This window comes from Erpetoichthys calabaricus, chromosome 3 (genome assembly GCF_900747795.2).
Source record: "Erpetoichthys calabaricus chromosome 3, fErpCal1.3, whole genome shotgun sequence".
NCBI classification, from domain to species: domain Eukaryota; kingdom Metazoa; phylum Chordata; class Cladistia; order Polypteriformes; family Polypteridae; genus Erpetoichthys; species Erpetoichthys calabaricus.
Window position 1 is genome coordinate 302,595,173 of NC_041396.2, and position 121,625 is coordinate 302,716,797.

General features: G+C 39.1%; 1 protein-coding gene across 1 annotated transcript; it reads right to left on the bottom strand.

Moving 5' to 3' along the window:
- Nucleotides 1-817: 817 nt before the first annotated feature.
- LOC114649156 (growth/differentiation factor 11-like) lies at nt 818-62,907 on the bottom strand. The gene is made up of 3 exons (XM_028798609.2): nt 62,271-62,907; nt 17,842-18,215; nt 818-8,472 (listed from the first exon to the last, which is right to left on the bottom strand). Exons 1-3 carry the CDS (start codon nt 62,701-62,703, stop codon nt 8,092-8,094), a joined length of 1,188 nt encoding a protein of 395 aa, XP_028654442.2. The 5' UTR covers nt 62,704-62,907; the 3' UTR covers nt 818-8,091.
- Nucleotides 62,908-121,625: the final 58,718 nt, after the last annotated feature.

The following is a 121,625-nucleotide window of genomic DNA, read 5'->3' on the forward strand; positions in this document are numbered from 1 at the left end:
TAATTTGTTGGTTACAAATTCTTTTAAGCATTTATCTGATCTTCTCTTACTACACTGTTTGCAGACAGTACTGAGAAAATCTATTACTGAGATCTTTTGTGTATTTTTGAATATTAGAGAAGGTAGCGTGGGTAATGATTTAAAAAAAAACACATTTGGGACGGTTTTCACAAGACAAGTACACTGCTCATATTTGCACATATGAACTACTAGGAAAGTGAGACTTAATTACCAACCCATTTCTATGAAGTGTTTATGGAGGGCTGCTGATGTGTTGCGCATCTCTAAATTTTCTTTGTGATTAGCCACTAAAAATGCTTGGTCCGTTTCTGAAGAAAACCTATTAATGACATAAAACAAAAACAAAAAACAAGCAAGTACATTTAACTGTTTTAAACTATACATTTATCCCAGAAATGAATATGTACAATTGAATTGATCAGTGATTGAAAAGATAATACCTACATTTAACAGTGATTTGGTTGGGCCCCCCTGTTTACAGTACATATCAAGGTGGAGACACCATTACTAAATTTGAGGGTTGAAGACTACTGGAAATCTGGCATGGCCTGGTGATGGCTTGGAATGGGAGGTGGGTTGTTTTGGAGATAGCTAGACATAGTTTTGGCATCTGTGCCGTACAGTCCAAAAGTGCCCCACAGGGGGCAGAACATGGGACATCGCAGGGAAGCAACTAGACACTGATGTCAAACTGAGCAGGCCTGTGGATGCAGAAAAATAATTAAAGAATACATTCCAATTACTGTAATATGTTTTTATTTTTTTTTAAATAAACAAATCAGACAGAAAACAAGTATTTAGGCTAAAAAAATGATTTATTTTACAAAAAACAATCTGGATGAAGTATAGGAAAACATACGGTAATTATAACATACACACCATGGTACAACAAATGGGATAGATTTAGTGGATACAACACTAAAAAAAAAAAAGTCAACATACCGCCAAGAGCTGAGTGCCTGTTTATTCAAGGGGAACATCTGTGGAGGGAAAAGTGTTGCTTGTCTGTTTACATAATAAAGCCAAGTGTTCCTAGTGATGTTATCCATAACTTCTGTAGTGCATTGATAAAAAAACAAAACAGTCCACACAATGCAGAAATGCTCGACATTACACACTACACTTAGGCCTTATTTGTAAGTCAGTTTGGAAATGCATTTTGGATCTGCTGCCTCTGAGGGGGTCTCGATAGAGAAGAGCACTTTAAACACATATGGCGCAGCGAGGTGCACAAACAGTTACCAGTAAACTGCAAAGGGAAGCCCGTGGACCTCCTAGCTTCCAGTGTGCCGGTTTTTGATTTAGCTGGGTGCACTGAATTTCCCCATGCAAGAATTCTTGCTCCCTGCATATTTAGTTGCCTTTCCCTTACTTTGAGCAACACTGAAACAACGTCATCTTTCACACTTACAATGTCAACTGTTTTGTAATCAGTTCTAACTGAGGCAGCTGATGATTCTGCATTGCAGGTAGATAGGAACCTTGCTTTTATTTTTAAATTCCAGTCCCGCTATGTATTCAGCATAAACACAGCCTAACTGGACAGTGTTAATGGAAGAAACATTGGCAACCATTAGGTGCCTGGTGCATACATCAAATGTGAATGAGCACAGAGGGAGTAAGAGAACGAAGAAGCTGCAAGATCTTACAGTAACCTGAGGCTCCTGAGAAAAGCTGCCCAGTACCCTGAGTTCTTACCATCTACTTGGTCATCTCTATCCAAGGCACAGTGGGCAAGAAAGCACTCCCTTCAGGAGAAACAGTTGGCGGACATGTGGACTGTTGCTGAAAAGGCTGACCAATCACTTTGGTACTAATTTAAGTAAGGGAAAAGGAAGGTGTTAAAAACATGTGGGCAACATAGGTGTCAGGCATAATTGCATACATACACGCATGGTAACTCAGCAAATTCATACCATATGTTGTGTTACTCTTGGATGCGGGGCAGGCAGATCACATTTAACCACAGCAATATGGGTTTGATACACATTAAGAGTAGGAGAAAGGGAGCAGGATGAAATAAAAAAAAAGTTATCAAATAATAAATGAAAGATTTCAATTTTCTATAAAAAAATAAGGGAAACAGTATATAGATAAAGAAAAGTACTTGCTAGTTTATTCACACTGCGATATCAGAAGCTTACACGCAAAGCTCAAAGCTATGTCCATTGTCAAACTCTCATGCTCAAGGTAAAACACAACAAAAAGAACACAGTTCTCTCTCGTAACTGACTTTCCATAGTGCAAAGTTTATCGTTGGAAAGGTAGAGCATCTACAGGAAGGAAACAGTTTTTAAAGAAAGTTCCTTTCTTTTCTTCATTCCCTTTTTTCCTCAGACTCTTCCTTTGTCCAACAGCATAGTGCTTCTGTTTCAAACAAAGAGCGCCTCCCCAAGTGTCCAATGAGACGCTTCAGACAACTAGAACATATATTCTTGTCTTAACTTACAATAAAATAAAAGTATGACATAGAAATATTTCAATTCAAGCATTCGATTTCCGTAAGATGATAAAAGCTGTTGCTGGCCACTAAGACAGCTGTATTGTTCACTAGGACAAACTGCTAGAGTTCTGAGTCCATTTCACCTTAAAGCAGCTGTCTGTGTACTCCAACTTGTCTCACATTTATTTCACATCAAGTTTCATAACAGTTTGCACTTTTAATTGGGTTATTGGTCTGACCCTGATGTATACTGTGAGCATGTGATGGTGCAGTAACCCTTAGATTACACTGGTGCTAGCTGCCCAGGCCACCAATGTTGTCTTTTATCTTGCTTATGTTTCCAGTCTACTGCAGGGCTGTGAGCTCCAAGGCTGGGATATGATCATAGATGAGGAACATGCCATGACAGGTGAGAAGTTACACTATACTTCAAATGACTCAAGTCTGTGAATAACGTTTAACTTTGCAACTGAAATGAAAGCGTTGCCTCCAAGTTCCCCACAAGTAGCTAGCATTCTGATTCTCTAAGGAAAGTTAGTACCTATAAGAATCAAGCCATTCCATCCTAGATCATCTTACAGCTTACATAAAAGCAGGTCTTTACCTGTTACTCACAGTCCCACAGCAGAGCACTCCATGAAATCGGTCCTACATTTAAGTTTCTTGAGATGTCCACTGTAATAAAGTATGGCCAAAGGGACTGTCCTCACCAAGTCGTTTTCAGAAAATGATCAAAAAAATGGATTCAAGGGTAATGACAATGCAATATTGGTCAGAACAGTACTGGCAAATGAAATTACATAGTCAGCTGTTATTTAAAACTATGGACGTGAAGAATGACCTTTGTGGAGTGGGGTATAGTTTCTTTCCCTGAGACCAGAAAGAGAGGAGGTAGGTAAAGGGTGCTATGAAACTGTGGGTAGGAATAACTTGGAGACTTGGAAGGTGAAGTCTCAAGCCATTGCCTGGAAGGGTACTTTAGTATATCTATTGTACCAATGTGCATTAAGAAGCAAAACTGAACATTGGACAGCAGAACTTTTGGATGACAAGAAAAAGGTGACAAAGATGCAGCTGCCTTTCTGAATGATTTTTGTTCCATTTATAAAAATATATTAATTAGCAAGGTGAGTGGTAAAAATGTGTTTCACCAGCAGTCATTGCCCTGCTCTTCATCATTTGGTAGGTGGCCTTTTTAGTGGCTGTGCTGATTATCCCATATTAGTTGAAAGACAGAAACATTATGTAGTATTCATCCAGCACTTTTTTTTTTTGAGACAGGTCACACAACATTCAAAACTTTAGTCTTAATTTGAGGAACATCTGGAGGTGAGAGGAATCGGCTGTTATCAGTCCCAAACAAATGTACATGAACCTTGAGGCATTTATAATGTTAGTCAGTGATCTGTAGATTGGATGATGTGAACAGAAGGTCAAAATCTCTCCACAGCAACCAACTGCAAAGCCAAGACATTCAGCAACTAAACTGAAGTGGAAAAACGACACAACTTTTAATCAAGTATCTGTGTAAGATATTGCAACAAACTAAAAAGCCTGATGTAGTGAATGGTCTACCAGCGATTGTCAAAGTTTATATCTTATTTGAAATTAATGTTTTCAGCTTGAACACTGTCACAACTTCCATTGTGCGGAGAAGAGAAAATGCTGCTGCTGTGTGTGTGTGTTTTGTGAGCATCCCTCTAGAAGTGCAGTGATTGTTGTGAACTATATAATGAATATGTTGTCCTGTCTGCGGTGGGTTGCCGCCCTGCCCAGGATTGGTTCCTGCCTTGCGCTCTGTGTTGGCTGGGATTGGCTCCAGTGGACCCCCGTGACCCTGTATTTGGATTCAGCGGGTTGGAATATGGATGGATGGATGTTGTCCTGTTCACAACATGTTCTGAATCGTCTATTCTAATGGAATCAAAGTAGAAAAGGTAAAAAATAGGTTATTGTGTTATTTATTATCGTTTTGTGCCTGGTTGGTGTATCACATCACATGGATTTCAATTTGATATCTACTTGGGGTGTTGCCTGTATAGAGTTTAAATTCATCCATCCATTATCCAACTCGCTATATCCTAACTACATGGTCATGGGGGTCTGCTGGAGCCAATCTCAGCCAACACAGGGCGCAAGGCAGGAAACAAACCCCGGGCAGGGAGCCAGCCCACCACAGGGCACGCACACACTAGGGACAATTTAGGATCACCAATGCACCTAACCTGCATGTCTTTGGACTGTGGGAGGAAACCGGAGAGAACACAGGGAGAACATGCAAACTCCACACAGGGAGGACCCGGGAAGCGAACCCAGGTCTCCGTACTGCGAGGCAGCAGCGCTACCCACTACGCCACCATGCCGCCCAGAGTTTAAATTGTTCTCTTATTTTTTTCTGCTTTCCTCTTTGGACTCTATCACTCTCACATTGTCCAAAAATAATGCATTAGGTGGACTAATGACTTTAAGTTGACCTGGTGTGTTTGTGAGTGTACCCTATGATAGACTGGCATTATGTCCAGAGCTCAACCCTGCATTATGATGTTGAATATATTCCCACAAAAGCAGGTTCAGAAAATAAAACTCACTAGATTAATGAATTTTTCTTGCTATGTTAAAATAAGCGAAACTTTGAAAATATCTTGAGTTATGCATTTCGTTTGTATGTGCACTTTAAGAAACATATGGGCCAGTAATGTTGGTGCTGCTTTATAATAATCTAAAAATATAGTTACCGATTAAAATGTGTTTTCTGCGTATTAAGATGGACTCTCTTTAGATTGTATGTAATTATAGGTGCTTGAAAGTGGGTAGATACAGGGGAAGAAAATGGGACACACAAATCAGAACAGAGAAGTGACGTTAGCATTTTTAGAAAATTAAGAGTAGTTTACACAAGATAACAATGTGTTAATGATATCAGGGAGACAAATGGCATACTATAACATAATGTGAAGTTCTTATACGGAAGAAAGACTGATCAACAAACTGCTGTCTGGCTATCACATAAATGTCATATTACTTACAGAATCAGTTTTCTGTAATGCACTTACAGTTCTTTAATTAAGAATGTTTTAGCTTCTGAGTATAACAGCAAGGTGGTGGTGGCAAATAACCTCACTGGTTTCATTCTAATTCATTCTGTATTGCTATCACAGTATATAAAATGTACTACATATATTTGTGTAGTCCAACTCACTATGATATTTTTGTATTTTCAGCTTCATTTTTTCTGTTTTAAGAAACAAAAACTGCGATGGCTAGGCAGTCTGTGGACATGACAGTTTAGGAGCAAATATTCATTAAGAGTGATGTTATGATTGGATTTGTCTGCATCATCAGCACAGCACATTAAACTCTTCAACCTTCTCTTAATGTGATGTAACTTCACTTCCAAGAAATACATCAGAAAACAGTCTGCTGAGCACCAGAAACCAGGCTTTGTATCAAAAGTGTTCAAGTTCAAAATGGAGGCAAATGGATATTGCAGAAAATGAATAAAAGTAACACTATCTACATTGTTATTGTGGGCTGTGTTTGTGTTTCTAAACGACCAGTGACTTTCATCATAAACCCTTATAGGCTCAAGTTCATGAGTAAAATAATAATAATTGTAATGTAGAAAACAGATTCCTGCTGCTGTGAAATTTTTAATTTTGTGTAGAGTGATCCATTTTAAAATTTGTTTAGGTACAGTATATGGTAGTAGGCTTTATACCATCATACACTGCATACATCATTTGCTATTGTGACTGGATTCAGATGGGCTTTATTTAAAATGATACAAGCTAAAGTAAGGCCATTTTTTTCAATCTAAACTTATGTAGATTTACTGTGACTAAGGCTATCATGACTTGCTCCTCTATTTTTTAACTATATGAACAGTTACAGAAATATTCTTTCAAGTACATTGTAGCAGAGTTAAGGTGAAGCCTGTTACAGGAGAAGTGAAGTATAACTGCCACCCAATGCTGAAGAAGAAGAATGATAGCAGCCTGCCAAATGAAGGAAATGCTGAACTGATTCTATCATTTTGTGGGCCAGCTGGATATGGCTGGGTAATATAACTTTGACTCTATATAGCAAGAGGAGCTGGGATGGATGTTGCTCAAATCCTATATAATATATTGTATGGGATAGATCAGTGTAATATACTCTTTTTTGAACTTTACTTCTTTAAATCTTTTTTAGGAGCATAAATATTGTGGGGATGTTTACAAGGTCCTGTAAACAGGATACAGACATAACTCTTTATAGATATATACAAAAAATTTCAAAGTAAAATGTGTGGCCTCCTAGCAGCTGAAGTGTTGGGACTGTAAAGCATTAGGAGTGTGAGGTTGAGTGAGTCACATTAATCGGGAGTTTACAGTGAAGATGGTGCTCTTAAAGTACCACATGAGATTTCAACCCAAATATGCAACAAGAGTCTAAGGTTTCTTTTGTTTTTCCCCTGCCATCATCCATTTTAAAGCCCAATCTGAGCAGATAATGTGATGCAGGGTCTCTTACTCTATACAGATCTGCTATATGGGGGCTCTGTGGCTGTGTTTTTTTTTTTTTTTTTGCCATCAATGAATAAAATTCCACATGGATTCAATTTGATTACGGCCTTTGTTTTTTGCTTCAATATGGAACCTTCTTTAAAATTCACAAGGCTGCAGCTGACATATGGCTGTAGAACTTTCCTGCCCCCAAGGGCTATAAAACACACACTGGACTGAAATTTGGTGAAATGCAATGCTCTTTCTGTTAACTGTTTAAAATTAACCTTTCCAGCCATTTCTTGTCCCCAGTGTGCTATGAGTTTACCTTTATTATTTAACAGTTTAACCATCACTGATTTGAAGCCTGTTTTGATAATATACCAGAGGTTATGATAAGATTTATAAATAAATAAGAAAACTCAGGAGATATCTGGAAAAAAAAAACAAGGTATTGAAGTTTGCAATGACTAGAAACATCTGTGGATTCCTCGGTTTGCAATATACTACAGGTGAAATTGGCAGATTTTCTGTTTTCCTTTGTATAATAACTAGTGAGGAGCTGGTCACCTCAGGCCTTTTTGTCTTTACTTATTTCAGTTTTCTTCTTGAAGAGCACTTTTTTTTCTCATAATTGAGTCTTTAACTCATTTTCCAGGCTGTGCGGTAACAAGCAATGAGTTTCCTTTAAAAATGATCTCCATCATAAACCTGTACCAGCCTATACATTCATGAAACCTTCCAAAAAAATTCCAGTGAGAAATGTTATGGTGTCACTTTGTGTTCACTTAATACAGAGCAGATCACCCGCCAGAGTAGTGTACTTCCAATGCTGTAAGTTAAAAAGAATAAATAAATCTCCTACAAGGGCCACTAGAATGAATACAAAATATTATGCGTATCTACAATGCAATGAAATCTTAATTTAAGGTCATTTTGATAGAAAGCTTTCTTTTGTTTTTGTAAACGTATAATAGTCTCTTTCCTTTATCTGCTCCTAGCCTCTTTCATCCATTTGTTTCTGCTTATTGCACAGTGCATGTTGTCCTCTTTTAATATATATTTTAACATTGAAAAATGCCACAGTTCATGACTCTCTTTCTCCTTCAAAAAACATTTTTTCCTTCTAGGGTCAACTGTATTTTAAGAACATCCACAGCGATCTACCACCATGCCAGGAATCTTGCCATGAATGATCTGCTGTTTGTCATTGAAGTAAAGCATGTTAATGGGAGACATCTTGGTTGGCGTGCAGCAAGGCCCTGCGGAGCCTCGTGGATTGGCATGCTGCACCAAGTGTGTGTGCGGATACTTCTGCATGAACATGTACTCACACTGGCCTGAGCAGTAGTTAGCTTTGTACCTCTTGGGTGCAATGATCCAGTCCCAACCAAATGCTTCAAAGTCAACTGTGAGAGGATACCGGCAACACCGTGATTCAGTGGAGTGCTCGTCACAGTCCAGGCCGAGGTTTCTCCGAGTTCGTTTTGTTGTCTCCATCACCTTCACTTCAAGGAAGGGCTGCTGTAGATGAAACAGTAATATCAGTCAAGCAGCTTGAGAAGACTGAACCTTTAAAACAACAAAGATGACTTCTAAAAAACAATGGATGGCAAGCATTCAAAAAACGTTGAACCTGTCAGGCTTAATAAGAGACTACAAAAATAAGAGCATTTAACTGGTTTAGCTGCCGTACGTCAACAGGTGTCCTTTTCAGCTATTATTGTCTCATTGAGCATCATCTAGTAATGTCTTCAACCCCCACTAGCCATTAATTGGGCATGATGAAATATTAAGCTCATTCATTGTATCATGCATCTTTTGTCATTTGTCAAATAGGCATTTCATTTGCTTTTTAGGAATTTTTAGGGTGGTGTGATAGGTAGCATGCGGAGTACCAAAGATTGAATTACTAAAATATATCAAGACATGCCTTATTTAACAAGGTTATCAGACTTTTAGGAAAAACAAAGAAATATATGCTGTCCCCACATCTCCCCAAATAATCTTGGGTTAACTTAAATTCTGTGTGCATCCCACTTGATAACATCTTTGAGGATATTTATCTCCATCTCTTCTTAACACAAATGAGAAAGTATTACCTATGTCTCCATTATTTTAATGAAGAAACACTTTTATTGTTAAGCAACAAATTACATTTCAAACCACTTCCTCACTTTACATGCAGGCCTACCCTAACACCGTCATCAGCCATCTTATCCTCCATGTGTCAGGTGTCTTAGCAGAAACATTAGAATGTAAAGAATGCAGTCACAGATTTAACTCCCTTAAATGACTGTTTCTGTGACCCTGAGGATTTCATATGCCATATGCTGCACAAACATGGAATCAAGAATATATTCCTGTAAAGCATGTTTGGGTGATGTTCACTAAAATAAGTACTATATAAAATCACAACATCACAAGTTCACTTCCTACCATTAACTCTCCTTGAAACTCTGAGCAAGTCACTTCACCTGCCAGACACATTTTCCATGCTGTATTTGCAAAACTTTTTTGGACTTCTTTCCATTTCAAATGACATTATGTAACATTAAATGTATTTTAGGACTTGCAATACAATACCTTTCCTGTCAATTAGAAAAACAGCCCTAAATAATAAAAATCTGGGTGCAATAAAAACATCACAAAAATGCCAGGGTATCACAAAAACATTTTGTGGAGAGTTAAAGGGTAAACAACAATTTGGATAACTTGTTTTAAAGCATGCAAATACATTTTTTTTTATTACATAGTGTGTATGTGTGAAATTGGCCTTGGTGTGGGATCACATTTGAGTTTTTCTGTAATTTTATTTTTGTTTAGAACAAAGCTACAACATGACTCCAGAATGAAAGTATTAAAAATTATGATATTCTTCACCACAACTTGTTATTTTATATCTGAGTGACAATTTGTATTTAGAGGTTCTAAATATGTAGTTTAGCAAAAAGAAGTCCCACCGGGAAATGTACAAGATTGTGAGGATTTCCTCCTGGAAATCTGGATTACTCTACAGCTGATAGCAGTCAAGGGCAGCCCGGTGGCGCAGTGGTAGCCCTGCGGTAGTGCTGTTGCCTCACAGCTTTCCGGGTCCTCCCTGCGTGGAGTTTGTATGTTCTCCCCGTGTCTGCGTGGGTTTCCTCCCACAGCACAAAGACATGCAGGTTAGGTGCATTGGTGATCCTACATTGTCCCTAGTGTGTGCTTGGTGTGTGGGTGTGTGCGCCCTGTGGTGGGCTGGCGCCCTGCCCGGGGTTTGTTTCCTGCCTTGCACCCTGTGTTGGCTGGGATTGGCTCCAGCAGACCCCTGTGACTCTGTAGTTAGGATATAGTGGGTTGGATAATGGATAGATGGATAATAGCTGTCAAGTTTACTGATGTCTTTAAACTGCCAAAGTGTGAAGTGTGTGAACCACAGAATGCATTGATGGCCAAACAGGAGCTTGTTCTTCTTTACAACTGAGGAAGCCTAATCTACTTAAAATTCTTTCCAAGTCAAGTCAAGTTTATTGTCATGGGTAAAGTACATAGTGCAATTAAAGTCTTACATGCATTATTGAAAATAATACAGTACAAAATAAATAACAAGTATACAGTACATAGTGTGCCATATATAAATTATATATAGTCACGCATGTGTGCTTGGGAGACAGCCTAAGGGCTCTGGTGTTGGTAGTTACCCGCTGCACCAGGGGATGGTGCTGTTTGCTAATGCCTTCTCTCTTCCTTCCTCTGCAGAACGTAAAACTGACAGCCATGCCACCTCAGATGTAACTTTCATTGTCTGCCCCCCAAGATCCACCCATTCTTGACTGGAAGTCATATGACCAGAAGTTCAGCCACCTCACAGTTAGCTCTGTTTAGAACCTTCATCTGAAAAGATGTTTCCGCTACTTGTGTGCTTTTTTTTTGTGCAAATCTTCAGTTATATGGGGTCATCAGGGTGCTGCCCCAACCCTTTCACATTGCTGTGTCTCCTTTTACTCAAGATATATATTGAGTATGTGTACATATATACCTCTATTATAATAAAAAAAATCCTGGGATGAGATGAGACTTTTTAGCCTGGGATGAGACGTGACTTTTTCAGAGAGATACTTCATGTCCCGCGAGACGAGTCTTTGTGCCAAGAGATTTAACCAACGTCCAGGGCCGGAAATAAAAGACAAAGAGGAGATGACAAAGTAGAATGTCGTAAAGAATTCAAAAATGTTGGCGTGATACACATGCAGAGCAGGTTAGAGATAATGAAAGTACTAAAATTCGAAAGTCTCAAAAAAAATGATAGTTAAGATCGCCTTAGTTACTCGGTGAAATAACAGAACAACGAAAAGAGATCAAATACATTGTTCAGATTTAAACGTTAAGTCGAAGACTTGTAGATCGTCTAATTCGTGTTGCCATCAGGGAAATGTAGTGTTTCTTCCCAATGAAGAGGCCTAGCCGCGAGAATTAAAAGGTTTGTTGTTTGGTGAAAGTGAAATCCACATAAGCAAGAAAATTTCAAGCCCTGCGAGACAAGACTTTATGCAAAGAGATTTGGAAAAGTCCTGCCCACATCTAAAACATTTACAACCACATGGTTCAATCATTTCTCATTTGTGTGAATGCCATTGTCAGTCACAGTTCATGTAGAAAGAAAGAAACGATATTCACTCACGGGCAGTTATACGTTGCGTTGTCACGATGTAATTCCAAACACGGAATCAAAATTCAATGTGATATTGATGAAAATGTAAAAGCAAAAAGAGATCAAAAATATGGATATAGGTGATGTGACAGAAGTATGTAGATCTTGTTTGGCTTTAAACTTTAAGTCGGAGACTTGTAGATCGTTGAATTTGTGTTGCCATCAGGAAAATGTAGTGTTTCTTCCCAATGAAGAAGTGTATTTGCAAGAATTAAAAGATTTCTTGTTTGGTGAAAGTGAAATCCACATACGAGAGCAGCAGTGGGGTTGGCGAATGAAGCGAGCAGGAGGCAAAGCCCCCTAGTATCCATATATATATATATATATATATATATATATATATATATATATATATATATATATATATATATATTCACACACACACATACTGTGCATATATACTGAATTAATCACACAATTATATACAATATGTATTTGTCAATATTTATACATACACACATACTTGTCTTATGACTGACTGACTGTTCAACAACATTATAACTTGCAGGTACACAATTACTGGCAAAGACACTCCTGGTGGTTCTCATGTGACCATTGGCTTGAGAAACAAGCTTTCTTCCACTTTTTACGGCAAGAGCATGGTGAGTTTGTTTTTCATTATTATTGTTTGTACTTATTGTATTGTTAAATTCCATTGTCTTTCTTGGTTACATGCTTTATGTTCATTTGAATATATATTACATTGCATTATTTGTCTTATTGTCTTATTATGACCAATAACAATTTGATAACAAAAAAAACTGGTACAAATGCCAATGATCCTGTACTAATTGCCAGAAGGTAGGAGTAAGAAAAGTGGTTGTGCAGGATGGCTGTAGTCTTTAATTATACTGTTTACCCAACAGCAAAAACTAGATATAGAAAGGATAAAAATGAATAGATGATTAAAAATGTATCACATATTTTAACATAATTCACTTCAATTTCATTTAATCTAGCAGTAGTAGTAGTAGTAGTAGTAACATATGTACATAGTACAATAAAATCGTAACTTGCATGTGTGACTAAAATTCAACAAATTCTCTGGCGCTGTGATAAACAAAAATGTATTATTACACATTAATGGGGAAAATTTGAAACATTCAGCAGCAAAAAATATGGTCATCTCCCGTTAATTGTTACTTGCTTTGTAGAGCACCTTGCAATCTGCACTAATACTTATTGATTAATGCAGGCATCTACTGATAAGTAACAAAATGATTCTTTGAAAGCAAGGGCCAAAAAAATTGTTGATTTTAATTGATTTGACATTACACATACAAATATTTGGAACGAAACATACAAATTATTATTTGTTACTATTATTTGTTATTATTATATACAAACAATCAAATTATTAATGAACGTAAAAGATTAATAAATAATGAATATATATATTTGCCTTTGAGAATCAGGTTGAGGGTTAGGGTAAATATAAATTTGATGTGATTCACTATTATTATCTCATCTGCATGGACCATATGATTTGTTAGAGTTGAAGGAAAAAAGTAATGCAAGTCAGACCTGGAGAAAATTAAAATGAAGCTTCTTTCACTTCAAACCACACCAAATATTATAAATATATATGCAAGCTGAAGATTAACCTTTCACCATATTGATAGATAGATAGATAGATAGATAGATAGATAGATAGATAGATAGATAGATAGATAGATAGATAGATAGATAGATAGATAGATAGATAGATAGATACTTTATTAATCCCATGGGGAAATTCACAATGACTCCAAATATGACATCACATTCCTATTGGAATTACTAAATACTAAAAAAGGGCTTTAGTCTCAAATTCAACCCGTCAAGAATCTATTGTTTAATTTCAAAATGTAAATTCAACTGTCCTAGAAGACTGTATGAAGTGCAGCAAACCTGCCATTAAGAATGGGCAACAGTAACTCATAACCAACATGTAAATGTGGCAGACATACACCCAAAAGACATAAAGACCTATTGTAGCAAGAGGTTGTTCAAACAAAATGAGCTGGTTATAAATACTTAGAAAACAGCTGATTTCCAGTTTTTGAATATGATGAGATATCTACAGGCAATCAGCTCATTTTGTCTTTGATGTTTTCTGAGTTTGCAGATGGCAGCAAAATGTGTAAGTATCCTTTGCAATACAGTAACACTTGAAAACATTTTAAAAATCTGAATACACTTGTAAGGCACTACATAATATCCTTTAATTCCTTGAACACACTTTTTACCATTACATGAGCCCGTTAACCTAGCATGTATTTCTTTGAAATACGGTATGAAACCTGAAGAACTCAGAGAAAAACCTACATAAATATAGAGAGAAGATGAGGTAAGAAAGTGAACCCAGACATTAAGAGACATCAGTGCTACAAATGTATTATATTAAATTATTATGTACAATCTGGATTATGTAATTTAACTCACTATTTTATTTCTTCTCAAACTTATTGAAACGACATATATTAAATTTCAGGTTTTAGAAACTGGCTAGAAATTTTTAAGGCCTTACAAAAAAAACTGTAGCTCACACTAATTACTTAAACTAAAAGCCTGAAAATCTTGTTATCCTCCAAGACTAAGGTACTTAATATTACTGAACAAAGGGGTTGCTATTATATTATTATTATATTATTATATGAATCCCTTGGGATTAATAAAGTATCTATCTATCTATCTATCTATCTATCTATCTATCTATCTATCTATCTATCTATCTATCTATCTATCTATCTATGATCAGAACAAGTCCAATATGTAGGGTGTAGGGAGTTGTGTTTGTATAAACGCTTCATTCCTTCATATCATATGTATAATTGTTGGGGTTTTTTTAACAAAAACAGGCGACAAAACTTAAATAATTCACAGCTGGAAAGTATGTCTACAAAACCAGATTTAATAATTAAAACAAAAAGAAAAAGATGATAATCATCATCATTTTCTCTCTGTTAAAAGTGGAATTTACATAGTTACATGTCTGGAATTTATAAAAATTAAATGAAAACCTAGGCTGACAGGCTGGCAGCTAGCAAGCATGAAAAACATTTGCACCTGCATTAGATTCAGCCACAATGGCTTATTTTTACGTTGGTACAGCACACCCATATGCCGCCTATGCAGCTTATTGTACGTCTCCACTTTGTAGCAAACTTTAAAATTGTCATTGCCAGCCCTAATCGTAACACTTTATACCCTTTATAGTTCTAGTTGGGGAAGAGAGACAAAATTGTCATTGTTTTATCCTTGCATTACTTACTACTAACACTTTGAATCATCTTGTACTGCTCTTTGTTATCTTGCTGCTTTGAATTATGCATATCCTTTTGTGCTTTGCAATGCAAATGATGATGGTGTGCTCTGTGAAAGGCAGTATATAAAACACAGATTGAGTGACTGACTGATTTGTTAATTTTTTAACAGGTTTCTCTAGGGAAAATATAAATATAAATGTGTGTATATAAGGGAGCCAGTATTCTCAGAGCTCCTGTAGATCACTAGACACCCACTTTTTGGTGGAGTATAATTTTTTGAACGTTACATCCAACCCTGGCAGACCTCCCTCTACACTATTCTAAAGTTTGTCACATAGTTTATTTTGGTTAGCTCGGGTAGAAATACATGCCAATACTTATAATGATATATTTATGTTAATATGAAAGTTAGTTACTTACTGGCATATTTACCAGTTTTTGTCTATTAACAGGAATCTCAAGATACTTCTACTACTGTGCAAAAAAATTATTTTAAATTAAAGGTAATATCTAATTATCAAACAGACAAAAAATAAAGAAAAAATTAATTCCAGCAGTCAAGTTAGATAACATAACAGCTTCGTGTGGGCTGAAGTCAACATCACCGGCCTTCACATGAACTCATATGCATGTATCGCCTTAGGAGTGAGATCAGCTGGCTGAGTGACATTAAACAGTCAAGCAGCTGTAGATAATAGAAAGGGAAATACAACATTAAAATAATTCAAAATGAAAGGTACCTGAGGTCCAGTTAACTTCAAACATCTGGCCCTTTTTTTGGGTCCTGAGATATAATAAATCATAATGGACTCTTTTCTAACTTATTCAGATTTAGTTGTTAAGAATAATTTTTCTGGCAGAAAATTGCATTTTTGCATTGGCATTCATTTTTAGTAGACTTGCAGTAATACATATTTGTTATAGGTATTCACAACCCAAAATTATAACCTTAATTCAAATTATAATATTATGTAGTGTTTTGTATTAATATTTTTCTTTACGATTTTGGCTTTAGGCAAATTAATTATTACTGCTAACTCCAGGGAATTTAGTTTGATTCCCAGCCTGTTCACTGTATATGTGGAGTTTGAACACCTTCCTTGTGTCCTTGTGAGCAATATTTGGACACTCTGGCTTCCTCCTACATCCTTACAACATGCATGTTGAGTTCACCGCCAATGATGAAGTGGTCTGTTTAAAGTGAAAGTGGATGTGCGTCCTGCAACAGCCTGGCATTTCTGTCCTGCACTACCGAAAAAAATGGCAAAGAGAATTTTATGTGAATAAAATAAAACATGGGAAAACTGGTTTAGAGTCTTCATATATGTACTCCTTTGGCTTGGTTTCTTTGCATAAATACTTTGTGAATGAAAAGAGATATTAGGAGATTTCTGAAATGCTCTTTTGTTTTTCAGTGTCTGCTGTGCTTTCAGGTTTTACAAAACAGCACACATTCTTTATGCTTGTATTTAACAGGAGCCTTCTCCTTGACCCGAGTCAAGGATCAGATGTACTGGATGGCAACTACCTTACATATATACTCATTTTGCATTAGTTTAATTTAAAAATCTCTTTAGTTATGAAACATAAGACCATTCAATTAGAACAACTGAATGATAAAGAAATGCCAAATGTCCTCCTGATTCTCCACAATTTGTGGTTCAGAGCCAAAGGCTACAGTAATGTGACACTGAATGATTCTTTATTTTAAATTGAAAAATAAGCTGCATGAGGGTTTACAGAAAAGCAGAACCAGCCTGTAGCACAAAGAAACTCCCTCTTCATGCATGTATGCCGCCTGAGATGCTGTTAGCGCCATAGAAACTGTGCTCATACATATGGACTCCAAGGTCATCGGTTCAAATTGCTTGAGAACCATCTGGACATTCTCATTTGCCAGCCTCCCTTGAACATTGTGTTGTGTGAGAGCTCTGTGCTGCCAGAGAGGCGTATGGTACAAAACATACCAGCAAGAATTCAGGCAGCCTGATGAATAAATACTGCCTGCCTTGACATCCCGCACTGAAGCTGTCACCTAGTATAGTAAATTAAAGTTGTTACAATATGAGTTTGAAATCTGTTTCCATTTCCCTGCAATACTATTGATGCATTGCTTTAATACATATTTCATCTTGAGAAAATAAGATAGGGGTGCAGCAATCAATACTGCAGTGTGCTGGGGGTCACAAGGTGCAGCCACTCAAAGGATTTACTCCAGACTAAAATTAAAGAGGAAAAAAACCTTTTACATCTCTGCTTGCTATTTTTCTTTTCTTTCTGTTCCTTCCAGGTCAACCCTTCGTACTACAAAGCTGCAGCTGCCTTTTGAACAAACAACTAAGACATAAATGATGTAACACATCCCTAAATAAGGATAAAGCTTTCAGGCTTTGCTTATTTGAATGTGGTACAGCTTGGGAATCCCATGGCTGCACTACAAATTGTTTGTCTAATAATTAATAATAATTCTTTGCATTTATATAGCGCTTTTCTCACTATTCAAAGCACTCCGCAATTGCAGGTTAACAGCCTTGATTAAGGGCCCTACAGAGCAGAGTCCCTTTTGGCATTTTACGGGATTCGAACCAGCAACCTTTCTGATTGTCTAAGGCACTTGCTCTTATACATTAGTTTATGTAAATGGTGTGGGTATTTATGACAAATCACAATGAATGAGTTACATTGGGTGCAATAACAACACACTGCAAGGTGACTGGTAAAACTAGTGCACTAGGAGATTGTGGGAAACTGATCACATAAAAATGACATAAAGAGAAAACTGTATCTCAGATACATTTATTGCATCTTGAGAATGTGTGTACAGTGAATGTGATGTAGACTGATTATGTGAATTTAATGATGATTGCATTATTATTAGTCCTTTACTATTTACAGAAAACCATGAAAAAGTAACAGCATATCATTACGGGGGTGTTTTTCTTAATAACTTACCAGTCCTTCTTCACCTGGTCCAAGAGATGTGACTGCTAGATCATTTCCACTGTCATCAAAAGCATTGATATCAATGCCCCAGTTTGTGTGAGGCTGCTTAAACCAATTCTGTAGCACATGCTTAAAGTCAATACTCTGCCAGTGCCCAGAGCGTGAGTGTAGGTCTATCTTCAGGGAACGAATACGAATATGTCGGCTTCCTTCCTCTGTCACAGGTTTCAGACGCAGAATCTGCAGGTACACTGTAGAAGTCTGCTGCAATGGTCGCAGGTAAACCCAGAGTTGTGCCTTCAGAACCTTAGTGAACATGATCTTTGGACTAAACTTGAAGAAGCAGCAGCTTGGCTTACCATCCACCTGTACAGTAGCATCCGCTGCAACAAAAGAGAACAGACTGTTACAATGTTAAAATATGTTTCTTGCCCGAAAAGTTGCACTTTGAGTAGCTATACTGGAAAAATGAGAGGAATTTGTGCAGGACTGCACTGGCCATCTGACAATTCTGGTCAAACCCAGAAAGCCTGGTGCAATTATGGAGACAGATGAACTCATACAAGAGTACAAATAAGGTCAAGCAATAAAGAAACAACATAATAATTATACTAATAGTGAATTAACGTGCATAATTAAAACACTGGCATTCTCACATAAACTTTTTGACAAGGGGAGCACTCTATTCAAACTGCTCCAAACCCCCCCCAAATAGTTGCTTGTGCCCAGAAAATATTTTTACAACAAACAAACATAGCAGGCTCATTTTCCCTGCCCTTTCTAAACACCTTGTTAATGATGCCTCATTGAGTAGTAATCTCAGTAGAAATATGTCATTTGCAAATATTTTTTAGGATGAGTACATTTTAAACGGTTCATTTTTTTATTTATGGAATTTAATATCTTGAGAAAGAAAAGCTGCATAGTAAAAGAAATGGGGGCAAAATAATCAAGACCTCCCTTTTCTGCTGAGAGTTTTTCTTAATTTAAAAGTCCGTTTAACCACATAGTCTAAATGTGCCAAATGCAAAAGGGAATTCTTCCAGGCCATCTAAATAAACTTTAATTTACTCAAAAAAAAATTCTCCTTTTAGACTCTTTAAATTTCAGGATTATTGATTTTATAAATTGGTTTATGAAAAATAAAAGAAATGATACCACTTGATTCCTCAGGAGATATTCTGCATATCAGCTTATCTGAGACACAGTTGCCTTGACAACACAGCCAGGCTTCCTGGGTCAAAGGCCAGTTTGGCACCTAGGCCTTGTTAAAAAGAAGGTCAGAGGTTAAAGCCCTCAGACCCTTACATCCCTTGAGGATTTAGCGGGCATTGCTAACAGCCAGATAAAAATTGGTTTTGAAGGTCAAGGTCGAACAGCCATTCTATTACAGGGCATTTGCTATCCATCTTATTTTTAACTCCAATCTTATAAAATGAAGGGTTTCTTGTTATTCCAAACGTGCTCTAAAATATATTTATCAAAAACCTTTGGAACACAAAGCACAATCTCTTCTAGTGCAGATGGTATAAAGTTACTGTGGATAAACAAAAAACTTCACCATTGACAATGGCAGGCTTTCAAATAAAGAGTAGGATTAATCAAATGAGTGAGGTAAGAGATTAAAGAACAAGTCTTAAAAGAAAGTGCTAATAAATACCAGTCGAGCCTGTCATTCAGACCAGTGATTATTACTCTAATTATTTTTAACACGTGACACAGCATGCTCATGTTAACAAAACATTACTGAACAAGTCAGGCTCTTTTACTTTTGCATCAGACCAGCACCACCTTCAAATGAACTTCTGTGAAGCAGTAATTATTAAGAATAATGGTCCTTAGATCAAGCAGGAGTCCCAGACGTAACATTTGTAATATTTCATTTTCTGCAACAGCAGAGACATATACTAATTAAACTTAATAACAAGATAAAGTCAACTTTAATGTGAAGATTTCTTTTTGGAGAATATACGCACAATTTAAATGATCTTTTCAATAATGAACTATCCCTTATCCCTTAAACAACTGCATCATCTATTATCAATGTTTTCCACCTGTATATTAATAAAACTAAAGTGTTTTCTCCAAATATGGAATACAGAAAAGTTAACTTATTTTTAAAAGTTATTCTCACAATAACCTTATTACAGTGCTCCAAGTCTGCTCTCAGCAAAGAGGGGTATATGAAAATAATCTGAATTGAATTTTTAAATTCTTTTTCTGACATAAATATTTCTAGGTTGTACACAGATCACAGAACAAGGGCAGTCTTAAACTTCCAAGGATAAACAATGGGATGGCATGTGCGGGTGAAGCATTTAACTGCAGGTTTTCAGATTCACAAATGATCTGCTAGACAGAGTAAATGTAACGTAGGTCCAATGTTTTCTAAGCATTTAAATGAAGGCGGATGTCTGTACATTAGCATAACCTGAGCTATTGGTTTAGCTGTTGTGAACATGGGTCCGAACACCATCAGACAGAGACCACGTCTTTATAAAAGCACACACGTTTATTTTCTTAAACTCCCACATAGCCCACAGTGCTCCCGCACCAAACACCCCTAATACGGGCCTTTCTCTCTCAGTCCGTGGGCCGCCTTTCCTCTCTTAATAATAATAATTCATTACATTTATATAGCACTTTTCTCAGTACTCAAAGCGCTATCCACACAGGGAGGAACCGTGAAGCGAACCCACAATCTTCCACAGTCTCCTTACTGCAAAGCAGCAGCACTACCACTGCGCCACCTGTGAGGACAATCACGGGAGCTTCGTCCTGCTCCCACTCCCAACTCCAGCTCCCCGACTGTAGGAAGGCGGCCCCTTTTATTCCCACCTGGATGTGCTCCAGGTGCCTGATGACACTCTTCCGGCAGCACTTCCTGGTGTGGGGGAAGTGCTGCCCTTGCACCCGGAAGCAGTCCAGGCGTCCCTGGAAGGATCTTCCTCCATCTTCCCGGATGTGGCGGAAGTGAATGTTTCCTGGGCTCCATGAGGCTCGGGACGCCCCCTGGCGGGGGCCACAGGCCCCAATGGGCTTGAGCCTCCTTGCTCCTTTCCCGTGGTCCCCTCAACATCCAGGGCTGTTGCCCCCTCATGGCCCGGGCGACGTATACACCACCTCCCGGTCCCTCCAGCCTCCTGTGACACTGTTTATACTACTATAAACACTTCTGTTTAGTTATACGTGTTGAATAAAAATGGGTCGATCACCACGTGTGGACCTTTCCTGTTTCCATGCATGTGCATTTCAGGATCACTCTCCTGACTCATTTTAGGTAAGCAATCCCACCCCGGGACAAAAGGATTTCTGTCACCAATGGTATCGTCTCTTTCTGTTCCCACGGCCAGGAGAAGGTACCTAGTGAGGGCAACTGACTTCACTCCTCCTGGATGTATAAAGGCGAGGTGCTCACACAAGGTGACATCTCATTCTGGACCGGCACTTGAGAGAGACGGTGTTCCAAATCAGACCTGATCGATATAGGCTATCAATCCTCGGCTGTTTATGTTTTGTACAAGCAGCATTGTGCTCTGTTTTTGCTTGAAATCCTCTGTTATAATTAAAAGAGGTGACCCGGCTGGTGCGCCAACATTTCTCAAGACGACCTGTCATACCATGCACAGCCACACTGTTCTCTTTTTCCATTGAGAACCCACCTATTCAATTTGATGCCATGGACACCTTCACCCCATTCTGTCCATGGAATGATAAATCATATCGGTTTATAACTTTCAGTGCTAGCAGTAAGAGAAACATAGCATAAGACCACCTCAATGACTATAATAAAAGTATGGAAGTTAGCCGTTAATATGTTGGAGAATACCCTATGAAGGGTAGCTGTTAGTCAGTCATTATCCAACCCACTATATCCTAACACAGGGTCACAGGGGTCTGCTGGAGCCAATCCCAGCCAGCCCAGGGCGCAAGGCAGGAACAAATCCCCGGGCAGGGCGCCAGCCCACCGCAGAGGGTAGCTGTTATCTTTGCATATTCTAAACAGATTGTTCACCTCCTGAGAATTATCAGCTGGAGTGTTTATTTTCCGCACTTCCATGTCTAATACATACTATATATATTCTGTTAATTTAATTTGTCTTACATTGAAAATTTTTGCTTCTATTTATCAAAGACATATTTTAAGTCATCTTTTTACTGTAAATTTAAGTGTAATGTTGTGGATTTTTCAGGTGTAGCTGCATGTGTGTAAATTTATTAAAATTTTCCAAAAGCAATGTGCAACAATAAGTTATCAAACATTGTGCACACAAAATTAATGTGGTGCCACAATGAGGAGAAACAGCTACATTTAATTTCTTCCTACATAGCAGCCTTTTCAGCAGGCCACAGCTGTACTTCTCTTTGTAAAGCATCTCCCGCTCTTTTTTTGTTTCTGTTTTGCAGCTCTGTCTATACATTCTTGTCTTCCATCTGCTGCACCACTCCTCTTTAGTCGGTGTAATGCTCGGTGTGGTTTACACTTGAGACACCTTTATTTTCACGCACTTGAGCAAGCAGTACTTTTAGAACAATTCTTGAGCAGGGAGATGAACCTGATTTCCATCCCCTGTTAGTGGTCTCCTGCTTGGACTCGGACTGAGTGAGTTATGTTTACATGTGTTTTAATAACTCAGTTATTCAGGGAAACTTGGTTTCTAAAATTTCATTAGAACATTAGAACACTCTAGACAAGAACAGGCCATTCAGCCCAACAAAGCTCGCCAGTCCTATCCATTTATTTCTTCTAAAAAAATATCAAGTCGAGTTTTGAAAGTCCCCAACGTCTTACTGTCTACCACACTACTTGGTCACTTATTCCAAGTGTCTATCGTTCTTTGTATAAAGAAAAACTTCCTAATGTTTGTGTGAAATTTACCCTTAACAAGTTTCCAACTGTGTCCCTGTGTTCTTGATGAACTCATTTTAAAATAACAGTCTCGATCCACTGGACTAATTTCCTTCATAATTTTAAACATTTCAATCAAGTCACCTCTTAATCTTCTTTTGCTTAAACTGTAAAGGCTCAGCTCTTTTAATCTTTCATCATAATTCAACCCCTGTAGCCCGGGAATCAGCCTAGTTGCTCTTCTCTTGACATTTTCTAGTGCTGCTATGTCCTTTTTGTAGCCTGGAGACCAAAACTGCACACAGGACTCCAGATGAGGCCTCACCAGTGTGTTATAAAGGTTGAGCAGAACCTCCTGTGACTTGCACTCCACACATCAAGGCGCTATATAACCTGACATTCTGTTATCCTTCTTAATGGCTTCTGAACACTGTCGGGAAGTTGATAGCTTAGAGTCCACTATGACTCCTAAATCCTTCTCATAGGGTGGACACTCAATTTTCCGACCGCCCATTATATATTCATGTTCTCCATTAGTAAGGATAACGAATCTGGGTTATTGGTTTCTGAGAATCCAGGTTAACAGCTGTAGACTTCTCTGCGAGTAACCCAATTATGTGGCCATGTAAACCCTTAACCAAGTTACAGGTAAAGATTTTGTAGTCTGCACATGTTCACTATACTCTAATCACCTGTGCATATGTTAGCTTTGCATACACTTTTAGCAGCCGCAGGTGGAAGCATCCATAAAATAAATTTTCATAGGCAAAGGTTTGGGCAATCACGTTATTCCTACTTCTGGCTGAAATAATCTGTTTCAGTATTTCAGAAATCACTAAATTAATTTTGATGAGCTGTATGTGTAGTGCCCAATCCTGGAATCCCTAACCCTAACCTCTAATATGCAATGTGTAGCAAAATTACTTTTTAAAGTAATGAGTAACCTAACACAATCATTTTATTGAAGGAAAAATGCCTGCGTTATTGTATTATTATTATTTGTGAATTTCCCCTTGGGATTAATAAAGTATCTATCTATCTATCATCCAAACAGCACTGTGTATAAGGCAAGAAGCACACATACTGTCTTAATCTTCTTTATTTATTTATCTGGTTTGTACAATGCTATATACTGTATATGCTGCCGTTCTTTATTATATTCTGTAAGTGCCTTGAGCATGGGAAAGGTGCTATATAAATAAAATGTATTATTATTATTATTATTACTGGTATGGCGCTCTTTTTCAGGACTCTATCGCACAGCCAAGCAAGATATAGTATGTTACAAGCAATCCAGTTACAGAAACATTAATAAATTGTCCAGCTATGTGGTCTAGATATGTTGAAACAGTGTGATGAGGATGACACAGCGTTCAAGCCGTGTATCATCGGTGGCTCAGGTTGATCGAGGATGTATAAAAGGGGGATGGATGTTATTTAGCTCACTGCAAATGAAAAACTAAATGTATTTATGAAACACAAGAAACTTATCACAGGCTTCTTGCTTGTTGCCAGAGCCATGATGGTCAATGATGGCGTTTAAGTCTTTTTTGCACAGTTTAATTACATACTCCAGAAGCATACGTGTCCATGTAAATGAGGATTTCAAAGAAACAGGTTTCTGCCTTAACCGGGTTATTCTGTGTGCATGTGAACACACTCTGCTTCTATTAACCAGGTTTCTCGGACACTAATAACCCAGTTTCTCTAACCACAATAACAGTTTACATGGCATTTCTGAAACCAGATTTCTGTGAATAACTGGGTTATTAAAACACATGTAAAATTCATTGTCTTTTGGGTTCCCATCCTTTCTTGTCCTACTGTTCATTTCAGTCCTTTATTAACCTCATAATTATCAGCTGAGCACTTGGAAAGTACTTTCTTACCCGTGTTACCACACTTGTTTGATATACATAATGCCTCAACTTTCGCATATCTGCAATTAGACCTTTTGGAATCAGTGCCTTAATTCCTCTGCACAAAGCATTTGCTTATTCTCTAAAGGTTACTGTTTGGTGTTTTCAGGATAGAACTTATTCACCAAGAGAAAGACACTGCTGGGACTACAAACAGTTTACAAGGTGCTTCAATGCAGACTAGTGGTAGTATATATAACTAGCCGACGCCTGCCGTAGCATACGGCAGTGTAAGAATAGGAACGGAAAACGGTGAGAAAGGAATTCAGAAATCAAGAAGAAATAAATACTTCTTGAAAGACGTAGTTATGAATAGGTGTTTTGGTGGAGACGACCGATAATGAGTCGAAAGATCTAACCCTAGAAAAGCCACGTACAACTGACTGTGGCTGAAGACTGGTTGTTGTAAGATTAACGCAAATCATTGTAAATGTTTGTCCTTGGGACTTGTTGATAGTCATGGAGAAGGTGAGTCTGAGTGAGAATTGTGTGCATTTAAATGTAAAAGGGAGATTGGTGTCGGAAGGAAGGAGAGAGATTCTGGGAATGAAGATTGTTTCAGAATTCTGGATAACAATCAGTTTGCACTCAATAATATTTGTATGTATTCGGGTAACGATGAGTCTTGTTTCGTTGCAAAGACCTTTTTGATGGCATAATATTTCGGAGGAGCATAACTACAACTCCCACCTTCAGATGAAGGATAAGGGGAGGCATGCCAGTTGGTGTGAGGGTGTGTAAAAACTCCTGTGGGTACGTTAGTTGATCATTAGGATCGTCACTGATTACTGCATCTACACTCTTGAAGGTCACTTTTTCACCCTGTATAAGATCAAGAAGTTTGTTGTTAATATGTGGAGAATCGTCGTTTGTGACGCTCAGTATTGCTCTTGCAGAAAGTTCTTGGGGAGTCACAGTTTAGAAATTAATATCACCGTAAAGTTAAGCAACTGGGTCTTGTTGTTGTAGTAAACATTGAGAAGGTAGTTCTGCCGTTAGTTTTGTTGCATGTATCTTGGACTTCCTGGAAATGTGGATGGTAATATGATCATTTTGCCTACACGTATGTTGTTATTTTCAGCGTTTGCTTGCAGTACGTCTGATAGTCCTTTGCATTGTTCCACGCGCAGATTTTGTTGATCTAATCTGAAATAGTTGAGACGGGCGCCCTCTGTTTTAACATGCGCATCTATGATGTAGTGTTGGAATAGTTTGTCGCTGGAGTGCAAAATACTAAATGTATTCCTCATTGCTAATCTGTACGCATAAAATTGACATTGAGTAAGCCTTATTCGCTTGGCGGTTCTTTTATTGGGAACATGTTGTAAATCTTTGTGCCGGCCAATGTCTCCGGAAGGGAATAAAAGTGGGTAAACCATTAGATGACGTTGTACAAAAACCCGTCGACAGAGAATATACTGTCGTTCATTTTATAACAAAGGCTTAGGAAACAACCGTTGCAGTGTAACGAAAATAGCAAGTTGTATGGGAGGCCGAAGGCAGCGTGGGGAAGGGTTTGGAAAAGGACGAATAGGAATCGAGAAATACTGTGTCGGGCCAGTTTTGAAGTGGAAGCAGGATGAACCAGAAGAGAAATATATATAAGAGATGCTGCTCCTCATATTCAGTGTTTATCAGGCTAGGGAGGCAGGTTCTTTTTTCCCCAAAATACCCTTATTTTGACCTGAGTCCCAGACTGTAATTACATTAAATGTAACAGCCAGAAAAGTCCAAATGCAGAGTAGACTTAGTGCTCAAACAATGGCTGTTGTCATATCGGTGAAAAGGGCAACGACGTAAATAAACAAGTGAGGCTCAGCATGATGTATGAGAATAACTGACGACAATGCTAGCTGATGGAAAGTGAAATTGTAAAATAACGGGTCCAAAGTAAAAGAAAAAACAAAAAACAAAACACTATGCACAGAAGAAACATTGAACAGTCCTTGAAATGATGGAACACTGAAAATCAAATGCCGGCTCAGTGGAAAACAGCAGCTTAAATATACTGCCTCATTAAATGTGACTGAATTTGTGTGATGAGCCAGTTAACTGCATAATAAAAAAACATTGTAACAAATAGAAAGAAAAGAATGAAATCACAGTTACCTTGAAATACAGACTGACAGGATGAGCTGATGTTGGGATCGGTAAACGTTGCTTTTCCTTGAGGACTTAATCACATTTTTGTCAGTATTACTTCTGTGTAATTATTATGTATTGAAATTATGTTGCATTGTACCTTGCCGCTTTGAATTGTCATCTTGTGTTGGAAAGACACAATATGAAATAAATACAGATTGACCAGTTGATCTGCAGTCACACAATATAGTTTCAGGATGGTTTAGTCAGTGTATTCTGGTTTTAACTAAATATGAACAGTTTATAAAGAAAAAAGGAAAAATCTGTTGAGGAGTAATAAAAATTACTTTCCAGTGCAATATAGTCTAATTGATATTGGTTTGGATACGCTCTTGAAACTCAAGTCTTGCGTTGTATATAAATAAAATTTATTATTATTATTATTATTATTACTGTACTCTTCACCTGTGATGATCAATTTTGTATTCTTGCCCTCTATCACTTGTTCCTAAACAGACCCCCAGACTGATGTTTACACAGTTGTATCGAACTAAGTGAATAAATGTAAATGTAAAGTGAATGCAACACTGTGAATTTACCACTTCATCCCAGTGGTCCTGCGGTGGGCTGGCGCCCTGCCCAGGGATTTGTTCCCACCTTGCACCCTGTGTTGGCTGGGATTGGCTCCAGCAGACCCCCGTGACCCTGTAGTTAGGATATTGCGGGTTGGATAATGGACGTATGGATCCCAGTAGTGTTATGTTACAGCCAGGGTTTTTCCCTAGTTTGTATTTATTTGTTGTTTTATGAGCATTTCTGTCATTTTTGAATTATCATTTTTCATGTTTAAATGTTAATCTATTAGATTTGTTTATGATTTATTTGTAAGCTGTTCTTTTAGATGTGCATCCATTCCTTGTGTTCTGAGGATGGTACCCCACTACTGGTACATCCCCACTGCTGTGACCTTCACCAAGCTTTAGATTAATTCAATGAAGAGGACCTCAGTAGTGGTGCATTGCATTTCTTACAAGTCTTTATGCAAATATTGTTTCATTTCTGAGTTGTGCTTTATGGGCTTTTTCACTTCTGTTATTGGATTTTGAATGTAGACAGTATATTGGGACTTGTTTGTTTTTTTGTTTGCTCAGTTTGCCTTATTTTCCTATTTTTGTTAATACAGAATTTGTTTCCACTTGTCTCTACAAGTCAGAGGTATACGGTTCTCTCTCTCTCCCATGTGAGAAATGTTGATATTTTTTGGTATTTCTTTGTATTGTTGAACTTTTAAAGCAAGCTCTCCATTTTGGGGACTGCTTAGGCCGAAACCTGTAGGTAGCAATTCAGAGACTTGCTAGATTGGGGTGAGGCTCTTGTGGGCTAGCCAGTGAAAGACCTGGCTTGCTGTTGTTTTTCTTCTTGGAGGTCTCACAACCCTTTTGTCATGTGTGTGACTACAAATCACAACAAGTGGTACAAACATATTTAAGACAAAGCAGTCCTCGGCCAATATTGGAGTCATCTGTGTTCATTACACTTTGGAATGTACTATCGTGTATTACATAGGCAATGCCAGAACAAACTTGCCCCCATTCATTTTTTTCTGAGCATTTTTGTCCATTATAGGATCATCAGGAACTAGAGCCTAATTCCAGTAACATCAAAATAAATGAAAGGACCAAGCCTAAACTGGACACTAGTCTATCTCATGGTACAATCACATTCTTACCCATACCAATTACCAATACCATATTAGCCTTCTTGGTTGTAAGAGAAGAAACAGTCAATTGTAGCTGATGATAGAAGGCAGAAAGTTAAAAACACCAACAAAACCATAAACTAACCAAAATCCAAAGCCAGCAGTAAATGAAGTTACAAAATTCTTAAGTGATTCCCTATTACATGTACTTATTTGTGAGGTCCTCCCTGGCTTGGACATCTCGTTTAAGATGACACCATTTTTTGCAGTGGCTGTGTGATGACATTACACGTTACACTATGTCATGTGAACAGCAAAAGGTGTCACTGTTGTACCCAGTATGCCAGCACACATGAAGATCAAGTCCCAATATGGCAGCACCCGTGGGAAAACAGCACACAAAATGAATAAGTAAATTCTTTTCAAGCCTTCTTGTACTTTTTTGACTCTGTGGTATCTGCTATTTCACCAAATGGATGTCACTGGATGTTTATCTTTAGTAACTATTTTATCAATGTCATAAATATAAATTAAAAAGAGCAACAGACCAACATTGGCTCTTGAGAGAATTGTTTTCTCAACTCGTTTTCAGAAAGTATTCCTTGCATCATAAAGCACGAGTGCTTTGTTTTCTGTTCTTAAGCAATTTCTGCAAAACAAAACCCTATTTCTTATAGTTTGACACTAAGCATCTTATATGACAAAAGGCTTTAGAAATTTTAGGTAAATAATACCATTCCCTCAAGTATAGTCAGAGGCATTTGCTTCATCCTCAGAAAACTCCAACTCAGCTGACACATACTGATTGTCCACAAACACAATGTTGCTTGACTGCTGACTATCCTAATCTGTTCATATCAATCTGCTATTAATGTATATTAAACTATAGTAAATTGTGAATAGTAAATTTACTATAGTAAATTGTGAATTTCCCCTTGGGTTTAATAAAGTATCTATCTATCCATCTATCCATCTATCTATCTATCTATCTATCTATCTATCTATCTATCTATCTATCTATCTATGTTATAGCTCCTTTCATATTGATCTGTCTATCAGTTATATAGTGCCTTTCACACTATCTTTCTATATATCTTTTGATTATATAGCACCTTTCATATCTATCTATCTATCTATCTATCTATCTATCTATCTATCTATCTATCTATCTATCTATCTATCTATCTATCTATCTATCTATCTATCTATCTATCTAGTAAAAGATAGCTATAGTATATGACTAGAATAATTTAGACTGTCCCAAATTTCCTTTTATATATAATGGGATGTTTGTTAGCTTCAAAATGATCCCAGAATACAATCATTTCTGGAAAAAAAGGTAACAACAACTTTGTACATATGATTACTAGCTAACGTGTAAATTCTTGAGTAAATGTTTTCTGGTCTTTGTAATTTGTTTTAATCCCAGTAGCACTTCATCCCAAGCAATAACATTTCCAGTAACTACTAGTATGTTAATAACCTTGTCATGGTGGAAAGGTACAGTGCATTCTTTTCAGTACTGAGAAAAGCGCTATATAAATGTAATGAATTATTATTATTATTATTATGTGTTGTTTCTGAAATACTGTTCTTGATCCACTTAACTTGCTGCTAAACTGTTGAAAAACACTGAAAGAACATCTTATTTCTTCTTAAACGTTTGTTTGTCTTTATTCACCCCTCCCATACATTTTTCTAAAATTTCTTTTTCACAATATTTTGAAGCTCAAAATATTGGTTCTGGTTTGAAGTAATATCAAAGAGACAAATAAAGATACTGGTAAATGCAGTATATTGTACTAATGTGTGAAAGGTTGCACACTAGTCAAAGAGGCATTCATCATAATACTAGAAATACTGAGATACAAAAAAAGGTTATGTTTACATAACATTTGCTTTCTCCCAGAAACAAGTAAAACCATAATATCAAAAAAAAATTGTGATTATAAGTCCTTTCAGAAAATTACTGGCACACAGCTTCTTTTTGTTGAAGACATATTTAGTTTACACTGCAAACTCCCTTATTAGAGACCATAATCATGTGTCATTTCTCCCTCCTTCACTCAGGACCATTTATTTGCACTTTACCACAAGATTCAGGTTTTACCACAGGTCATAAGGCCACTCAACAGCTGCACGAGTGGAACTGGGGTTTCTTATATTTACCATCTATTGCTGTGTTCATGTTCTACGGTACGTCCTACTCATTGTCTGTTCTTTGTTATCGTACTACTGTCACTGGTCTATAGCAGACATGTAACTAAGAAACTAATTGGAATGAGGAGACTACATATGAGTGTAATCCATCCATTCATTTCTGAGTCAGCCTGTTCCAAATTTGGGTCACAGGTGGACGCAGAGACAGATACAGAAACCTGTAAATCATAAAGTGAATTCAGATATTGGTAGAAATGAAATAGCTTTCATGGCAAAAACCAGAGCACTTCTTCATGTAAAGAGTTATGGGGGTCTGAGTCAAACAGCAACCATCTCAGTAACATATTGGGACAACTTACATGTTAGCCAACCAAATGAAACAATTGTGGACTGTGAATGGACTCTTAAATAAATGCACTTCTTTTACATGTACATTTCTGATTTCTGTATCATATGTCTTCTTATTTTTAAAATGTGTGTGTGATCTACTGAATGTGACTATTCCTGCACTGAAAAAAATAAATAAATTAAGCTCAACTTAAAACAGAGTTAGTGTAAGTCTACACAATGCGCAGTATAGTTGTAGAAGCTGAAAGGAAATATATCTCCATACTCCAAACTCAAAATTATATATCGAGCACATCTCTCTTGTTTAAAATTGTCCAAAATGTTTCCAGGGCAAGATTTAACCTGCGAACGCTGCAATCGAGCTCCAGCCTCACTGGGTCACATGTTTTGGGCCTGCACCAAATTAACATAATTCTGGACCAAAATCTTTAAATGCCTACCAGACAGCCTTGGGGTCACAATCCCTCCTAATCCTCCTAATGTGTAGTGGGCTTAAAGTGGAGAAGGACCAACAAACTGTAATTGCCTTTACTTCACTATTGGCACGTAGACTTATTTCGCTCAGCTGGAAGAATCCTAACTCTGCACAGGATCTGCACAGAACTTTTTCAAAACCTGGCAGGATCTGATCAATAACATTCTAGAATAAGCTTTTAAAGCACTGAGGAAGCAGATTCTCTCCCCTTTTGTTTTTCTTCTCCATTTATTTTTATTCACTTATTAATTCATCTATCTACTCATTTTTACTAGCTTTAAGTTTTACTCTGCTGGCCATGCTCTCTTTCTCAGGGGTGGGGGTTGATTTGTTTTCGATCCTATTTTTGTAAAAATGTATCTACTTTTTTTTTTTGTTCTTTATTTCACCTTATACAGTTTCTTTTATTAGGAATTTGTTAGTTTTCGCATACCCCTTGGGGTCAGAGCGCAGGGTCAGCCATTGTACAGAGCCCCTGGAGCAATTACAGGTTAAGGGTCTTGCTCAAGGGCCCAGCAGAGTAGGATCTCTTTTGGCAGTGACAGGGACTCGGATCGGCAACCTTCGGGATAGCAGCACAGATCCTTAGCCTCAGAGCCACCACTCCACCCCAACTTGTATGGAATGTTGCGTGATTTCAATAAAATCAATACAATATTAATAATAAAAAAAAGAAGCTGAAAAGAAATATATCTAATCAATTAAAAAAATAAACCTTAAGTGGCAACTTTATAAACAAACTGTTAAAACAATGTGACTTCACAACTGAATGCCCTTATAGCAGGGTTTACTTGCTCCACAAACACAGTCTTTATGAGACACCGCATCCTAACATTTTTATTGCAAGCCTAATTTTTCTAATTATTCTATTTTTCTAATTACTGACATTTAGAAAAAACACATTACAATTAAAAAGGTCTAAATTGTCCCTAGTGTGTGCTTGGTGTGTGGGTGTGTGTGCCCTGTGGTGGGCTGGCGCCTTGCCCGGGGTTTGTTTCCTGCCTTGCGCCCTGTGTTGGCTGGGATTGGCTCCAGCAGACCCCCGTGACCCTGGATATAGCGGTTTGGATAATGGATGGATGGATGGTAATATTCTGCGGTGGGTTGGCACCCTGCCCAGGATTGGTTCCCTGCCTTGTGCCCTGTGTTGGCTGGGATTGGCTCCAGCAGACCCCCGTGACCCTGTGTTCGGATTCAGCGGGTTGGAAAATGGATGGATGGATGGATGGATGGTAATATTTGCACAGTTTTATACGTTTAAATATTCTTATTGCTGTCCACATTGAGCAATTCAAAAATATTAAGCATGAATATTAATATTAAGTGTTAAAGGTTTATGATAAACTGAAAATGCAGATATTCTAATATACAGAACAAATAGACTTCTTCTATTAGATAAAAACTGTGAAAGCCCTGTATCCAACGTGGAGGAGACAAATAAAAAAACACATTAAAGTTATTTATATAATTTCAAAAATGCTTTTGGTAACAGCAAGATCTCTAATATTTACAGAGAAGTATAAATTTTAAATAAATCAATGATTGGTGACTCGAAATGGGATCATTTGGAGTGTACACCTCAATGAACTGGCACGCTCTACAGGTTTGATACCTATTTATGGCCAATACAGTAGTAATAAGTTCCAGTTCCCATTTGACCATGTAATAGATTAAACTGACTCATGAATGAATGAAGGCATCACAACAGTTAGCTGTTTTGTTTCACATCAATTTTGGAAACTCAATTTCCAAAAGTTCAATTTTCACCTGAGCTGACTGGAGCCTGCCTGTTATCTTCACTTTACCTGAACACAAGAAGAAGCAAAAAGAAAAACCTCACGGCAACTGATGCAGTGTTATTGTTTAAAGTTCTTGTAAACAGCAGACTAAAACCCGAGTCCACCTACTATAAACCGATTAACAATATGAAACTGTTTGATGAAACGTGGAGTGTTGGACGCATGCTGTGCTCTATTCAAGCGGATGAGTCAACTTTAAACTAGTAACACATTGCGAATGTTCGGGGAGTATAGAACACAGTGGAGGGCAGCATTTTCTTTTTATATATGACATGTATTAATGTTTGTTGTTTATGACTTTCCTTCACAGGAAGCAAATGTTTTATATGGATGAATAAAATGCAAGTCACAACGCTAACCCACAAGTGTGAGTTTTGTATTGTAATCTTTGTAGCCATGTGACAGTACACAGTGATAATGTGATACAGTATGTAAAGAAGACTTGATTGACTGAGCAGACTCATATGCAGTACATAGGACAGATGCAACCAGACTTATATGCTTCAGTGATTTATTTTAAACTTTAGAAAAGAAGTTAAATGGAAGCATGTTCACCTCAGTTTATGAGAAAAAAGAAAAAAATCATGGAAATTTCACCTAGGATAATTTTTTGGTGGATTAATTATTATTATATATAAACAAACACGGTGGTGCAGTGGGTAGCGCTGCCTCGCAGTAAGGAGACCCAGGTTCTCTTCCCAGGTCCTCCCTGTGTGGAGTTTGCATGTTAATAATAATAATAATAATTCATTACATTTATATAGCGCTTTTCTCAGTACTCAAAGCGCTATCCACACAGGGAGGAACCGGGAAGTGAACCCACAATCTTCCACAGTCTCCTTACTGCAAAGCAGCAGCACTACCACTGTGCCACCCGTGTCTGCGTGGGTTTCCTCCCACAGTCCAAAGACATGCAGGTTAGGTGCATTGGCGATTCTACATTGTTCCTAGTTTGTGCTTAGTGTGTGTGTGTGTGTATGTGTGCGCCCTGCCTAGCTCCCTGTGTTGGCTGGGATTGGCTCCAGCAGACCCCCATGACCCTGTAGTTAGGATATAGCGGGCTGGATAATGGATGAATGGATATATATATGGATGTAGTGCGTATGACTGGTGTTTCACATCTCCTGTAGCCTGCATTCAAACCCCGTTCTAGGTAACTATTAAACTGTGAGTGTTATGTGTTTCTCGTGATGGACCTTGTACAAAGTTGTCTACTGCTTGAATCCAGTTTTGCTGGGATTCACTCTAATTCCCTTTCGATTAAGGGAGATTGGCAAATAGATGGGATTTTAGGGTGGGCAGCGTGGTCAAGTAAATAAGGCATCTTACTTTGGAACATACAGTAAGGTTGTTGGTTCAGTTTGGAACTCTGTACCGTTGCTTCACGTCCAGATGGTATGACTAAACATGAGGAATTGAGAATGACCTCTTGATAATGCAAAACCAATAACCATTTGAGGTTTTGGTGAACTGCATGTCAAATTGGTGGAGTGGTGGCTCTGAGGCTAGGGATCTACACTGGCAATCGGAAGGCTGCCGGTTCAAATCCCGTAAATGCCAATAGGGACTCTGCTCTGTTGGGCCCTTGAGCAAGGCCCTTAACCTGCAATTGCTGAGTGCTTTGAGTAGTGAGAAAAGCGCTATATAAATGCAAAGAATTATTATTATTATTAAATTGCCTCAGAAAACAAGGGAAAAGGATGTCATTCCTATCTATATGGATAGTGATTCTTATACACACAGTACCAATGTTAGGTGGGCATAAAAAGGGAATGTTTTCAGAAAACTTGGGATCCCAACACATGTTCTCTTGCTTCATCTTAAACATGCAGGTCTGAAGTCACCTTTAGGCTTCTGTGCTTTGAAACCCCCACTGCACCACCAAGTCAGGGTCAGAGAGGTCATGGACAACTGATAAATAGCTTTGGGACCCAATTAACCTCACTGGGTCTTTTCTCTGACACCGAAAAGAGGCCGCCGGCAGATTAAACAGAATCTCCCCCCCTCACACACACACACACAAAACAAGCCACATACTCTTTTATAGTCCTGACCCTATAAAAGGGTCGTTTCCTGAACGCTCAGGAACCATAAACCTTAAGAAAGGTTTTAAAAAAGGAGAAAGAGAAAAACTGGGGACTGGTTCCTGGGGAAGGTTTTACAGATTTTGGCAGATATAAGCTACACGTGGGCGTTTTTGAAGGGGGTGGGAGAGTTAGCCTCCTTTGATTGCACAGCATTACGACTTCTTTTTTCTACAAATTGTCAAAAGGGTTCAAAAAGAAAAAAGAAAAAAAAAACAACGCTCAATGCAGAGAAACACAACATGCTGTCAATTTTACGGGTAATAAAATTTCAAAGGAACCAAAGTCTATTAATACCCAGGGCACAGTTTTGTCAGTGTGTTCTGGAATCCAACCCCTTCTATCTCTGTTTCCCTTTCTCACGCCCCAGTCTCTCTTGCCACCCTCTTACTTCTGGGGTTCAGCGTCTCTCTTTCTCTCTTTCTCTCTGTGTCTGCTTTGCAAAGCAAGCAGGGAATTCTATCTTGCGTCACAATCACACAGAACCTTTGGCTTGTTATCCACTCATTTTATATGCTGAAATTCAACTCCATGTGCTTTTATATAGCACCCTTTTCGGTAACATGGTTCACAGTACTGCATAGATTATCATATTCCAATAGACTACATATATTACATGACCGATTAACTAATAGTAACAGAATACATAATATCAAAAATTAAATATTCTAATGAGAGCATAAACCTAGGAAAATGAGTACACATCTATGAATACACTTCAAGTAGCTATGTAGCACCGACAGACTGTACAGCTGTGCATAACATTAAAAACAGCAGGCAACAGAAGTGAGGAAAATAAAAACTCTAGCTGAGGTGCTTGTGAGGACTTTGGGAAGATCTAAATCTTTTTTAACAACAATCACAGTTCATTAAATACTAATCAGAGACGTTTTATCCACAAAGGTGTCTTTTCATCTGGCCTCATCTAATTTGGTCTTTTGTAAAAAACAAACAGGCTCAATTAAAAATGTAGAGCGTTCACAAACAAAGCAACACTGAGAAAAATGTATGGAAAAATGACACAGGTATCCCTAATAATATACAACAACATTTCAAGATGGCTGAATTCATGTGGAAATCAAATGAGTCCTGCGGTGGGTTGGCACCCTGCCCGGGATTGTTTCCTGCCTTGTGCCCTGTGTTGGCTGGGATTGGCTCCAGCAGACCCCCGTGACCCTGTGTTCGGATTCAGCGGGTTGGAAAATGGATGGATGGATGGATCAAATGAGTCTGAAAATAAGGTTATTGTGGGTAACAAACTGGAAACAATAGGGAAAAATAGAAAAAAGGACTAAAACAAGTAGAACAGATGTGTTAAAAGAACATACTTTAAAAACAACTAACTATTAATCCAATGCTACTTTATGTAGCGTTATGAAAAACTAAATGTTTGAGGCAGGAAAGTGCCAAGTCACTGTTTGTGTGGAGTCTGCATGTTCTTCTTGTGTCTGCATGGGTTTTATTCTAAATACTCTGGTTTTCCTTAAATACTGTATCCCAAAACATGTTTGTCACCCTTGATGGAAAATCTAAATGGTTCCATTGTTATGTAGAGGTGTGTATTAGGGTACTCTATGATAGACTGAATTCTGCTTTGTGCCTAATGAGGCCGGGATTGATGTCACCCCACTATGATTCAGAAATGGATCGTTTGAGACAATCGTAAAGGCTCAGCTTTGCTTAAAGGTCACTTATTGAGAAAGCAAAATTATAATACTGTGTCAATCTGCAAACTCACATGTAAAGCACAATTAAAAACAAATTACAAATTTAAAGGCATTAGGAAGCATTTGGAACAGACCCAACATAGAGAATAAACAAATAATTCATTAATAATAATTCATTACATTTATATAGCACTTTTCTCAGTACTCAAAGCGCTATCCACACAGGGAGGAACCGGGAAGCAAACCCACAGTCTTCCACAGTCTCCTTACTGCAAAGCAGCAGCACTACCACTGTGCCACCTGTGAGGACAAACAATAATGATACTGAGGAACAAAGAAATCTAGAAAGGCTCCATCACAATAAACTATGATAGAGCCCACTGGAGACAGTGAATTATCTTATAAAGTAAGTGAAGAAGTGTTACTTCACCCTTTATAGATGGGGATTTTGACCACTTCAGATTACTCGGGTTAAAGGTGTCTAGTAATTTCAATTTATAACTTTGACACTCAGAAAGGACCTTGCATTAGGACTATTGATGATAGACCTTTGATCAATGCAGTATTTAGTCTTGTAATTTGCATTACGAATTAATTGCAAGAGTAGATATAAAATAGTTGTGCTGTCTCTTTTTACTGCTTTTCATATTTTAATTAGCTGAATTAATAAGCAAATGTGTTAAAAATGTTGTTATGTGATACAAGGCAAATAATATCCCATTCAGTACATTAGCAGCTATACAACTGAAATGTGGTGTCTTTATCCTTCTTTCCTTTTCAGAGTGGAAATTAACCTTTAACATTTTCTTCTTAGTTCATTAAAGTTTTATTAACAGACCTAGGCAAAGAGTTAAAGAAAGTATAGCCCACAAAACTAAATAAACATTTGCAGAGAAACAATTACTGACATTACAGAACAGCAAATAGACTAATGTCAGAGGATATTCCCACGTATTTATTTGGGGTAAGCAGCATGAACAATTTTTTTCTGGGGTACTAGCATTGACAGGGCGGCACGGTGGCGCAGTGGGTAGCGCTGCTGCCTCGCAGTTGGGAGATCTGGGGACCTGGGTTCGATTCCCGGGTCCTCCCTGCGTGGAGTTTGCATGTTCTCCCCGTGTCTGTGTGGGTTTCCTCCGGGTGCTCCGGTTTCCTCCCACAGTCCAAAGACATGCAGGTTAGGTGGATTGGCGATTCTGAATTGGCCCTAGTGTGTGCTTGGTGTGTGGGTGTGTTTGTGTGTGTCCTGCGGTGGGTTGGCACCCTGCCCGGGATTGTTTCCTGCCTTGTGCCCTGTGTTGGCTGGGATTGGCTCCAGCAGACCCCCGTGACCCTGTGTTTGGATTCAGCGGGTTGGAAAATGGATGGATGGACTAGCATTGACAACCTTTAAAGATTTTTGTAAAAGATCCCCTATTTGATACTAAGCCTCTATCACTGAGTCAGGTGAGGTATTAATAATAATAATAATTATTTGCATTTATATAGCGCTTTTCTCACTACTCAAAGTGCTCAGCAATTGCAGGTTAAGGGCCTTGCTCAAGGGCCCAACAGAGCAGAGTCCCTATTGGCATTTACGGGATTTGAACCGGCAGCCCTCTGATTGCCAGTGCAGATCCCTAGCCTCACAGCCACTACTCCGCCAATGTGTTACACAATTTTGTTTGATCAAATATCTAGTGGCTATCTTGTGGCTAAATTTTAAAATGTCATGAACTAAAATAATCTAAACTGTGTGCAGTTTCAGTTCCCATTTTACAAAAAAAAGACATAAAGTGCAGAGAAGGGTGACTAAATGGATTTGGGGCCTCCAAGGAATAATTAAAACCTGAAGGAGGTAAACCACATCAGTTTAGGCAGAAGGTGACTGAGATGTGACATGATTTAAGTCCTCAAATTATGAAGGGAATTAGTACAGTGGGTCCCAGTTGCTATTTTAAAATGTGGGACACATGGGGTCACAGATGGAAACTAGCTAAAAGCAAATGTTGCACAAATATCAATATGTTTTACTTCACATAGAAAACCATAGACACATGGAATAAATTAGTACAGTGGATCCCAGCTGTTACATTCCAAGAACATGGGGACACAGCTGGAAACTTTTTAAGGGCAGTTTTTGCACAAACATTAGAAAGTCTTTCTTCACACAAGGAACCATAGACATATGGAATAAGTGACTAAGTGTTGTAGTAGACAGTAGGACTTTGGAGATTGATGGGCTTAGTTGGGATAAATGGCTTTTATTCATCCAAATTGTTCTAATGTTTTGATCTTCTAAACAAGAAGTATGAATTAATTGCTACAATTTTATGATGTGGCAGAATAAAGTGTTGTGACAAAGAGGTCTTACGCATGATTCAAAATGTATAGTCTATCCTGATCATTAAGAATGATGGTATATTTGGACAGGGGCTAATTTCCAATCAGAATGAAAAAAAAATCTAACTGGATGCTTTTATCAACTGTGATAAAATAAATGAAAGAAACATTCTCAATCTTGGAACAAGAGAAAGAATCATTCTTATGACAGTGCCACCTATTTACCTTAATATCAACAAATAGAGTGACATATATCTATAACAAAGCATAGTGGTTTACCTTAAGCATTCAAAATATGCTAAGAAATTACAATAAAACTAACTTATTAGTACATGTGAACATCCAACAAGATGAATTTACTGCAATAAACATTATGCCACCATTCTGACTATTAGCATTAAGTGTAAAGAAAACACTTGTCACTGGTTCTTAGCTATTCTGTCAAAAATGAGATTCTGCCCTGTTTTGCCTTGTATGTTAATGGTCCTGCACTGTACTTTATCTTGTGTGCTTCAGAAAGCACATTCTGATCGTTTGTTTTGTAAAAGGTATTATATAAAAAAAAATTGATTGGTTATACCTGCTTCCACATTAAACCCATTTTGTTTCAGTGGGTGAGGCTACCAACTCCGTTCATCAACTCTCTCAGCTTACTTTATTCTCTTGACTGGAAGCCGATAGGCACAAAGCTGAAAACAACCCTGGAGGAAACACAAACGCACTGCAGGACACACCCATGTTGAGTCAGTTTGGACTTTGCAATCTACCTTAAAGTATGCATTTGATCTATGGGAAGCAACCCATGCAAACCCCACATAAGCAATGATCAAGTCCTGCAGCTTCAAAGCAACAATCCTTGCCAGTGTGTGACTGTCAATCAATCTACCTTTGTTTTATACAGCACCTGACATATAGTACTAATCACAAAACTCCAAAATACATGCAAAAGACATATAGTTTACAGTATCATGCACTGTAGCCAAGGCCATTGAGTTGTAAAGAATCTTGTTGTGTTATGCACTTTGTTAATCTTCCATATACATTAAAGAATGATAAATGGACTGACTGAAAGAAAATGTAGATCACAAAAATGGATAACTCTACCAAAATGACAATAAAGTGCCACATCTCCCACACATTTAGCCATTCAGTCTCCACTTAATGCAGAATGACTTTCTGTATTCACTAAAAAGCCATGAAAACACGGCAGCATTAATAAAATGGCAAAAATTAAGCTGCATCAACTTAAGGAGGCTGCAGGCCCAGCTGGAGCCAAATAATTAAAGTGAAAATAAAATAGAATATCTGTAAATGGCCTTTTAAAGAAGGTTTCTTAGAAAGAGACATAATGACACATTACCTCGTAAACATCTTCAAAGTTCAGTTCATTTGGAGAAAAACAATAAATATTAAAAGCAGGCATTTGATCATAAATATAAAGTAAGTAAATGGTAAGGAACCATACCAAACTTGGAAATGCTCTCCTTCACTTTAATAGACATAGTGAGAGCATCAGGACAAAGTATATCACTGCGCTATACAGTACTTTACATTCATTTTATTAACCTGTTAAGAACCGTGTTTATATGTGGGTTAATATGTTATGTATATGCTAAATAACAAATAAAGAGAAAAAGACATTGACAATTTTTAGTAGTTGGGGAATATTGAGAGCAAACTAAAATAGCTTAAAAAATTCAAATATCATAACATTCATTCATTCATAATCCAACCCACTATATCCTAACTACAGGGTCACGGGGGTCTGCTGGAGCCAATCCCAGCCAACACAGGGAGCAAGGCAGGAAACCCCGGGCAGGGCGCCAGCCCACCGCAGATATCATAACATATGATATCATAAGAGAAAAAGACATTGGCAATTTTTAGTAGTTGGGGAATATTGAGAGCAAACTAAAATAGCTTAAAAAATTCAAATATCATAACATATAAAGTTAACAAACACATGAAGAATGAGTGAGAGGTTAAATGAAGATCTTGTATACCTATGAAAGTGAATTAGTAGCCATATTTAAAACTGACAAACACTTTGGTGTTAAATACAATATTATATCACAAAAGACTTGCTGCATAAAGTGAAGACAAAAAGGCTAAAAGTGTGGGAGATGCAGTACTCTGGAGGAATAGAAGGAGCAGATGTCAATGAATCAGCCACTCAGAGTTTGCTTTGTATTTAACCTTTTACACTGCGCACCATTACAAGTTTCTGTACAAAGTACACAAGAACATATATTAAACAAGGAAAAAAGAAATGTGAGAAAGTACATGTAAGCAGGAATTGATGAAAAGTGTGACAATGGCTCAGTTTTTACCTACATTTTTATTACTCTTTAATTTATTTTTTTTTTTTTTGTATCGGTATGCTGCTGCTGGAGTATGTGAATTTCCCCTTGGGATTAATAAAGTATCTATCTATCTATCTATCTATCTATCTATCTATCTATCTATCTATCTATCTATCTATCTATCTATCTATCTATCTATCTATCTATCTATCTATCTATCTATCTATCTATCTATCTATCAATGGTTGCAAACTGAAACAGTATGTTCTGAGGACCACTGGCAAAAATGTGTTGGAAGTGTCACTTTCAAGGGTGCAGATGTCGTTTTGCCCAATTTAAAGACATAGAAAGCAAGGACTTAAATGAGAGCTCTCAGATGAATACAAGTGGCAAAATGAGTTAATACAAGATCTTATCAGTGCAAAATTCACTTTCATTATGAAATTAGGGTGATAAGGCCAGAACGGGAATTGTCTGGAAAACATTACATATATGCTGTTGTGCAAATTTGTTACATATTGTAACACAGCCAAGAACACATTTGTATGGCCACAGGTTCAGAAAGCACAAAATGATTTAATTTTACAGAACAGGGCAGCTCTAGCATTATATCGATCAGCCAGTACTCTGTAGTTTACCTTTCTTTGGTGACCATCATCCAAAAAATGCTTTACATGTTCATTATAATATGCATGTTTTAACATGTAAATTCTTTTAAACAACTGGTTCCCTAACCGATGAAGTGTTTTGTTCAGGGTTATTACGTGGTGATTCAGTGCTGAGGAATGAACTCTCAATCAACTAGGCCACAATTTTTCCAAACTAGCTGACCCCATTGGGGAGTCAGGATCTGCAAGTGAAAGAAGTGTTATTTGTAAAGTTACGCAATCTTACAATTTGAACTGTTCACATATATGTGGTTTGCTAAAAAATATATACATTATTTTCTTACTATCGATTGTCACCTATTTAAACTTAACACACTTAATAGAGAAATGATTTTTGTGCAATAAAAAAGTGTATTTCTCTCTTTTGTGTTTTATATGATATTAACCTCTGAATACAAGTCAATGGTTGTTCCTCTCCAACTCTAAAACATACTACTGAGATCTCATTTGCAATACTGTGTGCAATTCTGCTTATCAGAATACAAAAAAGACATGGTGTAGAGCCGGACAGACGAGGGTAGCCAAGTGACCTGAACCTTCATGTTCCATGGAGATCATCAGCCAAGGTGATAAGCCGTACTGATGTGGCCCTGATATAGAACAAACTAACTAGACACATATCTGATGCAAAGAGGAGATAATAGCTAAATACAGAAGGCTGATGCACTGTATACTCCTCTGTGGTATTTAAGGTTGACAGTTCCTTAGAACAACTACAGGCTTATTTATTTCTGTACTTTAAAAGGTAGGACATATCAGAATCAATTTAACTTCAGATAATGAAAACAGGCAAAATATTTTACACATTTACTTTCACGTTATGCTGCCAACCATTAACAGCAGCCAAGATTTTAAATTTGCCAATTCATATACATGCTTTCATCCATAGACAAGAGCCTTTAAGTTCAAAGCACATTTTCATTCATTTAACTCTTCATCTGTTAATTTTTGATCTGATCATGCTATTTATAATTCAGGACAACCATAGACTTCCTTAGTGGGAATTGTTACAAAACAAAATTCTGAACTGAATGGTACATTAGCACATTTCAGAGCGCATTCTCATACACACCCATTCTTACCAATGTAATGTAATGTAAAGTCTATTTTTTTAATGTAACAATATAACAACTTTTCAAATACTCCTAATTCAATTCATATCTAAAAATGTTTAATGACAATACCTTATTGCCCCTGTGTGACTGTGTGAATTAGTAGGCCCTACACTGGACTGATTCCATGTCCAGGGTTGTTTCCTGCTTTGTTCTTATTACTGCGAGGATTAACACTAGCCCCTTGACCTCTAGAACCAAGACCCTGGATTTGTTAATATATGTGAAACATGCATACATCCTTTGTGTCTTTCTGAATCGGATCACTCTAACTCTGTATACATTGTTCTACAAAGAAGCCATAGGAAGTCAATTATAAGGCCAAAACAAAGCCAAGCTACCTTTAAAATATCAAATCTCCAAATATGCATCTTGTAGGAGAGTGCTGTCCATACTAATATTGACAATTATTGATCTGAACACCATTAACCCAGACAAAGGGAATGCACAAACCAGCGTGTTTCTTCGTGCCAGTCCCAAGCCCGGATAAATGGGGAGGGCTACGTCGTGAAGGGTATCCGGTGGAAAATTGTGCCAGATCAATATGCAGACAATTCAAATTACCATACTGGATTGGTCGAGGCCAACAGGGTGCTGGTGGAAATTGGACTACTGTTGGCCGAAGAAGGAGAAGAGGAGGGGGAGACATGTCCAGAGGCAGGAGGAGAGGAGGAAGGTAAACAGAGTGGAAGTGAGGGTAGGAACTTTGAATGTTGGCAGTATGACTGGCAAGGGGAGAGAGTTATCCTGAAGGAACAGTATGTCAAGAGTGTTTTGGAGGTGAAAAGAATGTCAGACAGAGTGACAATTATGAAGCTGGAAATTGAAGGTGTGATGATGAATATTTTTAGTGCATATGCGCAGCAAGATGGGTGTGCAATGGATGAGAAAGCAGATTTCTGACGTGAGTTGGATGAAGTGATGGACAGTGTCCCCAAGGAAGAGAGAGTTGTGACTGGAGCGGATTTCAATGGACATGTTGGTGAAGGGAACAGAAGAGATGAGGAGGTGATGGGTAGGTATGGTGTCAAGGAGAAGAATGCGGAAGGTCAGATGGTAGTGGATTTTTGCATAAAGGATGGGCATGGCTGTGATGAAAACATATTTTAAGAAGAGAGGGGAACACAGGGTGACGGACAAGAGTGGAGGAAGATGCACACAGTTACATTATATTTCCTATGCAGGAGGGTCAGTCTGAAGGTGATTGTAGACTGCAAATTAATGGCAAGGGAAAGTGTACTTCGGCAGCATAGGATGGTGGTCTGTAGGATGACGCTGGAGATCAAGAAGAGGAAGAGAGTGAGGGCAGAGCCAAGGATGAAATGGTGGAAGTTAAAAAAGGAAGACTACAAAGCTGAGTTCAGGGAGGAGGTGAGACAGGCACTGGGTGACAGTGAAGAGTTACCAGACAGCTGGGCAATCTCAGCAGAAGTAGCAAGGGTGATAGCTAGAAGGGTGCTTGGTGTGACATCGGCACAGAGGAAGGAGGAAAAGGAAACCTGGTGGTGGAATGGGGGAGGTACAGGAGAGTATACAGAGGAAGAGGATGGCAAAGAGGAAGTGGGATAGTTAGAGGGATGCAGAAAGTACACTGGAGTACAAGGAGATAAGGCGCAAGGTGAAGAGAGAGGTGGCAAAGGCTAAAGAAAATGTGTATGATGAGTTGTATGAGAGGTTGGACACTAAGGACGGAGAAAAGGGCCGGTGGGCTACAGAGGGACCGAGCAGAAAACGATATGCAGCAGGTTAGGGTAATAAGGGGTAAAGATGGAAAGCAAGGAGAGTATGTTGAGCAGACGGAAAGAAACCTTTGTGAGGCTGATGAATGAAGAGAATGAGAGCGAGAGAAGGGTGAATGATATGGAGATAGTGAATCAGGAAGTACAACAGATTAGGAAAGAGGAAGTAAGGACAGCTATGAAGAGAATGAAGAATGGAAATGTCATTGGTCCAGATGACATTCCTCTGGAAACATGGAGGTGTTCAGGAGAGATGGCAGTGGAGTTTTTAACCAGACTGTAAAATGCAGTCTTAGAAAGTGAGAGGATACCTAAGGAGTGGAGAAGAAGTATACTGGTGCAGATTGTTATGAAAAAGGGGGATGTGCCGAGCTGTAGTAACTACAGGGGGATAAATTGATGAGCCACAGCATGAAGTTATGGGAAAGAGTAGTGGAAGCTCAGATAAGAAGGGAGGTGATGATTAGCGAGCAGCATTATGGTTTCATGCTCTGAGGATGTTGATGGAGAAGTTTAGAGAAGGCCAGGAGTTGCATTGCATCTTTGTGGACCTTGAGAAAGCATATGACAGGGTGCCTCGAGAGGAGCTGTGGTATTGTATGAGGAAGTCGGGAGTGGCAGAGAAGTACACAAGAGTTGTACAGGATATGTATGAGGGAAGTGTGACCGTGGTGAGGTCTGAGGAACAAGACAATACGTATGTGAATGAGAGGGAGATCAGAGGAATGGTGAGGAGTCATAGAGTAGAGTTGGTGAAGGTGGAGGAGTTTAAATACTTGGGATCAAAAGCACAGAGTAACAGGGATTGTGTAAGAAAGGTGAAAAAAGAGTGCAGGCAGGGTGGAATGGGTGGAGAAGAGTGGCAGGAGTGATTTTTGACAGCCGGCTACCAGCAAGAGTGAAAGGGAAGGTCTACAGAATGGCAGCGAGACCGGCTTATTTATATGGGTTGGAGAAGGTGGCACTGAGCAGAAAGCAGGAGACAGAGCTGGAGGTAGCAGAGTTAAAGATGTTAATTTTTGCAGTGGGTGTGACGAGGATGGACAAGATTAGAAATGAGTACATTATAGGGAAAGCTCAGGTTGAACAGTTTGGACACAAAGTAAGAGAGGTGAGATTGCATTTGTTTGGACATGTGCAGAGGAGAGATGCTGGGTATATTCGGAGAAGATGCTAGGGATAGAGCTGCCAGGCAAGAGAAAAAGAGAAAGGCCTAAGAGGAGGTTTATGGATGTGGTGAGAGAAGACATGCAGGTGGAGGGTATAACAGTGCAAGATGCAGAGGACAGGAGGATATGGAAAAAGAAGAAGATTGCTCTGCACACCAATTACTGGACTGTTTCTAAATTTAAGATTTCTAAATAAATAAGTTCTATCGAGGCACTGTCTTTGCCTTGTTGCAGGAGTTCCAGCTTTATCTGCCATTCCCACAACACATTGTTAAATAGTTAATCTACCATATTGGGGAATCAAAGGTTAACATTGCTGCTGTACAGTCCCAACATCCTAGGTTTATAACCCACACTTGGTCATGTCTAAGTAAACTCTCCTGTGGGTAATCCCGTTTTCCTCCTGCATCCTACATACATATGTCTTAGATGTAATAGTGAATCTAAATGATTTCAGTGCAAGTGTAGTGGTTGCCTTGAGTGTACTCTATGATAAACTGGTGTCCCACCCAGAGTTGGATCCTGACATAGCCCTGATGTTACCAGAATGGCTTTGGCTTTCCTACAATCTTTAGCTGGAAAAAGTGGGTCTGAGAGCTTTATATTATGTAATACAACATATCCTATAATGGTTCCTAACTGGCTTTCTAGAATAAGTTAAGCAAAGTATCGTTGGAGACCAATAACATAAACACTAATAATCTTAGACAGTGTAAGAATGCAGAGAATGGAGACAACTACAATAAAATGTAATTTCAGTAAAGACACCGTATTGAAAAAAAAGCAGTGGGGATGGCTCACTGTGGCTTCCTTGACAACACTTTAGCCTGGGATGACAGACTGATCTGGGACACTAATAACCCTTACAAAAGGTAGTACATATACATGTTGGTTATAAAGACAAGGGCTTAATCATGATCACCAGGTGACTTACAGTAGAGAATTAGTCTCACCAGAGAAATAATTGCAGTTGCTACAGTTGAGGCCACCATCAGATTCCAGGAGGTATTCTGATCATTTCAAAAAGTTCAACTGAAATCCTAGACATCTAAGTCCATGATGGACATGTTATTTCTAATCCTCATATGGCCAAAAGATATTTTACTCTAAACAGTTCCAGATATTCAAAATGATTCAGAATCTAAGCTACTATCCACCCAGGTTAATGTACCACTGAGAATGTGTATAAGTGAAGTTCAAAATCACATTGACATAAATAACATGCCTGCGGTGGGTTGGCACCCTGCCTGGGATTGGTTCCCTGCCTTGTGCCCTGTGTTGGCTGGGATTGGCTCCAGCAGACCCCCGTGACCCTGTGTTCGGATTCAGCGGGTTGGAAAATGGATGGATGGATGGATAAATAACATGCAGATCTCAGTTAAGCTAATGCAGGCATTGTTAAATCCAGAAGCCATCAGGACAATATTTGATTGCTACATTCTCCTAATACTTTACCCTGAGCTGAACACCCACATTTAATCAATCAGTATATATATATATATATATATATATATATATATATATATATATATACATTTGCAGTTGGAGATCCACAAAGGGAGAAAAAACGAATCACGTATCATAAAATAGTTTTATTCCTGAGCTTTCAACCCCTGTCAATATGTCCTTCTTAAGTTGGCATATGCTGGGTTTATGTCCAAGTGTCTGTTGATGGCATTTTCATCTGATAGCCAAGACTCGGCCAACTCTCTGGCGCTTTTTGTACTGGCCTTAAATTTCACTTTCACGTTGTCCCAGTTGAATGTGTGTCCTGTCGATTTAGTATGTGCATATATCAAAGATAGTGCGTCCTTTCTTCTGACGGCGTTGCGATGTTCCTGTACACGTGTTGAGATTTTTTTTTGACGTTTGTCCTATGTATACAGCTGAGCAAGAATTGCATGGAATACTATAAACTGCGTTTCGTGTTTCGGCTGTCGATTTCTTGTTTTTAGCATTAAACAGGACCGTGCGCAGATTGTTGGTGGGTTTATGTGCTATTTTGATGCCCCACTTGGTCAGGGTGCGTGCCGTGCCTTCTGACACATTATGGTGGTACGGGAGTGAATGCCAGGTGGGGTGGGGGTTCTGATTTACGTCGCTTGTATGCTGATTCCTTTGGCGCCTGCTGTGTAGACTCCGATTAATGAATGATTTTGAGTATCCGTTCGAGGTGAAAAGTTGAAACAGATAGCGTCTCTCATTAATTTTTGTTTCCTTGGTATTACAATGAGTGTGGACTCGTTTAAATAGGGTTTTCACGCAGCTCCGTTTATGAGATACCGGGTGGTTGCTGGCGTAGTGTAGAATCTTGTCTGCGTGGCATTGTTTACGGTAAACACTTGTGGTCAAGGTGGCGTCACTATTTCTTTTTGATGTAAATGTCCAGGAAATTGATGTGTCGATTATTTTCTTTTTCCATTGTGAACAGGATTGCAGGGAATATTGTGTTAATATGATTGAAGAATTCATTCAGCTGGTTCTTTCTTAATATGACGAATGTGTCGTCTACATAGCGTATCCAAATTTTGGGTGTAATCTGGGATAAAGCTATGTTTTCAAATCGTTGCATTACCAGTTCAGCTAGGAGTCCCGATAACGGTGATCCCATCGGCATGCCTTCTTTCTGTGTGTAATACTTGCCGTTGAAATGAAAGTGCGTTTTTTGGCAAAGTGATATTAGGTGCATTAAGTCTTTGATGGACAGTTTGGTTCTTGTCTCTATGGTGGGGTCACTATCCAGTTTCATTAATAATGTTTCTGTGGCCAGTTGGATCGGGATCATGGTGTATAGCGATATAACATCAAACGAGACCATGATCTCGTCCTCGGCGATGGATACGTCATTCAAGCGCTGTAATGCCGACTCCGCGCTGTTGACAGAATAATCGGAGTCGTCCGTTAAATGTTTAAGTAGTTGGAAAAGTCTTTTAGACAAGTTGTATGATGGTCCGCCTATTAGGCTAACCACTGGAGTTTTGTCAGAGTATAGTTTATTTTATTCTGTGTGGTTTTTGTTGGGTCGTTATTTAGCTGTTGATAAGTATTAGTGTCTGAAAGCATTTCTTCTATAGCTGTGGTGTATTGTTCTCTGTCTAGGATAACAGTTGCGCCTCCTTTGTCAGCTGGTGTAATAATAATGCTGTTGTCATTCCGTAAAGATCTTAAAGCTTTCTGTTCACTTGCCAGAATACATGTGGTTGGTTGTCTTGTGTGTAGCTGGCTGGCGACGTTGCATCTTATTTCTTGTGCCTGTTCTGTTGGTATTTTTTCAGTTGCTAAGATATGTTCTAACGAACCGAGGAAGTTCATGTTAGATGCGTCCTTATAATTGAATTTTAATCCTCTGGAGAGAATATTGTGTTCTGTGGTGGAGAGCCGTCTTTTGGATAGGTTGTGTACTCCGGGTTGGGGGTTGTTCATATATTGATTTCCAGTGAGTTTACCCCATTTTTTGTTGAGTGTATTTCGTTTAGAAATACGGTTTTTGGAAGCGGTGTCCTGGATCCTTTTTGTCCATTCCTCCGTAACCGTTTGTCCACATGTTGTGATTAGTTTAGCGTGTTGCTCCATAATTACAGATCGGTAAAAGTTTCGTTGGCGGTGTGTTTCCGTGATAAGTTCATACAAAACTCGTTTAGTAAACTGTTGCATGATGGTTGACATTTTCGGGGTGTTCGTTGGTGGCTTGAATCGTAGGCATCTCGGAGTTACATCGTGCCTGATGCAACTGTGGAGGAAGAAGAGTTTTTCATAGCTTTGCGCTTCACGGATTGCCGAAGTTTCCCATCGTCTAATGCATTGGAGGGCTTCGTGTCCGAAGGTTGTACGAATGGAAAGCTCAGGAATAAAACTATTTTATGATACGTGATTCGTTTTTTCTCCCTTTGTGGATCTCCAACTGCAAATATGCAAACCGTATCACAGACCTTCTCTTCCATATATATATATATATATATATATATATATATATATATATACTGTAACATCCATCCATCCATCCATTCTCTTCCACTTATCCGAGGTCGGGTCGCAGGGGCAGCACCTTGAGCAGAGATGCCCAGACTTCCCTCTCCCCAGCCACTTCTTCTAGCTCTTCCGGGAGCATCCCAAGGCGTTCCCAGGCCAGCCGAGAGACATAGTCCCTCCAGCGTGTCCTGGGTCTTCCCCGGGGCCTCCTCCCGGTTAGACGTGCCCGGAACACCTCTCCAGGGAGGCGTCCAGGAGGCATCCTGATCAGATGCCCGAGCCACCTCATCTGACTCCTCTCGATGTGGAGGAGCAGCGGCTCTACTCTGAGCCCCTCCCGGATGACTGAGCTTCTCACCCTATCTTTAAGGGAAAGCCCAGACACCCTGCGGAGGAAACTCATTTCAGCCGCTTGTATTCGCGATCTCGTTCTTTCGGTCACTACCCATACCTCATGACCATAGGTGAGGGTAGGAACATAGATCAACTGGTAAATTGAGAGCTTTGCCTTGCGGCTCAGCTCCTTTTTCACAACGACAGACTGATGCAGCGCCTGCATTACTGCAGATGCCGCACCGATCCGCCTGTTGATCTCACGCTCCATTCTTCCCTCACTCGTGAACAAGACCCCGAGATACTTGAACTCCTCCACTTGGGGCAGGATCTTGCTCCCAACCCTGAGAGGGTACTCCACCCTTTTCCGGCTGAGGACCATGGTCTCGGATTTGGAGGTGCTGATTCCCATCCCAGCCGCTTCACACTCAGCTGCGAACCGATCCAGAGAGAGCTGAAGATCACGGCCTGATGAAGCAAACAGGACAACATCATCTGCAAAAAGCTGTGACCCAATCCCGAGTCCACCAAACCTGACCCCCTCAACGCCCTGGCTGCACCTAGAAATTCTGTCCATAAAAGTTATGAACAGAATCGGTGACAAAGGGCAGCCCTGGCGGAGTCCAACTCTCACTGGAAACGGGTTCGACTTACTGCCGGCAATGCGGACCAAGCTTTGGCACCGATCGTACAGGGACCGAACAGCCCTTATCAGGGGGTCCGGTAACCCATACTCTCGGAGTACCCCCCACAGGATTCCCCGAGGGACACGGTCGAACGCCTTTTCCAAGTCCACAAAACAAATGTAGACTGGTTGGGCGAACTCCCATGCACCCTCTAGGACCCTGCTAAGGGTGTAGAGCTGGTCCACTATTCTGCGACCAGGACGAAAACCACACTGTTCCTCCTGAATCCAAGGTTCGACTATCCGACGGACCCTCCTCTCCAGGACCCCCGAATAGACTTTTCCAGGGAGGCTGAGGAGTGTGATCCCTCTGTAGTGGAACACACCCTCTGGTCCCCTTTCTTAAAGAGGGGGACCACCACCCCGGTCTGCCAATCCAGAGGCACTGTCCCTGATGTCCATGCGATGTTGCAGAGACGTGTCAACCAAGACAGTCCTACAACATCCAGAGCCTTGAGGAACTCCGGGCGTATCTCATCCACCCCCGGGGCCCTGCCACCAAGGAGTTTTTTGACCACCTCGGTGACCTCAGTCCCAGAGATGGGGGAGCCCACCTCTGAGTCCCCAGGCTCTGCTTCCACATTGGAAGGCATGTTAGTGGGATTGAGGAGGTCTTCGAAGTACTCCCCCCACCGACCCACAACGTCCCGAGTGGAGGTCAGCAGCACACCATCACCACCATATACAGTGTTGACACTGCACTGCTTCCCCCTCCTGAGACGCCGGACCAGAATCTCCTCGAAGCCCGTCCGAAAGTCGTTCTCCATGGCCTCCCCAAACTCCTCCCACGCCCGAGTTTTTGCCTCAGCAACCACCAAAGCCGCATTCCGCTGGCCTGCCAGTACCTATCAGCTGCCTCCAGAGTCCACAGGACAAAAGGGTCCTGTAGGACTCCTTCTTCAGCTTGACGGCATCCCTCACCGCCGGTGTCCACCAACGGGTTCGGGGATTGCCGCCACAACAGGCACCGACCACCTTACGGCCACAGCTCCGGTCAGCTGCCTCAACAATAGAGGCACGGAACATGGCCCATTCGGACTCAATGTCCCCCACCTCCCTCGGGATGTGGTCGAAGTTCTGCCGGAGGTGGGAGTTGAAGCTACTTCTGACAGGGGGCTCTGACAGACGTTCCCAGCAGACCCTCACAACACGTTTGGGCCTACCAGGCCTGACCGGCATCCTCCCCCACCATCGAAGCCAACTCACCACCAGGTGGTGATCAGTTGACAGCTCCGCCCCTCTCTTCACCCGAGTGTCCAACACATGTGGCCGCAAGTCTGATCACACGACCACAAAGTCGATCATCGAACTGAGGCCTAGGGTGTCCTGGTGCCAAGTGCACATATGAACACCCCTATGCTTGAACATGGTGTTCGTTATGGACAATCCGTGACGAGCACAGAAGTCCAATAACAAAACACCGCTCGGGTTCAGATCAGGGGGGCCATTCCTCCCAATCACGCCCTTCCAGGTCTCACTGTCATTGCCCACGTGAGCATTGAAGTCTCCTAGCAGAACGAGGGAGTCCCCAGAAGGTATGCCCTCTAGCACCCCCTCCCGGGACTCCAAACAGGGTGGGTACTCCGAACTGCTATTCGGTGCATACACACAAACAACAGTTAGGACCCGTCCCCCCACCCAAAGGCGGAGGGAGGCTACCCTCTCGTCTACTGGGGTAAACCCCAATGAACAGGCTCCAAGTAGGGGGGCAATAAGTATACCCACACCCGCTCGGCGCCTCTCAGCGGGGGCAACTCCAGAGTAGTAGAGAGTCCAGCCCCTCTCAAGGAGATTGGTTCCAGAGTCCAAGCTGTGCGTCGAGGTGAGTCCGACTATATCTAGCCGGAACCTCTCAACCTCGCACACTAGCTCAGGCTCCTTCCCCTTCAGAGAGGTGACATTCCACGTCCCAAGAGCCAGCTTCTGTAGCCGAGGATCGGACTGCCAAGGTCCCCGCCTTCGGCCACCGCCCAACTCACACTGCACCCGGCCTCCTTGGCCCCTCTCATAGGTGGTGAGCCCATGGGAAGGGGGACCCACGTTGCCTCTTCGGGCTGTGCCCGGCCGAGCCCCATGGGTGCAAGCCCAGCCACCAGGAGCTCGTCATCGAGCCCCACTTCCAGGCCTGGCTCCAGATGGGGGCCCCAGTGACCCGCGTCTTGGCAAGGGAAAACGCCGTCCAAAGTTTTCTTTCATCATAGGAGGTTTAAATCGCTCTTTGTCTCATCCCTCACCTAGGACCAGTTTGCCTTGGGTGACCCTACCAGGGGCATAAAGCCCGGACAACAGAGCTCCTAGGATCATTGGGACACGCAAACCCCTCCACCACGATAAGGTGGCAGTTAAAGGAGGGGTATATATATTATACTGTATATTATTATTATATATTATTATATTATTATTATATTATATTATTATATTATATTATATATATTATACTGTAACATGTAGACAGAAACAGTGTGCACTACCACAAGACACTTGACAGGGGTGAGAAACTCCCTGTCTCTTGTAGACTTCTTCAATAAACTCTAATAAAGACTGAAGTATACTGTCATTCTAAGTTTGTAAAAATCACAGAAGAAGCTGATTTAACAAAGGGACTGTGGCAGCCTCTGTTAGGTAGAATACTTATCTTTCTATCTACTACATTGACTCTTTAAGAATCACATGACCTTTACGCATGAGTGTTTAAAAGTTAAAGCAAGCCTTCAGGTAATGTTCAATTCAGCCCCTGCTTTTGACCTAGCTTTATATGTAACGCGATCTAAGAGATGTAAACATTTAGAACCATTTTAAACATTTCACCATGACAAATTTGAAGGATTCACGTCCCGTGTTTGCATGTTCCCCTCATGTTTGTGTGTGTTTCTTCTTGTGCTCTGGTTTCCTCTGACAGTACAAAGACACACAGGTTGGATGAATTGGAGTTGTTAAATTGGCCCCAGTGTGTGTGTGTGTGTGTGTGTGTGTGAACACCTTGCAATGGACTGGTTCCCTGTCCAGAGGATACTCCTGCCGTGTGCCAATGCTTGCTGTGATAGGCCTCAGCTTCACTGTGATCCTGAACTGGATAAGTGGGTTAAGAAAATGGACAGTACGATTTAAAAGTCCCCCCAATACTTTTATCTACAACACAACTTGGTAACATTTTTTATGTATCGTTCTCTTTGTAAATAAATATTTGCTAATGTTTTTTCTACGTTTACAGCACCCCATGTTTTCTTTTTTAACTCATTTGAATGTAACAATTTCCAACCACTATACTAGCCAACTGCATAACTTTAAACACTTCTGTCATGTCACATATTAATCTTTTCTTAAACTAAAAAGAATCAACTCTTCATATTTTCCCTCATGTAACTCATCACCTGCAATCCACAAAATGAACTGAGTCACTCTTCTTTTCTACCTTTTCTCTGGTGTTATTATATCCTTACTGTAAAATGAAAAACACACAATATTTCAAAAACATCTTCCCAAGTGTGTTGTTTTGCTTAAGAATAGTCGCCCTTAACATGTACTCAACACATTGTACCAAGAAACCAATGTAACTTACGAACCCACTACTAACAGCAATTTGTTTTTCCACACTTACTTGCTGTTGTTTTTTCTTTTTGTATATTTATAAATATCATAACAAAACCACATCTAGCCAAAATATTGAATTAATTAAAACCTTGGATCAATTTGTGCCTCACATGTCCTTCTTGTGAATTTATATTTGAAGGGTTCCGGTTCTCCACAAAGACTTTAAAATATAAATTACTCCACTTTCATCCAAAAACTGTCAAATATAAATGTTCTTAGTCTGTGTTCATAACTGTGCCTTGAAAATACACTAATGCACCCTCCACACTGGTCCTCGTTACTAAACTATTACAGTCTCTGACTTGCTGTAACCCGGTATAGGCAAAAATGTACTGTAGTCTTGGAAAATGGATGGCTACGTTTAGGCACCACCGAGGTGTGAGTTCCTGCTTTATGCCTGATGCTGTTGAGGTAGACTTTAACTCACTGTGTCACTATCATCAGGTTCAAAAGACAAATAAAAATTAAACACCTATATCTTTTTTAGGTTACCGTAGTTGTTCACATACAGCCTATAAAATAAGTGAGGGGGAATCCTTGTCTTCCATAACTCAACATGACTATAACAAACCGATTTCATCTTGCACTGCACATCAGGTTTTGTGTTGTTTCTCCATTTTCAGTTGGCTGTCTGTATGAAACGTTTTTACACTTCACTCACTTTTAACATTGTGAAGTTCCAGACATAAACTTTAAAAAGTTTCTGTTGCACTATTTAAAGGGTTTCATATCTGGGCCATATTTTTTGTGCTTGTTTAAAAAATAAAAAATAACACTTACAGAGCACCCTACACCCCAAGACTTATGTGAAAAAAAATTAGGAACCTTACATCTTAAAAATGAGTTTAATAATTAGGACTTGAAAAAAACATTAAAATGATAAAAAAAAAGTTTATTTTTGATGCAGAATGGTACAATATTCCATAGTTTTGAAGAATACAATAAATGTAAAAGGTGATATTGCAAAACCTTTTCACTAATGCCAAAGACATAATGTAAGAATAACTCTGAAATACCGAAAAGAAATAAGTACTAAAAGATTTAAATGACACAAGGGTACTGTAAAAAATCAGTGTGGCATTGAGGTTAAAATTTTGCACTTCAATCCCAGAGGTTGTGGGTTTAAATCCCACTACTGGCACTGTGTTACCATGAGCCAGTCACTTCAACTACCTGTGCCCCAAACAGAAAAGCAAGAAATAAATATAGATAGATAGATAGTGTCATAGGTGGCTGGGGGGCGACCCGGCCAGGACACCCCGGAGGAGGGCATACACCTCCCTCAGACCATGTGGGGGCGACCGCCCTGGTGGCTATGGGGACCACGGGTGCAGAGCTTTGAAGCTCAACCCTGTAGGGGCCCGTGGTCACCGCCAGGGGGCACCCCAATGCCTTTGGAGCCCTGGACCTCAGCACTTCTGCCACACCCGGAAGTGCTGGGGGGAAGAGGATCGGGGACACCCGGAGTGTTTCCGGGTGTGCTGCCGGCACTTCCGCCACACTGGGGAGTGCTGGCAGAAGATTGTCAGGAGGCACCTGGAGCACATCCGGGTGATTATAAAAGGGGCCGCATCCCTCCATTCAGGGGCTGGAGTCGGGAGAACGAGAAGACAAGGTCTTGGAGGAGAGGCAAGGAGGCGGCCTGAAGAGAGTGAGGCATTTGATGGTTGGCCTGGACTTTTGGGGACTTTGGGGTTGCGTGCACTTATTGTAAATATGAGTAGTGTAAATAAACGTGTGTTGGGTGACTTTAACGTATCCGCCTGTCTGTTTCCGGGTCATCTTCCACAATAGATAGATAGATAGATAGATAGATAGATAGATAGATAGATAGATAGATAGATAGATAGATAGATAGATAGATAGATAGATAGATAGGAAGATAGATAGATATATAGATAGATAGATAGATAGATAGAGATAGAGATAGATAGATAGATAGATAGATGATAGATAGATAGATAGATAGATAGATAGATATGAAAGGTGCTATATAATAGATAGATAGATAGATAGATAGATAGATAGATAGATAGATAGATAGAGAGATAGATAGATAGATAGATATTGAAGGTGCTATAGATAGATAGATAGATAGCTCGATAGATAGATAGATAGATAGATATGAAAGGTACTAGATAGATAGATCGATAGATAGCTAGATAGATAGATAGATAGATAGCTAGATCGATAGATAGATAGATAGCTAGATAGATCGATAGATAGATCTTTATCGTCATTGTCACTTTTACAAAGGAACGAGGTGCACTCAACTCAGTGTGAGGTATAAAAGTTAGAAAGACAAGAAGAGAGAAAATAAAAACCACTTGTATCCTGTATCTTTGGATAAAGGCGTCAGCCAAATAAGTAAAAATAAATAAATAAATAATAATAATAATGTGGTTTGTCAAACAAATCCAACTTATGTCTATCAACACAAGAGTTATGTAATTCTAGATTTGATCTAAGAAGGTCTGTGTAGAAATATTGCAAACTTTCCACAAATAAAAAAAGAATTTTTACACAACTGCTGACTTTTGTTTTTTCTGTTTTATTTTTTTAATATTTAAAGCACTAGTTGCACACCACTCTTTACGACAAGTGAAGGGCATCACCCAAAACCATCTTGGTTGCAAAGCTGTTTGCATAAGCTATATTCCTCATAAATGCAATCCTTGCACACAAAATGATTCCTGTCATTTTTTGACTAACAACGTCCATCCATCCATTATCCAACCCACTATATCCTAACCACAGGGTCACGGGGGACTAACAATGTGATTGTGAGAATCATTTCTTTTTGCCTTGTGTATTCCTTTTTTTTAACCAATCAGAACCAGATTTAAAAAACATACTGTATTAACCATCATACTTCCCAAAGAAACACCCATGTTTCTCATCCAATGGCTGTCTGCTCTTTCCATCACTTCCAGTTCAAATTATGTTGTTTTTCCAAAAACGGATTGTGATGATTATACATTTAAATGTCTACAAACTGAAAGCCAAAAAAATAGGAATCCTGATGTTTACATGCAAGTAAGAAATACAAGTTACAATAAAGGAACTATACAGTATATATGTGAAAAGGATCTAAATTTGCAAAGAATGCTGATTAAATTAATTAAAGCAAAATTCAATGCACATAGCAAGCAAACTTTAAATTCAGAGTTTATCTTTGGGATGTGCTGTAAAACAAATAGTGTTTAGTTTTCCATGGAAATGTGCTTTGATATATTAATTATATGCTTAGTGGCAACACTGTATTAGAATACAAGTGAAGTATCGCACACTTTGAGCATTCAGTCAGCGGCTGCAGGGAGTTCACAACATAAATGCTCTTTTTCCTTATCATCCACTGCAGGGTGCCCTTTTGAAAATCAGCAGAATGCTCAGATTATATTTCTAGTAGAGTTAAGGAGGTAGAGTTAAAACTCTAAAATGTACTGGAGAAATCTCATCAAGAATATGTCTTTAGTTCTGATTGTTACATGACAGAAACAAATTCTTAGTTATAAGATTAGGGAAAAAAAATCAGATTTAGACGTTAAAGTGAAAGATACTGAAATAGGGCCTAACCCATTTAGAGAAATGTATGCAGTATACAAACATGAGCTGGCTGTCCAGCACTATTTTTGCATGACATACAAAGCCACAGATTTAGCTACTGATTTAAACTTGGGAAACAATGGTTGCAAACAGAGTACATAAAATAGCCTGAGGCGCTTGTGCACAGTGTTACATCTGACTGAACACTGTCATGAAGAGACTGGGCTTACTGTACAAACTGGTGCTGAATTCTAGATTTGAAAACTTATTACTCAATAAAGTTCTTTTTTTTTTTGCCTGTGACCAATGGACCAGGATTAAGTGCTTAGGATTCGCTTAAAAAGAGACATCATGACATGGATGAATTTTTACTGGCTTGTAAATTGACTCAAGACTGTATGTGTAACAAGTAATATAACTCTTGCCAGTGACAATATGGAGCCGACATAAACGTTGATACTGAATGTCAGGCAAACTCTGCTTTTTTGAACACATTGTACACTTCATTGTACATCTACATTATGTATAAATCTTTCATAAGTGAGTCCTTCCTAATCAGCACCCCACAGTAATGAATTCCTACTATGCTTTATTTTAGATTAAACCAATATTATCTGTCCTCACAAGTTTTACGATTAACACTTCATGATCTGATTCAAAGTTATTCAGACAAAAAGCAGGCACAAGAAAGAACAATATCATTAAGATTATACAAGCACTACAGGGGTTTATAGTAGTAGCAGTAGTCGATTAGATAGATAGATAGATAGATAGATAGATAGATAGATAGATAGATAGATAGATAGATAGATAGATAGATAGATAGATAGATAGATAGATAGATAGATAGATGAGAGGCACTATATAATAGATAGATAGATAGATAGATAGATAGATAGATAGATAGATAGATAGATAGATAGATAGATAGATAGATAGATAGATAGATAGATAGATAGATAGCTTTATTAATCCCCAAGGGGAAATTCACATACTGTACATCTTAGATTAGATTAGACAATTGTAGGGAGACCTAACCCATCTAGTAGTGTTGTGCAAGATATTAGTTAAAAAGGATGCCAAAAAGAAAACATTACAAATATTGTTCAAGCCTATCTCATCAGCAAATTGTGAACCAACAAATTTGAGGACACATGTTTTGCTTCCAGTTCCAAACTTTAATCACAAGAAAACTGATGCCATAGGCTTTCATTAACTTATATAGCATGGTACGTTGGATGCTATTCACTAACTGTGTATTAGATCCAAGCACAGAGAGGCAGAAATGCTGAATAATGTATTCAACAACTAGCAGCTGGCATTTCTGAGGAGCCCATCAATATACATGTAGGCTGTACTGCAGCTGAAAATGACATCAATCTGAATAATATAGCATGCTGGGGATCTTTAAAAAGATTTATGAGAACATTAACCATGACTAAGTATTTAAACTTGAATCTTCACACTGCAATTGTATTTTGGAGGAGAAAATGAAAAGGGACATAATGTCACAGATATAACTGAAGGTAGGGTGGTAATACTCCATTATAAAATGACAAAAATCTGTGAAAATGCAGCATTTTAATCTTCTGTTGTCAATTTAAAAAATGACAGCAATACCTTTTGAATCTTTACACTGTATTTGTAAAAATAAAAAAGGAATATAATATCACAGACAAATGACAGTGGGGAAGTAATATTCAACAAAAAAGACAAAACAGTTTCTGAGCCTACAGCATTTTATTTTTCTGCTTTAAATTAAAAAAAAGACAGTAGCAACCTTTAGAGTTAATACTTGCAAAACAAGAAACTGGGAAAGTACAATAAAAATACATTTATACAGTTTACTCTGAGAAGAACTTCTGAACAATAAATGCTTAAGTAATTTGGGGAGGGGGGTGGGCGGGGGCGGTAACAGGACTACACAAACCTGCCCTTGTTCCTTTTTTGCAGAGGATTAGCTTAGCTGGATGTGTGTCCGCCAAATGCAGAATACATTAAGTGTGGAAATCTTGTTTAACAGTTCGTTCTTGGTTGTCCAGTGCAGCTTTCTTTTAAGAAGTGTGCCTCGGCAAGATTGCCTTAACTTGCCATTTCTTTATTTAAACAATCATGCTTAAATTGTATATAGCACAATTAAACGCATGCACCATCATGTGGCAATATAAACGTAAAAATAAATACAAATAGAAACAACATGTACTAAGTGGAGCTACATAAAGACTTGCTATTAAATTCACAGAGTAGTTTAGTGGATACACAGAAATCAACTGAAAGAAGGAAAGCAGCACCAGAGTCAACTACACTAGAGTCTGTCTGAAAGAGTTAAGATGAGCAAACCAGTTCTACAAAGCAGTTAAGACGAGCAAACCAGTTCTACAAAGCAATTCAGTTTTTTCCACATTTATGCAAAGCCACCCTTACCTACCCCCCTTAAACCAAACAGCGCCTGGAGAGAGAAGCCCTAGCTGACCAGCCGAACAAGTGCAGGTCACAGAACATGGAATGAGCACAACAGCTGCAGAATACCACGCATCAGTCAGCCTAACACTGTGGCCCGATATGGGCGCTTATGAAACAAGAGGAGGATATGGGTGAGTGCACCTTAGAGAGAGAGAGAGAGAGAGAGAGAGAGAGAGAGACAGGGAGAGGTTGAGAGCATGCACTGATACAGCACATTGTCGCACCCGCCACATGATGAACCACCTCAGGATCACAATTTATGACCCGAGTGCAGGTGATGAAACGATTCCATCCTGTGCACTGAATGGTTTACCCTTTAACTGCACAGTAAGAGAGGGATAATAATAACTGTTAAGTGGATAATGTATCTAAATGTACCGTGAATCTGCAGAAATTCAAAGTCTGTAAGTTGTCCGTTCCCAAATCACCACCACATTTCTTTTATGCTGTATCAGCTCAGTGGTTTCCAAACTCTTTTTGGTTCCTGCATCCCCAATGACAGTTTCCTCCAGATGAGGTTCAGCCCTCTTGTTTATCACTGATGTCAGTGCATATACATGAAATAACCACTACTGACATGTAGTACTGCAAATAAATATAAATGAGGAGTCCATTATTGTGAAACTAAGCAAAGATGGAAAATATCAGCTTAAGGTAATTATATTTATTATTATGACTTTTTGACTAGTGTCACCTGCTGTTTAAAATGTACGTCTTTCCTTGGGGCTTCCTATCAAAGATAAAAGACAAGGCTGTTTCGTTATTTGGCTATTTTAAAAATGGGCATGTGTGGGATGCGAGCACAGGGGTGTCATGTGAATAATAGGCATCCCTTTCACGGTTATTTCCTGTCTTCGTCGATTTCGAGAGCTTTCGCCTCATTGCTGGATAATCAGGACCAGAAAATGAATGGATGGAGAGATAGTAAAAACGTCCCCGGCTTAGTTTTTTTTCCCAGTTTGCCCTTGTATTGGTGTGGATTTAAATCCAACAATTACCGGCATTTCTAATGAAATTGTGGGTGTCTGCTACGAACAAATACGTCTAAACTCAAGCTCCTGCGTTGCGTCCAATGTTGCTAGAATTGAATCCGGCTCCCCAACGACAGGTGGATAAATGCATCATTGTTTTTCATATAATGTCCTCGCACGCGTACCCAAGGTAGAGATGCTCTATTCCAGCTGATCTTAATAGCTACTGGCTCGTTAAAGACGAGAGAAACGAGCTGTCAAGCGGCTGAAGTAACGGCAATTTGCGCATCTAACCTGAAACTGGCCAAAGAGGGCATCGGGAGGGAGAGAGGAAGAGAGGGAGAGAGAAAGCAGGAGACAGCGGCTGTGAAAAGTCCCAAGATCTGAAGCCCAGCGTGCCACACAACCCTCAACACAATGGCCTGCCCGATAAAAACAGTCCTTGCATGTCTCGAGCGAACCGCAGCACGGTATTACACACTTACGTTCCGAGGCCATGGTGATGACAGTCTCAGTGGTGGCGTGATACTCGTCCTCCTCGGAGAAGTCTTCTTGTAATGAACCGTCCCCTTGGAACTCATGGTGATCCAGAAGCTGCTGAAGCGGTGGAGCTTTTGGAAGGAGTTGGTTTGCCACCTCCCGGCTGATGTTGGGAGCCTGCTTCAGTCGCAGCTTGCTTAAGATCTGTGACTTGATGGTCTCCAGCCTTAAGACTTTACTGTGCTCTCTCCACATACAAGCCTTACACTGCGGAACCCCGGACTCCTCGGCTTCCACTACAACTAATCCTGCGGCTTCCGTGAAGCTCTCAGTTCTGGACTGCGGTTGCTGCAGCTGTTGGTGGCTCGGCTCATCACTCCCCGTGCGCCCGAGCGAAACCAGTACCATTATGCACAGCAAAAAGTTATAAGTAGGCATGACGAGATCACGGGGGGATTTAATTCACTTCACTCCGGATGGCTCTGCAGAACTCGACCCTGCCACTTTCCAATCCTCTTCTATTGCGCAAAGTTCTGCAACTGATTTCGTCCTGGGTGGGGAGGCCCGGGGTTCCAAATAATCCCAATTCCAAACTATGTAAGAGATCGATAAGAAGATGTGTGAATAAATAGTGTCGCGGGCAAAGCTAAAAGGGTCCCTTTTTATATCACAGCTGCTCCATGTCGTATAAAGCCTCGATTGGCTGGGAACTCAACAAAAGACTCCTTTAAGGGCTGTCATCAAGTCAAGAGAAACCGAGAGAGGGAGAGAGAGGACCTGGAGAGAGTTCTCGTGTCAGTTCCTATTTCAACGTTAGTTCTCCTCTAAACCTGCACGTAAAACTGAAGGTAAAGGTTAATGCAGTTTACTCACTTCATTATTATTCATTAGCCATTCATTCTGAATAATCCAGTTTATTTATTAGTGATTCATTCAGAATAGATCCATCTATTGAATCATTATTTTTAAGGGAATGTGAAATTTGCTTATATTCATTCTGAGTGGGGCTTTGCAGTCTTCTTCCAGTGCATGGTTATATTAATGTACGAGTCTCCTTATGACTTTTGTCGGTTTGATAAACATTTGTTAATTAAACCTCCTCTTCAAAAAAGCGTCCCTGAATGGCGCTTGCTGTTAATAGAACTGCGTATATATAAAAATAGAAAAATGACACTTTGTTACTTATGAATGAACAAACTGAATATTCATTAACTGATCATTTTAAATAATTTGGTTGAATAAATTAGTAGAACCTATTAATTTAAAGGACATTTACCAACAGTGTTATTGTTTATTACTAATTAAATAAGAAAAATGAACTCTTAAATACCAAATATTTCAAAGTCAACATTACTTATTACCTATTAAACAATAAATTAAATTATATTTATTAAAAAATTATTCAGAGTAAATCAGTTTTCATATTTTCTCGCCATTTTCCAGGTAGAATTACAACGAACATTGAACCACAAGTGATGACATGCTTTTTGTTTTGCTTCCATGTTTTTGACGAATGTTACAAGCAGCCTTAAATCGGTTATATTTGATACTTCAGACTTATCATTGTCAGTTGCTGCTGTCATAAGAAAATGTATTTGTTTAATAAACTTGCTTGGTATGAAATACCTTGACAGGTTTCTCTGCAACGCGCACGTGTAAAGCAAATCCCAATTACAAAAATTACGAGTTCTGCCCGCAGTCGAGGATAAGATTACACAAACGACATGACAAAGCGGCGTCGCGGACGTGAGAACAACCCTTGACACCATGAACTGGATTAAGTGGGTCTGGTAATGGAGGAATATAATAATAATTCTTTGCATTTACTGTATATAGCGCTTTTCTCACTACTCGAAGCGTTCAGCCATTGCAGGTTAAGGGCCTTGCTCAAGGGCCCAACAGAGCAGAGTTGCTTTTGGCATTTACGGGATTCGAACCGGCAACCTTCCGATTACCAGTGCAGATCCCTAGCCTCAAAGCCAATATAATAAACTCAGCAAACTTGAAGACAACGTCATTAGTTTTTTATAGAATGCGGAGCAGGTGACAAGGTCAAGTTTCACATTCATCGCTATGATTTTTATACAGTGTAGCAAATGTTCATTGCGCAGTGTCAGACGTCATATCTTGTCCTAAATGCCACTGAGTCATTATAACGCGACCTCTACTTGCAGCTTTTGCCGATGCCACTGTGGTAAACCGTGTCGGCGTGGAGTCGTTGTCAGCCAGGAGCATCGTCACAAGACTTGTCCAATGACAGTTTTTGGTGCAAGTACGAGTTTGTTCGAAGATTACCTGTCCTTAAAACGTTCTAGGCGATTAGAGCTTGGTAGCTGCGAGGTTTGACACGTCACAAACCATGAGTATTTCGCTAGGTGCTGTCTTATTAAAGGCCATCATGAAATGAGGACCAGGCACATCAGCTTTGAATTTGTTTGTATTACTACTTCCCGTTTTATGTTACTATTTGGTTCGTTACTTCTCCAGTGAAAAAATGTACTGATGGGCTTGGCAGTGCCAAGAATGAGCTTTCTCTGTGAAACTTGTTATATTAAATTATTGTCCGCCATTGAAATATCTCCTCTGATGCTACAGTAAAACATAATTGTGTTGTTTAACACTGGAGTCCACCTTGGTGACAATTTCCATTACTCGGCTAGAAAAAAAACAGTCAAAAAACAGAAAGCAGTAACCTGGACTTCTTAATGAGGCACAGTTAGGGTCACTGAGTGCTAGTTATGCTACAAGGACTTTTGTATCATTCTGTTCTTTATACTTTGCGTCACTTTTTCTGTTGGATAATCATTATTTTAATTTTTAAATCATAATAACTTCACAAAATGTTACAACCTAACATTTTTTCCGATATGTATAATTCTGATTGGATAAACTGTTTAATTTAGTTTTTTAATTGTGGCCTGTGTTTTCCAATGTTCAATGCCATTATTGCATTCATATAATTCATATTCACAATTTTGTAATGCAATTGGTCACGTTGCAGTAAGCAAAACATAAAATCAAATCTGGTAATTCAGGCCGAAGGACCATTCATAACAAACGAATCACATATGAATTCATGCTTATTGAAATGCCGATTTCTGTAATGTAGGAAGCCATCCTTATAAATGCCGTTTTTCATTTAAAAAAATTTCCCTACTACTTCTTTTAAGACAATGAATGCTTTAGTTTCTAGCTTAAGAGATGCAGGGTGATAGGTCTGAGGATGCCGTCATTTATCAATGCCAAACTAGCTTTATGTAGTAGAGAGAACCCAAGGTCACTGAATAAGAATAAACATGAAGGGATCACAGAGGGGCGAGCACAGGGCAGAAGTGTGCTCCTGTCCAAATACATGTGCTATTACTCCTAAAAAATTATAAAGCACTCTAACAAGTAGAGGACCTAGAAGAAATACATTCAGTAGATTTGTGTAAATGTCGTGATCAAGTAAAACAACTCAAAATAATATTAAAAAGTGTTTCCACGTGCAAAGCATGCATTCATTTAATATGCTTTGTAATGAATATTAACCTGGAGGATGCTAAGAGTTTTAAATTGACTAAACTACAGACCAAGCAGAGAATAAAGGGCATAAAGACACAAAATGGTTAACATTTTAACAAGAGAAAATTCATTTTAAACATTACTACAAGCATTCCTGTAGATTAATGACTTCACTTTTTTAGTAGATTGATATTCATGAGTTCTGCACATATGATAAACATTTGACCACTTTTGGCATTTGGATCTTAAATGACCTTCACTGATCCAAGTGCTTTATATTTTAAAACCAATAACTTACAAATAATTTAACAACATTGACATCAGTTTATCTAAATTAAAAACTTAAATCTGTTGGTAGCTATCCTCTTCCTCGTAGATACTGATCTTTACTGTTCTGATTTACATTTGCTTCACAAGTGAAAACTGAACTGAACTTGAACTATAAAAAACAATGATTAAATATTAAGGACATCTCAAGTACTTTGCCCGAAGAAATTCTGGTAAACATAACGCAAAGCTGCAGCTCATTTGCTGTCTAAGAAGCTTGCCTCTGAAAGGCAAACACGCTGGAGCTCACCGACACCTGGGCAGATCATAGCTGTAGGTCACGTTGCATTACATGTGACAGGAAAGCATGTAGAAGCTGTCCTTAGATTTCTAAATATCACAGGCCAGCGTAGACTGGTCAGTGTAAGATATGAAGCTACAATAGTTCAATATTTCATGTTTCAGTATTGTATATTTCATCCAGTTTCTTCACTACTTTAAAAAAAACCAAAAAGAAACTCACAGCTGTTTACAAGAGTACCCTGAAAATTGCCTAATTACTTTATAAAAATAACAATTTTGTGTTATATCCCCTATAAATCAAAACAGGTTGCCTGATGACTATGATATTTCCAAAGGAATGTTGTCTCAATGGGAACTGGACATATTCCACAGCTGCTGCCTTTTATCTTGCTGCTCCCATTAATAATTATAATTCTTTCTTAGGACTATTGGCTAAGAAAAAGTAATCATCCATCCATCCATCTATCCATTATCCAACCCGCTATATCCTACCTACTGTACAGGGTCACGAGGGTCTGCCGTAGCCAAGCCCAGTCAAAACAGGGAGCAAGGCAGGAAACAAACCCTGGGCAGGGCGCCAGCCCACCGCAGAAAAGTAATCAACACACAATTTAGCAGTAATTCAAAGGTAAAAATGGATTTTAAAGTCAATATAATGTAAGAGAGAATAAGAATATTTGGTAGGTCTTACTCTTTCATTGAAGACAGAGCATACTGAAAGAATGATTCCTTACCCCCCATAATGAGATGTGGTTGTGACAGAGAGACAAGTGCATGTCACAATACTTACTGGAAATAAAAATGATACGCCAATTAGAAAAGCAATCTGTTTATGACCATGTTCTTCCAAAATGGCCTACAACTGCTTCAGAAAACGAACTTTACGGTAATATATAGTGCAAATCTATCTGAGTTGAATCTACTGTAAACTTCAATCAACCGACGGGAAGGAAAAGTCCAGTGTTGCTGAGTTTTAGCTTAACATTATATTTTACATTACAATTCATTTACTCTCTGTCATAAAAATAGACATGAAGTAACACACTAGTCCGATTACACTGGTCTACAAAAAAAATATTTTTTGTTTGCTTCTGGGAACTTCAGAGCAGCTCTTTATTAAGTTGTTTTATACCGATTTCATATATGAAATCGGAATTAAGCTAGCACGTCAGGTTTTTGAAATACACATCATTGACATTTTGACACTTTTGAATATCAATATTATATATCAACACGATATCTGGAGTTCGGACTCTGTCCCATCAAAATTGTTTTGATGTGTTTATTCTGAAAACAAATCAGAAGACAATACCAGAGACACGTTAAAGTATATTTATGTCAATTTACCTCAATATAAAAGTGTGGTCAGCGTGTCCAATAATGTTGGAGGCACTCGCTTTTGCGCTTGTACTGCACATCCGTCTCTCTTTGTAAGAACCAACAGTAGTCACCCATCACGCTTGGAGTGAATTTTCCCTGATATCAGTTTTCCATCACCTTCATATCTTGGTGAAATCTTTCCTCATGCTCATCTCTGACATCGCTTAGATTTGGTGGAAAAAAGTCGAGATGAGAATGTAAAAAATGCATCTTCAGTGACATTCTGGCTCCCGTGAGCTAATATACTTTCAGCATATTCTCCACATGCTTAGTATAATTCTCTGCTCGGTGCTTGTCAAGAAAATTCTGGACAACCTGCATGAATGAGAGTACTGATTCAATGGCTTCAGTTTCTTTTTGAACTCATTGTCAAGCATCAGTTCACGGATTCAGGAACAACAAAAACACCTTCCTTAATTTTGGCTTCACTTTTCTCAGGACCAGACTTATTTCTTAAATGCTGAAACGCATCGCCTTTACTGTCCAGTCACCCTAGTTGTCCAAGACCTGGAACATCATAACTAAAAAATGGGGTGCTGCTGGACGAAAACAGTTTTCAGATTTGGAGCCAGCAAGTGAAATTTGTTAAAGTACAGGAGAAAGAATCCCAGTAGCAAAATGCTTGTTGACCAGTGTTACCCTTCAGAATCACAATCAGGAAGTTGGCTTTTATTAATAAAATGTGTATGGTGAACTCCATCCCAAGGCACTTTATAAGTCCAGAGCACAATTGTTTTCATAGTCCTACAATGGGAGCAACAGCAGTGTAAGTGCTCATTCTGCATCATACTGGGAACAAACAGCAGAGATTAAATAAACACCTTTGTAGTTTACAACCCTGTACCTTAACAATTATCCCACACCGTTTATGAAACACATTTCATTAAATTGCTTCTAACAAAATAAAACTAAACTAGACTAAAAGACAGTATGATTATGATATTTTTTATGTGTTAATTATTTTAAATTAACAAATTTTGAATGTGACAGTATCATCAGCATTCTGGTGTAGTCAGTTGAAGAAGAATATTGTTTAAGAAAAAACAGAACTGAATTAAAAATTAAAACAGTTCTCGTCTGCATAAAAAATCCAGCTATAGTATATGAACCAGTGTACAAAAATGTGCATTTTCCAGAGCTGGCAACGAAAATGTTAGGAGTGTTAATGCCCCCTACAGGAAATTTCACATAAGTGCTAAACTAATTCAATTCACATTTTATGATACAAACACGCTTTCACCCGTAAGCTCATCGTGCTTTCACTATTACAAATATAGTTAAAATCAAGCAAAAAGTGACAGTTACCAAAAACATCATGTAAAGTAAAATGTATACAGAAATATATACACATACAGGTTTTTCTCAATACAAATCAGTAATTCACCAAGAGGTGCAGTTTTTAGTCTATCAGGACTATTAAATCAGGCGTACTGTATGGTTCAATGAAAAAATGTCATCAAAAATTCTCCTTCTCTTACTAGTTGCAATTGGAAATGTTCAATCCCCTAAACCTCAAAAGACATTATAGTGATAGGAGGGTATAGATTAAACAAAATATACAACAAAAATCCTTATTAAACAAAAATATTTATTGATACATGTTCGACTTATTTTGAGAACATAAATTGGCTTAACTCTGAGTTAAAATAAAAAATGTAATTCTTCACACAAATGTGCATGTGCACTACTATTCAACCCACAACCTCAGTACTTTGTTGAGAATCCTATAGCCTTTATAAATTCTAATAAGTGTTTTTGGTTGTTTTTAAGTGCTGACAAGCTTCTTGCACCTCTCTATTGGAATCTTTGCCCATTATTCATATGCAAAAGCCTTCAGCTCACTGATGTTTGATGACTTCTTGCTGCAACTGCCTTCTTTAACTCCAAGTAAAAATCTTCTATAGGTTTTAAATCCAGCGACTGAGAAGGCCACTCCAGGATCAATTTCTCAACCAAGGTTTGGTTGACTTAGAGGTGTGCTTGGGACCTCTGCCTTACTGGAGAGTCCAATTATTACCAAGGTTCAATTTCCCACCACCGGAAGGCATCACAGTACTTTTTAAAATGGCCCTGGATTTCTAGGAAACATGATGCCATTTACACGATCAAGATAGACAATTCCCATGGCAGAAAAATATCCCCACATCATGACTGACCGAATTCTGTGCTTGACTTGGTATGATAGTCTTCTGGTCATAAGCCTGGCTTTTCTCATGCCACACATACCGCTGGTCCATGAATACAAACGGTTCCAGTTTCATTTCATCAGTCCATAGAACTGTATACGAAAACTCTTCAGGCTTATCCAAATTTCTTCTGGCATATTCTAGTTAACCTCTGATGTTTGTCATGGTCAAGAGTGGACTGCAACTCAGAGTCTGGGCATGAAGTCCTTGTTTGTTCTGTGTTCATTTAATAGTTGCCACTGAAGCATTTGTCCCAGACTTCACCAGTTGTCCTGCTAAAGTTGCAATGGGCTCTTGAAGAAATGTTGGGCTTTCTCCCATGGCCAGGGAGGCTTGCGGCTGTGCCGTAAGTTTTAAACTTCCTTATAAAGCTGCCAATGGTTTTTCTTGGAATGTTCAATTTTCAGGAAATCTTCTTAAAGCAAATGCCCTTCAAGTGCAATGAAATAATTTCTTCTCTCAGCATTTGTAAAAGCGCTTTAGTCTTAACCAAGATTGCAGCTCACCTTGAGCACATTCATGGTTGGGGTTTATTTATGCATCACAGCTGAAGCAAATTAAAGATCATTACAGAGTCCTCAAAAGCTTAGTTATGTTTTAGCACCAATTTAGGCCACAAAAAATAGCAGAAGGTTTTAAAAACAGGAATATTATACAGGGGTTGAATAATTGTGACCTGGCTATATTAACAAAATATACTATTTCGCATGAGTACTTCATCATGCACTTTCTTTGCTGATTTTATATACCACACAACTAATAAAGGAATAATCCAAGGCAAAATCTAGCTCATTGAAAAAAAACTTCAGTTGGTAAATCCTTACAATTTTTAGGGGGGTTGGTTTTTTCCAATTGCAACTCTACACCCATGTTCAAAGTGTACTGCAGTAATTTCTGTTCGCTACTGCACTCAGTTATGTCCATCCATGTCTATTTATTATATAAGTATCTGCTACTTAAAACCAGATTAATCTAAAATAAGTGAAAAGACTTACTGTAAAAATAATTTTGTAGGTATTTTTCACAGGAAATGTAATGTTTTATTAGATAACAGTTAAACACAACACATTATAGGAAGCAATTTAGAGTTAAGCATGTTTAACAGTAAATTACTGTACTTGAAGAGAAAAATGCAATGCATCATGGGAGGTGTAACTTCTAGCTGAAAATAAATGAGTTTGGAATTAAATATGTTGCAGAGTCTACATCACAAAAGTAACATTTCCTTCTCCTTGGCTTAACTTTTTTTTGCAGTTGAATCTTGTTTGACTATTTCCCCAAAGATGTAATTTTAAATGAATTGCCTTTCTTCCCAGATTGATTATTTCTGAGTAATGTGCACTTGAGGAAAAAGAGCTTTGCATGGGTTGCCATATACTGTATAGTGCAATTTTCAGGACAGTTTATGGTGCATTTTTCTTGGCAAAGAATTCTACATTTGCATAAAGATGGACAACTATACAACCTAACAATTAAATTAGGGCATAATGTATATATGAAGGGCGGCACGGTGGCGCAGTGGGTAGCGCTGCTGCCTCGCAGTTGGGAGACCTGGGGACCTGGGTTCGCTTCCCGGGTCCTCCCTGCGTGGAGTTTGCATGTTCTCCCCTGTCTGCGTGGGTTTCCTCCGGGCGCTCTGGTTTCCTCCCACAGTCCAAAGACATGCAGGTTAGGTAGATTGGCGCTTCTAAATTGGCCCTAGTGTGTGCTTGGTGTGTTGGTGTGTTTGTGTGTGTCCTGCGTGGGTTGGCACCCTGCCCGGGATTGGATCCTGCCTTGTGCCTGTGTTGGCTGGGATTGGCTCCAGCAGACTCCCCGTGACCCTGTGTTCGGATTCAGCGGGTTGGAAAATGGATGGATGGATGTATATATGAAGGGCGGCATGGTGGCGCAGTGGGTAGCGCTGCTGCCTTGCAGCGGGTTGGAAAATGGATGGATGGATGTATATGAAAATGCCCCCTTTGGGTGTGCAAATGGTTTCTGATGATTCCCACAGCATTAGTGTTCGGGAAAGAAAGGTAAAGATAGTAAGTAAAGTTATTTTGTTACGAGCGCTGCTTGTTTTGTGTTGTTGTGGGAGCTGATTTTTGGTGACTTTTTTTGAAAAGCTGGCAAAACTGCCAAATCATAAATGCATGCTTCCCCTGGTGGCAGTATGTGTAAATGTCTTGTCTGAAAGTCAACACTCTAATGACTGTAGTCTTGTAAAAGAAATATACATTTTATATTAGTTTTATATTAACAATTTATATATATACGTATGTGTGTATGTGAGTGTTCTTGTAACAATTAAATCTAACGTTAATGATGATGGGCTTTTCATTTTTACTGCATTAAATTTCCGTAAATAAAACAATTAAATTAGGGCATAATTATTTGCAGTGGTTGCACTTTACAGCAAATTACTAGTAACAGGTGTGTATTCTATAGTAAATTACTTTATTTTCATGTAAACCTTCTTGCTGTATTATTTAGAGTACTTACTGGCAACTATCTTACATTTTCCAACCCGCTGAATCCTAACACAGGGTCACGGGGGTCTGCTGGAGCCAATCCCATCCAACACAGGGTGCAAGGCAGGAACCAATCCTGGGCAGGGCGCCAACCCACCGCAGGACACACACAAACACCAAGCACACACACTAGGGGCAATTTAGAATCGCCAATCCACCTAAAATGCATGTCTTTGGACTGTGGGAGGAAACCCACGCAGACACGGGGAGAACATGCAAACTCCACACGGGTAGGACCCGGGAAGCAAACCCAGGTCTCCTTACTGCAAGGCAGCAGCTCAATGTTTCATATACATCACTTACTAATAAAATGTGGCCAACATACATCTGAGACCATAACTCAATTTAAGTTAATCATCCTCTAATGGTTCCCTTAAGCACAAAATTGAGGATTTTTCCATTCTCCTAAAAATAATTTCTATTAAACATCTATATACATCTGTTTTACACATACAGAGACTATTCTTTTAGTTGGGGCTTCACTTGTTGGCTTTACCTATGTTCAAAAACCCTAACATTTTTATTTATGCTAAGCAACTTTTTATTCAAGTATCAGTTATGAAAATATAGACTTGATGGATCACTTTAACATGTAGGAACAGTCAACAAATGAGTCTCCCCTAAATCATTCAAAGTTTTAAAGAATTCACACACTCTAATAATCCTATTTTAGATTTAATTATTACCAGATGGATTAACAATAAAAGTAATCACGACTCATGATAATTAAACCTTTTTAGATCATTATTTAGTCACATTTGATCTGCTCTTCTTCTCTCCAATAAATAAAGAACTTAAATAATAATAATTTAAGAACCCCACTAGTTAGCCATGTTTTACTCAATGCAAGAAAGCCAATTTGTCATATCACTAGTAAGATCATTAATGTAGAAAGTCTTACTGGTTAACACTATAATGTTTAGCAAAGCCAAATTTAAAGCCTTGGAAGAACACAGCTTTACTGGAGTGTTGAGGCACCTTGAATAGTCAATTAAGTTATTTAGTTACCTTTTAGTTAGACCGTGGCACATTACTATAGTGCTGATATGATGCACAACTGTAAGTGAAGCCACTGCAGAATGATCATATCCTCTCACAGTTTTAACGATAACAAGACTTGAGCTATGTAGATAGTTTAAATCTACATCACTACTATCATTATTCGTTACATAGAATGATTTACTAGATAGAGCACAAATGTTAAGTAAGGTTTTTATAAGTTATGGCTTGGAATGATTTGATCACACAACTAAGGACTGGGATATTTATTAAATTGTGGACATTAAACCCTCATCCTATACTGTGTTTAATGCATTTATTACTAGTTACATGTGGCTTAATATAAAGCACTTGTTTAGACAATTCAGCAACCAGCTTGGCTAGATTTGAAATATAACATACATTAGTACTAAGATTGATTTCAAAAAGTCAAAACTGATGAATTACACCTTAGGTATATTGTCTGAGAGGACCTGGGCACCTTGCCTGTTTGAATGCAGCCCATCTTTTCTCATAAACCTCTGTTGTTCCCAGAACAAATCAAAATTGTTGATGAAGGCAAGGCTGTGCTCGGCACAGAAAGTCTTCCACCAGGTGTTGAGGGAAAACAGGCAACTAAAGGCCTCATCTGGACATCAAAGCATTGGAAGTGGTCCAAAGATGACAATCCACTGGGCTGAGTCCCAGGTCCCCACACAAGTGATGTGCTACAGCGATATGAAGTCCTGTGTCAGCACTTCTGACTGGCAACTATGAACAGCATTTGTTCCTATATGGAAAATATTACACTGCCAGAAGGTGCACAGTTCACGTTTGGTACAATGGGGTTCCCCAAAATGACAACAACACTTTGACAGGCATCTGGTGCAGAGCTGAGAGCTTCAAAATGGTTGCTCAACTGCAACATCAGTGCTTCTCTGGGTGCTTGAGGTGCAGACCCCCTTTCTTGTTGATGATCCCACACTCCGTCTTAAGTGGGCGCAGAGGTAAAAAAATATACTCTGTGGCTTCTGCCATTGCCAGGGTGTGGGCGAAGCCACGAAGCAATTGATGGAAGGGAAAGTTGCATCAGAATACCCTGATGCATTGCACTGCAGCTTAAAGGCTTTCATAATAATAATGATAATAATTCTTTACATTTCTCACTACTCAAAGCACTCTCCACACAGGGAGGACCTGGGAAGTGAACCCACAATCTCCTTACTGCAAAGCAGCAGCACTACCACTGCACCACCTGTGACTGTAGCCAGTGCAATGCTTTAGTACCTGTTACTCCAAAACCTTCAGTTCTTCACTGATGTCAAGAAGCTCACAATTGATGTTCTTCATTATTTCTGTGAGATCCTGAGGATGACAAAAAAGTAGTGATATGCCAACACACCGACTATTTTCTCTTTATATGATCTCATTTAGGTGACAAAGTTCAAAAACATAAGGTCAGCTTTCACATCAATATTAATGACACTCTGATATAATCATCAATTAAATGATACCTGATCAGGTACACTATGGTGAGAAAATAATGAATGAATGAACGAATGAATGAATGAACGAATGAATGCATGAATGAATGAATGAATGAATGAATGAAAATGATTTGTTTTTAAAAATTAGTTCACTAATTTGTTTCAAGCAGTGTTGACTAATATAGGGATTCATCACCAGCCATATTCTTTGCTTTCATGTGTTGTTCACTCTTAGATAGATAGATAGATAGATAGATAGATAGATAGATAGATAGATAGATAGATAGATAGATAGATAGATAGATAGATAGATAGCACTTTATTTTACCCTAGGTGGAAATATGACATTTTAGAGAAACTCAATAAATATTATTTTATTACGACAAACAACGATTACATACCAGAAGGATTAGCAAGACAGAAAAGTAAAAACAAAGAAAACATCTGACTTGACATCTGATAAAAAGTGCAGTCACAGTCATGGTAAGACATTATAAAGGTGTATTGCCATTGGTATAAAGCAGCCCCAGTACTGTTCCTTGACATACTTCTGCTGAATAATTCATTGGCTGAAAGTACTCCTTTTTTCAGTGTCAGAGAGAGGATGTGCAGCTTTGTTAATAATGATACTCAGTTTTCTCTTCATTCTATCCTCCTTTTCTACCATTAAGCTGTCAAGAGTGCATCCCATAGCTGAGGCTGCTTTTTAAAATTAGCTTGTCTGTTGAAGTGATGCTACAAGCCCAGCACACCACAACGTACAAAATCGCACTGGCCATCAGGAGAATTGTAGAATTCTCTACCCACAATAAAGAACATTAAAACATTAGAACAATCTAGACGAGAACAAGCCATTCAGCCCAAAGGAGCACAATCTCCTGAGAAAAAGAGAGTCTGCTGTACTCTTTCTTATAAAGTTCCTCTATGATATAAGACAATTCCAGCTTGTCATTGATGCAGACCCCCAAGAATTTGTAGCAGTGCACCACCTCCACTTCCTGGACCAGACATAGAGGCTCTTTGGTGCAGCAAAATCAATAACCAGTTCCTTGGTCTTGCTGATGTTAAGTTGCAGACTATTCTTTTGGCACCAAGAATAAACATTCACCACCTGACTCCTGTATTCTGTCTCATCCCCTTTACCAATACACCCTATTAATGTAGAATAATCAGAGAATTTCTGCAAGTGACATGACTTGGTGGCGGCACGGTGGCGCAGTGGGTAGCGCTGCTGCCTCGCAGTTGGGAGACCTGGGGACCCGGGTTCGCTTCCCGGGTCCTCCCTGCGTGGAGTTTGCATGTTCTCCCCGTGTCTGCGTGGGTTTCCTCCGGGCACTCCGGTTTCCTCCCACAGTCCAAAGACATGCAGGTTAGGTAGATTGGCGATTCTAAATTGGCCCTAGTGTGTGTTTGTGTGTGTCCTGCGGTGGGTTGGCACCCTGCCCAGGATTGGTTCCCTGCCTTGTGCCCTGTGTTGGCTGGGATTGGCTCCAGCAGACCCCCGTGACCCTGTGTTCGGATTCAGCGGGTTGGAAAATGGATGGATGGATGGACATGACTTGGTGTTATACTTCAAGCTCTTGGTGTTAGAAGAGCAGCCATATAACTGCATGTCCTTAATCTCTTTACTGATTTAAATTTAGAGCATAGACCAATCCTTCTTTTCATTCCTCCTTTTGACATATTAACTCATACATGGCTTGACACTCCCTAAAACTCTCCTGCCCAGGATTTATGTATATACTAGAACAAAGTGTAAAATCTCAGGATGAAGCTTTGCTTGAGATTCCAAAAATATCTGAAACTTGTGTAGGAGGTAGAGCATTTATTTATCTATAGGGCTGTCAAATTACGATTATAGAACAAAATGCTTCTGTCTAAAGTTTTATGTGAAGACTAATTATTTTAATAAAGCATATTCTTCTTAAAGCTGCTACTGAGGATGATCATACTGTTTGTTAATAATAACGGCAGTTTCTGAACAGTTATTAAATATTTCCAGTTTTCTTTCTCTTTTTGGTGTGCTATAGTAGAGTTGAGAACAAGCAATTGAGGCATCTAAATTAAGTGTTCAGATAGCTGTTACTAAAGTGCAGATATGAATTCAGTTGGAATTCCATCAAGACTGTATGTTTTGCTTTTGTTCATGGGTGACAGGATTATTTGTTACTCCTTCAAAGAAACTGAGACATAAAAGTAGAATTTCTATGTGATTTGTGATAAGGAGAAAGGAACATTATACATAAAAAAACAATAGAGAAGTAGAAGAAATAAATCAAGATTAATTCAGTCATGATTTTATAAGAAGTTTTAATGGAAGAAATTATGGTAAGGACTTGTGAAAATGTGATTCCAGGAAATGTTTAGGAGATGTGGGCAAAGAATTAGGTAATTTGTGTGCAATTTAAATTCACTGGACTTCTGCAAAAGAGAATCAGTTTTACTACAGAGGTTTGAGATTCATAATTTTGATTATTCAAAAGAGGGCGCAATTGTTTCAAAATGCAACCTTGTCTTCAACTGAAATTTCTATATTTCTTTCAATACAAATAAAAGGCAAGATAAAGTGAATTGTTTTTAAGAATCTTTCAACAGACATCTATAATACAGAAGGTTTGAAAACGCAGATCTTTTCTTTCAGGTTTTATGACTGCACCTGAAAACAAAATTTCCAATATGTCAATTTTAAGAATAGTAATTTCTGAATAATAAGGTACTGATGGGAGTCAAAGGAATCTTCCCTTATCGATTAGATGCCATTTCTTCTGAGAGTTGTATGCAAAAATAAAGTACATTGTTTCATATCTATGATATTTATAGAAGAACTAGACAAATGTATTGAATAAAATATTTATAACTGGACATAGTTTCAGAAAAAAATATACAAATTGGGTAAGAGCTCCCATGGCAGATTCCCCAATTAACCTGTCAAGCATAAATGAAAAGTAGATGGAGTACAATAGAATCAAATTTTAGTAGCTGAATGATCCAAATCAAAGTTAAAAAAATAATTTCCTTGGGTTACCTAGTCAAAGACCTGATCTCATTTCCACTGTACAGCAATTTAACAGTAAAAGAACTGTCAAGGCATTAAAACAGTTGAGGAAATTAAATAAGCAGAAATTCTCATTCTTTCATAAAAATTCATCTGTGAAGAAGTAAAGAACTCCTCAGCAGCTTATAGATAATGATAATTAACTAATTATTTATTGTTTGTGGGGAAGCACAGTGGTATATCACCACATTTTTCCTCCAATAGCAACAAAAATATTCTGGTTAGGTTAACTTACAACTTCAAGTTGGCCCTAATATGTGTTTCTTGAACTAAAATGAACTGGCACCCTGTTCAGAGATATTTATTTCCTGTAAATCTCGTAATCATGAATTGTATTATGTGAGTTTGAGAATTATGCATGTAAATGAGTTGGAGATTACATAGAAAGAGTAAGAGCAGAAGGAGACAGAGACTGAGACAGAGAGGGGGTAACTATTAGGATTAAAAAAAGCTAATTAGAAATTATTTATCAGATCAAGAATAAACATATAAAAATGTGTTCAAAGAAACTAATGATAATATACATATATAAATCCCCTTATTGCATGTCTTCACAACTCCCTACCTACTAGGTAAACTGCTGAAAACTGGAATCCATTACATAAAAAGGTGATTAGACTGATTCCAAGTAACTATAGGCCAGTTAGTTCATATTTCAATAATATGAAAAAATTCAATGCAGAAACAACAAAAGCATTCAATCAGAGGAAAATGTTTAGAGAAAGGCCTATGGATAAAGAAATAAAAAGTAAATACAAGTTGTGATCATATATATGGTAGAGTTTAGGATTGCTATCAGCTTGTGAGAACCCAGCAAGAGCTTCTTGTCACAATAATCTCTTCAGTATTACAACCGGTGGACAATTGTTGCCCAACGATGTCAAAAATATGGCCAGGAAAGGCAACTCAAAATGCAACATAGCAAAGTATTTGGTACTGGTGATTTCAGTTAGGAACTTAATCAATAGGAAGAATAAAATTATAAATAAACTTGCAACACATATTGAAAAAACAAATGAAAAGCAAAAAATACTGGTGCCATCTTGTTACTTAGCTACACTACTTATGATAGTAAAAATTTTCAAATAACATAGTATCTTGAATTTTCAGTGTAATTAGGAAATCTTTGTCTTGAAATTACACCTCTTAGAGTTTTAGTATATAGATTATCCATACTGAGATTGGAGTGATGCAGTTGTACAACTTGGTTGAAACATGAAAATTGAAAGAATGAAATGAAAAGAAGATATGTGCATCGTTGCATAGATGTGGTAAGAGTAGAATGTAAAGACATGAGTGTTTAGGAATGAATGAAGAGAGAAAAGAGGGTTTAGTTCAAATCACTGATGGATATATAGGAAGAGCTCTAAAGAGAGGACAGTTACAATCGGTTATTGACAATGAATGAATGTCTAGAAAGTGTCACAACAGAGTTTACAGATTGGACTTACTTGTCCACCAGTGCAGTAATATTATGTCACAATTTTATTGTCTCTCAGTTGAACTTTGTGATTCTGTTGTCAATGATTCTCTTGCATTATCAGATCAAGGAGGTTCAAAAGGCTGTTTGCAGAGAGTTTACTTGGACAGAACACTTGTAAATTTCATCACTGGATTCTTTACTGATTATAAAACGTTGTCCCACCTAAAATGTTAGATAAAAATCAGGGAAGGTTCCTCTGAAACTCTGTAATGCTATATAGTGAGACCACATTTCAAATCTTTCAGCCACAGGGATCCCAAACTCTATAAAGTGTTCTATCTTCCAGTATTAAAACGGGATATTTTGACATTGTATATATTTTTTTTAAAACTTATTTTATTGCTCTCTAATATGTCTTTCCTATTTTCTTCCAGATATCTTCAGTGGCATTTAGAGTCACCATGCTTTTCCTCAAGTTATCCTGTGAATAGGACCATTGAGATAGCATCACAAATGACAAGCCTGGCATTGTAACCTTGCTTGTTCTGGAATTATCATTGATATCTGCATGTACCATGGGGTTATGATAGAGTGCTAGAGGAGGGCTAGATAACCAAATGAACAAAAGGAAGATGTATTCCATGTAAAGAGGAATTTTGTTTTCTTCCTGCTTTTCGCATATTGGACAGAGTTTAATAAATTTAATGAGAATAAATTGTGCATATTTAAAGTATATATATATATATATATATATATATATATATATATATATATATATATATATATATATATCCTCTTTAATAAAATCCCTGTGTGCGTCCAGGTGTCTGTGTGTGTGTGTCTTCTGGTGAAGTGCGTATGCGCGGGGCACAGTGCGATGCGCGATATTACTGTCAGAGAAAGTTAGAGGCGTTTTATGGAAATACAAACCAGTATTACTGTGAGAGGAAATTAAGGGTACACAATACACTGACTCATATTATAGCCACATACAAGCCAGTATTACTGTCTGAGGAGATTAAAGGCATATTACCGACGCTCACGCCTGTATTACCGCCAGAGAAAATTAAAGGTATATTACGGACATACAAGCCAGCGGACGTACAAGACAGTATTACTGTCGCAGAAAATTAAAGACACACAATACACGGCGGCAGCCCACGAAGAACGGTCAGCTCAGCAAGTAAACATCAACAAAAGAAAGGCTGAAAGAAAGAAAAATACGACCAACAAACAGAATGAGGTCAAAGTCCCTTGCCATTTAATATAGACTGTTCCTACTAATGTTTATGCACTACTGTTTTAGCGCCCATTATTGTAATGGGCTAAATGACTAGTATATATATGTGATTTTGAACTTCACCTATACAAATTCTCAGTGGTACATTAACCTGGGTGGATAATAGCTTAGATTCTGAATCATTTTGAATATCTGGAACTGTTTATAGTAAAATATCTTTTGGCCATATGAGGATTAGAAATAACATGTCCATCATATATATATATTATATATATTGTGGTAGACTGCTGGGGGTGGTACCCAGCCGAGACGCCCGAGAGGACCGGGCTTGCACCTCCTCCAGACCACGAGGGGGCGACTGCCCTGTTGTGTTGGGGGCCAAGGGTGCAGGGTTTGAAAGCCCAACCCTGTAGGGGCCTGTGGTCACTGCCAGGGGACGCCCCAGTGCCTAGAGAGCCCTGGACCTCAGCACTTCCGCCACACCCGGAAGTGCTGGGGGAAGAAGAAAGGGGACACCCGGAGTCCTTCCTGGTGCGCAGCCGGCACTTCCACCACACAGGGGAGTGTCGGCGGAGGAGTGTCGGGGAGCACCTGGAGGCCATCCGGGGGTGCATAAAAGGGGCCGCCTCCCTTCAGACAGTGACTTGAGTTGGGTGAGTAGTGGACAAAGTCTTGGTAGAGAAGAGTGGAGGTGGCCTGAAGGAAGCAGGCACTGGAAGGAGAGGCCTGGACTAAGGAGGATTGGTGCTGGAGGCACTGGGTTTGTGCGACTGCAATAACTGTAAATAGTGTAAATAAACGTGTGTTGGGAGAACTTACAATGTCCATCTGTCTGTGTCCGGGCTGCTTCTCACAATATACTGAGAGAGCTCAGCCCCAGAACACAGAGAGGCACACACCGATGGTTCCTAAAAGCACATGTTTATTTACAATTTGTCCACACAACACACAGTGTCCTTGCACCAAACACCCTCTTTACGGACCCTCCAATGGTCCTTCACTGCCTCCATTCCTCTCCACCGAGCTCTGTCCTCTTCCTCCCGACTCCAGCTCTCAGATCGTAGGAAGGCGGTCCCCTTTTATCTCCACTCGGACATGATCTAGGTGCCTCAGATGAACTTCCGGCGGCACTTCCTGGTGTGGCAAAAGTGCCACACGAGCACCCGGAAGCACTCCTGGTGACCCTGGAATTCCTCCCGCCAGCACCTCCCACGGAATTGCTGGTTTCCAGGGCTCTAGGATCCTCCGGGCACCCCCTGGCGGTGGCCCTAATAGGGTTGAGCTTCTAAGCTTGGTTCCCGTGGCCCCCATACTAACCAGGACGGCTGCCCTCTCGTGGTCCGGGGGAGGTATGGTCCCTTTCCCAGTCCTTCCAGGCGTCCCGGCTGGGTATGACGCCCAGCCGCCTGCCACAATATATATATATATATATATATATGGTTGAAATAGTTTTACTGTCAAATAAATGCAAAGAGTACACGACACGTGTTTCGCCCTCATTCTGGGCTCATCAGGTGTACACACTCCACGAGGGAGTGCAGTGGAGTGTGTACACCTGATGAGCCCAGAATGAGGGCGAAACACGTGTCGTGTACTCGTTGCATTTATTTGACAGTAAAACTATTTCAACCATTCTATGATCTGCTCCTCACAAACTGAGGGCACCGTGGCGGATGTTAGCAGATTGCTGGCCAACCACAAGCGTTACCTGGTAGGTAACCACCCATACAATCAGATTGTGACACAGACTACGAATGCCGTGAATATATTAATATATATATATATATATATATATATATATATATATATATATATATATATATTACTTGTTGTTTTGTGTTTAATATTGGACACTCTTCATAACTTCATAAATACAAAGTACAACATGTGCACAAATGAAACATCAATTACAAATCCAAGATGAGAGACACTGACCTAAAGGAAGTAACTTCTGAAAAAATTAGTTGTTTATGTTGATACAACATTCTCATTGCCTAAGCAATGTGCAGAAGTGACTAAAAATGGGAAAAGTGCTGTATACATAAAATGTAATACTGTATTTATTTATTTATTTATTATTAAAGGGAAATAAAATGTTAGGTTATACTGTAAAAACTGTTGAATATAAATGAATAGACATTATGCTCAGATTATATAATGCATTAGTGAAATTGCATCTGGATTATTTAACCACACTTAAAAAAAGGCAGCAGCACTTAAAGCTGTGCAAAGGAAATTAATCAAGTGCATCGTGGAGCAAAAGGGCAGGTAGAATTCAGACAGGCTAAGAGAATTAAACCTATTTAGTCTCAAGCAGAGAAGACTCGTTGGGGACCTAATCCAGGTCTTCAAAATTCTCAAAGACATCAGTAGGTCCAGTAAAAGTCTTTTGAATAAATGGTGAATCACATACTCACGAACACTAGTGGAAATTAAGGGGAAGTACATTAAAGAATAAAGCCAAGAAGAACTTCTTCACAACCTTTAATAAGTACCTGGATAAGATATTGGGAGAGCTTAGCTATTAGCTATTGTTTGTCAAATTTCTTATGTTCTTTTGTGTTTTTTGTATGTGCTTTATTTATAACAACACTATATTTATAAATGTGCTTATCACCATTGTTAACAGAAATATGCATTTGTGACACCAAATAGCAAACTTAAAATTAAACAAAATTTCCGTCCTTTATATTAGAACTGATAAATGTTGGTTTGAATGACAAATGCTTAAGCATCCAGTATTGGCTGTGGTAGTAGGCCTTTGTGTGTAGAAAAGACAGGTCATACTGGACTGGAGCAAATGTCACCTATCAACTGGCCTATCAATACAGCAATATCTTTATTCACTATACAAATTTTAATGTACTCTGTATATGTGAAAATACTATTACTACTACTACTACTAAAATTAAACTGTACTCAGGTAATCTAAATCTGTATTACTATGCAATAATGATCATCAGAGAACCTACTCAGAGAACGACAGCCAAATATATCTCTGGAATAAATGGCACATCCTACTCTAACAGTCTGAGTTTCATGAGTCTATTAGTCTTCCTTAGAGAGGGCTACATGGACACATAATCCATGTTTTCAAATGTCTGAAAGGACTTCGCTATGCAGAATTATTTCAGTTAATTTGTGAAACATATTCAAGTGTAGACATGGAATTTAAGGAAACGGTGTTAAAGGTGGGAACTCCCACAAAAGGTTAGGGTACTTGAGAAAAACAACTAATTAATTTTTAAAGTCAAGGTCATAATGTTTTTAAATACAGCTGAGACATTAAAACTATAGTAGTTAGGTATTAGCTTACCTTTGTGGACTCAATGGCCTATCATCTTATGTTGTACCCCAAGAATTGAGTTTAGCCTCTATGCAGAATGAAACAGTTCACTCTTGTAGCATCTTTGAACCCAGAATAAAATTATGAGGGCCAAAGCTAATTAAGTGTCTGTTTACTATAAACAAATTGATTACTTAAGTAATACAGGTGTTTGGACCACTTGCTCTATAAAGTAACACCAAGCAATCCCTGAATGTCTCTCTATCTCAGCGTCTTGCTTCTCTTCATACTTTCAAACATTTCACCTCCCAAATCAACACTCAGTAAGTCATTAACTAAGGTTCAGCTTGACACTCCATTCCAGGGTCACTTGCCCTGAAACCATTTCTGATATCATAGACAACCATGTATTTACAAAACAGGCACCCAGTCAGAGTTTTACATGGATTCCCTTTGCTTTCCCACAATCATTAGCCTTCCTTTGGCCTTAAAGAGCCAGACGTCTAAAACATCTCATGTGTTGTCTGCAGATCATGTTCCCTCTAGTAGCCAGGAGGCAGAGCCATGCCTGGTGTCCAGACCTTGGCCTCATTCTCCCTCTTAATATAGTGTCAGGCAGCTCTGAAAACTGATAGAATGCTTGCCCTCATCTTAAGGGAACATGGTAAGTTTTCCACAAGACTCATTTTTTCCTCTACACATACAGTATACAAGATCTCCCTGTTTGCCCTGTTTTCCACTACTGCTGCCCAGATTATAAAACTGACAAAGGACATGGAGAGGGCTTTTGTCAATGGCAATAGGAGCTTCCTTCGAACATTAGGTCACTGTATGACACTACCCTTGTTCTGTGTCCTCCTTTTCTGCATGGATTCCCTGTTTTGACTGTGACCACCGTTACACTAATTAATATTGGGTTCTGGTGCAACTATGGATAATAAACAATAGTTTCTATTTTGGTAATTTAATGAAAACAAAAATTCAAATTTAAAACTCAAATTGTTCTATAAATCATCCATGTTCCCAGTACCAATAGTTTTTTTTATAAAATCTTTACATATGATTACAGTTTTATACATAGTTGTTTAAAGTTTAAAAGGGAATATAACGTGAAGAACTAGGCACTGCTATGCCATTAAGAGCTGTATTGCTGTTAATGCCTTTAAAACTTGAGAACTGATTTACATGCTGTTGATTAAGTCAACCAAAGCTTTTAGTTTTTTGTTTTAATCAATAACAATCTACTTAGGTGCAATCATATAACTTCTATAATCTATATTGGGTATCAAGTACTTTGGCATGCCTCAAGTTCTTTGCAAATTCTGTAAGTGGGGAATAGAATTTTTATTTACCAATTGTATCACGGTCTGGGATGGCAATTGATCTGATTCTGAATGTAGGGCCTCAAAGATTAGGTTTAAGCCATACAGATTAGTCTCACTTAGTGATCTACTTTGCCGCAGGTAAGGCATGGAGGGCACACAGTTTCAAACCGTGCCAAGTTGAATGTAACGTAACATGCTCTACTGAACGTGCAGCGCTATATGTATAGAACGTAATGCATGTATTAAGGAAAGCATAGAAAAATAGCTCATTTTAAGTACAGAAAACAACTGAAGTTTTACAAGAAAAAGTTACGTTGAAGGAAGAAACATCCATCCATCCATTATCCAACACCGCTATATCCTAACTACAGGGTCACGGGGTTCTGCTGCTGCCAATCCCAGCCAACACAGGGCGCAAGGCAGGAAACAAACCCCAGGCAGGGTGCCAGCCCACCGCAGAGAAAGAAACATTTTTCCTTTATTTACCATTTATTCTCAATGTCTAATAATATTTTTCTCTATTTTTGTGGGAACTGTTTGCTTTGAATTTTCACTAAACCTTTTTAAAATGAACTTTACTGGGCTGAGAAATTTCTTTTGGTACACATTTGACTCATGCTTGATCCTGCCTTTCAAACTTAGCAGATACACTTAATAATAATAATAATAATTCTTTGCATTTATATAGTGTTTTTCTCACTACTCAAAGCGCTCAGCAATTGCAGGTTAAGGGCCTTGCTCAAGGGCCCAACAGAGCAGAGTCCCTTTTGGCATTTACAGGATTCGAACCGGCAACCTTCCGATTGCCAATGCAGATCCCTTGCCTCAGAGCCACCACTCCGCCGAACTTGTCCACTTGTCATTACTGCAAAAGAAATACCACCATGTGAGAAAACACTTAGCCTCTGGCCTCACAAGGTAAGCACAATAATCAAGAACTATATTCACTTGGGTCATGAACATAAAAGTTTACACCTCTGGATGTAATGTACAGATTTCTTATTCAAATAATAAGACTGCCGATTACAGACTAACTATGAATGTTGTTGTTTTTAATCTTCACCCGAAAAACAATTACAAGCTGAAAATGTAAAACTTACAACATCCTAATGCTTTCCTTGTGCTTGTTAAACTGATATGACCCTTGCATGTTAGTGACACATGCAAATACAACTGTCTTTTGATTAATTACAGTTCACATTTTGTATTGTCTTTTACCAATCTAACACAGTCCAATACACCCAATTATTAGCATAGACATTCTAAATGCATGAAATAATTTGTTTTCTAAAAGCAATGCCATCCAGAACACTGCTACCAGTGCAAGGTCTCCAATTTTAAGCATAATTATTTAAATCTCAGTAAAACTGATCTTTTAGAATGCAAGGAAAATCACAAAGCATGTCAGATCAGTGCTAGATAATGTGAATTTCTGATACCCAGATGATCTAAGAGGTATCCATGAAAGGGTCATCTCTGTCCAATTTTGCACCTTCCCCTAAACGAAACATCACAGACTAGCATGGGAAAATACTAAGCTCTTAGCTATCTATAGACAAGAGGGTCACTGCCATTTTCACATCTAAAAGTCAGTAAGGAATGATTAGCAGAAATGTCCAGTGAGCAGGCCAAGGAAAGGACTTCACCAAAAATCTTAAACCTGATATACCTAACACTGTTTTAACACTGGATGGATTTCATCTTATTCGAGTAGAAAGAGACCCAGTGCGGTGTGGAAAAAAGACAAGTGGGGGACTGGTCATGTATGCAATAAGGGAGCATATTACTGTTAAAACTACAGTTTGTAGTTCAGACATTGAACTTCTGGGTGTCTGAATTTGTTCATGTTATTTGCCCACAGAGATAAATTATATCACCCTCATTAACGTTTATATTTCTTTATGCAAATGGAGACTCTGCAATGGAAATGATTCACTCCGTCACCAACCCTCTAATGATGACTCATTCTGCCTCTGCTATTTGGCCGTAACCCTGATTCACCTTATTCCCAGATCCAAGTCTGTTATTAGATGGCAACCTGCTACTGCCAGGATAGTGAGGAAGTGGAGCCTGGAGGCTGAAGTGCCTCTGAATGACTGCTTCCAAATGACATATTGGGAAATGATGTGAGAATCATTTAGGGATGATATTGAGGGACACAGTCACTGCATCACAGACTTCATTAACTTTTGAGTTAACAAAGTGGTTCTCTCAAAGACATTGCTTTTCCAAACAATGAGCCCTGGATTACTAAGGAGCTAAATGAGAAAAGAAGAAATCATTCAAACATGGTGATAAAGAGGACACACAGTGAGTCTTGAAGAAAAAGCTGCGTGAAGGAAAGGAAGCTTACAATAACTAACTTAACACAAGCTCAAATACCATAAATGATGTTTGGAATGGACTGGGCAATCCAGGGCTCAAGTGCTAGAAGGGGATGTGGACAAAGCAAATGTTCTTTTTTAAAAGATTTTCCATCCAACTCCCAATGACCAGTCTCTCCACACCCTCCCTACTACATCAACAACTCTTGCCACTTTGACTGGAATGGCCAGTGATGAGTCCATCTCTGACCATCAGTATGTGCTGTCTATAACCGAATACCAGGTGAGAGACAACAGAGGAAGCTACACAAAGAAAAAGCCCTGGGACCAGATGGAGTCAGTCCTCAAGTTCTTAACACCTATGCTGACCACCACTGTGGTGTCCTCTGTTATTTGTTCAGTCTGTCCCTAAGGCACAAGAAAATACTGTTCCTGTAGAAAACATCCTACATTGTTCCTGTTCCAAACAAGGCAGGCGCCTCTTCACCTATTGTCTACAGACCAGTGGCACTTACGTTTCACATCATGAAGACCTTTGAGAAGCTAGTCCTGAACTATATGATAGATAGATAGATAGATAGATAGATAGATAGATAGATAGATAGATAGATAGATAGATAGATAGATAGATAGATAGATAGATAGATAGATAGATAGATAGATAGATAGATAGATAGATAGATAGATAGACAGGCACTACATAATAGATAGATACTTTATTAATCCCAAGGGGAAATTCGGAGTCCTCTTGTGGTAGAGCACCTTGAGCTACTGCAGTTTGCTTATTGGACAATGATTGGAGTGGAGGATGTGATTACCAACCTGCTCCTCAAGGCTTATTCTCACACAAAGATGGCCACACTGTGAGAATTATATTTTTTGATTTCTCCAGTGTCTTCAATGCCATCCAGCCATTCCCTCTTAAGGGGTAAGCTCAGGCATATTCAGGTGTATGAGCATATGATGCCCTGGATAAGGGACTATCTGTTGGGCAGACTGCAGTTTGTGAGGCTCAATGACTGTGTGAACAACACTAGAACACTACAAGGAACAGTGTTTTCTCTTTTCCTCTTTACTTTCTACACCTCAGATTGATAAGGGGGTGAGACTGGGGAAATGAGTAAGGTGGATAACCTTGGTTCTTTTTTTTGTGTCTGCAACTTTGCATCAGTAAAACCAAGGAACTGGTTGTTGACTTTCACCACGCCAAAGAGCCTCTATGTCAAGTCACTATTTAGGGAGTGGACGTTCTCCAAATACTACAAGTTCTACAAGTACTTGCGGCTCCACATCAGTGATAGACTGGACTGGTCTCATAACACAGAGAAACTACAGTGGCATGCAAAGTATTCAATCCCCTTCAAAGTCATCATAATTTTCTGCATGTCACAAGATTTGTCCACATATTTATCCATTCAGTATTTTTAATACGAACTCTTAGGCTGTAACAGAACATTTTCAAAGTCCAAATAAACCATTTTCTGTAGATGTTTAACTAAAGAATATCTCCAAAGTTCGTATTTGCCTAAATATTCAAGCCCTACACATTAATACTTTGTTGAGAATCATTTTGCTGCAATACCAGTCTTCATTCTTTTGAGGTAAGTATTGTCACAGTTTTGTACCTTGCTCAGGAGTGATTCTTCCCCATTCTTCTTGCCAGAATTTCCAGAGATCCTCTATGCTAGTGTGATGGCTCCTCTGGAAAGCAGTTTTCAAATAGTGCCACAGATTCATAATAGGATTAAGATCAGGACTTTGACTTAGTCAATCACCGTTCTGTTTTTCAGCCATTCCAGTGTTGCTTTGGCCTTATGCTTAGACTCATCATTATGTTGAAAGATTAATCCTCTCCAGAGCCGTAGGTTCACAGTAGACTGAAACAAGTTCTCCTGCAATATTGTGCAGGATTTGTGTCCATCAATTGTCCCTTCAACTTATTCCTATTCCCAGCACACGAAACATATCCCCGCAGCATGATGCTGCCATCACCACACTTCACCATAGGTATGGTGTTTCTTGAGGCATGGGCAGTGTTAGTTTTACGCCACACATATCTCTTTGAAATCTGGCAAAAAATTTCTATTTTGGTCTCATCTGACCATAAAACCTTCTCCCACATATTAAGTGGGTCTTTTTCATGCATTATAGCAAATGTCATATGTGCTTTTATGTGGACCTTCTTAAGGAATGGCTTCTTTCTTGTTACCCTCCCATACAGGCTTGTTTCATGGAGAGTTGTTGAAATTGAGGACCCCTATATTTTCATTCCAATTTCTGCCAAGGAGCAAGCATTGCAGACTTCTGAGAGTGACAGTTGGATTTTTAGTTGACATCCTGCTCTGATGTTTAGTTTTGAGGGATGACCAGTTCTAGTAAAGGTCTGGGTGCTGCAATGAACTTTCCATTTTCTGATGATGGATCCAACTGTGCTTAACAAGACACTGAAACTCTTCAATATTTCTTATAGCTATTTCCTGCCTTGTGCATTTCAATGACTTTGTTTCTCACATCAGCAGAATGCTCCTTTGTCTTCATTTTTGCAGTGATTGTCCAACAAAGAATATGGCCTTACAATGGAGGCTTTTTATATCCAGAGAGACAGAAATTACTCACAAGTAGCACTTAATTATGTTTCATTATGACTGTCAAATGACTGTCACCTATGTGTTGTTTGTGACTCATTTCTCATTTGTGTAAATCTGAAGTTTCCAAAGCACAGAGGTTTAAATACGTAGCCAAACACTAACTTTTGAGTTTGTCTTCTTCAGTTAAATATCTACAGAAAGTAATTTAATTTGACTTTGAAAATGTATTGTTATAGTATAAGAGTTCACATTAAAAATGCTGAATGGATAAATATGTGTACAGATCTTTTGACATGCAGAAAATTACGATGACTTTCAAGGGAACTGAATACTTTTAAATGCCACTCTATGAATAAAAGGGCAGGGCAGGTCTGTTTTCTTAGGTGACTGTATTCCTTTAATGTGGGTAAATGACATCCTTCACCACTTGTAAAACTCTGTGATGGCCAATGTGGTTTTCTAAGCTGTGACAAGCTGGACCAGTAACATCACTTCAAGAGAGGCCCACCAAATTAACAAACTAATTAAAAGGGCAGGCTCAGTTATGGGACACATTCTGTACCCCCTGGAGGTAGTAGAGGAGGAGAGTGCCACTATGAACAATGCTGCACATCCTCTCTCTGACATAATAGCACAAGGAATTTTCAGAAATGGAGACAGGACTGCTCCTTGTGATGTTCCAGTGTTGCTCACATCACTAACCGAAAAACAAAGTCGAACTCATGAAAGTGTTTTGCAGTTTCCATGGAAATCATGATGTTTTATAGTTTCTGATACTAATATTAAGGCTTGACCAAAAAGATAACAATAGTAATAATAGTAATTAAAATATTAGTAGGAGAAGAAGAAGGAATACATAATAAGGCAGGATATTGCGCTAAATTGTGTGTAATTGTTACCACTTTATAACAACATCGAGAATAAAACTGACAAGTTGAGGCAACAGTGGAAATTACATCCAGGATGACACTCATCCCTGCTATTCTCACAGTAGTGGACAGTGCCTCAACTCTGTGTTTTTATGAATGATATGAATTGATTTAGCTGATTCTACATGACCTGCCAACCCACCTAGATTAGTATAACCAGCTAGTTATTTACATTCCTATCCACATCATTTATATATACAGTGTGACAGATAGAGGGCGCTGTTGTCCTCTTGAACCCTCAGACTTTACTCCAGGCACCAGGTAAAAGTCCAATAATTTGTTTTATTCGGACAATACAGTGCACAAAGCACCCTCCACTCCACAATACTCATAAACACAATAATACAATACTCAATAATCCTCCACACTCCCAGACGCGTTGCCACACTTCCACCCAGCTCAGCTCGACGTCTGGGATTTCCCATAGTCCTTTTATAGTCCTTGATCCGGAAGTGTTTCGCCCTCTCTGTCCACGTGACTAGGAACACTTCCGGGTCATATAAATACTCTTCTTCTTCACCCCGGAAGCACGTCATTCTTCCTGTTGCTATGACTATGACGTACTTCCAGGTTATAGGGCACATAATAGTCTCTGGACCTTCCTGCAGCGTCCCCTGGAGGTTCCCCTGGTATCCAGCAGGGCTGTGATGAAAAACTCCACTGTCCATGGTGCCCTGCTGGAACACGGGGCACCTCTATGTTGCATGAAGGGCTCCACCTGTCGGCCTGGGGGTATTGGCCGGGATAAAAGGCCGGCCATGTCCCACAACAGTCAAAGTAAAAAGTATGTGAACCCTTTGTAATGATCTGGTTTACTGCATGAATTGGTCATAAAAAGTGATCTGATATCCATCTAAGTCACAGGTGCTGATATACACAATGAGCTTAAGCCAATGACACACACAAAATTCTACTCTTTCATGTCTTTATTTTACAAACGCATTCAACGTTCACAGTGGCAGTGGAAAAAGTAAGTGAACCTTGGGACTTAATAACTTGTTGACCCTCCTTTGGCAGCAGTGACCTCAACCAGGTGCTTCCTGTAACTGCAGATCAGACCTGCACATCGTGCGGATGGAATTTGAGCCCATTCTTCCCTGCAGAACTGCCTTAATTCTTCCATATTCTTTGGTTGTCTTCTGTGTATGGCTCTCTTCAAGTCATTCAATAGGACTGAGATCTGGGCTCTGACTGGGCCAGTCCATAAGGCGGAGTTTGTTCTTCTGAAGCCATTGTGGTGTGGATTTGCTGGGAAATTTGGGGTCATTGTCCTGTTGCATCACCCAGCCTCTTCTGAGCTTAAGTTGACGGACAGACACCCTCACATTATTCTGGAGAATTTGTTGATAAACTTGTGAACTCATTTTCCCCTCAATGATGGCAAGCTGTCCAGGCCCTGATGCAGCAAAGCAGGCCCAAATCATGATGTTCCCTCCACCATACTTTACTGTAGGGATGATGTTTTGGTGTCGATATGCAGTACCCTTTTTACGCCAAATGAAGTTCTGCTTGTTCCTCCCAAATAGTTCAATTTTGGTTTCATCACTCCACAAAACATTTTTCCAGTAACGTTGTGGAGTGTCCAAGTGCTCTTTCGCAAACTTCAGCCATTCAGCAATGTTCTTTTTTGATAGCAGTTACCTTCCTTCTTGGTGTCCTTCCATGGACTCCTTTCTGGTTCAATGTTTTGTGTATAGTTGACTCATGAACAGAGATGTTAGCCAGTTCTAATGACTTCTTCAAGTCCTTTGCTGTCACTCTGGGGTTCTTCTTTACCTCATTGCTGACTTTGTGTTGTGCTCTTGGGGTCTTCTTGGCAGGGTGCCCACTTCTAGGCAGAGTAGCCACAATACCAAAATGTCTCCATTTATAGACAAGTTGCCTAATAGTAAACTGATGAATATCTCAAATCTTTGAGATGACTTTGTAACCCTTTCCAGCCTTATGTAGATTAACAATTCTCGATCGTAGCTCTTCAGACAGCTCTTTTGTGCGAGGCGTGATATGCTTCTTGTCAAAAGCTCAAACTTTACAGTGTTTTTGATCAATCAAAGTAATTCTAGGCCACACCTCTGAACATGTTTCATTAAATGGACTCCAGGTAGGCGAAATTCTGACTGCAATGAGCTTTCTAAAAAGTCATTAGCTTAGGGTTCACTTACTTTTTCCAACCTTCAGTTTCACAGTTTGAATCATTTATTCAATATGGTCAAAAATTCTCTGAAAATCTGTGTACCTTTAGTTATAGGAGACTGTGTCTGTTCACTATTGTGACTGACATGAAGATACGACCATGTTTTACATGGGAATTAGACATACATATAGATCATTCCTAGGGGTTCACATACTTTTTACTTTGACTGTATTTAAAACAACAGCAGCCCCAGCACTGACCCTGATGGACACCACGTTTAACATCACCTAAATCTGAAAAAGTACCTAACACCATATCCATTTGCTTTTGGTGTTAAAGCCAATTCTAGTCCTGTGTGCACACTACACCTTAAAATCATAGTTTGTTTGATCACTAGCCTCTCACATCAGGCCAATCAAAAGTTTTCTGAAAAATCAATAAATAATAGCACATGTACTTCTCTAACTGAACACTTTTCTTGCCGTCTAATAAAATTCCAGTGTATTAGTCACACATGCTGACTATTAATTACTATACCTTTTCTTCTCATGTCATGCTTGATCTTGTCCTTACTTATTTCTTCCATTCATTTCCATGATGAAAGATAAACGGAATACTCCATCCAACACTATATTGTTATATGTTGTTTAACAATGTGGTTTGTAGTGATGTTTTCATACAGGGAAGAGAAAATGTTTCTGAAAGATTATGTGTGATGACTAACAATAAACAATAGCAAATAATATCAAAAACATCCTTTAAAAAAATCTCAAGTTATCCATGTGGTATAATGCACAAGTCAAATAAATCATCTCATCATATACTCACAACATCCCAAACACATGTATTTTTACAAAATATTGATAAATAAATGACTTCTTGGAAACTATCTATTGAACTAAAATGGAACATGAGGAGTGTCAAGATTGTAGCAACTCAAGTCCTCATGGACTTCAACTGTGAGGTGCTTTTCATCTAAAACTCAGTGCGAGTTGTTTTAAACACATACATCTGACACTGCCTTTGACTATAACATTATTCTCCTCACTGCACTCATAGCAAAATCATACCCACAACTCTCATCCTTTTTCAATATTTTAACTTATGGTGCAAAGCAAACAACAGGGTTCTGATAAATTTGTGCACTTTTCATAACAAGTTATAAAGTGTGATTCAATTAAAATTTGCTGGGCTCATTGCTGTTTTCCTTATACATCTTTGATGGTGAGCAGATGTAGCTCTAAATCTATCATTACATCTGCAGTTGGTACCACAATCATAGGCCTAATCACCAAAATGCTAAGGTGCATTGCAGAGTATAGATTTGCGTTCTAAATGCCAGAAGTGACTCTACTCCACTGGGCCCCTGAGCAAGGCCCTTAACCTGCAATTGCTTCGTCCTGGGTACTGGGATGCGTCCTGCATCCAGCCCTCCAACTTGCAGAGAAAACTTGGGGGTTGGAGGCAGGACTGGCAGTCCAGCCACCATAAAAAAAAACTCACACTGTTCCAGTGTGGTGCTGAGGTGTCACCTGCTGCACTCAGGTCTTAATAAAGGTGGTTCGTCATGTGGTGGGTGCCACAATACGCTATCAGCACATGCTCCCAACAGTGATGCCAGGACAATGATCGCTCCCTAAATGTCAGCTACACCAAGGAGATAGCCACACATTTCAACAAGCATGGAGGCTGACCATACACTTATCCATGCATAGATAGATAGATAGATAGATAGATAGATAGATAGATAGATAGATAGATAGATAGATAGATAGATAGATAGATAGATAGATAGATAGATAGATAGATAGATAGATAGATAGATAGATAGATACTTTATGTGTTTCCCCCCAAGGGGAAATTCACATACTCCAGCAGCAGCATACTTATAAAAAACAATATTAAAGAGTGATAACATTGCAGGTATAACAGACAATAACTTTGTACAATGTTAACGTTTACTCCCCCGGGTGGAATTGAAGAGTCACATAGTGTGGGTGAGGAACGATCTCCTCAGTCTGTCAGTGGCGCAGGACGGTGACAGCAGTCTGTCGCTGAAGCTGCTCCTCTGTCTGAAGATGATCCTGTTTAGTGGATGCAGTGGATTCTCCATGATTGACAGGAGTCTGCTCAGTGCCCGTCACTCTGCCACGGATGTCAAACTGTCCAGCTCCGTACCTACAATAGAGCCTGCCTTCCTCACCAGTTTGTCCAGGAGTGAGGTGTCCCTCTTCTTTATGCTGCCTCCCCAGCATACCACCACATAGAAGAGGGCGCTCGCCACAACCGTCTGACAGAACATCTGCAGCATCATATTGCAGATGTTGGAAAACGCCAGCCTTCTAAGGAAGTATAGTCGGCTCTGTCCTCTCTTGCACAGAGAATCAGTACTGGCAGTCCAGTCCAGTTTATCATCCAGCTGCACTCCCAGGTATTTATAGGTCTGCACCCTCTGCACAAAGGCAAGAGTCACTATCACTACTAATCTGAGTTGGCCACAACATACAGTATCTATGCCATTGCCAAGGAGGCTCAATAACACATTTTACTTAAACATATGCAGAAAGCCCACTAACATCTATAGCAACACAGTGGGGTCAATTCTCACTTGTTGTAGAAAAATCCTGGAAAAGCAACTGGTCTGCTTATGACTGCAAAAACGTACAGATGTTGATGAAGTCACCTTTTACTGACACACAGTTACATTCTGCATCATTAAGACCTCAGTCACCCTGCACAGTTATGGCTCTCCAGCTTTTTATCAAGTGGTTCAGGACCATTAGTACTCAGGGACAGTTTTAAGGCACTAAATGGTCTAGCCCCTGCCTACTTAATAATAATAATAATAATAAATTTTATTTATATTGCACTTTATATTTTAGCAATCCCAAAAGTGCTACAGAGTAAAAAAAAAATAGAATAATAAAATAAAAAAGAACAGAAGAGTCTATAAAATACTTTAACAAAATGACTTTCTAAAAAAGATGAGTTTTTAGGTTTCGCTTAAAGGCCTCAGTCGACTGTGGGGCTCTCAGGTAATCAGGGAGGGCATTCCACAGCCTCGGCGCCACCGATGAAAACGCCCTGTCACCCATGCTGCTGAGCTTAGTTCTGGGGACTTGAAGAGTGTTAGTGAGTACAGAGCGGAGGGAACGTAAGGAGTTATGGGGGGTAAGGAGTTCCTGTAGATAAAGAGGGGCATGTCCATAAATGCACTGATGGGTAAGAAGGGAGACCTTGTACTCTATTCTGAATGAAACAGGGAGCCAGTGAAGGGTTTTCAGGATTGGGGTGATGTGATCATACTTTCGCACCCTCATCAGGATCCTGGCAGCGCTGTTCTGAATATACTGGAGTCTCTGGATACTCTTGCCAGGAATCCCAATGAGGAGTGCATTACAGTAATCCAGCCTGGAAGAGACAAAGGCATGGACGAGCTTCTCTGCATCTGCCAGGGTGAGTAATGGGCGGAGTTTGGCGATGTTCTTGAGATGGTAAAAAGATGACTTACAGAGATATTTGATGTGAGTGTCAAAAGTAAGTTGGGAGTCCATTCTAAACACCCAAATTAGTAACAGATGTGGAAAGAGGAATATTTTGGCCAGAGAAAGTAATACTGGTGATGTAGAAGAGCGAAGATGATGTGATGTACCAACTAAGATGGCTTCTGTTTTGGATCTGTTCAACTGAAGAAAATTGAGCCTCATCCATGCCTCTATCGACTCCAGGCAGGTAGACAATGTAGATGTTGGCAGAGGAGCAGTAGAGGAGGTGGGAGTAGTCCTGAGGTAAGCTGAGTGTCATCGGCATAGCAATGGAACGATAAACCATGTCTGCCAATGACAGTTCCAAGGGGGAGCATGTAGATAGTAAAAAGGATAGGGCCCAGCACAGAGCCCTGTGGAACACCACAGGCGACGTTGTGGGTGTGGGACTTTGCGCTGCCAAGGGCGACATGCTCAGTTCTGCCAGTCAGGTATGATGTAAACCAATTTAGAACAATTCCTGAGAGTCCAATAGTGTATTGCAGGCGGTGAAGAAGGATGTTATGGTCTATTGTGTCAAAAGCAGCTGTCAGGTCAAGGAGGATAAGTAGTGAAGGTGAACCAGTATCTGCCGTCATCAGAAGATCATTGGTGACCCTGACCAGGGCTGTTTCGGTGCTATGGCCAGGGCGAAAACCAGACTGAAACTTTTCAAACAGATTGTTCAGTCTGAGATGATCGTGAAGTTGTGCTGCAACTATTTTTTCCAGAACTTTGGAGAGAAATGGAAGATTGGAGATGGGCCTATAATTGGAGAGAACTTCAGGATCCAAGGTGGATTTTTTCAGTAGAGGTCTGATGACAGCAGTTTTTAGTGCAGAAGGAATATGGCCAGCCAGGAGGGACTGATTTATTATCCTGGTGATAAGTGGAGAGATGACAGAAATGTTGGCCCTCAGCAAGGGTGAGGGGAAAGGGTCCAGGGAACTAGTAGACGGTTTCATTTTCCTGATGACATCCTCCACCTCTTCCCGTGTGGCAACAGAGAAAGAGCAAAGAGGATGGACGGTCTCAGACAATGAGTCAACAGTTGGGAAGGGCAAGATATCCTTGGTAGAGATCCGCAGATCAGCTGCTCCTAACCGTTCCCAAGGCACATTTTAAAGTTCGTGGTGAAAGGGCTTTTTCCGTCTGTGCACCCAGGCTCTGGAACTCCTTACCTTTAGTGGTTAGGCAAGCCGCTTCAGTCGCCACATTCAAATCACACCTAAAAACACACTTCTTCACATTGGCTTTTAATTCATAACCTGTCTTATTTCCACTTGGTTTTTGCTATTTCTCTGTTTTATTGGGTCCCCTGACCTGTTTTTAGTGTCTCTGTTTTAATTCTCTCTTAATGTTTGTTTTTAATATTTTGCTTTTAGTCTTGCTTGTTTTAACTGCACAGCGCTTCGGTCAGTTGTAATGCTGTGTTTTTAAGCGCTTAACAAATAAAAATGGTATGGTATGGTATGGTAAGTCAACAGCTGCTCATACGGAACACCCTGCATGAGTGGACCTGACATTTCTTATGTCTATCACGGTGTGTTGTATTTAATGTTTGTTGTTTACTGACAGCAATCTGTGGGAGAGTATCCCATTGTACTGTACACATGACAAACTTGATGGTTTGGTTTAGGTTAATTTGTCATATATAGGTTAACACAGGGTCAACATAGAATGAAATGTGTATGACGAGAAAAACAAGTCACTCAGCCTAGATCCAATAAAGCTAAAAAATAATAATAAAAAAAATATACTAGCCATATAAAATAAAATGTGTACGTTTTAAAAGAAGTTATAGAGCAATATGAGTTGAATAAGCAACAAGTACAAATGACAGTTATTGCACAGATAATGTTTTATAAGTACAGATGCATATTCCATGAAGTGCAGATGCATGTTCCAGCCAGTATTCAGAGTGTGTGCAGGTACAGTTTGTGTGAGAGTAGCGCAATGTAAGTGTAATGTACGTGTATGTAAGTGTTCAGGTGTTGCTGTTGAGGAGTAGAATGGCCTGGTGGTAAAAACTGTTCTTAAGTTTTGTAGTCCGAGCAGCCAGACTCCTGTATCGTCTGCTAGACGGTAACAAGGAGAACAGCTGGTGTGATGGATAGCTGTGGTCCTTTATGATGCTGCTTATCTTATGCAAGCACTGATGGAGGTAAATGTCTTCAATGGCAGGGAGACTCTTGCCCGTGATGAGCTCTGCTGCCTTCACCACTCTCTGTAGTGATTTCCGGCTGCTGGCAGAGCAGCTCCCATACCAGATGGTAATGCAGCCCGTCAGCAGACTTTTGACCACACTCCTGTAAAAGTTTGAGGTGATGTTGGCATTCATGCCAAACTTCCTCAGCCTCCTCAGGAAGTACAGCCGCTAACAAGCTTTCTTGACCACAGTGTCTATGTGAAGGGTCCACGAGAGATCCTCAGTGATGTTTACTCCGAGGAACTTGAAGCTGTTAACCCTTTCAACTTCATCAGCAGCTTCTGTTAATACAGACCAGAACGGCACATTGTCTGTAGGAAAATGTAATGATGCCTTAAAAGATACAAAAAACAGCGTAATCAAAAATATGAAAACAATTACAAATGCAACACAAGCTAACATTTTCCTGTTCTGACATTTTCAGACATCAGAGTCCTTACTTTTTGTTAGATATACTAAAGAACTTTTATACGTCCACCATCGTGATTACTCTGGCAGAATGTATCACTGCCAGGTTTGGGAACAGCAAGCAGCAGGACCACACAGCTCAGCTGACTGCATCACAAAGTATGCACTCCCATATTTCGAGGATATCTAAACCAATTAATATCAAGCCAGAGCAAGGAAAATTATTTGTGACACCACCCACCTTAACAACGGCCACTTTTCTGTGCTTTGGTCAAATAAATGTTACTGCTGCCTAAAATCCAGTTCTGAGTAGGAGCTTCTTACACATGTTGAATAAGTAAATTGTCAAGAAATAGATGATGCCCTGCAGTTTACTTACTCACATTAAGTTAATTAAGTCATCTATTTAGTTATTATTATTAATTATTATTACATATTTATAATTCTGTTAATTATTTTTGAAATTACAAAGTTATGTACTGTTGCTGTCCCTTAATACTCACCTCAAGGCACAGTCATAGGAGTTGAGCAACTAAGCATTTCACTGCATATTGTTCTGTATGTATAATCTTTATGCGGCAAGTAAAATTTGAGTTGATTAGATTTGGAGTTTAGCTTAGTTTAATTACACAATTAGTACTAAACCACCAGTCTTGCAGTTTGTAGTGTCGACAGCAATACTAAAACCATTCCTGAAATTATTAAAGCAGCCTGAATGTGAAATATCAATGAAATATGCTTTACTAAGATAGAATTGTTAATATGCCTGCTCAGAAAATGTATAGAATCACCACGTCAGATGTAAAATGACTTCTGTCCTTTAATCCATTCTTAAGCTTGTCTGATCATCACTTCATGTAAATATTTAATATATGCTGTAGTTTCTATATATTATTGTCATTAACAGTAAATAGTGGTATAACATTTCTCCAGCAAATAAATGTTCATGTTTAATCAGAGCATTAAGTTAATAAAAAATCAAACAAATGTAAAGACTCAGCATATGGTGATATAATAATAGTAAGTTTATTACTGATTGCATATTCAGTACATTATACAACCTGCAGATTTCACTCAAGCTACTCTTGGGAGACCATTAGCTTCTGTGATTACACTTGACTCATACAATTCTACAGCTTAACATTAAAATTCCAGGTGTAAATATTTTAAGCAGCTGGTGAACAGAAGTTAGAAAGAAACTTTCTCTCCCTGAACTTCGGCCAATTTGAAGTAGAAGAAATCCACTACCGAATAAGGCACTATGCTCAAGATGTACACTCCAATGACACCCCTGGGGAAACTAAAGGACATCTTGCCAGCTGACACAACACCTTCCTGTCCACGCCTGTCAGCTGTGGAACTCACTCCCTCGTGTCTCTTTTTTGACAAGAATTCAATACATGCAACTGCTTTTCCTCTCTTACTTTCCCCTCTTGACATCTGGTGCACTTGTAGCCTTGCTAGCTCATACAAACTCAAATTTACTTTCAACTTGCTTGTATGTGAAGGTTTGGATATATACTCTGAGTGCAGATAAAATGTAGCTATAGAGGTAAGAGTCTGTCAGATATCAATTATATATTGGGGAGAAGTTATAACAACAAGTCATAAGAGAAGTCAAAAAATCAAAACACAGGAAATATTAAAAGCTGCATATAGTAATAAAGATATTCTAGATACATGGATAAGGGAATCTTGCTTAAAATTTAGCAGCCATTAACTGAAATGGGTTAGCAATAACATAACTCTTAATACACAAAAAAATCTATAAATCAGTAATGAATGCAAAACAATCTGTAATGGAAACACAAGCGTTTTCTGTCATTTTTTCTAAAACTATAAATAACTTCGAGAAAAGCAAATAACTTTTGTTTTACTGTATTTTGAAACTCTCATGGTGAACATATCTCAAGATGCTTTACAAATTTCTTTTATGTATGGTATATACTTTTTTTTTAATGTAGCACAAGTAGAGAAAGCAGCATACACAATGATGGAGTCGGCAACCTTATAGTTCTCTGTCACATCCCTTAGCCAGAATCTCAACTAACCTGTACTGCATACAGTAACTGACAAAATAGATGGTATTTCAAATATAAAGGAATTACTTCCAATGAATCTTTTTCTTCATTATTTCCTAATCCATAACACACATTCAGAATCTTGGGTTATACTCTCACCCCAGACACTATCTATGCAGACTGTACTTCCTTCCTGTGTCTGCATGGATGTTCCTCTGGTTACTACTGTACAGTTTTCCTCTAGTGTCCTTGATGAAGTGCCGATTAGGTTAATTAATAATTCCAAATTGGTTTTGAAGGTCCTTGTACGTCTACTGTTTACCACACTACTCGGTCATTTATTGCATGTGTCTATGGCTTTCTGCATGAAACTAATGTGTGTGCAAAATTTACCCATAACAGGTTTCTAACTGTGTCCCCGTGTTTTTGTTGAGCTCATTTGAAAGTAGCCGTCTCGATCCACTGGACTAATTGCCCTCATAATTTTGAATACTTCAATCATGTTAGTTCCTAAGCTCCTTCTGCTTAAACTAAAAAGGCTCAGCTCTTTTAATCTTTCATCATAAATCATCCTCTATAGTCCTGGAATCAGCCTAGTGACTCTCCTCTGGACTTTTTCTAGTGCTGTTTTGTCTATTTTGTAGCCTGGAGACCAAAACTGCACACAGTAGTCCAGATGAGGCCTCACCAGCACGTTATAAAGCTTCAGCTTAACCTCCTTTGATGTATACACTATGCATCAGGTAGCTATATAACCTGACATTCTGTAAGCCTTCTTAATGACTTCTGAACATTGAGAGTTGACAGTGACGTGTCCACAAGTCAAGTCAAGTCAAGTTGAGGAGCATGCACTGGTACAGTGGGTTGCCGCACCCACTACACGATGAAACAACTCAGGATCTTGGTTGGCAACTCCCCAGGCAGACACGCGGTCCAGTCCTACCCTCTGGAAATGACCCTCTATCTGCTGCAGCCAGGTGTTACGTGGGTGACCCCTTGGCCTGGTCCAGCCACTCAGGTCCCCAACAATGAGGATCCTGTGAGCTGGATAACCCTCGGGGAAACGCGCCACATGGCCGTAGTGCTGTAACTGACACTCCTTCACAATACAGGTCATGTGCCTCATTTAGGGCTCCATGAGCAACCGCTCATTTGACACAAAGTCAAACCAATGGTACCCAAGGATTTTCCGGAGAGACACAGTACCAAAGGAATCCAGTCTTCGTCTCAGGTCACTGGATAGCGTCCATGTCTCACAAACAGGGAGCACCAGGACTCTAAAGACTTGGACCTTCGTCCTTTAACTGATAACAGGAGCTCCACACACCCATTTCCAGCAACCTCATGACCCCCCATGCTCTCCCAATCCGTCTACTGACTTCATAGGAAGAGTCACCAGAGACATGAATGTCACTGCCAAGGTAAGTAAACCTCTCAACAAGGTCGACACTCTCTCCGCAGACAGACACACCACTGATGGATGTGCCCAAGAGGTCACAAGACTCCTAAATCCTTATAATAATCTGCCTAATACTGTATGCTGTCCTAGTCCCTCTGTAATGATTCAGTGGATTCTTGATTACCTGCCAATTGACCTAACTTGGTATCATCTGCAAACTTAACCAGCCCGTCATTTATATTCCTTTCCAAATCATTTATATATATTAAAAATATGAATATTAAAAATTATGTAACAGCTCCATCTCATTCAGAACAGTTTTAAAGTTAAGCATGAGAAGAGAGTGCCATTGCATAGCTCTAGAGCCCTGGACACAAATCTTGTTATGGACATAGGTAGTGTCTACGAGTTCTCCCTGTGTTCACATGGTTTTCTCCAGATATTTGTACACAACAAAGTTGTGTGGGTTACATAGAATTGCAACTCTAATTTGACCAGGTGTGACTGATGTGTGAGTAAGTGAGTGTGCATGCTTTCAAGAGTTGACTCCTGCCTTATGACCAGAGCTGACAGAAAAGACTCCAAACTCCAAAAAACATGCATGAGAATAAATGGGTTTGAAAAGGAAATGAATGAATGAGAAGCAATTCTGTAAATAAGTAGAACAATTTTGCATGGTTCAGTTTTAATATGCAAGATTAGCACCTGACATAACATCAAACCACCATTATATGTAAACCATTGTCACACATGCACGTCTGCTGATCACTCTCCAGGTTCATCTGAGGTACACTACTGGTCAAAAGTTAGACCACAAAGTCCAAGTTTTTCCAATTTTTCTTCAAATTTAATCAGTTGAAATGCAATGAATCACCTAAAATGGTGAAAATGTAAGCAGTATACAGCCAGAGGTTTATATTTAAAGTTTAGCATACCAAAAACTGAAAGAAAAAGGGAAATTTCAGAATATTACAAATGGGCCTTCTCTATGGAACAACTAATAGGTTATAACCTACCGATGTTCTGTAGCAGTTAAAGTAAATTAAGCCTTGCAAGTTGAAGCAAACAATTTGCACAGGTGTTGCAACTTTTGTTAATTACTTAAAACCCCTCAGTCTATCTTAAAGGAGAGTTGGAACAGACTGTGTTATAACACACTCTACACCCTAGTACACGGGTGTCAAACTCCGGTCCTGGAGGGCCGCAGTGGCTGCAGGTTTTCATTCTAACCATCTTCTTAATTTGTGACCAATTTTTGCTGCTGATTACCTTCTTTTGTCTTAATTTTAATTACCTTGACTCAGGCCCCTTAGTTGTTTCCTTTTTCTTAATTAGCAGCCAAACAATAACGAGACACAAAACAAGAATCCATATGACCAGCTCACCTGTGCCTGTCACAAAATATGTGAAAATAAAGAAAGGTGGAGGTCTCAGTAAGGCTGATCTCTCAGCTCACCAAAACATTGTGAGGGTGGTCTTAGAAAAAACAGAAAAATCAACAGTTCTGGAAATGTCTGCTGTGGCAGAATGAGAGCAGCAACAAGCCATGAAATTAAGTAACGAGTTAAATTAACAGCAAGAATCTGCTTCTCATTGTGAAGCTGGTTGGAGTCTGAAGACTCGATTTAGCTGGTCATCTCGTTTCATGCCTCATTTCTGTTTGGCTGCCATTTAATGAAGAAAGGAATCAATTCAGAGGACTGAATCCTTAAGAACAGGGCTATTAAAATGAAGTGAACAGAAGTTAATTAGCAGTGAAAACTGATCACTGATAAGAAAAGGGTTAGAATGAAAACCTGCAGCCACTGCGGCCCTCCAGGCCTGGAGTTCGACACCCTGGCCCTAGAAAGTTTTAAATTCCAGTAATAATGACAAAAAATGTCAATTAACAAATTAAATGAGACAGAGCATTATTACCCTTAGAAGTGTAGGCCTGTCATTTAGAGAAAAGTGTCAGTGAGTATAGTGGTGCTCTACACCATGTGTGTCGAACTCCGGTCCTGGAGGGCCACAATGGCTGCAGGTTTTCATTCTAACCATAATTTTAATTAGTGACCAGTTTCTGCTGCTAATTAGCTTATTTCCATGGTTTTCAAACTTTTTTGAACAAGTACCACTCCGCGAGGACCAGTAAACTGAAGTACCACTGTCAATGAATCGTTAATTTACGCCCGTGTTGTTTTGAAGAAAAAGTCACTATAATGACTATAATTATGACGTTAAAGTGATATTAAACTAATTAAGGAAATGGGTGACCACGCTAATAAAAGCTGGCTTGGAGTCTTCCATGCATTTACAGTAGTATACTTATACTATATATGATTATATGCAACATATTGGCATTCTAGCAACATCGATTTGTGGAAAATAAATGACCACACGAGTACCACTTGGCATGACTTGAAGTACCACCAGTGGTACGCGTACCACAGTTTGAAAAACATGGGCTTATTTTGCCTTAATTTAAATTAACCTGACTCAAGTCCCTTAGTTGTTTCTTTTTCCTTAATTAGCAGCCAAACAATAATGAGGCAGAAAGCGAGCTGCCACATGACCAGCTCATCTGTGCTCATCACACAATATCTGAAAATAAAGAATGGTGAAGGTCTCAGTAAGGTTGATCTCTCAGGTCACCAAAACATTTTGACAATGTTCTTAGAAAAAACAGAAAATCAACAGTTATGGAAATGTCTGCTGTGGCAGATTGAGGGCAGCAATTGGCCATGGAATTAAATAATGGGGTTAATTAGCAGCAGGAATTAGCTTCTCATTAAGAGATTGGTTGGAGTTTGAAAGCCCAGTTTAGCTGGTCATCTGTTGGCTTGTTTCACATCTCATTTCTGTTTGGTTGTCATTTAATAAAGAAAGAAAGAAATTCAGAGGACCGAATCCTTAAAAACTGGGCTATTAAAATGAAGGGAAGAGAAGTTAATTAGCAGTGAAAATGAAAAAGGAAAAAGGTTGGAATGAAAACCTGCAGCCACTGCGCCCCACCAGGCCCGGAGTACGACACCCCTGCTCTACACAATCCAAAGGCAATTAGAAACTGGAAGGAACTCTGATAGGAAGCGATCTGGCAGACCCAAAAGTGACAACCCAATCAGAAGACGAGTTTCTGAGGGTCACCAGCTTGCGTAATCACAGGTGCCTCACAGCACACCAGCTTCAAGCTCAGCTTAAAAGTAATTGGAAAAAGCAAGTCTCAGTTTCTACTGAGAAGAGAAGATTTTTGTGCTGCAGGTTTGAAAGGACAAGTGGCAGTAAGAATGCCATTCCTTAAAGGACAAAATAGGACATTGAAATACCGGCTGTGGACTACTGCAGACTGGAAGAAAGTCTCATGGACCAATGAATGCAAACTTGAACTCTTCAGTTCATCACGCAGGGTGTTTGTACACTGTCGAGTTAGTGAAAGGATGGTTCCTCAGTGTGTGACACTAACTGTCAAATATGGAGGAGGAAATATGATGGTCTGGGGTTCTTTTGCCGGAGGCAGAGTTGGAGGCTTGCACTGAGTGACTGGCAATCTGAATCAAAAGGGCTACCACAGCTTGACTGTTATGTCAGCAAAAGGTGACTACTCTGATGAATCAAAAATCTAAATAAAATTTTGTACACGTAATGATTCCTTACTTTTTTAATTTGCCGTTGTTTATTTGTTCTATGTCAGTATAATGTCCAAGTTGCACTTCAGAGAGTGTAGTAACACCGTCTGTTCCTACACAGGGTTTTTAAGTAATCAGCATGAGGTTGGGTCACCTGTGCAAATTGTCTGCTTCAATTTGCAAGGCTGAATTTACTTTAATTGCTGCAGAACATCTGTAGGTTGTAACCTATTAGTTATTCCCTGAAGAAGGCCTGTTTGTGATATTCTAAAATTTTCTTTTTTTTTTTTTTTCCAGTTTTTACTATCCTAAACTTTAACATTTAATCCTCCGGCAATTTACTGCTTACCTGTGATTCGTTGCATTTCAGCTGATTAAATTTGAAGAAAAACTGCAAAAACTGAGGTGTTCTAAAACTTTTGTCCAGTAGTGTATGTACTACCACCCTGGGACATGAGGGGGCATTGGCGCTAACATTCTCCTCTTCTATTTCATCTGCAGCACTGAGAAAATGGCAATTGTTTCCTTCTGGTTCCCGGCTATTTCACAGCCACCAAAATGGGGCATTCCTTTTTGAACAGAATGCACTGATGGACGGCGGTTGGATTAAAACCGGGATGACCAGGTTGCTGCCGAAACATTTATTCCTGGGTCTCGCAGTCCTTTCACTCGACCACACCATCTATACGTTATAGCAGTGTAAAAGAATGTGAAGTATGCAGTGCTATGGAACCACCCTGAATGGCCACTGCATTAACATTCATTTAATCTTAAATTTATAGCACTGTTAATCACATGAATCCATCATAATTTGATTTACGGAGTCAAAAACAATATAATATAAGATGCATGTGCCACATATGGAGATTTTTGTGTTTAGAGACTCATCATAAGACCTATGAAATGATTTTGGTATTTGCAATAAACCAAAGATAAGTCATCAAACTAAGTTGCTTTTATCAACTTAAGACCTGTACCAGTTAGTAATAACTTTTAGTGGACCGTCTAGGCCCTGGACCAAACAAACTATAGATATGAAAACATTTTGCATCTGAAATTAATGAAACCTTGTATTACAGAAAAGGCTGAACTATAGCAGTATTAATTGTAGCTCATTTAACTTTCAAACGTCAAGTCAAGGCGGCACGGTGGCGCAGTGGGTAGCGCTGCTGCCTCGCAGTTGGGAGATCTGGGGACCTGGCTTCGCTTCCCGGGTCCTCCCTGCGTGGAGTTTGCATGTTCTCCCTGTGTCCGCGTGGGTTTCCTCCCACAGTCCAAAGACATGCAGGTTAGGTGGATTGGCGATTCTAAATTGGCCCTAGTGTGTGCTTGGTGTGTGTTTGTGTGTGTCCTGAGGTGGGTTGGCACCCTGCCCAGGATTGGTTCCCTGCCTTGTGCCCTGTGTTGGCTGGGATTGGCTCCAGCAGACCCCCGTGACCCTGTGTTCGGATTCAGCGGGTTGGAAAATGGATGGATGGATGGATGTCAAGTCAAGTCAGGGAGTATGCACTGGTACAGTGTGTTGCCACACCCACTACACGACGAAACAACTCGGGATCTTGGTTTGCAACCCCCCCCAGGCACACTCGGGGTCCAGTAACACCCTCTGGAAATGACCCTCTATCTGCCGCAGCAAAAGTGTTACGTGGGCAAACCCTTGGCCTGGTCCAGCCACTCAGGTCCCAAACAATGAGGATCTTACGAGCTGGATCACCCTCGGGGGTAGGGGTGTTTATTGGGGAACACGCCACGTGGCCGAAGTGCCGTAACTGCACGTCACTTAAGAGAAAACTGTCTAATAAATAATGAGGGCAAACATGGCAAAATATTAAAGTACACGTTTTTAAAAGTTGGGGGGGGGGGGGGGGGAACGACGAATGTTGTGGTGTACATTCTCAAAATGATGCTCTCTGTGCCCAAAGATTTAAATCCATGCTAAAATACTTGTACTTTTCTGTTGTATTTTAGAATGTATTTTTTTCTTCACCATTTTTATGTACTGTCATGATTACTATTTTTCTAGAGATTATATTTTCTTTTGCATAAACTCAGTGTACAGTTTGGTTTTCTTACAATACTGTTATTAACAGCTTTCTAAAGTGTTTTATAAGTGAAACTGATTGATCAAGCACTGTACTTACAGATTTCAAATGGATTAAGAAACTGAAAGACTAATCAACAATCTTCTTCCATCAGGACACCATGTAAATAACCGATTTAAATGGTAGCTTTCCACTTAAAAAAAAAAAAAACAGGACATCAAAAATAATAAATTCAGCAAGATTCTGCAAATTAATTTTTTTTTTAAAAGAACCAACTTATGACCTTATGCTGTTATGTGAATACCTTCTCATATTTTAAGATACAAGTGGATAAAATGTGGAGTAGCTATTACAAAGTCAAGCAAGGTAGATTGTCTGAGCAGTTAGATAAGCTCCTTTATTAACTTTCTAATTTCCTCAAAAAATCTGCCCACAAGTTAGCCATTCAATTTTAACCTGAAGTGGCTCTTAATTTGTTTACTTTGAAATTAGTTTCTCTTTGAATCTCACTTCCTTCTCGTCTTAGGTGAGCTGCCGCAGAGAAAATTGATCTACATGAATTAATCTGGGTGGCACAGTGGAGCAGTGGTAGTGCTGCTGCCTCACAGTTAGGAGACCCGGGTTCGCTTCCTGGGTCCTCCCTGCATGGAGTTTGCATGTTCTCCCCGTGTCTGTGTGGGTTTCCTCCCACAGTCTAAATGCATGCAGGTTAGATACATTGGCGATCCTAAATTGTCCCTGGTGTGTGTGTGTGCCCTGCAGTGGGCTGGCGCCCTGCCCGGGATTTATTCCTCTGTTTGCTGGAATTGGCTCCAGCAGACCTCCATGACCCTGTGTTAGGATGTTTTCCCCGTGTCTGCGTGGGTTTCCTCCCACAGTCCAAAGGCATGCAGGTTAGATGCATTGGCGATCCTAAATTGTCCCTGGTGTGTGTGTGCCCTGCAGTGGGCTGGCGCCCTGCCCGGGATTTGTTCTTCTGTTTGCTGGAATTGGCTCCAGCAGACCTCCATGACCCTGTGTTAGAATGTTTTCCCCGTGTCTGCGTGGGTTTCCTCCCACAGTCCAAAGACATGCAGGTTAGGTGGATTGGCGATTCTAAATTGGCCCTAGTGTGGTTGGCGCCCTGCCCGGGATTGGTTCCTGCCTTGCGCCCTGTGTTGGCTGGGATTGGCTCCAGCAGACCCCCTGTGTTTGGATTCTGTGGGTTGGAAAATGGATGGGTGGATGAATTAATCTTGATTGACACATGACAATACAGTAGATGCATCTTAATCACGATTATTGAAAGTAGTATAATTTTGTTCAATACTGAAGATGTCAGGTAGTCCCTTTCATACTTTTAATTTGGAAATTGATTACAATTGTTAAAATAACGAGTAAAATTAATCATTCGAAGTCCACATTCTTTAAAATAAACTGATGAAATAGTGTTATTGAATGACTAATAATTATTTTTTAGACAATTTTCTGGACTTTGACCTTATTAGGTTTTTTCCGGTACATGATTCTAGGTTGTTCTGTTGCTATTTCACACTGGTCAGCTTGAGCACTTCCTTTTGGGAGAATTAGTTAATCTCAGCAACTTCGTCTTGGGTGATTATCGTGTGTCCCAAGCTAACTAACTCCCTGCTTATGGACGTTGTGAAGCAGTTTGTCTCCTACATCTGCACTCAAGTTCCAGCATTGCAGGCCCCCCTCCCCCTTTCACAAGTGTAAGGAGCAGATGTGTTGAAGAATGAAGTCTGACAGCAGTAAACCCTCAAGTGAAGCCAAGAGTTCAGCTGAAAAAACACCTGCTGTGCTTCTGATGCACAAAACTTGCTGCCTGCAAAATGAAAGCCAAGTGCTGTTATAATAATTTGCAGTCTTCCCCTTCAATAAAAGGCGCCTACAAATTAATAAAATGTATTATTCATATACACACACACATTTATTTATTTGTAAATTTTTTCTCATTATGTACAGTATGAAGGTATTTTTTGTTTTATATTGTTTGTACGTGAAATTCACTTCAAATCATTCTAATGTAGCACACTTTTCGTTGGACAAGTTCAGACCGCTGTACACATTTATAAATACAAGATGCTTAAAATAAAACAGAACCTAATATATGAATAAAATACACATGCAAAGTATCAATGCATACAGACATTATTGTTTGAGGTTTTGAAGATTTTCTGGTTTTTTTTTAAGGTTTCTAGCCACAGCAATGTAACGTAAAGAAAATTACAACAAGGTAAGGGGGGCTTGTTACAGTTGGCTGAGTGGAAATATGCAAAGACACCATTCAAGTAGCATCCCAATAATTTCAACTCTTTGAAAACTTAAGGGATTGGTCTTTAATGTCATTTGAGAGAAGACATAATGCACAGTCATGAAAAAGTGTTTGTCCCTTCCTGCTTTCCTGTTAGTGCAAACTGTTGACAATGAATATTTTCAGTTCTTCGAACAAAACCTACTAATAAAAAAGGGCACCTAAATGAATAAATAACACTTTTTCACGTTCTTTTAACGTGATTCGTTTATCTGAGGAACAAAGGTATCCAACACCAACTGGCACTGTGTGAAAAAGTAATTGCTCCTGTAATAAGGTGCTATATAGCGCCCAACCCAGCAAAGACTGACACAGAGGCACGTGTAACAACACACAGGCTTTTTATTTTTCTTCACCTGTGGGGCACGTCTTCCCCGTGAACCCACAGGCAGTACACAGTCTCAAAAGCACTCACAGTAATCAAACAACCCTTCTTCTGACACCACCACTCCTCCCTGGCAACCTCGTCCTCTTCCTCCCGATTCTGGCTCTCAAGTGGTGGTGGCTGGCCCTTTTTATAGCCCACCCGGAAGTGTTCCAGGTGCTTGACCACCTGGTGCCAATTGCACTTCTGGGTGGGGCAGAAGACTCGTCCAGCCGGGCTGTTGATTCCAGGCAGCACCCCCTAGCGGCCACCCCAGCTCCCAACCAGGCTGTGGAGGACTCCATCTCCCATGGAGCCATGCAGGAGGTTGGGGGATCACCGTCGGCCAGGGAGGCTGTCACCAAGCGTTCCGGGGAAGGTATTGAGCTGCCCATGGTTGCTCCCCTGGAACATATGCAGCAGGGGTGTCCCGGCCGGGCATGGGACCCTGCCGCCCATCACACTCCCTAGTTCACAGTCCAATTAAAGGGATCATTAAAGTCAGACGACTGAACACAACCAGGCTTGATTGCAGCTAGCCCTTCTCAATATAAGCCTCACTTCTTCTGACCTCAAGCATAAGAATCAAGATTAAACAAGCACATAATACCATAATCAAAAGAAACTCCTGAAAAGAGCAGAAGAAAGGTTGTGGTAATGTGTCAGTCTGAATGGAGCTACAAACCATTTCCAAAGCACTTGAAAAATAACTGAACCAAAGCTGGCTCCATAAGCTCTATGTGGAGAACACTTGGAACAGCAGTGTGTTAGGGGCCAGCCCATCCCTGGCTCAAGTACTGTATGTTTTCTTTTTATTTAATCTTTTTCTTGTCCTTTAAATATTAATTATTATTATATACTGTATTACATAATTAATATTATTTAAATATTCAGTCAGTCATTCTCCAACCCGCTATATCCTAACACAGGGTCACGGGGGGTCTGCTGGAGCCAATCCCAGCCAGCACAGGGCACAAGGCAGGAACAGGGAACAATATTAAATAGTGTATTTTATGTTATTCAATTTTTCTTTTCATTATTAATTGTATTTATTGAATATTTTGTTTTAATAATTATTTAAGAATCAATTTTAAATTAGTTTAATAATTTAATTAAAAAAATTAATTTAAAAATTAAGACCAAATAATTAAATTAATTTAAGAAATTTAAGAATTTTAAATTAGTTTAATTTAATACTTTAATTTTACAAATTTAAGAATTAAGAAGACTATGTAGTAGTCCATAAGAAGTGACGTGAGCCAGAAAAACAAGCAAAGGTTTGTAACCTGGAAGTTGATTACACACTATTGTCAAGCCAAAAATGTAAAAAAACCAAAATTGTAGTTAAAAATACATAAATCAGATGTCTTTTACTAGGAGCACTAACTAATTAAATACACACTACTCTTTTATTTGTCCGTAAACTCGGATAGGAAGGAAGTGTTAGGGAAGAGCTTTATACCTTTGACCCTGGAAGTGATACCCAAACACTTCAGTGTTAGTTGCGTAGCAGTACCATAAAAAAGCTCCACAAAATGGTGGAGGAACAGAATTCAAAATGGTGACCAAAAAACTGGCTCAGAATAGTTATCGGTGTTCTAGAATGGTAATAATAAATAAAGCACTTTGAGCTACTTTTTGTATGAAAATGTGCTATATAAATAAATGTTGTTGTTGTAATAACCACAGAATTGAGTTCTTCAACCTCTAAAACCTATATTTACATTAAAAGGAAAGCGAAAATAGGTCTCATGCATGCACAATAAAGCTGAAATTATATGTAAACAAAATCCAAACAACTACAGGCTTCTCTTGCTTAGCAAAGGTCAGGAAGATGCGGGTCAAAAGTATGCTTCACAGGAGAACAGCACGGCAGAAAGCATTGTTAACAAAGAGAAACATAATTGCTCATCTCTGATACATAAGGAAGCATCTAAATGATCTGTAGGCCTCTTAACATAATAATAATAATTCGGTACATTTATATGGCACTTTTCTCGCTACTCAGAAGCGATTTACAAACTTCAGAGATTAGAAGACCAGGGACGCAAACCCATGATCTCGTTACTGCAGTGCTACCATTGTGCCACATGTGCTCCTAACATAACTGGAGCAATTTACTGCACTTGTATTGCAATAAGGGCACCTAACATGAAGTGGCATTCCACTAACACACAAGTTTTTGCTCAGTAGCCTGGGTCAGCTATTTATTCATAATTTATGAAATAAGGTAGCATTGACAGACATGTGGTGAATGACTTATTGGTAAGTTAACCAGCTGAACTCTCAGTTTTTCATACGACTTGTACTGTTAGGTTAGGCGCACGCGCTGATACGGCACATTGCCGCACCCACCACATGACAAACCAACACCAGATCCCAGACTGGGACCCGAGTATAGCCATGCAACGGGTGACACAAGCTTCAGATGGAATGGAACCAGTGTGGATTTTTTTATGGTGGCCGGAGTGCCAATTCTGCCACCAACCCCCAGGTTTTTCCCTGCAGGTTGGTGGGCCTACACGGTGGATGCAGATTAACATCATACCCAGGATGGAACAATTTCAGGTTAAGAGCTCAACGAAGCAGAGTCACTTTTGGCGTTTACGGGATTCGAACCGTAAACCTTCCAATTACCAGTGCAATTCCCTAGCCTCAGAGCCACCACTCTACCCCGATTTGGTTCTAGTGGAGTGAATAAAATCAAGGATTCATAGTCTCATAAACTGAAGAAGAATTTCACTGGCCACACCCTAATGACAATAAAGTGAATGTTTTTGATGCAAATACCAGATGTATGATTGGATTAAATAGATAGATAGATAGATACTTTACTGCAAGCCAACAAGTTCATATAATCCCCTGAAAATTATGGGGGTAGTAGTATTATAATATGGGAACCCTTTCAGCAGTATAGACTGACAAGCTTGTCTATATTGAAGGGAAGACAAATGGGACCCAAAAGGGACAAAATATGGCTAGAAATGCATGCAACATAAATTTAAGGGCTATAATGGCCATTATTAATTAGTTCTACTCTTAAACAAAACAGATTTTGCAAGATATGATGAAAGGGATCAGCAGAGTACTGTTTTTAAATAGACTGCAATAATAAATATCTCATTTAAAATAAGATCAAAAGATTATTTCTCTCTGTTTTACTAGAAAACTGTGTTCTGAATTATGAAACAACTTGAAAGGGGAATGACAGAAAAAGACACTGAATATGATGAATTGAAAACTGCATTAACTCAAAGAAATGATGCATAGTTGGACATAACACCAAAAAGCAACAAAAAACAGTAAGATTGGTAAGGGATAAGTGGTGGTTAAGTGACTTGTGTCATCACATGTCTATAACAATTATCTCATGCTGTGTAATACAACTGGGCAAGCGTGGTTACTGCTCTCAATTTCCTGGAATTTCCTAAGTTTGATATAATATTGTACATGTTTCTTAGTATCTTAACAACAACAGGAAGCCTCTTATTAGTAAAGTGTCTGAATTAAAATACAGCCTACAAGCAATGGAACTGCAAAGTATGGTATAAGGAATTATATTAAACCTCTGTATATTAACCGAAAAAGTGTAGTATCTGATTTCTTATTGACTGTTTTCAAATATACAGAAGATTCCATCAATTGAGCTTATGGTTGACAAGACTAGATGTGAAGATCATGCACATTGAACCTAACTGTGGTGTGTTATTATATTTTTCCATATACACACTAGGGAAAGAAATTGAACACGAACAAGCAGAAAAAAATCTCCCAATACAAAAAAAAAAGCCAGATAAACAACATGCAAAAAACCAACAACGACACTAGAAGCGGAACAAAGTGAAGACTAATAAACAGAACACATCTTAAATACTTCAGTTGCTGGTAACAGGTTTCAGGTACTGTATATAATAAGCTAGCAGGTGTGTGCCCAGTTAATTAGGCTTCATTTATTAAACATATTTATGAATATTCTGTATATAATTTGAATCATTTAATTCTGCTAATTCTAAGCTCTCTGGTTGAAACAGTCTCACGCAAGCCCTCTGCGTACTTCTTCTGACTACATCAGTGCTCATCTTAAGCAGTTCCTCTATTTAAAAGTTGTACATTTCCCGAAGTTTGGATCAACCTTCTCTTACTGTATCTTTTATATTATTATCAAAATGCTCTATAACGTGTGAGATTGGGCCTGGCTGGCAAGATATTACTAGGTGCAAGGGCACCACCGTTGTGGTACTGGGTTGACGAATCTCCAAAGTACCGCATTTTCAAAAAGAAAGGCCCTCAACAAGCTGGTGTGGAAAGGCAGGAGCTGCCAGGTGCTGCTAATAACTATACGTGTAGTGGATGCACCAGTAAGAGAAAAAGCTTTAGCTGGTGGGACATATACAGTATTTGCTTTGGAGGAACACATTAGGAACCTGGTCGCCATTAGAGATACAGTGATACCTTGGAATCCGAACTTAATCTGTTCCAGAACCCCATTAGAGTTCCAAGACAATTTTTCCCCTTTAAAATAATAGAAACTGGATGAATCCGTTCCTGGGTCCCACAAACTCGAATTTTCAAAATACACTAGATTGTAAGGTAAAATATTAACAAATAATAATACAGTACTTGAATAAAAATGTAAATTAATAAAATTAAAACTTGTAGCTCTAACAGCTTTGCTCTTACTCTTATTTTCCTCACTACACTTTTTAGGACCCATGGCGAATAAACTAAGTTGTTATTATATAAAAAAAATAACACAAAACAGGCACAAAAGCATACAATTAGCAGCGAAAATAGCAGTGAAAATCACACAAGATGCTTTCACTACAGCTTCCAACAACAAACTGAACAACAAAGCATATGGGTGGCCTGAGCACTGGGGAAACGTACACACAAACACACACGAACAACGTGCTGGGCAAAATTTGCTCTAATTTTTCGTTCGGATTCCAAGTTGTTCGAGTTCTGGGGCATTCGGATTCTGGGGGCAATACTGTACCAAAATTGAATTGACTTATTTTGTTTAGATAATTCAGCTGTTTCTGAAATCAATACTGATTTCTCCAGGTCAGTGATGAACATTAGAAGATAAGCACCTGCACTCTATTGGTATCTCTATGGTATCTTGTGATATTATGAAGTGGACAACTTTCTTAGTTGTTTTAACTAACACTTTCACGTAGCATTATTATTCAGAAATGAAACTAGTCAATGTGATGAATGTTCTAGAAAGTAACCTTAATTTTTCTATGGAAAGATAGTACTTGATGCTTGGCATAATGTTTTGGTTCAATTCTATTTTCTCTAGCTTCCGGTATTTTTTCTAGCAGTAATGAAGCTAACTGAGTTGAAAACTTAATTAAAAATGCCACTGCATAAAAGTCTGAGCCTATAGCTTTTTCTTTTTCAGTGAGTTTATTGATAGCATCTTGAATTTCAGAGACTGTGAAAGGTTTATCAAGCTTCTAAGGTGGGTGGTATTACGGAAGAGGTTTGGAGAAGAAAACTAAATAATTTGTTTAATAATGAAAGAGATGGTTCCTGCTCTTTGTGCGCCACTTTCTCTGGAGTTGACTATTGTAGGATCATCGCCTAAAAATATATATATGTTGTGATAGATTGAGGTCTCCGTGACTCCTTGAACCCTCAGACTAGACGTCAGACACCAGGTAAAAGTCCAAATAATTCTTTTATTTAGACAATAATGTGCACAAAGCACCCTCCTTTCCACAATACTCAATAATAATAATAATAACAACAACAATAAACAATAATCCTCCACACTCCCAGACGCGTTGCCACCCTTCCACCCAGCTCAGCTCAACGTCTGGGATTTCCCATGGTCCTTTATACCCCCTGACCCGGAAGTGGTTTCTGTTCCACAACCCACAAGTCCTTATTCCTCCCAGGTCAGGGTAAACAGTCCTTTTCTTCAACCTGGAAGCACGCCGTTTCTTCCTGTCCTGGGATTATGACGTACTTCCGGGTTATGGGGCATGTAAGAGTCCATGAGCTTCCCTACAGCGACTCCTGGTGGTCCCCAAGGCATCCAGCAGGGCTGTGCATAAAAACTACATGGTCCATGAGTCCCTGCTGGAACTCGGGGCACGTCCATGCTGCAGGGAAGGCTCCACCTGGCGGCCTGGGGGTATTGGCTGGAATGAAAAGCCGGCCACATATCACAATGTATACCAGAGTATGAGCTCAAAGCTTCCTACTAGAGGAAACTGTGAAGACTCAATACTACGTATAACAGAAAAAAATACCTGTACATGCCCAGTTGCGCATTCATTACTTTTAAACCAACAAACAACTTCTAGCAATTTAAATAGTACAGTGTTACAGTATATTTTGATACATCTGTTATTTTTTTAATACATTATTGCATATTACATTATTGGTAACTATTATGTATTTGCTTTTATTATAAGTTATGCTTTACTTTTTTTATTTATTTGTATATTTGTATTCTTTATATACATACAGTATAATGCAAAGTAGAGTCTCTCACTCACTCCCTCACTCATAAACAAAAATACTACTTCCTGTTTAGCTGAAAGGCTATAATTTGGCAGGATTGTACGCATGGGCCAGTAGGCATCCACTAAGAAAGAACAGGCTGATATATCAATATTTAGGGGTAACCCCCCTTACAACAGAAAAACGAAATACCTCCAAAATCTCAATACTGTTTTGACTGATTTGATCAAAATTTGATAATGTTACAGAAAATAGAAAATTAGCTGACACGTTTTTTTTATTTGATGATATTTGTTGATAATAACACTGTACTGAGAGGGCTATTCTTAGACATGGCGTCTTTTTATTCTCCCTGTACAAGCACTATTGATAATATATAATATCATAAATGTGGCTTATTGGCTTATAGAATTTTGTATATTTTATCTGTTTATTGTTCTTTTTCCTAACAAAAACTTTCTGCTTCATGAACTTATCCTTAAATTGTTTTTTAATACTTTTTTTTCTGTCCAGTATTATTTACTAAGCTTTTTCTATGCTCCAGTTCCTCTTGTACCCTTTTGAATATTCCTTGTTGCACATTTTGCATGGGAAAGGCACTACATAAAAAATGTATTATTATTTAAATGTTCAAAACAAAGCATTTCCTTTGCTTATGGCATTTTTATAAATTCATTTTTCTAACATCTCCACTAGATGTCATCAAAGCCAAATTTTATTGTTGAGAGGAACGCAATCTGCAAGCTGAAACTGTTGATGCTTTTTAACCATTTGGAAAGGCACCAGGCACTATACTAGTTTTGCAGACACCCAAAAGCACAATGTGGTCTGTTTTACTATGCATCCATCAATAAATACTACTGTAAATGAGAATTGCTTTAAATAATTTATAAAGGAAGCATTAGAGCATTAATGACACATTGGTTAGTACTGCTGTCTCATCGTTCCAGAAGATTTGGGTGGGTAACATTTACATTTTCTTTCCATATCTTTTGGAGATGTCTCAGAGTACTCTGCTTTTCTTTGTCTGGTTAGGCAAACAGAAAACTTGTTGTGATTGCCATAGCATCCCAGACTCATTCTTGCCTAATATTTGACAAATTCAGGGTACATTTTACCTTTTCACCACTCTGAATAAGAATTAAGTTTCAGAAAAGTAAGATAGACTGATTAATGTTATTTAAGCAATACATCCATTGATTTATTAAACAATCACTTTTCATAACTGATTTCTCTATCATAGGATCATAGAGAGCAGAAGCCTATCTTAGCAACAAATGGCAACAGACAGGAATCCAACCTGGACAAAATGTTAGTCTACGGCAGGGTACACTACGCACAAATTCACACTCGCTCTAATCAGGACCATTTTGAGCTGTCCGTCAACATAATTTGGAAATCTTTGAGATGCTGAAGGAAACAAGATTACCTATGGAGCTATTAACCAATACAAAGTGTCTTACACACTGACTGGAAAGCACCATGGCCTAGTGGCTTTAAACCACAGGTTTACCAATGAAGTCCTTATAACTGAGACACAGCGCCCCAATTATAAAAAAAGCAGTGTAAAGCTGTACTTTACAACTGTATTTATATAGTACATTAGGATAGTACTTAGAATAGGTATAAAATAAAAGATTTGCTCCATGCCATTTTTTCATTGATAAAATCATTTATTTGATGTTGGTGCTAACAAAAACATTTATGCTTTTGTAGAAAATAAATGGAAACACACATACTGTACAAGTGAAGTATCTTGTAATGAAGTCAAATTTTAAAGGTGCTACGTGAAGTTAGAAAAATCTTGTTATTAATGGCATACGGTACAGTGACTGGTCTAAACTGCAATCTTAAGATGAATTTGAGAAATCTGTACAACATCACAGTAAAATAATTACAGTTGTAAAAGCATGTACTTTATTTCTACAGTATACTTTGTCAGTACACTCTACTCTGTGGTCGATCTATACCATTTACTTCCACAAATGCACCAAAATTCATATGAACTCATTCATTTTAACAGGCTAACTTAAATGTAATCAGAGTGGTGGCTCTGAGGCTCGGGATCTGCACTGGCAATCGGAAGGCTGCCGGTTCGATTTCCATAAATGCCATAGGGACTCTGCTCTGTTGGGCCCTTGAGCAAGGCCTTTAACCTGCAATTGCTGAGCGCTTTGAGTAGTGATTAAAGCGCTTTATAAATGCAAAGTATTATTATTATTACATTTAAATGCATCATAAATAATAAATGGCTTGGGATTGGCCACACAAATGCTCATTTTTTTGTATTTGTTCCTACTTGTTACAAATCAATAATTACATCAATAATTTACTTAATTCAACTTTAAACTAATTTTTGCTTGCTGCTACATCAAAACAGCAGCTGTGATTACAACTTTTTCCATAAGCCAGATAGCAGTGGGTGTTGTCACCATCTGTGTAGCGCAGTAGTATTTACTTAGATGAAGGAGTGGAGAAGAGAAGTTGTTATATTGTACAGTATATAATTATTCTCCTGTTGTGGAAAACATTACAAACATGTAATTATGCCAGGCCTTTAATATAAAAGCCCAATTATATACTGAGGGTTGACAGTATTCTTGACTGTACTTTAACATCACCTCCATTAATTTGGTTGTGATTGCAATAAAATAAACTTTCAGGTTTGGCGCAGTTTCCTTTTTCCACATAATACTAAGAAACTACTTAGAAACTGCCCTATTTTGTAGTGACCTCCAAATAATACAAATTACAAGTCTGAATATGCACTCCGTATTTTGTTTGATAACTCAGGGTTTACAAGTCAGTTAATTCATGTTTAAATTTTTCTTATTTATTTAGTATCTCTCTCTTTCTTTTTCTCTGTAATCTGCAAATTGTTTAGTATAAGATGTACCTATGGGTGTATTACTGTTTTACTAAAAATAAAATGTATTCACTTTTCCTTTACATATGTATATTTTATTTTCTCATGCAATTCTTAGTGTAGATGACACCGTGTAGCTTTGGTTGATGCTGCTGTCTCACCGATTCATCATCCTGAATTTGAAGCCTGTGCCCAGTTCCTGTGTGTGTGGATTTTGTATGCGTAGGTTTTGCCAATTCTAAATCAGCCCGATGGTGGGTGTCTCTGTGTGTATTCAGTGATTAATTAACTGATGCTGTCTTACTTATCTTTAATAATCTGTTCCACACTCCTATTTTAAATTGCAAAGCCAGTAATAAAATATGCTTTTCAGAATTATTTGTCAAAGGTTAATAAACCTTACTCAGTTTTAGTAGTCGGTACTGTGTTCTTCCTTTGCCTCTTAGCGGGTTGGAAAATGGATGGATGGATGGATGGATATTATTATCAAACTTTTAGTCTTTAAGAGTGAGCTAAGACAGATGTAGAAAGAGTTTTAAATAGAAAGCAATTGTAATTACACTTTTTGGTGACCTTTCTGAACAGATGAGAATCTTTTTTGTTTTTAACCTTTGAAAAGGGAGAGTACATTCATCAGTCAATTATACAGTGCATCCGGAAAGTAGTCCCAGCGCATCACTTTTTCCACATTTTGTTATGTTACAGCCTTATTCCAAAATGGATTAAATTCATTTTTTTCCTCGGAATTCTACACACAACACCCCACAATGACAACGTGAAAAAAGTTTACCTGAGATTTTTGCAAATTTATTAAAAATAAAACAATTGAGAAAGCACATGTACATAAGTATTCACAGCCTTTGCCATGAAGCTCAAAATTGAGCTCAGGCCCATCCTGTTTCCCCTGATCATCCTTGAGATGTTTCTGCAACTTCATTGGAGTCCACCTGTGGTAAATTCAGTTGACTGGACATAATTTGGAAAGGCACACACCTGTCTATATAAGGTCCCACAGTTGACAGTTCACGTCAGAGCACAAACCAAGCATGAAGTCCAAGGAATTGTCTGTAGACCTCCGAGACAGGATTGTCTCAAAGCACAAATCTGGGGAAGGTTACAGAAAAATTTCTGCTGCTTTGAAGGTCCCAATGAGCACAGTGGCCTCCATCATCCATAAGTGGAAGAAGTTCGAAACCACCAGGACTCTTC

What these genes read in the sequence shown, in the direction of transcription:
- LOC114649156 (XM_028798609.2), bottom strand. Translation starts at nt 62,703, where the DNA reads ATGCCTACTTATAACTTTTTGCTGTGCATAATGGTACTGGTTTCGCTC. An exon ending in CATCACCATGGCCTCGGAAC is followed by an intron (nt 18,216 to 62,270) that starts GTAAGTGTGTAA and finishes CTTTTGTTGCAG; the next exon opens with CGGATGCTACTGTACAGGTG. An exon ending in GACCAGGTGAAGAAGGACTG is followed by an intron (nt 8,473 to 17,841) that starts GTAAGTTATTAA and finishes TTTCATCTACAG; the next exon opens with CAGCCCTTCCTTGAAGTGAA.